This window comes from Centropristis striata, chromosome 18 (genome assembly GCF_030273125.1).
Source record: "Centropristis striata isolate RG_2023a ecotype Rhode Island chromosome 18, C.striata_1.0, whole genome shotgun sequence".
Classification (NCBI taxonomy): Eukaryota; Metazoa; Chordata; class Actinopteri; order Perciformes; family Serranidae; genus Centropristis; species Centropristis striata.
Window position 1 is genome coordinate 18922087 of NC_081534.1, and position 130670 is coordinate 19052756.

At 39.4% G+C, this 130670-nt stretch overlaps 3 protein-coding genes and 1 long non-coding RNA gene across 4 annotated transcripts; 3 read left to right on the forward strand and 1 right to left on the reverse strand.

The window, feature by feature from the left end:
• Nucleotides 1-2263: 2263 nt before the first annotated feature.
• ube2j1 (ubiquitin-conjugating enzyme E2, J1) lies at nucleotides 2264-45055 on the forward strand. The gene is made up of 8 exons (XM_059356736.1): nucleotides 2264-2603; nucleotides 21660-21733; nucleotides 23968-24099; nucleotides 24636-24720; nucleotides 26637-26742; nucleotides 33806-33935; nucleotides 35734-35862; nucleotides 42263-45055. The coding sequence occupies exons 1-8, from the start codon at nucleotides 2573-2575 to the stop codon at nucleotides 42554-42556; spliced, it is 981 nt and encodes a 326-aa protein (XP_059212719.1). The 5' UTR covers nucleotides 2264-2572; the 3' UTR covers nucleotides 42557-45055.
• Nucleotides 45056-48653: 3598 nt separating this feature from the next.
• Nucleotides 48654-72387, forward strand: LOC131991632 (gamma-aminobutyric acid receptor subunit rho-2-like). Its single transcript, XM_059357101.1, has 9 exons — nucleotides 48654-48873; nucleotides 50598-50704; nucleotides 57725-57792; nucleotides 64328-64551; nucleotides 64685-64767; nucleotides 65032-65172; nucleotides 66367-66519; nucleotides 68191-68399; nucleotides 68492-72387. Exons 1-9 carry the CDS (start codon nucleotides 48752-48754, stop codon nucleotides 68804-68806), a joined length of 1422 nt encoding a protein of 473 aa, XP_059213084.1. The 5' UTR covers nucleotides 48654-48751; the 3' UTR covers nucleotides 68807-72387.
• Nucleotides 72388-83735: 11348 nt separating this feature from the next.
• On the reverse strand, nucleotides 83736-109375 carry kcnk10a (potassium channel, subfamily K, member 10a). Its single transcript, XM_059356831.1, has 7 exons — nucleotides 108908-109375; nucleotides 100556-100941; nucleotides 96360-96477; nucleotides 95320-95480; nucleotides 93747-93939; nucleotides 89415-89557; nucleotides 83736-87653 (listed from the first exon to the last, which is right to left on the reverse strand). Exons 1-7 carry the CDS (start codon nucleotides 108960-108962, stop codon nucleotides 87078-87080), a joined length of 1632 nt encoding a protein of 543 aa, XP_059212814.1. The 5' UTR covers nucleotides 108963-109375; the 3' UTR covers nucleotides 83736-87077.
• Nucleotides 109376-113262: 3887 nt separating this feature from the next.
• LOC131991174 (uncharacterized) lies at nucleotides 113263-118329 on the forward strand. Its single transcript, XR_009396107.1, has 3 exons — nucleotides 113263-113602; nucleotides 113682-113807; nucleotides 117474-118329. It is a non-coding gene; the product is annotated as an uncharacterized LOC131991174 (long non-coding RNA).
• The last annotated feature ends 12341 nt before the right edge of the window (nucleotides 118330-130670 follow it).

A 130670-nucleotide genomic window follows, 5' to 3' on the forward strand; every position in this document is an offset into this window, starting at 1 on the left:
TTTCACTGGAATTACCTTATATGATTTAATGTGACAAATACATAGATTGATAAAAATGTCATATATATTGCACAAAAGATGGAACATGAAATATTTTATTGCACCTGTCTATGTACCAGCTTCCCTCAGCACTCGAAACTATGAAGGTTAAAGGGACTAAGAAAATAAATATTATTGCACAGGAGTGCAGAATATTTCAACAATTCTGTCTTTTCAGCAGCTTTTCATCTGTAGCCACGACCTGCAACATAGAAATGTAAACATAATCTATGCATCAAGCCAGTTTAAGGTACGACAGAGGTAACCAAAAGGATATATGTACAGATATGTTGATATACAGTGGCTTGCAAAAGTATTCATACCCCTTGGATGTTTCACTCTTTTGTTGCTTTTACATACGGTCACTCAGATTGTGAGGACGGCCAGCTCTAGGCAGATTTAAACAAGTGCCATACTGCTTCCATTTCTTAATGATGGTTTAACTGAACTCTGTGGGATGTACAGCGAGTTGGACATTTGTTTGTAGCCATCTCTTGACTTCTGTTTTTTAGTGATCTTTTTTCTGAGTTGCTAGGAGTGTTTTTTTGTCTTTATGTTGAAGTTGTAGCAGGAATAGTGATGGCATACACGAAACTGGACCTCCCGGATACAGATGTTTTAATACTATAATCACTTGACACACATCAACTGCTCTCCATTTCACTAACTGTGTCACTGCTGCATCAACTAGCTGGAACTTTGTTGCATTAGGTCAGTTACTTTAAAGGGGATGAATACTTATGCAATAATTTATTTTACCTTATATATTTTTAATTAATTGACATTATTTTGTAAAAATCTGTTTTCACTTTGATATTGAAGAAGGTTTTTTTCAAATTATTTTTCAAAAGGCAAAATTATATTGACCATGATTTCATGTGTAAAAGCAACAAAAGGATGAAACATCCCTGGGGTTTGGATACTGTACGGTCTGACACATTAAAAAATTGTCTAATTAACTTAACTTGATGAGTTAATGAAGGATCAGTTAAGAATTAAGATAACTCATCTTCAAGTTTTACAGTGTAGAGGAGTCTGGTATGAAGTAAACAAAATGGTTTTACTTTCATAACTTTACAAGGTTTGACATTCTGAAAATAAAGAACACAAGTTAAATGAACTTTGTCATCTTGTAATAAATCACTGTTATAAGGACACACTGGTGTAGAGGTAATTTTGGATATGCAAGACTAAGTTTTTTATATTGAGAAAAAAAAGAAACTAGTTTGGTTTGTTGGCATTGCAGAACTTCAACAACAATATTTGATTAGAACTAAGCACATGAGTACTTGACTTCAATTTGAATTTGTGAACCCTAAAAATGATTATACTGAAATTAACACATGTATTCAACAGTGAGTGCATTGATCCAAACTTAATGGTCTTTATAGAGAAAAATTTACCACTGACGTGCCAATTTATTCTGTTATATTATAAAATGTTTCTTGTAATAATCATAGACTGTATATCGTCACCCTGTTAAAACAATCGCCTAACTAATTTTTCAAGTTTTGCAGGAAACACAAAAAACTTCACCAAAAGTGTAACATATGACATTTATTTTTCATTTCACTCAAAAAGGATGTAACAAAGGATGGCTATTGGCATAGTAATAACACTGTGTGTAAATTATGTAACTTTAGAGAAATAAATGACTTAGGCAATTTTTTGAACATGCCTTTGTGACGTATGCAAGATTTGGTAACACTTTATTATGAAGGTGTCTACATAAGTCACACAAGCCTGTCAGAAACATGACATGACAAGTATCATGAGCATTAATGTTACTTCAAAGTGTCATTAATGTTCATGACACATCCCATGTCATGTTTATGACACGCTCATGTCACTCTTATGTAGACACCTTCAAAATAAAGTGTTACCATATCTTGCTTAAGTCACAAAGGCATGTTCAAAAAATTGCCTAAGTCAAATTTTATTTTGACTTAGGTATAATAAATCCGCTTAAGTCACACACTTGACATACAACATTCATTGACTTGAGGCCATTATCTTAAAGGGGTAAAATCACATGATCTGGTCAAATGAGGATGTAGGCGATTTTACCATAGGTGGCCAGAGTCACGAGGAGATGAATTAGGCAAAAAAACAAACAAACAATTTTGACAAAAAATGACTTAGGCGATTATTTTAAGTGTGACGATATAAATGATAAAACGCTTGCGTTGCCTTAGATCTCCCCAGAAGAAGAAAGCCAACCAGTAGTCAGTCACTTCCTGTTTACGTTTTCACAAGTGACGTCACGAGGATAACATTTACCGAACAGTTTCAAAACTGAAACAGAGGATAACTTGAGAAGCAACAATCCGATGTTCTTGTGACGTCTGAATGCAAATATATTTTATCTGAGCTACATACTGGGACAGCAGTGAGATTCAGCTGTCCTGCTCATACTTGACGACCGAAGGAAGCTAGCCCGGCTGCTAAGGGAAGCTAACGTTAAGTAGATAGCCGAGAGCTAGCTAGAAACTCAACGGCACTTTATCTTTTAACAGAGTGCTCATCATCTGTTATGGAGAATAAATATAACCTCAAGAGTCCAGGTAAGCTGACTTTTTAAAATGTCATTTTGCTGTTTTACAGCTGACAACGAGTTTGCTAACAAACCCGACACAGTTGAAACCCTCCAGTTCTCTGTTGACTGACATTTCTTCATCATCACAGATTTACAATAAGTAATTGTGAACAGTCTTCGTCAAAATAAAATCACTTCACTGACATGAGCTTATTAGTAAATATATTCATTCTATTTCAGTGTTTGTGTTCGCTGTATTTTTCAGTTGTGAACTCCATATGGACATAACGTTGTGTAGTTTTCTGTGCTATTGAAGTAGTATTCAGAACAAAAACATCTAACGCTATAATTACACTGTGTGTGTATCAGCAGCCATTGTCGTTTATGACCAGAGTTTTACTGTTTGTTTTTTTTTGTACAGAAAATGCAGGTTACTATGTTATAGACCTACATGCTTCAAATTACAAGCATAGACATAAAGAGTATGAATTGAAACTGAAAAATGAAACCGTAATTGAACTGCTTAAAGGGGTGATCACATTGCGAGTAGAATAGCATGTAAAAACAGGAGGAAATTGAATTGAAACAGAGGATGAGTTTGAGGTACATTATACTAGTGCATGGTAATGAGCCTGGTCATAGAGAGTGTTTTCATGAAAAAATACTATGTCAGCTATGATCAGATTTCTGGAGTATTCTGGTAATGTGTATGATCATATCTCCTCCAGAATTTTTTTTAAGGCTGCTGGGCTATCCTAAAAATCCTTATCATAATTATTTTGGTTAATTCTGAGATCACAATCATTCTAACCTAACTCAATTACTTATTGACTTTAGATACATTTATTGAACTTGAAAAATAAAAAAGTAAAATGTTATTTAAAATAATAATATAATACAATACAATACAATAGTAATACATAGCTCATATAGGTTGTAGTGCCTACTGAAAACTCCTAAACATATGTTGAGAGAAGAGTTACTATAAAACCAGTCAGCCAGTCTACATGACAAACTTACATGCCACAGTTAACTTGCAGACATTTATTTGGGGGTAATTTATTTGACACACTGTGGTAGCTAGGTGTATGGGTGTACCCCACATCTCACCAAGTGTCAGCTGGGACTGGCTTTAGACCCCCGCGACCAGAGTTAGGACAAGCAGTTAAAGATAATAAATAAAGTCTATTTCAGATTTGTGTTTGGGAAGCAGGCATCTGAGTCAAATGAGCCTTTGCACCTGTCCAAGAACAAATATGTAACAATAGCCACTTTATCCCTTATTTGTGTGTAACATTTATTGAACATTTACAATAGCACTTTTTCATATGCAAGTCAGCAGATATAATGTGTTGAAACTCAGAATTTTAATGGTCAGCAGACACAAAAATGTAGAAATAAAGTTACTGGTAACATAAGGAAAGCATTGAGCTCATGCCACGTATCACCAAGTACTCTCTAGGCCTAGAGTGTCATGTAAGCTGTATGTTTGCTCTACTGGTGTACAGATTCTACTCCAAGGACATACACACATACGCAAACACATGCAGGTGCTCATTACCCACAGATGCGATTTGTTTGGAGTCACTGGGTTGGAACTGGGTTGTCTAGTTTTCTGTTCTCAGTTTTCAGTTTCAGAATAAGTGTATCATATAGCTAATCTTACTGTTTTTTTGTTTAATGCACATGAACATGACATCACCATTGAATTGACCAATTCCTCACCGACCATATACCAAATCAAAATAAATCAGATTCAGTTAAACTTAAGTAATTGCAGGGTTTCTCATTCATGACTTAGACTCTGGCGGCCCAATAGACTCTAATCTGTCCCGCCAGAGTCTCATGTGCTGTGCTAACATCACATGTCAAGCTACTGAAAGTATTTTGTGTTGTGTTGCCGTTGCTCAGCAGTGTCTGTCAACCCTCAGTCAGTCAAAATCTGGTATCTCCCGACTGTGAAAAATGTTATGTGAGGTGCTCTCATTTAGCTCTCAAAGTGCACAGGATTGATGCATTTTAAACACATGTATGTACACGATTTTCTCCCCGGGGAGCATGCCCCTGGACCCCCCCTACATGTTTTTTTCTTAGCTCCGTCGAATATCTCAGCAACTTATGGCAAAGCATCATAAATGGAAACACAGGTTCCTCAGCGATGTGGCCATATGGTTTTACAGCAGTGGCAGTGTGAAAAGATTGCCCCTCTCCTGTTTGACTAAGCCCTGCTTCCTAACATTACCAGTGCTTTTTGTAGGGTTTGGTACCATTCACATTTGAACTGATATCAGTACCGAATTCCAGGTACCGCTACAAACGGTACCCTTTTGTTGGTACTTTACTCTCTCTGTAATAACAAAAATGCAATTTAAGTTGCCAAAACAAGTCCAAACTTAAACAATTTGATAATTTTGTTATTTATTTAAAACATTCTACACCCCACACAAAGTAAAACCCCTCCCTCTCCCCTCCATTACCCTTCCCTTTAACCTGCCCATCAGTCAATCACCGGGGCATAGTGAGCTGTGTGCAAGCACTTTCGTGTGTGTCTCTGCGGAGGTGCTTTTGGCTCACCATTATTTTGTATTGCATTATATTGCTGTGAGTGTTGTCTGTGTGGAGTTTTGAGAAGTGAAACCAGACTTTAGGCTGACCATTGTCGTGACTTACAGTGACTAAAATGAGTTTAAGGGGCGACATATTCTCTCTCTCTTGCTAACTGTCACCACTGTCTCTCTGTTGTCTGCTCTGCCAACACATATGCACGCCTCTGTGTGGCAGAGGTGGGAGAGAACTTTCAGCATAGTTTATTTAGCTAAATATTCAGCTAACACAGTGTGAAAAAACAATTACCCCCAAACAGATGCATTTTCAGTTAGTGTTAATGTCAGTTAGTGTTGCATGGTATACTGATACTAAAAAGGTTTTACAATACTGTGTTGTTAAAAATGGTACCTATGGGGCCTCCCGGTGGCTCACACCGGTAGAGTGCTAACCATGTATGCCGTGTGCTGCGGCGGAGCCGGGTTCGAATCCGGCCTGAGCTCCCTTTGACGCATGTCTTCCCCTCTATCACCCCCTTTCTATCTCTCACTATCAATAAAGCAACAAAATGCCAAAAAAATAATCTTTAAAAAAAAAAAAAAAAATGGTACCTATAAATTTGATTAGTAATGATACTCCTCTCTCCCCGTTGCAGGACGGAGAGATTCAAAAATCCTTCGCTCCTACAGCCATGAGGCTGTCTAATTCTTCAATAATCTACAGAAGAGCTAACGGACTGCATTTCCCCTTGGGGATAAATAAAGTAATTTTGATTTGATTAAGTTAAAAGCTGTTAAAATTAATTAAGAAAAAAAGCTTCAATTAGGTCTGCTGCTGCACAGTCCCACTATAACTATAGCTATAAACAGAACTTTGTTTGAAAAAAAAAACAACAACAACAAGGAAAAAAGTAATTCAGTATTATTAGTCTGTGTTTCTCATTCACATAACATGGACAAAGAGGAAAAGCAGTCTGGGGAGACTGGCATTCTCTTCACAAACGTCAATTCCACACAACACATAAGTTTTCTACAGTTAGTGTGGAGTCCCCCTGATATTAGCAGCCATTCCTGTCATTTATTCTGTCTACTGTGCTACAGATCTACTCTCTTTTACCCCACACAAGTGTTATTAAACACTGTTTCATAGACTTTAATGATATCTGGTTGCAAAGAAAAAGTTAGCTATCAGAGAAATCACATAAACTTAAGTTTAGAGCATTATTATATTGCTACATACTAGGGATGCAATGGTACGTTGTAAAATACCAAACCATTCGGTTCGCTCTGCACAGGACAATACGCCCTTATTGAGTGCAGATTTTCGGTTTTGCTATTCATTTTTCACTGAAGGCCACTGTGTGTGTGTGTGTGTGTGTGTGTGTGTGTGTGTGTGTGTGTGTGTGTGTGTGTGTGTGTGTGTGTGTGTGTGTGTGTGTGTGTGTGTGTGTGTGTGTGTGAGTGCATGCCTGTTCTCCTGGCTTTACCTTTTAGGTCAATGTGGTGAAAGCAGCATCAAAAAAGTACTAAGACTTATGGAGAGTTTCCCTCCTTTTTCTGTGCTCTGTGCCTCACACATCTTTGGAGTTGGCTTGTTATTATGTAATAGAGTCTCCTCTCTCCCCTCTGGACCGAATATAAATAATTCCTACTGGCAAACACTCAAAATATGTTACATAAGATGATTTGGCGTAGGATTATCACCATATCGCCTTGGGCCAGTGACCAGAGCTCTGCAAACCCAACAGAAGCCTGAGGCACTTGTGATTGAAAGGGCTTTTCCTTGTCATCTCTGCTTACTGTTACCGGAAGGAAGAGCCAAATATGGGCATGGGCTTTTTCAGCACACCGAATTTAAGAATTACAGAACGTTCATACTAGACAAATGTGTGATGCAAGATAAGGTTAATAGTTGACTTTTCACAGGGTACAGCCATATAAGGGTTACTCATATAGGATTTCTGCTCTGAACAGATACTGTACATTAGCATCAACGTAACCGATGATGTAAATGTGTTTATTTGTGTGGATTGCTTAGGTGCGTCACACTGTTTACAACATGGCAGTGCAGCTTTTGATTTGAAGGAAAAATAAAAAAATCCCAGATGATAGTACTCTATTTTTTACAGTTAAAAAAAGGTTGAAATGCATAAAAAGAAACTACAGATATGCAATACATATCCCACATATATACCTACCAACCTTTCAAAACCACAATTTTTTTCACTTTAAAGTGTCAAAATGTCGTGTGTGACTGTCTGGCCTTAATTGTTGTTTCGAAAAAGTCTTTAAAATTACCCTAAATCTGTTTAAATATATTTTCTTTTCTTTTATGCATGATTTCAATTCTGTATATATACAGTCTCAGATGAGTTAACAAGTTAACAAGGCAGTTCATCTAACATTAGTCGTAGTTCAGTAAAAGAGAAACTTAAATTCGGAATGTGTATGGTAATGGTTGTATTTTTCAGTTTTTTTTAGGAAAACAGTTGTAAAAATGTTTACATGCTTTTGTAATTTTATTTATTTTTGATTAGCCTAAGTGGAACATGGTAAATTGCCACCGGAACACATAACCCAGCTGATCCTATGGCATGTGTGGGGACATGAAGGCTTCAGTGAAGCACAGACAGACTCCTGAGAGACAGAGAGACTCTTGGGAATTGCCAGTTGCTGGGCTGATGATGGCTGGTTGGAAAATGTATTGCTCAAGCCTAGTTTGCATCTCTCAATACACATATTTGCTTGCAAAATATGCTGGAAAGCAGCATACTCAGTTTCAGCATGCCTGTTAGTGGAGGGCACATTGTTGCAGTGTTTACTATTTCATCAGTGGCCACCTAAACAGAAAGTCAAATCTGATTGGAAAACATGACAAACAGTTTGGATTTGGTAAAGCAGTCCTGATAAACACCTTGTCCACACCATGTTGATGCAAACTAGCATGTCATTGCGATATGCCCCCTTTTATCTGGATGATCAATGTGCAGGCCCTGTTAACGTGAAGGCGAGGCAGATAAGCTCAACAAGCTCAGCTGACATAGGAAGGTTCAACAACAGCTCTCACAGGCAGGCCGTGGTGGCTGTAGGGGATGAAGAAGCTGGGCTGATTGGACATGGAGCAGCGGGTTAGTGTGGCAGCGATATGAGACTGGGAGATCCGTGGTGTGGGCAGTGAAGTGTTGGAGACCGACATGTATGGAGAGGAGAATTGGGGTGACTGTGGCGAGCAGAGCTAGCTGCTTGCAGGAGATGATGCAGCATGTGGGGCAGTAGTGTTGGAGAATCAAAGGGAACTTGATGTGCACAGACCCGAACAAAGTAAGCAACTACACTGTAATTGTTGTAAGACTATAAATCAACCCAAAATTATTTGCATGTGACATTCATGATCAGTTTGTACATGTTAAATGCAGAAACATATCGATCATACAATCATTGTGTGTAATGGTTTTTGTGTGCAAGTAGTACCAAACATTGTATTAATTCATGAAAGCATCATGAAAGGATAACAGTAATAATGAGCAAATGGCAGTGCCAGTCCATAAAAGAACAATGTCTTCAAAGCTGGTCCATGCTTTAACAAGCTAGCATTGACAAGAAAGCATAGCATTATTCTCTTACTATTATGGATGATACCATCACCTCGTAAATTAAATTACCAAGTTATCTGCAGAAAAGGTAACCCTCCAGAGAGGCCTGACTTCTTGTGATGGTGGCTGGCAAGTACACATTAATATATTAATATAATAATAATAATAATAATAATAATAATAATAATAATATATTAATATTTAACATTTAAATTTAACCATCCCAAAAAGTGAGTGTTTTTGATTTAACTGGCATTTGATGATTAATGTATCAATTTGCCTTTTGTTTGAAAGGAGAGTTCCAGTTTTTTACAACTTCTGCCTTGTTTTTGTAGTTTTGGCTGTAATTTCAGTTTTGGTTAACATTGTGTGCAGATTGGCCTTAACCAGTTTACCTCTTCCATGGCCCTCCAAAAATATTCACACTTTTCCTTTGCTTGCTTTGTTGGTTTTGAGAGCAGCTGAACGCCTCAACCAAGTAACCAGATGCAATGTGTTGATAGCCACTGCATCATAATCACTTTGGAAAGCCCACCACTTTGTTATCTGGCAGCGTCTCCATTACATAGTAGCGTGTCCATCAGAGATCATTATCAAAAATGCTTATTCATGTTACGTGTTTATGTGAGAAAATACAATTTTAAACTTAAAAATACAGATTTTGGTATCTGCCTCTAGAATCCACATTCAGCTGAGCTTTGGCAGTACAGTATTATCATAACTAAATCAGTTATGATAATACTGAACTACAAGCCCTTTTCATCCTTTGGCACAAGTTGATTAATAGGAGAAATGACAATGGATGGCTTGGGAAACAGACTGGTGGAGGCTGAGTGTGAGCTGCCACTGGTTTTTCCATCAAGGCTGGAGCTGCCTGCCGCCATAGGAGAAGATACTGGTGGATGAGGCACTGAGCAGACTCTTTAAAGTGGTTCATCTTTTATTCTGAAGTGCCTGGCCAGCACTGATAGCACCAAGCATCACACCTCTAAGGGCTCCTGATTCCACTCATTAGGGCACTGATGGATTCCCCAAGTGGAAAATCATGACTAACTGGTGACCTGAAAGATAGAAAGAACCTTTAACCTGAAAAGCTTTCAGTTATAGCTCTCTCAGTCTCACCATTCCTCCTCACCTCCCCACGAATAAGGGTCTTTCTTCCTGACCTATACCACGTGTATTTTCTAAAATGTTGGGATTTTACTAAGAAAAATACCACTTTTTAAAATAGGAATTAAGAAAAGTGCAGATCTCTACCAGGGAATGAGAATCTCCTGCATAGTATAGCTCTGATCAATCTGAACTTTGATCAGAAAACAGGTATTTTAAAAGTTGTTCAACAGACGTAAGTATGAATGCAGACTTTTTACACATTGATATCATATTGTCTTTTTGATCTGTTTTAATTGTTTATTGCCATTTAATCACAAAAAAATATATATCAAAAGATCATATTATTTGGGGTACATACTTAACAAAATTCAACCCGCAACACACTACGGATACAACCAAGGCTTTAAATTGACAACCGCCAACCCGCCAAATGCGGGTAAAAACGAACTTTGACAGGTAACATTTGTAAAATTACTAGCCAATTTGGCTGGTTCGATCCCTGACCATGGCAGCCTACATGTCGAAGTATCCTTGGGCAAGATACTGAACCCCAAATTGCCCGACGCTGCGTTCATCGGTATGTATATTAACTCTCCCAATGGTGGCAGGTGGCACCAGTGTGCCCTGGTAGCCTCGGCCACCAGTATGAATGTGTGTGTGAATGAGTGAATGAGCGTCGTCTGTAGTGTAAAGCGATTTGGATAAAAGCGCTATTTCAGTGCACAGCATTTACCATTTGTTGGGCCTCAGTTAGCTATGTTATGCTTTCAGCATATTTTTTGAGCATGCAGTAACTTTGAGGTCATCCTGGACAGTATTTGTCCTTCTTTTGGATCGTTGCAATAATAACAGACATGTATTTTCATAAAGCTGCGATGTGTCCGCTTCCATGTTGATAAGAGTATTAAAAAAATATCCTGTTAAGGTACATTTAGAACAGATAAAAACTGTGCTATTAATTTGTGATTAATCGCGAGTTAACTATGGACAATCATGCGATTAATCATGTTAAAAAAATGTCATTGATTGACAGCCTTTTAGGAAATGAATAGCATGTACTGTAAGGATTGCTGGGTCAACACAAAAGACAATTTGGCTAGTGGAAAATCTGATTGGCTGGTAACTTTAAAAATCTACTAGCCACGTTGGCTGTTGATCAAAAAAGTTAATTTAAAGCCCTGCACACAACCAAATGCGTTATACCTTCCAGGCTTATGCTGTAAGTATTCAGGCATGGAATTAGATTAAAAGCTTATTTGTATAGTATGTGGAGATATCTCTGGGAAGGAGGATGTTCCAAATAGTTTTCACTGCTCACAGAGTGTTTTTCCTCCTCCACACATTCATAATGTGCTGCTGTTGCTGTGGGTATAAGGCCCAGTACTGTTGGCTTGTGCCAAGGCCTGCTGGGTAGTTGTTGAGGACACCACTTCCCTGTGCTGTCAAGACAACTTAGGCCACACATCAGACTGGTTGTCGCCTTGGGCAACAGGCATGTACCATACACTGAAGTTAAACTACACACTTGGACAGACATACAGTAACTCTGGGCCATTCACTCCACTGTACTGTATGCTCCAGGCTTGGAACTTAGAGAAGGAATAGGGCAGAATGATTCATCATTTTTATGTTAACATCATATTTTCAACAATTTCAAAGAGTTCGACGGGCATTGCAGTAATTATTGTTAGGCTGTGAATGATTGAGTTGTTGTTTGTACTTTCCAGAGACCTTTCCAGACATAAAACCTGCTGCTCTGATTAATTACCGCAAAATAAACTCACAGTGTGGTTCCAATGCGACTCGGCTTTAGTTTTGCTTTATTTATTTATAAAACAATATATGCAATATATATATGTCCAAAAGCAGCAGATGAGAGCAGAGATTAATCTAGGGCTGCAACTAATGACTACTTTCATAATTGAGTAATATATCAATTATTACTTTGATTAATCGATTAATAATTGGTTAAAAAGAAAAAAGATGACTTATTATTTCCTGCATTTTATTCTAAAAAAACCTATTCACTTTTAAACATTATTAGTTGTACATTGTTTTAGTTAATATTTTGTGGATGAAAAAGGGAAATAAAAACAACACAACTACAATAAATTAAAATAAAATAAATTGATGATGGGGATGTGGATATGCACCGAGAAGAGGGAAATATATCTAATATACATTCAAAGAGATATTGCTTCATTTTCCATCTTTCTTCATGCAATATTCCAAAAACCCGTAACATTACCTCTAACATTATCTCCTGTTGCAGTGCACATGACTGACATATGACAGAGGCTGAAGAAAACTGTTCAACTAGCTCAATAGCGTTTAATAATTGATCTCTATCTTTAAGGAAAAATGTTATGTCATCCGCTAGTTGCGAGATTTTCTATTCTTACTAAATATGGAGATGCCTTTAAAATCTGGATTGTGATTAAAATTTATGCACAACAATTCAGCAACTAAAATAAATAAAAAGGCTGGAAGAGGGCAACCTCTAACGCCCCTCTAAATCAAAAAATCAAATCTTTGAGAGGTGTTGAAGTTTATCATTACAAAACTATTAATTCCTTTATAGAACATATCAATTATCTCTACAAATGCTGTCCCAAAACCAAACCATGTTCAATGGTGTCGAAGGCTTTACAAAAGTCTAAAAAAAGAATGAAAGCTTTTGAGTGTACTGAGTCTGCATATTCCAATAAGTCTAATACAAGTCTAATACTATTGCTCATATGTCAACAATATGATCAAGTCCTGTCTTTAATTGGTTTGCAAAGCCAAGATTTTATAGTCAATAGTTAATAGAGTAATAGGCCGCCAATTGTCTATTAATAAAATGGCTTTATCCGGCTTTGATATTAAGGAAATAATACCCTGTTTCATATTTGTGCTCATTTCCCTCTGACAGATACATTCCTTATGCAGTAATAGGGATTTCAGTGTTTCCCACAGGATTTTATGAGAGTCTGGGGGTATTATAGAATCTTTGTTATCCTACTTTGTCATTTTTAATTGCCGTCAAGATGCTTTCCATTAGGACATGGAATTTCCATAAAAGCCCGAATTTGGTGGCCTCTCACACATTAGAGAATAAGGGTTCTTGTATATTTTATTTAAGGCATCTTATTTTGACAGTCTTCTTGTAAATTCTATGGTTGACACTGTGCTCTTATTTTGATAGCTGCATGGGTTTAGCGACAGGAAGTCATTCAAAACAGTTAGTCACAGTTTAGTGTAATTAAAACAACTTTAAAAGCTAATGTTAGCTCGCGGCTAACGAGCGGCATAATGCAGCAGTGTGTTATGACCTCTGACCGGCCTAGACAGGTTGATAGTATTTAGTTCGATCATGTGGGGGCGGGACTGATACAGTTTTGAAGCGGAGAAGTGGGATGGTCAGATTGGTAAATTCAGTTTGTGTGTCAGTGTGTGAATGTGCGCGCGGGTCTCGGTGGATGATGGAGAGGTGCGAGTTGGGGTTTTGACTGACTGACTGACTGGTGACAGACACTCTGCTGAGCAAAGGAAACAACGCAAAATAACTTTATATTATAAATTGTGTAAAAATATTTTCAGTAGCTTGAAATGTGACGTTAGCACAGCACATGAGGTAATTAGGTAATTAATAGGAAAACCTGGGATTTTGAATAAGGTCCCAAAAATGAATATAATAAATCTGGTGATTTTTCTTTTTTCATTGAGAAAAGTGCTGTTTTAATTTCATTTATTGTACCCTCTGAGTCTGAAAGTATCTAAAGGTTTCAATTCTGATGTGTAAAGGTCACCATAAAATAATATGAAATTTTAAAATCTCTTTTGTATCTGTACAGTGAGTTCCATTTTCAGAGTTGGTTTCTCCCTCCTCCAGCCATTTGGCTCAAGATCTTATAAATGCACTTTTAGCTAAATCCTTATACATTTGATCTATCTTGAGTTGTATCTCCTTTAATTCCACTTCTTCCTCACAAGATATGTTAGTTTTAGATAAAAGGGTGTTTATTCGAGATAATAATTCAGATTCTTTTTGATTTTGAAGGACCTTTAATGCTTTACTCCTCTTCATAGCAGCACATCTAGCAATATATATTTCAAGTATTCCCATTTTTGTGTATATTCACAGTTTGGATTGGCAGTATATTTTTCTTCAACTATTTTTAAAGTTGCCCTGCTTTTGGTATCCAATCACAGAACGGGGAGGGACGGCAAGACGGTGACGCATACTATCCGACAGACGGTAGCTTGTAGCTTGCTTACGGATCCAACATGGCTGCAGCAGACGTGAAGCTCTCTTTCGATCTAGCTGTAGACAGTATTCAAGAAAGTTTAGAGCGAAAGTTTATTTTAAAAGAAGAGCAACGTTCACACTCCTTTATCACCACCAAAAATGATGTTTTAGCCTTGCTTCCAATAAGATTTGGCAAAAGCCAAATCTACCAACTAGCCCCGCTACCGCTCACTGCTGTAACGCCGGTGATCTCTTATGCCCGCCGGGGAGAGCAGAACCGCTGAGAGACCCGCAGCAGCTCGTCTATTGCCCATAAAATCAGTGGATGTGTGTGGCTGAATGACATGAGGGGGGAATAAGGCATAAAAATGAATAATCTTGCAAAAAGCGAGAACTGGAGAAGCAAAGCAGCAAGCAACCCCCCTCCTTCCAACACTCTCTCACACACACACTGACACACACCAACACACCCGGTAGACTGTGAGCTGAAACTACAGAGCAGCCAGAGCCAGAACATGCAGCAAGAAAACATTGCAGAAGCAGAATTGAACATTTTTATTCCAAAGTAGAGATGGGCTAGTCTGGCTATGTAAACATCAGACGTCTTCTCCCTCGATTCTTCTTGCTGGAATTTCTGTCACTCTATACGTCATCTGGTATAATTGATACGATTGGCTAAGAGCTATTTATACATTCGTAGCGCCCAATAAACGGCTCTGGACGATGGTAAACCACGCCTCCTCTACGGAAAAATGAATAGGTGGTCTCCAGACTATATCTCATTTGTTCGTTAGCCAGGCTAGTTCTGAAGCACAATCTGTATAATGATCTATGATGATCTATGCTGATCGAACTTAGCATCTATGATTACACATACTGTTGTGATAGCAGGCAACATTTAGTTAGGTAATATGCAGGATATCCCTGGAAAATATGGATTTTTACAAAAATCTAGTCTCATTCATCACTTATGACCTGCTAGAAGCATGTGGCAGTGTTTGTAGCTGCAGAGATCCTGCCCTCTGCTGCATTTAGTGTATTTTTTCTCTTATTTTGTTTTGCTCAGGATGCAACTGGGAAGTAAGCAAAGACCCTTTGGTCCTCACCTGTTCACAGGTCATCAAATACACTTTTTTACGTGCTTCAGTGTTTCCCCTGCACCTCATCTCTCTCCCTTGCTGTGTGCAGCAGAGTGCTGCTTTGTGCTGTCGGTCAGGGTGTCCGTTTGACTGACACACACATAAACACACCACCACAAACACACGATGGCAAAAAGCTCTGTATTTACCCAAAATCTGGCAATGCGGCACCTTCCCACAGGGTTTTGCAGAGCTGTGTTGAGGTGTGGCTTAATATATTTGTGCCTTAGAAGGTGACTGTTGTGAAACAATCAAAAAATCAAATTGTATTCCGTTAATTCACCGCTGCACTCTCTTTCTCTGGCTCATTGAGTTGGAGAGATTGCGTCAACTTTATATGTTTGGCATACACATACACATTCTACATTATTCCTTTCAGATTATTTTTTTTCAGGTTTTAAGGCCATATATAAACTCTGGAATTATGAAAGGAATCATGTAGAGAAAATACACACAAACAGGGATAAGACCTCCACAGCTTTCAATTTCCTTCTCACACTCTCAGCATGACCTCCATACTTCTTTCTCTGCTTGCTTCGCATTGACAGCATAGTCACAACAGACATCAGACCAGCATATCAATCAGAATTTTCAAAGTTTTCCTCCTGGGTCCACAATGGTAGATTGACATGTTTCTCTCCAGTCACAACAGCAGCACAGCTCTGTAGCTCTTGTCATAGGTTAAAAACCCATTTCAAGAGATGCCTCACGTCACCTTCTGCAGCTGATTCCTCCTTTTCCCCTCTTTTCACTCTTATTGCTGTCAAAAAAATATTCTCTCTTACTGTTCCTCTCTCCTTGGTTATTTCTTTTCCGAGCCCCGCTCTCTTCTTCTCTCTTGCATAACGAATCTTTGGTCTCAAGAACATCTTGAGCACACTTTGTTCTGATCCCTGCACTCCCGGCTCTCTGGTACCAGCTGCTTGAATTTTTGGTGTTCCAGTTCCTTATGTTTTTTAGTTTAAAATCCTTTTACATTATACATTTTTGGAGTCTTTAGAACTTATGAAATATGAAAACTTATCTTTCCATTTTTAAAAAGTCTATAGAGGCCATGTTGGATTTCAACTTTGGTCCCTGTTGCAGTGTCTGTCATGAGGTCAGAGGTTAGCATGGTTCAGATCTCTGTTACAAATGGTATTGACCCATAAAATTGCTGTAACAATTTATTAGAAAAAAATGGGCATGGTAGTAGCCTTGTACTCATATCATAATGTTCTAAACCCCTATACACTTAAATCATTTTAATATTTTTTTTTTTTATTACAGATGTATGACTATAACACCCTGACACAGTGCTGAGCTGCCTCTCAATTCATCTTTAGGTTCCAGGTTGTCAGATGGTGTATGCCACTTCTATGTGACAACTACTGCTGACCTGCTTTCTCCCACCTCAAAATTCACTGCCCCCATCCCCAATTCTCTATAAAAAGAGGGCAGAACGCTACAGGACTAAAAATCCATACACTAATTACAGCAAGTGAATTGCACTAGTTTTGGTTGGTGCATGGAGCATATAAGCATTTGCCTGCAATTTCTGCCAGTGCTGGAAAAAGGAGGTGATCATTTCTCAAATACCACAGTGTGGTGGCATTCTGGAAATGGGTCTTGCAAACTATATGATCTTTTCCAAGAGTGTGTAATACTCGTACATGGCTGACATATTCAACTAAGGACAATCCAGACACTCCCTGAATAGACAAATGTGCAATAGATACAGAATCGACTAAAATGATAAAATTACAATGTATAGTATTCATAGGACAAAATTAAACGACACGCACCGGTTCTGTGGTTTTTGACTGCCAAAGAACCGGCTCTCGGCCAGGAAAACTGGTTCCAAAGCTGCACGACTTTTTGCTGATCTTGAACCATGAACCGCTTACGTCAGGGGCTGGGGGCGGGATTATCAGACCAACAAGACCAACTCAGTGCCATTGAGAGATTTCAACTAAGACGTTTATCATTCATTCATTTTATTTGTTTAACTGCAATGTGATTGATCCGGGCTAGCTAGCTTGCTAACAGTCTATGGTGTTATTAGCGGGCTATCGCTAGCGGGCTATCTATTTACAACAAAGTCCAAAATTAACATCTCACGTTCAGTGTTAATAAGAAAGTAATCGCCGTCCACAGTGATCAAGATGAGCAGAACAAATATCTTGTACATGTCATGTTTGGATGCCTATGTAGGCTCGCAAAGCCAGGAGAAACATTAGTGAAGAAACGATGTAGTCTAAACAGATGTAAACAGTGATGTAATAATGTGGCTCTAGAGCCTGTGGAAAAGCAAAGAAGTTCAGAGCTGATTCTCAAGGTGAATCAACTGCGAACCAACACTAGTACCGGCTCCAAACTAAGATCTTGTCATCTGTAGTAAGATGCTGCAGATGTTTTATCAGTCTGTGGTGGTAGTGTGTTGTTTTATGCTGCAGTCTGCTGGGGAGGCAGCATCAGACACAGAGATGCAAGGCTGTTGGACAGACTGGTCTAAAGAGCTGGTTCTGTGGTTGGAGCCAGGTTGGACACACTGGAGGAGGTGGTGGAGAGATGACCTGTCAAGATGTTCGAGGCCATCTTGAAATACCAGGATCATCCGCTACACAAAACCTTTATGGACCAAAAAAATAGCAGTGGACGGCTCCTCTCTCTCCGTTCCAGGACGGAGAGATTCAAAAGATCCTTTGCTCCTACAGCCTATCTAATTCTTCAATAACCTACAGAACAGCTAACAAACTAACTGAATTTCCCCTCAGGGATAAATAGACATTTTTATTTGATTTTGATTGATTTTGTGTTCGTCCATGTTTTACAGATGGTTTAATCTGAGGCCATACAACAAAGAATTTGTTCTGCAGAACCTATCTAGGTTTTAGATTTTACTATCTAGTTTGATAGTCATTCATAACTGAAAATGATTTAAGTAAATACATTTTGGAATGAAAACAAGTGCTTGTGCAACCCTCAACAGAGATGAGAAAGACACAAGATTGGCTCATTTGTTGCAGCAATTTTTGGGTTGCTACCATTTGTTCTACACAATTTGGTGCCAAATTTTGCCATTTTTCTTTGATTGAGAATGGATAAAAAATGTCAAAAAGTCTTCCAACATATCACAGGAAGACACCAAGACTTTATAGAACACCATAGAATAACCCAAGCTATCGTTCGGTTTCAAAATCATTGGACATTTTGAAGATTTCTGTTTTTTTTCCCCCGGCGAAATGGTATACACCTCTTTTGTGGAAAATGCAAAGAAATTCAATACCTGTCAGTATGCTATTATGGGGACTACCATAATCAAACCTGAATAAAATTGGGCTCATTGAATCAACAAGGCTCTGCTTTCCAGTGTGAGAAACCTGTGTTGTTGTTTTTTTGCCTTAAACTGCATAGTATTAGCATAAATTAGTTGTGTGTGTAAACAGGAGACTTGTGGGTACCCATATAACCCATTTTCATTCAGATATCTGATGGAGGAAGCTCACACTGTGTAGTGCTGCTTCTGCATGTTCAGCTGTTTACAGATCGCTGCACAGTTAAGCTTCCTGTCTGTTATTTAATTTGTTGGCTCGTATGTGTGGTGCTGCATGGACAAACAGCTTTGTCGTATTTTAGGTTTCTGGTGAGGCTTAACATTTTCAGAAAACTCAACAGATTGACACCATAAAATGCAATCAGACATACAAATTGTCATCTCTGTCAGCTGGCAAATGTGCGTAGAGTTTTGCATTTAAGATCAATGGCATCCTGGGTACTTTCCTGGTATAAAATGTTTTTGGAGTTTCATCACCTTGGGATACAGGTCTGGCAGGTTTCTGCAAACCAAAGCTACTGAAACAGAGGTGTATTTTGATAACTTTTAGGCTAAGATGCTCTTATAGGCAGCTGGAGGTTGAATTCTTCTTACACAGGATCAGTTTCTCATCTGACCTTGTGTCTTAATAGTTTTAAGCATGAGTAAGAATACAAGCACTCCATGACCCTCTGTAAACAGCAGAAAGCACTGGAAGCCTTGTAAATACACACACACACACACACACACACACACACACACACACACACACACACACACACACAGACAGACACACACGAAGACACAGACAGGCAGACTCTTCCCATTCTCCTTGTGTGTCCAATGTGAAATTACTGTGGTTGGTTCACATCTTCACTGTCCTCGGGCAGAAAAGAACACGTGCCCTGAAAGCCGCGTGGTGTCAGGCCATCTCTCTGCTCCACTGCTTCACTCACCCCTGCAGCCTGCACATCCTCTCAGCTCGCCTCGCCTTTATCCCTGTTATATGCCTTCCCACCCATCCCCACTGCTGCCCTCCGTCTTCTTCCCCTGTGTTCGTTTCACAGTCTCCATTTCAGGCTCAACACCCTAGCAATCCACACTCGATTGGATTCCAAACCAATTTTGCCTCGATGAATACTTCTTAGTTCCGCTTTCCTTTTCACAATTACTTTCTGATTTTCAGCCTCATCCTGTTTCCTCTTGCAGTGGGCTGGTAGCTGATAGCTTGAGCTCTAACTGCAGCCCACATGAGAGCAAAAGCAATAAAATTTACCTTGCTGTCCAGTAGCTCAACAACTCCTATGAACTTACGACAAGCACTTTGTTAACACGAGGCTTAGACATGTGGCCTGTGACATCAGCCCTGTTAGTGTGACTTATGACTTTGTGTTAAAGCATGATGAGATATTTAACCCAAGGCTTTGCCCTATATGGACTCTAATGCAGCTTCACCATGAGGCCTTGCCTCCTGTATTCTGACCGGTGTAGCTGCAGCCGAGTAGTCAGCATTACATCAAGGAGCATCTTTGTGTCCTTTACTGCCAGGGCAGTGATTAAACCCCTTCACATTCATCACCATCATCATCAGCTTGACTTGTGTAACCATCCTTCTTGGAGTGATGACGTTTATTTAGTTCAACACATCAGGCCTGAGTGTGTTGTAGGCTGGGTCCTGACACATGGGTTAATGCCAGCAGATGTTTCTCTGCTTGTCTCATTTTGAGAGTATTTTGCATCTGCACATAAACTCACAACATTCTGCCATGGGTAATGTTTGACCCCGTTAACACTTAAAAAAAACAAAATTGTTTACTCTCTTTTTGCCTTGAGTTACAAGTTCAGCTGTGTTTGTAGCATGCAGCAGGATCATGACTTCTGCTGTCATCTGTTCATCTTTAATAAGCAACTAATCAGCTGTCTTTCACCACAGTGGGTTCAGATTGGATATGTGCCCAAGTCAAATCTTCCTGGGAGGGAGACTTATCTGCACTGTTAGGATGGCAAGAAAGGTTTTCACTCGTGATTAAACTGACAATTACTTTCTCGGTCAATTCATTAAACAGTTGGTCAGTTTCTCATTGGCAAGAGACATATAAAGCTGGAAGATATTAATATTTCAGAAGATGGAAGCAGTAAGGTAATTTAGCTTTAAAAAAAATTACTTAAGCAATCGATAATTGTCAAAATTGCTACAGAGACGAATCAATCAATCAATCAATCAATCAATCAATCAATCAATCAATCAATCAATCAATCAATCAATCAATCGTTTTATAACTTTAACGCAATGTACTAAGATGTCTGACATGGTTAGTTCAGAATAATGTACATTTCCACAATGCTAATTTTATCAGTACAACAACAAAGTCATGTTCTGCCAGTCTACCTTATAAAGCTCAACACTTCCTTGAGATGCTTCACATTAAAAGCCTGAAGGAAGACTCTGTTTTACTGATGGAATTTATCGCTGTGAAAATGCACATTATGCCAAATTTAACAAGACAGGTAAAACATGGAGAAAATGTCGAGTTTGCGTTAACAGCTGATAAAAAAAACAAACAGAAAAAAGAACTGGAGAAGTCTCTTGCTAAAATATATTGAATTAAACAATGACTAATGTGAACTGTGTACCCTAAATTCTGCTTCTCAACTGTTAAAACCTGTTTCTTTATCAAAGGTGTGTAATTAAATCCTGCAGTATGCCAGTCCACACACAATGGGCTTAGTGGGACACTGTGTCCTGGTGGTTGTAAGAAAAAAAAAGTGCCAGAGGTGTTTAAAAGATTGTTAGATTGGACATTTGAAAGAGTTTTTTTTACTCCAGCTGTGAATGAGTGTAATAGTCAGTGTGATTTTAAGCAGAGAATTGCCAACACATGCAGCCCTGTCTGTCAGCATGCTCTTCTGATCTGTTCATCTTTGACATCCTGTGACCCAGAGGAGCAGCACATTTTGATTAAACCTTCTCTTCCAGGAGATCAGGAATGTTGGCCTGTAAAACTGCTTCAGTTGTTGACATTGCGGTGTAATTGTAGGGTTTCACACTGAAGGCATTGTGGTGGACACATATGAAGGGTATAATGGTCAAGAAGAAGATGTGAACACCGTTTTACCCTGAAGGCACTAATCTCGGTTTTCTTGTGTCTTTGTTTCCAATGATTAACCAGCGGTGAAGAGGCTGATGAAAGAGGCTGCTGAACTCAGGGATCCCACGGAGCACTACCACGCCCAGCCACTGGAAGTAAGTTCACACAGTATTTGTACTATATTGCTTAAGGTGAGGAAAGAGCCCATTTTTAGGTAATGGAAATGTTGTTTTCATACAACTTGGGTGTCATTTTTATAATGCAGTTTTGTGCTGAATATATTATTACTAATAACATTCCATTAATCTAAGAAATTAGATGTGGAAGCATAGTGACATCACAAAATTAGTTAGTCAAGAAACATGAGCAGATGGATTATTAGTCAAATGTGGGTGTGCTACATTCAGTTTTTCCTCAAATTCAGTTCAATTCAATTTATTACAATTATTAAATTATTTATTTGTGTAGCCCAGAATCACAAATCACAGATTTTCCTCAAAGGGCTTCACAGACTGTACAGGGTTCAACACCCTCTGACCTTTGACCTTCACAGCAGACAAGAAAAAAAAAACCCTCAAAAACCCTTTTTTACAGGGAAAAAAAAGAAGAAACATCAGGGAGAGCGACAGAGGAGGGATCCCCCTCCCAGGACGGACACACAAATAATAGATGTGGTTGTACAGAACAGATCATATAGAATAGAGTAAAAAGAGTGTGAGAGGGAAGAGGGAGGGAGGATGAAGGCGAGGGTTGAGAGGGGGAGAGGGACAAGATGATCAATTTACAACAGTAATGGCACTAACCCTCCAGTCAAGTCTGTGACTAATTAAGGTAGGTGTGGTGCTGGTAGATAAAGTCAAATAATAGCTGTAGTAATGTTAATAACACAGAGTCCAGCAGAACCACCACATCAATCCCCTGTAATTTCCCAGCTTGGGATAAATAAAGTATATCTATCTATAGTGACAGTCCTAGCTCAACCTGATCCATGTTATTTTAACAACTTTATTTTAACCATGTCTTGGGCTTGGCCAGAGTCAGAGCCCAAGACATGGTTAAAATAAAGTTGTTAAAATAGCCTGGCAGCACCAGTGAAGCTTTACTCTTTACAGTGATAGCAGTATCATACATCTGTTTACACAGTGTGGTAGATTTGCCAAAGAGGGTCACTGGTCCAACTCCGGCCAGTGGCTCTTCTGTGTGGAGTTTGCATGTTCTCCCTGTGTCAGCGCGGGTTCTCTCCGGGTACTCCGGCTTCCTCCCACGGTCCAAAAACATGCACTCAGGTTTAATTGGTGACTCTAAATTGCCCATAGGTGTGAATGAGAGCGTGATTGTCTGTCTCTATGTGTCTTCCCTGTGATAGTCTGGCGAACTGTCCAGAGTGTACCCCACCCAATGTCAGCTGGGATCGGCTCCAATAATCGGTTAAGCATAATGAATGAATGAAACAAAAATTTCCCCATTAAATCCACAAGACTCTTAACTTTCAGTCTTACCCAAGTTATGTAATGTCAAGACTGTTGAGTGATCCGAGTTTGCAGAGATATTTAAATACAGTCGGCAAAAATAACACACCTCCACCCTGGTAATGAGAGCTTAGAAATGGCTGCATTTCTTAAGGAAACAATGGGAGCGAAATTCCGTGCAAAGCTCCTGCTAACTTTCACAGAGGAGCAACAGAAAGCATCCTGATTGGAAACATTTCAAATTAACGTGGCTTGTGCATAGCCCATCACAAGAGGGCTCTGCAGACGGAGAACATAATTAGTTCCAATCTCAATCCAGTGTCAGTGATATCGCTGAGGTGCCTGTGCAGAGTCCAAAGAATACTGAAAGACAATACTCACCCCAACAACAGTCTGTGCAAACCTGCTGAAGTCTGACAAGGGATACAGAAGTATCCGCTGCTATATCACCAAGCTACAGAGCAGCATCTTTCGTCAGGCTGTAAGACTTGAAATCATGTCCAACACTCCATCATAGTCAGTTTTGTCTTGTTTTTTTTTTTTTCTTGTGTAGTATAAACAAACTCCAACTGGTATTGCAACAAACCTATGTTGTAAATGGCAATAAATGAAACTTGAACCATATCCTGAAAATTACAATATATACCTAAGACATACTGCAAGTGTCATGCACAAACCCTGTAAATAAAAGAAGAGAAGAACATATAAAACATATAGATGTTTTAGTTGAAATTGACTTTTGTGTTTTTTGTCAGTTGGATACTACTCAATAAGAATAACATTAAATTAGCGCAACAGCTTTGGGGATATACTCCACAGGACACATCACTGTCACTGTTGTCACTTCGTACAGACAGGAGTAGTCACAGGTCTGCTATCTCCTGATGTCAGTTAAATGTGACATTTCTCTCTTTTTGCAGGATAACTTATTTGAATGGCACTTCTCGGTACGTGGGCCCCCAGATTCTGATTTCGACGGCGGGGTTTATCATGGCAGGATCGTGCTTCCCCCAGAGTACCCCATGAAGCCCCCCAGCATCATCCTCCTCACGGTAAAACGCTGACGAAGGCCACCTCTTAGTCCCATCAGATTATTCTCCTGATGAAGCGGAACAGGAAGACGTCAAATCAGATGATCAAAGAGTGGGAAATGGACAGCATGTCATTTAACCCTCAGCTATTTCTGGTTACAACACACATAATGACAGTTGTCAGTTCAAAGCCTGGGCTGTCATCACAAAGTCAGAGGGAAGCTGGTTTTGTAAGAATATTTGTGACAGCCTCTTAATATAATCATAGAGATGTATGACACCTGCACTAATGACAGCCTCATAAAAGCAGGAGTACCCCAAATTGTTTTACAGATACTTCTCCTTTTTATGATGTTTTTTTAAGGTTTAAGTCAGTTGGAAAACACTTTTTGAATAGCAATCTGTATTTCCTTGTTCCACTCTCTCAGACGTGTCAATCTTTCATGTCTGTCTGCTTGTCATTTTATTTTTTCTCATGTTTTGAGATCATTTTTTTTATTTATTTTTCTCCACCCACATACTCACCTCCACTTACTTTTTATTGCCTTCCCTTCTAGCCGAACGGAAGATTCGAAGTTGGGAAGAAAATTTGTCTGAGCATCTCTGGCCACCATCCAGAGACCTGGCAGCCTTCTTGGAGTAGTAAGTTTCCTCAAAGACGTGTCACAAGTTCTTCTCATGTAACTCATGCCCTTTGGGAGTAGTTCTTTCACTGTTTGGTGTAGTCTGGAGAGTCTGGAAAAGTTTAAGAATAAGTCTTATTATTTGTAAGACTGGAAAATGTTATTAGTCAGCAAAGTTTAAGGAAAAGTTTGGAAAACTTTTTATGTTCTGTTCTCATGAGTCAGCACATGCACAAATTAACTCCATACTACGTTTTTGAGTGCTTCATGTTTCTTTAAAAAGGAACGGAAGAGGACTTCCGGTCTAGCAGCCAAGAGGCAGGCCGCACATTATTGGAGCTCCTCAAAGATCACGAAAAACTCCATATTTTTTTGAAAGATTGTTTCATATTAAAAGAAGAAGTTAAAGAGGCATTTACAATATGCCAAAATCAAAACAAAAGAACATTTCACAGACAAAAGAAAGGGCTCAAACAGCGAGGGAGCTACAGGTGGATGCGGATATGGTTAGCCTGCAGATGATATTGCTAGAGTTTCGGCATAAAAACATAGAAACTCTCCAAGAAATACAGAAGGATAACTAACAGCAGAATTGATGGAATCGAAATGTGAACTTCATAGACAGAGGAAAGAGTGCAGGGGCTGGGAACTGCTGAAGATGTGTATATATATATATATATGTATATATATATATATATATTTATTAAAAGTTGTGTTTCATCCTTTCTGGAATGAGTGCTGGAAGCTGGCTGGGTAATTGCACTGGGTTCTGCACTTCACATCCAGCCCACCTGCAGTGATACCAGGGTTACACTTACTACTACTGCTGGCTGCTGCTTTAGTTCATATGCTACGCCTACATATTTAATAAAATTAGCTAATTAGCAAATTCAAGCATTCCCTCTGATGAAACTTTACATTTTTATATTAAACACATTTCTATTAACTTGGATTCACTTATTTATATATCTTTCTGTATTTTTATGAAGATGTTTTTATGGTTTGTTTGAAGTTAATACTGTAACTTTTATACTGTTATTTGAAAATAAAGGCTACAATATTTCAATGCCCAGGCCACAGTTTTGCCATGCTATATTTAGTTACATTTACATAGATTGTCAAATAGGAATAGAAGCGAGTACTTGCATCTTTTTCAGAACCTTAGAAGGCTCAAAAGTTAGAAAGTTGGAACTGAAAAAAATTAAGGAATTACGGAAGAGCGCACACACAATTTTACTGGTCGGAACAACTTTCTGCCCTTAGATTTATGATTTTCTGGTTACTTAATTCAAGTGACATTTAGTGACACTGGGATGGATTTTGTACATTGTACAGAATGGACTTCTAAGGGTATAAGATTGTGATAGAATTGTTAAAGTAAGCCTTGAAATACATTAGGCTCAAATGCTGCCATGTTTTGGTTTGGTTTTGCCAATTTCCAATAAGGTAATTCCTGTATGTTTGTGAGTGACATGTATATTTGACTCTGCTCACTGAGTCAATGTCAATTCAATGTAGACAACTTTTAAAGTGGGTTTATCTTACAAGCACAGTCAGATATAATGGGCTTTCAGGAGCTTTATTCACTACATTAGATAGACTGGAGCACAAACGAAACCCAGCCAGTCAACAACATAGACACAAACAAACCCTTGACCCTGACCATATTGTAAAAAAGTCTCCTCTGCCAGATGGAGAATGTGTGAGTACAGACACATGGTGGATGTCCTCACATAGGCCAGGGTAAATCCAGGCTTACGCTCAGAAAACAAAGCATCATTCCTACTTATGTAACACGAGCACTGAACATGATGACGTTCACCCTGTCGTGTAATTGAACCTTCTTTGTTTCACCCAGGAATGTTGAACATGCTCTGATTTTGATGTTTCTCATCTCCTCCTTGTGTTTTCTTCTCTTGTCTGTTTCTCTTCCAGTTCGAACTGCCCTTATAGCGATAATTGGATTTATGCCAACGAAAGGAGAGGGGGCAATAGGATCTCTTGATTATACCCCAGAAGAGAGGAGGGCCCTTGCCAAAAAGTAAGATTTGTCAGATGAAAATCTTTCCAAAGGTTACTCTCTGCAGAGCAGAGTGTCTAGAAAAGCGCTATATAAATTGAAGGAATTATTATTATTACTATTATTATTATTACTAGTGCAGTGCCAGTAGAAAGTATGTATTCGTATAGTGGGAGATTAAGTAGATTTTTCATGATTTTATGGCCAAATGAGGTTGTGTGTGAAAGTGGGATGTACAATGAGGTGTAATACTCTTGTGTAGTGTTAATATACTATTAATATTGGGTAATACATTGATGTACATTGAGATATAAAGAGACACAGAAATAGTTATTTTTAGAAAAATAAACTTCATCATTCAACATGTTTAGACATAAAAACAGACACGGATATAGGAGGGAATAAGTTTACATGCAGCACAAACAGATGGATGTGAATAATGTGAGTAAGGGTTATTAGGTGTGTTGTGGAATGTGATTGATAACTATTGTGTTTCATATATTGTGGCTATGCAGACCACTACAACAATGCCTACAACTCCATAAAACACTTACTTTTCATAAGGTACGCACACCATCCAGCACATACACATTGAAATTTGCCGGAAACTATTTAAATATATGAGCGAATTGGGTTAGTGACCAGGTGTAGGCCTATCACACAATGGGGCGGAGCTCCCCTAAAAGTCGTTCCATCGGAAACAGTGCAATGCCGCATCACGTCCTATAATTATGTTTTCAAAAATGAATTAAAAAATCCTCAAAATCGAGGATGCACACCTTCGTGCCATGTGCAAGCCACATACGAAATCTTAGGTCAGTCTGACTAACGGTCAGCGAGATATGCCCTAGACACACGCTTATTATTATTATTATTATTATTATTATTGTTATTATGTGAGTGTGTGGAACAGTGCGTATTGTACAGGTCTCGGATATAATCAGTATAACATGCATGATGCTGGTTAGATGGCATTTACAAAGAAAACTCCAAACAAGCATATAATGTAATCAGCACCTGAACCCCGGTGGACATGCCGCCCACCAATAACTCTCTAGTTACAAATGGGAAGCAGTGCCTCCGCCGCCAAAATTCCCAGTCTCTTGGGGGAACATGAGTGGGCACGTTACTTCTCTTTTCATACTCATTTCCCTCAGAGGAAACAATACAAAGCCAGAGAAGGACAGGATCCATTAAAGTTGCTCCTCTATTAGCAGCTGAGATGAGGGTCTTGATTTTTCATTAGCACATCGAGATGAGATAGACAGGAAGATGGACTTTGCTATAAATACATGGCTGCTTATCTCCCTGATGGAAAACATTTTTCTTTTCTTTTTTTCACTCCATCTAAGGTTAAGGCGGCACTTTTTTGGGGGGGGTGTCTCATCTCCTGTTTCTGTGTCATGGTAACTGTGAGAACTAATTGTCAGAAAAGGGCCTCAGCACAATAGGATATATGTTTGTAAAATATTTCAGAGTTTGTGAGAAGTAAACTGCCCAAAGGTGTTGGACAGCTTGTGATGTGGCAGGACAAGCACAGGGGGGACTTGTGGAAGTTTGGGTAGTCTCAGAAATGAATATGAAAAATGTCAGTCATTTCTGACACCGGCGTGCACATTTCATATGTAGAAGAAAAGTGATTTACAGTGTAAGGGTATAGAGGACTGACTGATGGTCATATTGAGTGGAGGTCTTTGAGTTCTTTTTTCGAGCAAAGTTGTCAAATTATTAGCCAAAACTAATCTTTGGCTTCCACTTTTAAACTGTGCTGAATGTAGAGATTACCTGTGCTGCTAGGTGGAAGATGAGTGTGACGCATTCAGTTTTTAGAATTTGTTGCTTCTTTGCAGCAACATCCACATTTAAAGTCATGACTTCATATGAGTCTGGACAGACATGGATGTAAGATTACTTTATTACTCCCACAATGGGGAACAGGGCATTTAACCCGTCCTTTTTTTTAAAATTATTTTTAAAGATTCTTTTTTTGGCATTTTTATGCTTTTATATTGAAAGTGATAGAGTGAAAGGGGGTGATAGAGGGCATGCGGCAAAGGGAGCTCAGGCCGGATTCGAACCCGGCTCTGCCGCAGCAAGGACTTAGCCGTAGTGGTAAGCGCTCTACCAGTGTGAGCCACCGGGACGCCCCACTCGTCCTTTTTTACACACCAGTGAACACACCATGCTTAGGAGCCCTGGGCAGCACATGTCTGCCTTGTTCAAGTGTACTTCAGTCCTTGACCTGTCAGTCCTGGGATCTCGATAAGGTGACCCTCCGGTTTCAAGCCTGATTCCTATCCCCCGAGGTGAGGAACTGCAACCTGGCTGGCTTGCAGTGGCATACAACCGCCAAGGTGGTAATTCTAGTCTAGTGCTGATAACTGGTGACAGGCCTTCAGAATAATAATCTTCCTCTGTTTAGTGATGTTGTCCAGATTACTCCATATCCTACAGAGCAGTGCACGCACATTATACTTTACATATTAATGTAAACTCAATGATGACTCGAGTGTTTCTTAATGCAATCATAAACGGGGCTTCACTGAGTGTGTCGACCTGAAAATCGTATCCAGCTGAAGTTCTGAACTCCTCAGTCTCCTGTCCTGTGGACCCCTGAGGGGTATTATTATTCCTCTCTTACCCCTCTTAGTCCTGTGGACCCATCTGAGTTTGCTTCAGATTAACAGAGTTATTGTAATGAAAAGCGAAAATACAAAGGAATAAAACAGCTAAAATGGCCACAGCAGTGATTGAAATAAATGACCATTCCTGTGTATCTGCCTACTCTCTAGGTGGTTGGCATGTCAGCAGAAGTGTTGGTGTTAAAATGTTAAAATTCGAATGTAATAATTAATAATTAATTTATTTAATAATTAATCCTCCTACCCTTCATCAGCTGTGATACATTGAGTTTGTGAGATGCAAGTTTGCAGGCTGAGCTTGGTCTACAGTCATCAACCACCAGTCGCAGTCAACAACTGTCTGTGATGTGGAAGTGCTGCTCGGTCTGTACACAAGCTGCTTAAAATCAGCAGCAGCAGCAGACTAAATCCTCACTGTCACACAGGGTGCATTCAGTCCTGATGTGTAGGTCTTTCATGGTTTTGAGCCCAATGCTACTGTAATTACACCCATAAAGTGGAAAGAAATAGACTTGAAAAATTGAAAAATCAGTTACATTTATATGCTTAACGACTGTAAAGCACAAGCAGTTGCACAGCTTGTGTAGACCGCTCCATTGATTGAAATAGAGTCAGATAAGAAATGGATGACTGAAAGACACTGCTGAAATACCTTCTGTGTAGAAAAGTATTTTACAGTGTGTCGCACTGAGGCACAGGCTAGGCAATCTAAGGGCAAATCAGATGACATAAAACTTAGCCTTACTTTTGTTTAGTTTAGAAAAGCCATAGGTTGTTATCAGTTAATGAGGCCGATACTTGGAACCGATATTTTTTACAGTTAAAATGAAAACCTTTCTGTGAGTTTAGAATTTGGAGTGTAGTCTAGTGCAGTCCCCTGTAGGAAGTATGTACATGGACATTATGTGGTGCTACATAAAGCACTCTGAGTTGGAACCTTTGGTAAGCCAACAGAGTGGTCTCAATGAAATTAATTAATGAAGAGAGTTTATTTTCTTTTTTACAATAACGTTGGTCCTTCCATGGCCTTATTAACAATGTTGCATTTTTGTACGCACAAAACACAACAGAAGTAGTGAAAAATGAAAAAGGAGAGATAACACATGATTAGTTGTATTAATTTACATAAATTGTCAGAAAGGGGTGATTCCACCATTGGAAAGTGAGCTTAAGATGCTCTTAGACCTACTGAAAAGCACTTTTGTTTGAAGCATATGATGCCTTAAAACCATCCTGGCACTAAGTGTTACAAATTGTGAAATTAAATTGCAAGAACAACACTTCTGGACCAATGACTGACTTTCAAATGTGCTGCTGTTCTCATGCATCTCAGATTTTCCAAGCCAAGTCAATGTGTACTTGCTGATCAGCACTAATGTCTTAAAGAGTTCAATCATTCAGTACGTTTACATGACACTTGAAACAGACAAAGTACGCCTTAATCTGACTATGACTGGACAACTGAGGTGCATGTAAACGTGTTAGTCCGACTGATGTTGGAGTTCTCCAACTCCAATTGCGACGCCCAGATAATGCGATTGGAATAGGATTTTTCGCCAGCATGTATGACAAGAAAACGCATGTGCGCATGCTCCACATGCTCCACCCCCCACGCTGGCGTATGACCCTGGAACAAAAACATCCAAGAAAACCGGTCACATTAGTCGGTTGCACATTAGCCTGTCACCGGTCAGTAGCGACGGCACAAAGTGTCGAACTGAGGTCAACCGGAAAGGGCGCCGCATTAACCCGCTGAAACGATGCATATTGTCGCCCAGTGTTGAGGAGGAGGACACGTTCCTGTCAGTTATTTGATTTTCTCAATTGCATGTAAACTGGGAGAAGGACAGAAGTCCGATTAGACGCCAGTATCGATTTTTAAGCATAGCTCGATTAATTGTGCATGTAAACGAACTGATTCATGCGAACAACCATCAACCAACCAACAACTGAGGCTGTATGTACGGCGTCCGCTTTTGAAGAGATACACTGCCTGTTTAAGATATCATAATCCAGTGAAATAATGACTGGAGGGGTAAGAGAACATTTGCTGTGCCTTGCAAAATGTTTGATGCCTAATAAACCCAGCTTCTCCCCAGCTACATCCTAACTTCACTTGAATTGAACCCAATTTCAGTTTTGGCTACAGAGGAAGACACTGATTTGGATCATTTAATACCAAAATGTATCCAAATCAGTCCATGACACCTTTAGCCTGAGGAGCACAGTGATGATGATGGTGTTCCTCAGTGCATGCTTCACAGCTGTAACATCATCTCATTAGCTGATGCAAGGAACGATTAGCTTTTCTAAGTCAAATCAACAGAAACGTCTTTGATATGATAAATTGTTATGTTGTCAACAACCTTGCACTTAGTGGTTGTGTTCACCTCTTAGCAATATTGCACTGAACCCCACTGTCATGACTGACGAATAGCATAAAAGTGCATAGAGCCGTCTGAACCCTAAGCAGGAACTTGGCATGTGAATGTGCTACAGGTGCTGAAGGTAAAAACAAACCTGTCAGCTGAGAATACACTGTGAGGCAGCCAACAATACAGGCAGACAGCCAATGCCATAAAGACCTCCCTATTTTCACATGGACGCACACAGCTTTTGAAGCTGGGTCTTCTGCCAGTTTGACAGGATTCATACACAGCTCTGAAAAGTATGGAATAAAATACATTTAAAAAATAACTTCATAATCAAGGTGCCAAATTACCATTGGCAGAGCATCAGATGACTACTTTGGGATTTTTCCTTTCCCACCCACTGCACAGGCTGCTAAAATTGTGAAATGTAACTTTCAAATGACTGACAAAGTTCTTTCTTTGGCGTTTCTTTCTTGTTTGTGTTGATATTGTGTTTTCCACCAGAGAAAATAATAACCAATCAAAGCGTTGTACTGTGAATAAAGTTAAAAACACAATCTTCCTACATCGCTACCTTGCTACATTGGCTATACGGTACAGGTAGCTGTAAGTCAAGTGACAGAAATAAGAATTCTCATTGTTTCTTTGATCATGACATCAAGTGACCTGCAACTGCTACCACAGCTGACAACTGAAAATGATGTCGCCTGGACAAATACATTACTCACTACAGCTTGATTAGGGCAACAATAAGATATTGTCAAAAGAACATGATGTCAGGCTGATTAAATGAGGTTAAACAGAATATCAGTCTAGTGCAGGGGTCCCCAAACTACGGCCCGCGGGCCACTTCCAGCCCGCCAAAGCAATTGGAGTGGCCCACTTAACTATCCCAAACAATCCCTCTAAATATGGCCTGTTTTTTTAAAATTGCATTTATTATATATTTATTTATAAAATATCTACATGTAATGATTAAGGTAGGCGTTCTAATTAAAATTGACCTTAGTTGTGAATTATTTACAGTAGTAGCTAATTTTCACCCCCTCACACAATGGTATATTCCGATCTACGTGATGCCAAGTAAGCGTCAAGTTTTCGCGGGCAAGGCAAGCTAACGGAAGAGAGTCGGTTAACAAAATGTGGAAACGGAATGCAGAATCTATTTTCACCTGTACCTGTTACAAAATCACATCACCTCATTGTTAACTGGCATCAGCTTGTGTTTTTATTTTCTACAAAATAAAAGGAATATCTGTGGTACTTCAAATGAAGATTTTTTCTTACTTTTTTGCAAACCAACGGGTGGTGCCAAGGCCAACAAATGATCGTTATATTTACACAATAACACTGGTGGTCACTTTGGCCCATATCATTTCCTATTATAGACTGACCCTGGCCCCCCATCACAGAAAGAAAAGTTTGGGTACCCCTGGTCTAGTGTGATTATTAGTCCATTGAAATTTGAGAACACAGCAAGATCTCAATAAAAGCTAGATGGAGCTAGAAACATGAGAAGTCAGATGATCAGACTGTTTGTAAACTACTCCCCTGACTAGCCCAACTTATCTGGAAGAGAAAATAAAGGCAAATGGTACTGTGGGTCATGTTAACTTTACACTCACCAAAATGTGGCTAATGCAGACTCGCCTAATAGCTAATAGGTTGTTTGCCATTACGTCACTATTTTGATGGACCAAATTCAGAAGGAGGTCAGATTGTGATAAATTTCTTGTTCAAATTTGAAATATGTATTATGTAAATGACTACATAACATCATGAGGTACCATCAGAAAAATTTAACTCATATTAGATGTGATGCATTCAATATTAAGAAAAAAAAGTTATCCCACAACTTAACAGATTTGGCTGAATTGACTCTGCTCTTCCAGACTTAACACATACGTTTGTGATGCCCATCAGCCTCTGTTTCTCTGAGTTTTTTTCCATATAATGATATTATATAGAATTCAAAAGTAACCCTTTTTCCCTGATTTGACTGGCAGAAACAGCATGCAACATATTCTTTTAGCAGGACCACCTCACCTTGTATCATCTGTTCTCTGGCAGGTCCCAGGACTTCTGCTGTGAGGCTTGTGGCTGCTCCATGCGCTCTGCCCTCCTGGCTCTGACCCCCAACAGCAATCCCAGTGCAGAGGACCACAAGGCTAAAGAGCTGGCCCAGCAAATCAACTTCAAGGTACCAACACTCGCTGTTACACAAGTCACGTTTGATGATGGGGCTTGACAATTAACTGTTATGAATCTCTTACTCATATCACAACACAATCACACATTTTCAACTACAAAAGTGCACTCAGTATAGTGCAGATACACCCAGGGCGTTGAAAATCTCCTGCATAGCATGTGGTTACATATGTCTGCATCATTTTAAGCCGTCTTGTTCAAATAAATCACACCAAATCCGTTTATTTTGGCTACACTCTGCTGTAGTAGTGGCAATCAGCATAGCATAGCATTTCAAAAGTTGTTTGCTTGTCGTCTTCAAACAGACCCGATAATGCATGAATTCCGACTTTTTACACAAGGGGCATCATGATATATTTATTTTGGCAGAAGAAGGGCTGTACAGCCAGTCATCCTGACACATTTCCTGGAGAAGCCAATGAAGTTTGAAATTGTAACAACTTGCTTAATGCTTCATCCTCATATTCTTGTCACAGCTTAGGAAAACAAATTTTACATAGACCAATCTTTTCTAGCCATACCACTTTTTTGGCATATGGGCTAGATGAGTAATTTTCATTGGATTGAAAAGGCACCGTTTTTGGTTTTGGAATCCATTTCTTATAATACATCCACTGAATTATCATAATTGATTGACATAATACAATATGAATAGAATATGAGAGAGAGGGAGAAAAATAATGAGAGTAAGATTGCCATTATTATTCCCCAAGTCAGGATAGTTCTTTTAAGTCCTTTTCCAAAGGTAAGCTTGTATGCTTACCAAGCATTTAAGGTGGCAATATAACTTTGAGTTATATTATCTATATATTGCATAGCTTTTCATATAATGTTCATTATTAATGCAAAGCTGTTATCCATAATAAGAGCCTGTCGCTGCTAAATTATGCCCGCCGTTACTTCAGAATAGGGGATTGCTTTATTTTTTAAAATTCTGTAGCAGTGACTACAGCTCTCTCTCGCTGCGGGGACGAGTGAATGGAGACGTCCTAACAACCGCAACAGCACGAGCACTCTGTTAACATTACTCCAGTTTCTGAGAGAGGTTAGACTACCTGTTGGAGTGGATGGCTAGCTAATGTTACTGGAAGAGAAAGAAGCACACTGCGGTCAGTCAGCCTTCACTTGTTTTCCTGTTGCTTGTATTTACTAAGTGTTACGGTAAGAACGTGTTAGATCCACCTACAATACAAAAGCAAACACGTGTAGCTTTCAAAATAAGAGCACATGGATGTGTAAACAGAGTCCACCACATAATTTACAAGAAGACTTTCAAAATATGATGCCTTAAATAAAACGTAGAAGAACCCTTATTTCCTTTACAACAATTCATTAAAATATGCAATGATTAAGATGGAATAGTGAAATTAGAATGTGCGAGAGCCACCAAATTTAGGCTTTTAGGGCAAACATTTCGCCGGGGGAGCATGCCCCATGATTCCCATACTTTGTTCAGTTCCCCCAATCATAGTCTCAGAAAATCCTGTGGGAAACACTGGTTCTAAAGCTTGCTTTGCAGTGGAGTGTCAATTTTGATACTTTTTAAATTGTTGACTGATATTTACACATGCACACCATCCAGGGGACAAATAACCCTTTACCCCGCTGCTGAAAAAAATCCTAGAGGGAAAACTGACACTCCTTATTTAAAAACAAATATTTTTTATATTAAACATTGTTGAAGCAGATGAAAGTTTATCATGATATACATTTGAGGTTATGTTGTCCAGCTCTATGACAAGAGCCAAGACAAAGTGTAGATGACTGTAGTTCTCTGTGTTTTAATGCAGGCAGAGTCCAGTTTATCCAGACAGGCGAGTGAGAGCAGAGGTGCAGAAAGCGAACCTTCCACACTCGCCCAGGGAGACGCCTCCACGTCTGCAGGCCAAGAAGCTTCTGAAGGGCCCCTGGCCGAGCAGGTTGGTGTTATACTGCTACTTTGGGGTTACACAGGACAGCACATAACCTCCCAGCCAACTACCCTCAGGACACACATGGTTTTTCATTTTTTAGCATATAAACTACAAAAACCGAACCAGTATTTAATCAAATTGATGCAATTGTTGTGTTTTCTTTGGTTGGTTTTATGTTGCTCTTAAATTATATCATTGTTAATTTATTGTTCATTTCACAACATTTACATGAACACTTACACCACTGCAGGTTTTCATATTAACACATGCTTTGTGGCTCGAGAGTCTACACAGTCTCACAGGACTTGATCTGAGCTGACCAACTAAAACTAAAATAGACTTGGCCAATGGTCTAACAGTGGACGTCCATCTTTGCCTGATGATCATCTTGATCGGGAATAGAAATCGCAAAAACCTATAATGAAATTACCCATAGAGAAGAATGGGGAATGGACATAAAGAATCAATCAAAATGCTCAAAAACACTCAATTGTAGTAGGGCTGTACCAATAGTTATACTGTAATGTAGAAAAATTATTAAAAGATTTAAAATGGCTGGGCACTTCCAAGTGAAGAGCATCAGGTAAGATGGTTCTATAGTAGATGACATTTGTGTTATATTTGGGTTGCTTCTGGTTAGGTGTGCCCAGAACAAAATATACATAAAGTAATGTCAACAGGAACTGATCTCAGTCAATAACTTGTATTGTGTTAAATTCAGTATTAAATTGTGCTTGTCAGCTTAGCTCACCCTCTACTTACCTGACAAGGTGGTAGGTTCCATTGAGGTGAGGCTGAAAGGTATAAGTGGCTCCAGTTGCTAGGAAGTTGCAGCTTGTTCTGAAGTAGGGATGGGCGATATGGACTAAAACATTCATCCCGATATTTCTGGTATTTATCACGGTAACGATAAAAATGACGATGAATAAACACCAATTCAGCCGAATCTTTTTGACTATAAATCTATCACCAAAAGTGTAAAGTAAAAAGAAACCGTACAAACAGCAAAAATAACTTATCTTATACAAATCACAAAGTAGTGCAACTGCAAATACAATCTGATAAATTTAATCTGATAAACTAAGAAAAAATATGAAAAAAAATATGTATGTTGAAATCACCAGTGGTTGGAACATGCCACAAATACTAGTGCAAGTTTTCATATTCCTAACACTTCACTCAAACATATAATGGACAAATGTTATAACAAAATGCAGTCACCATTTCTTCTGTTGGGTTACAAAATAGTGCAAATGACAACATTACAAACAAAAAAACATATGATTTCAACACATTTCAATGAACATGTAAACACTGAAATACTCTGGTGTACAAGAATGTGGCTGACAGGAATATCTGTATGTATATACTTATGTACAAGCTGCCAATCTTTTTGCAGACTCCCACAGCTCTGTCAATCCTGCTCATCCCTCTGCAACACAAAACAAAAACAAAACAAACAATGAATGAAAATTCAGACACGTTTCAAGAATGTTTTATATCAATTACGTCTATTTCAGTTCACATTAGTCTATGTCAGTGAGTTTATAATAATAATAATAATAATACCTTTATTTATATAGCACATTTAAAAAAATCGGTTAAATGCACATGTATACAGTAAAGGGACAGTAAGATCAGTACTCAGCAACAGCAATATGCAGGTCATGTCCAAAGCAGGACAGCCTTGTTAACTGGTTCATGGCGACTGCTTTGACCACGTTAGCTCCTCTGTCCGTGCTCAGGTACACCTCTTTGGCCTCGTCCAGTTTCCATTGCTGCAGAAATTGCTTCAAACCACTTGCAATATTTTCACCCGTGTGGTCATCCGGGAGAAAACTCGTCTGAAGGCAACAGCTGTTCCATCTCCAATCACTCGTTATGTAGTGAACGGTTAGGCTAATGTACAGCTCAGTTGCTTGGCTACTATGTCTGTGGTTGAAGCATAGACTCCACTGTAGACAGCAAACTGTTTGCAAACTTTTCACGTGGTGAACTGCTGCTCAGACTTTTAAAAACCAAACCAGTTCCAGATAACGGAGCCGGAGCCCCGTTTAGAAACAAGCTCCTTCACATTCGCACATTCATACGTCATCAATGGGAATTTAATTTATCGTTTTTATTCTGGGGTGAAATATTCTTACCGTGGGGAATGTTTTTCAACAAAGTTGATGCAACAAAGTTGATACTAAGGATTATTTAGGCTTTGTCAATTCCTTCTCCTGATGTTTAGCATAAAAAACGTGACCTGTCTTCAGCACTCCGTTGTTTACTTTTCAATCCATTTAAGCTCCAAAGCTGAAATCGAGCAGTGGGTATTCTGAAGCTCTTCAGTGTACAATCAAAAGGATTATATGGTGCTGTCTATATGCAGTTAGTTACATGTCTTTTACATTGTTTCTTTTAATTGATGGCACGCTTCATCGCCTATTGACATCCCACTGTGTTCCACATTCATTTTGAATATGTATTAAAGGAAAAGATTCGGCATGCTGAGCAGCACCATGCCAGCTGTATTGGCTGTAGTGGTGTGAAATCAAACAGCTAGATATCAGCACTTTTCTTTGATATCATGTGCTATGGTAGCCTGGAGCCTGTGGTTCTGTGGCTTCTTTTCATCAGTTCTGATGATATGGACAAGCTTTGTTGCCTAAGAGGATTGATTTTGGCGCCAGCTGCTATCCTTCGAACCAGTCTGAAGGAGCAAAGAGGAGGGTCAACAGAGATTAGTGTTTCTGAGTTTGAATAAACTGAGGAGGGTCATGTCGAAAATAAAACTCACCATCTGCCGCTGAAGTTGGAGGGACAAGAGTTAAAACTTGTCTGGTCCACAGTGTTCCATACTGCCTTGCTGCTGTTCACTGAGTACAGGGGGATGCAGGACAAACTGTTTACTGCCCCTGCCCAGTTTCTGCAGGATCCCTCCAGCCAGTCTCTAATTAGGTGAAATATATGTTTGCTGTATAAAGGCTGAGCCTGTCCACACTGTTCATGGGTTAGTTGTCCCCCTCACAGCCTTCTGTCCCTAGATACCCCTTTTCGACCAGTAATAACAATAATAATAACTTTATTTGTATAGCACCTTTCAAAGCAAAGTTACAAGGTGCTTGACAATAAAACAAAATGCAATTAAGAACACATAATTGAAACAATTAAAAAATGTATAAAACAATGTAAAGGAAGGAAATGGTCAATAAAAGGCAATACGATAAAAGTGAGTTTTAAGAAGATATTTAAAAGATGACACTGAGTTTGAGGTTGTTCCAAACCTTTGGGGCCCGAACAGCAAAGGCTCGGTCACCTTTTGTGACCAGTCTGGATATAGGAACCACTAGTAGGGACCTGCTGGATGGCATAGGGAGTAAGTAAGTCACTAATGTAAGCAGGATCCTGACCATTGAGGGCTTTAAAAACAAGCAGTAAAATCTTAAAATCAATTCTGAAACTCAGGGAGGGCAGCAAGGACTGGTGTGACGTGCTCCCTTCTTGTAGTGCAGGTTAACAGCATGGCGGCAGCTTTCTGTTTTAGTTGAAGTCTGTGGATATTAAGTTTGCTGATGCCGGAATAAAGTGTGTTACAATTATCAAGTCTGGAAAAACAAAAAGCATTGATGACTTTTTCCAAGTCTGCACGTGAGAGAAATGACCGGATTTTGGTAAGTAGCCTTAGTTGTATAAAACACGACTGGACTACCTTAGTCACCTGGGCATCAACATACAACTGTCTGTCGAATTACTCCTAGGTTGCGGGCTTCTTTGCGAACATTATTTGATGGAGCAGCCAGAGTAGAGATGAGGTTATTTGCACATTTGGACATCAAGTTTTTGATGTTGGACACATGGTAAATGGTAAATGGACCTGCACTTATATAGCGCATTTCTAGTCACTTTGCGACCACTGAAAGCGCTTTACACTACAGACTGCGCTCATTCACCCATTCACACACACAAACATACTGGTGGCAGAGGCTACCCTAAATGGTGCCACCTGCCACCATTGGGAATTCATTCACACACCGATGAACGCAGCATCGGGAGCAATTTGGGGTTCAGTATCTTGCTCAAGGATACTTCGACAGGTAGGCTGCCATGGTCAGGGATCGAACCACCAGCCCTCCGATCGGGGGGCAACCCGCTCTACCAACTGAGCCACAGCCACCCCATCTGTTGATCCAGGCGCTGGGGGTGGGATTATCTGACCAACAAGACCAACTCAAACTTGTATCATTCATTTTCTTTGATTTGTTTAACTGCAATGTGATTTTTACGGGTTAGCCTTAGCGTACAACAAAGTCTAACATCTTACGTGTTAAGAAGAACATAATCTCCTTCTGTAGTGATCAAGATGAGGAGAACAAATGTGTTTTATCAGTCATGTTTGGATGCCAATTTAGGCTTGCAACATTTGTGAAGAGACGAAGCAGTCTGCTGTTATTATACTTGCTGAGAGAGCGGAGACGTAAACAGTGACGTAATGACATGGCTCTCGAGTCTGTGGAAAAGCTAACAGATTCTGAGACGTTTTGCAAGTTGAACCAACTGCAAACCTAGTTCATCTCCATCCCAGGAGATGAACTAGGTTTGCGTTGGTCAAAAAGTAAGAGAGCACTCATTCCATTAGTAGCACTGGTTTAAAGGTGGGATAGGCAGTTATTTGTTCTCAGCATCACTGGGCAAATATTCCATATTGTAATGTATGTGGTCTGGGAGAAAAGTAGATTTCAGCACCTTCTCTGGGCTCTTCTGAGGCTTCAGGAAATCTGGCCTGTGACGGAAGACTTTAGCCAATCACAGGTCACTTCAGAGAGAGAGAGTGTTCCTATTGGCTGTGCTACAAATACAGAGGCACATGCATGTCTCTTAAAGCCTTTCAGCAGTTTAAACCGAGCTGCACCTAATTCAAGGCTAAACTGCAAGTTACTATAGGAGAGTCTTTATTATCATCCATCTATGTACAGTGCAAAGAGGAACAAAGTCTTTAGCCAATGTTTAATGAAATCAACATAACACAGAGTGAACTGGACCTGGACTAAAGTTTGTGCAACACTTTCTCTCCATCTCCATCAGCTCCATATTCATGCTGGTCTGAAGGCTAACTGCAGCAGATCAGCAGCTCTTCTAATTGTTTCCCAGCAAATGTCCACACCCTTTACAATAAACTGAACTCATTTTGTACACAGTTTGGTTCTCTATGTACTGTACTGCACTGTAGATAGATGGATGACAATAAAGTCTCTATTATCTAATAGTTTAGCTTTGAATAAGCCGCAGCTGATTATCGCTTATGTAGCCAGCCAGAGCCTAAAATCACCCTTTCACCTCAAAGTGCTTAACAGGTCCAAAGGTTTGCAAAGAGGACGCTATGTTATTCGCATTGGGACGATTTAAATTAATGACTAGTACTGCTACAGGTTACTCTCTGAATCGTGGGCACATGCCCATGCATGCGCATCTGGTGGGAGAGGCTTAAGACAGAGAGCAAACAGGGGAGAGAGCAGGAGGAGAGCTGCTTTCATTTATTTTTTGGGGGCAGGCGTGTCAAATATGATGACATTTTTGCCAAATTATGTCATATATTTCTGCCTCTCCTAGCTTTAAACAACAAAATTAGCATTATAACTTAATCTTTAACATCCTTTAACACTAAGATTGGGAGTAGATTTTAAGGTGCTCATCCAAAAAGGTAATTAATTACTTATTACTTCAATGAAGTCGCAGAAAAGGAAACTGTGATTTAAATTCATGATTTCACTACTCTATGAGCATGAATTGATGAGTGATTTGATAAACCTTTCCAAGCTGTTGGTTGTGCTGCTGATTCAGCACGAGTACAGCTTAATGACAACAGCTGTAATGTGTCATCATAGGAGGCACAAAAAGGTTGTCTAAAATGTACTGCCACGCAGCCCCTGACCTTCACTGAGTGGGTATGTCAGTATTTGCAAAAGCTCTGTTTCTGGGTGATAACAATTCCAGCCTACTAATGACAGAGGGCTTGAACAGAGAGGAAAAAATATGTAGTTTTTAGATTGTATTGGCTTAATGCTGACCTGTACCACTGTCAGTAAATAGGCAACAAATAAAAGACGAGGTGGGATAATACGTGAAACAATTAAATTACAGCCTCATAGTATCTGTTACACACATATAAATAAGCTCCAAGGGTGTATTTGTGTATGTAGAACACACCTTTCAGTAAAACAACCTCTTAACTATAATAATATGTAATATAATATCAACTCTATTATATTAAGATTCTGTGTGTGCTGAAAAGTAGCTGCTCCAATTACCATGAAGGAGCTGTAGCACAAGCGGAATGCCATGCAGCTGGATCCAGTGTGCACAATTGATTGGTTGAGTTATTGTTTCACTTCTAATTCCGTCTCAATGCCATTCTCCTTAACAGGCAGAGGCATCCCAAGCCACAGAAACAGAGGGCCCCCCGTCCCCCGCGGCCCCCAGCACCAGTCGCCCTCTCAGCCCCCGGCAGCGCCGTGCCCAGCAGCACAGCCAGCAGGGCCAAAGAGATGGCAGAAACCCAGCCAGCAGGCCGGTCTTCGCCCCGGCTCCTCGCCAACCTCAGGATGAAAGCCATGCAGGCTCAGTATTCCTTATTGTGGTGCTCACCCTGGCCCTGGCTGCACTCATCTTTCGCAGGATCTACCTGGCTCAAGAGTACAAGTTTGACTACGAGCTGTGACGACACAGTTGGCTGCCCCCCTTCTCACAATCAACTCAACCCCTCCTGCTACCACCCTAACAGGACTATGGCCAGCTGAAGTGGAACCAGAGCCGAGGCGGTGGCTGGCTCTGACCTTCTGCCCTTCCTGCTTTTCAGCAGAAGGTTCAGTCTCCACTGAGGGGGAACTTTCATTCCTGCAGAGGAGGCACTCCACTCACCACAACACCTCCAGGGTGTCTTTTAATCAATGTGAATTTTACTCTCCAGTGTGTCATGCATATTTAAAAACGGGAAGCTTTGTTGTGTTTGTGATCAGTTCAGCAGCCACACACACCACATGTACCCTTCCATTTAATTGTTCTGTGCTAGGGCTGCCGCTTGTTCCCATTATTTAACTAAAACTGTTCTATAATATGTCAGAAAGGTTATGGGGATTTTTTTTCTTAAAGTAATGAATTAATCATGGGAGCATCTGCACAGAGTATAAATGCTATATGATTTCCTTTTTATGTATTTTTAAGCATACTGGGCTTTTAATGGTGCAAATGCAAAAACCACTGTTACTTGGTGGAATGGGTTCCTTTTCGGTTCAAATACTTAGCTTTGAACTGGTCGCAGCAGGTTTTTCTTTTGCCTGAAGTTTGAAACTTGACAACATCAGCGGGCGTTTAATATTCTGCAGTTCAGAAAGAGCAGATGGGGTCTAATCTTCTTATCATTAATAATTGAGCAGTGCCTTTTTTGGATAGAACAAATATCTTGTGGTAAATGGATCGTATTGAATACAATATAGCAACATTGTGCATTTCAAGAATAAAACATGAAATGCCACTGTTGTTCAAAATGGAAAGGAGGCAGTGATGAGTAGGAGGAGTGATGAGCCCTGGTAATCTGAAGTCTTCTACATAAACAAGCAGTGTCGGGTTATAACTGACCGGTCTGATCTGTGCAGAGGTGTGTGTGGCAGCACCTTTCAAATCACAGGCTGCAGCATATCAACACGTGTTTTGCTGCCTTCAGATGGCAGCAGGGATTTATTGAATTAAAGGAGAAGCTTTCATTCAGTATAAAGCAGAAATGCCGACTGTTTCACCAACATTTGTGTGTTCCGACATGTTCTGTGACCACTGTAAAGTGTGACTGCAGGGGTGCTGTTGAAGGAATGTTCTCACACACAAGGGACAACAGACATGAGGAATTTTGAACCTACTGTACCTGGAAATCAGACAGAAATATCTGAATATTGTTTGGTTTTTGCCCTTTCTTTCACCCCTTTAAGAGCTTGTATAACCTTAGTGTACAACCCCGATTACAAAAAGTTTGGGTGATGTAAAGAACGTATTAAAAACAGAATTGTAGAATTGTAGAATGCATCATTTGCTAATCCTTTGGGACCCACATCGAATACAATCCAAAGACAACGTATCTAATGCACAAACCGCTAAGCTTTTGTTTTTGTATATAAATACACTTGTGTCGATGCACTGTGTTTGCATTTGCATTTTACAAATCAACCCAACTTTCTTGGAATCAGGGTTGTAATCACACCTACTTATAGTGCGACAGTATCCTTACATCAGCTTGGTCACTCATTAAAGGGGGAACTCCACCTACACATCAAAGTGTATATCCAGGTGTTGTGGAGTACTACTACTACCACTACTACTGCCATGCGAAAGAAAAGTAGTACAGGTACATCTCAAAAAATTAGAATATTGTGAAAAAGTTAAATATTTTTTGTAAATGATTTCAGAAAGTGCAACTCATATATTATATAGATTCATTACACAAAGAGTGAAATATTTCAAGTCTGTATCTCCTGTAATTTTGATGATTATGGCTTACAGATAATGAAAACACAAAACTCAGTGTCTCAGAAAATTAGAATATTACATAATATCAATTAAAAAAAGGATATTTTAAACACAAATGTCAGGCTTCTGAAAAGTGTGTTCATTTATACATAAGAAAAACAGGCTTGAAATATTTCGCTCTATGCGTAATGAATCTATATAATATATGAGTTTCACTTTCTGAAATGATTGACAAAAAATATTGAACTTTTTCATGATATTCTAATTTTTTTTATATGTACCTGTATATAGCTTTTAGTGTCTCCAAAGGGAGCTGTGTAAAGTGATAAATATCCTCAAGTGATGTCACTTGTGTCTGCTTGACTCATTTCTCTGATTACTTCAACACCAAATGAATGCAGGGTTTTTCTACATATTATATGTCAGTTTTTTGGAAACAGAGGCTTGAGAGACGAGCAGAAACGATCCTCTGCTCTTTGCAGAAATACAAAGAGCAGAAGAGCATTATCGCTTGTTGACAATGGAGAAATGTGCTTCTGGTGGGTGTGAACAGCTCGGCTACTCCTCCTGCGAGAATTGCCATATTGTGGCAAAAGTACCTATTTAAGGTGATCACAGAATATGGTAAGACACCTCCTATAATCTGGTTAAACTTTGATTTTAAAAGTAATTGAAATGGATCTGTTGGTTGGAGAGTGTTTAATTGAAATTCTGTATTTACAGTTTTAACAATGGTTCAATAATTGCTGAAATTTACAGTATTAAATGTTGACAAAATCCCTAAATTGCTAGTATGGTGACATTGCTTCAGACACAGATGTGGTGCTGAGACATCTATTCTCAGTCCAACGTCTTAGACACAATTTCCACCGACTTGCTTTGTTCTTGCTTATTTAAATGAAACTCACAGCATGAGGGCAGAGTGCTCTGAGCTGTTCTCACTGCAACATTTACTGGTGAGATTATTCTTGCAGTAGTAAACATGACTGTGGTCTTCAAAATACATTCATTGTATTCTTAGTCCGGTTCTGCTTTCTCACTTTCTTCACAGATTTAACATATTCTATATGAATCAGGAAGTCATTTTTCTGTGGTCACTGCAATCCCATTCATTTGTATCTTTCCTCCCTCACTGCCTTTCTCCCTGCCTCCCCTGCTGTTTCATGGTATTCACACACAATATCCCTGTGCATTTATCTTTTGTTTGGCTTGCATTCTCTCTTGTATGCAAACACTCATATCCCACCCTGCTTGCATAAATAGACCCAAACACTGTCTGACATTTACTGTTTTGAATATATTTTGAGTAGGGGTTTATCACTCTGATGAGACTTAGAGAAACTGGGAAGCAATTTAAATAAATTCATTGCACTTCATAGCTGACAGCTGTTTGACATGTACAACAACTTTGCAGCGCACAAATAATTCAGAGGTAGTCATACCAGTCTACCTGTTGAGGGGAACAATTCTGTCTCTGTAGTTTTTATTTTATTTGACATCTTGTACCTGCATGTGTCCAGGTATTACTAAAAGGCAGCAGAGATTCTCTATGAATATCCATGTTCTCAGAATCGCTTTATATCTGCCTCTCTAGTTGTTGTGCCCAAGGCTGGTGGTATACTGGGTTATAAACAGAAAATAAATCGCTTAATTGAAAGAATGTGTTTGCCATGTCTCAGGTTTCATAATGTCTTTCTTATACCAACACATCCTACAGTGAATATGAAGCATGCATTGCTGTTACCTCTAAATATCCCTGATCTTGGTTCAGGTAATTTCCAGGTCCTAATTTGTGTAGAATACATTTTGCTACCCTTGTCATCTCACATTTTCTATTTTATGTGGCTTTGAATAATCGCAACCTATGCAGTGATTATGGCAGATTTCAGAAGCAAGATGTCAGACTATCTATAGTTACTGAGAACCACAAAAAATTAGCTGTATACTATTTCTAGAATACTCAGCTGTACAAGACTGTTTTTTTTTCTTCTTGTCTCAGTAGAACATGAGTGTTAGTGCTCCTTCTCATTTTGCTGTAAATGTAGATTTTAAAAGTTGATGTTAAAACAAGGCTAACGAGTCTACAGCCATGCTAGTGTCCATGAGGCTGCAATATGGCACATCAGTGCTAAAAGTGAACTTGTTGATGCTAAGCAGCTATTATGTTTACCATGTTCACCATCTTTGTTGAGTATGTTGGCGTGCTAACATTTGAGATTTAAGATTAAGATTAATTTAAGATTTGGGCATGCTGGTGGCACAACTGGTAGAGTGCATACCACAGAGCTTTGTCCTCGCAAGCAGACAGCTTGGAGCCCTTTCCTGCATGTCTTCCCCTCTGTCTCTCGACTATCAATAAAGCCCTATAATGATCAAAGATGATATATATATATATATATATATATATATATATATATATAAAGATCTATTTAAAATTTCGATTTTGACTTGAGGGTGGTGCCAGATTAAAGAATCTAGTGTTTATTCATTGTGACATTGGGACAGGTCGCCAGACTATCACAGGTCAGACATAAAGAGAAGACACCGCTGATGCTCTCATTCACACATACGGGCAATTTAGAGTCACCAATTAATCCTAAACTGCATATTTTTGGACTGTGGGAGGAAGCCGGAGTACCCGGGGAGAACCCACGCTGACACGGGGAGAACATGCAAACTCCACACAGAAGAAGCCGGAGTCGTAATGGCGACTCTCTTGCTGTGAGGCAAAATTGCTTACTGTACCCCATCTAATGTTATTATAATTGTTAGGGGGTCATTAATATGTCAAATTTTATGGCAACCCATTACTAGATTTAATTTACAAATGTGAACCTCATGGTGGTCATCATCGGCCGAGTATGGCAGCTAAATGGGTTTGGCTGCAGGCTTCCTCCGTTCGTGACACACAGCTTCCTCAGTGACTTGAGTGTTCTCAAAGTTTTTTATGAAGACTAAACTGGAACTTGACTGACTTGTTTCAGTCGAAGTTGCCTTTATTTCATATATTTAAATGTATTAATCTATAAATCAACTAGTGTTTCAGTCACTAACAAGCTGAAGAAAGACATTTTCATTGTAGATACATTTTTTAAAAATTGTCTCAAGGAAGGAAACTTGCAGTTCTTGCATTTTTAGGTTGTGTGTATTATGTTTGAGGCAGCACATTTGGGTAAAATAAGGTATCACAAATATGTTTCCACATTTTTAAAGAGAAGCTAATATTTTCTCATTGCTGAAACTTTTCAATAATTGAGCACTCAGCATTCACCCAACTGAAAAAAGTATTCTAGAAAATGTGCTTTTGACTGGATAATACTTTTGAATCTTTTAAGGTCAAAAACACTTCAAGTAAGGGAACAGAATGTTTTTCAGCGGACACCATAAGCACTGTCATTTTGGACAGTATGATAGAAGGCAAAGGTCAAAAAAGAAAGCAATCAGAAATCAACATGTCTTTAAACACACACACACACACACACATACACACACACACAAACAAACACAAACCAATGTTTCCTTCTAACTGAATTGTCCAGTCAGCTGCAGCTGGCATACTTTGTCCTGCCTAAATTCCACAAAAAAAGTTGGATTTGTCAGTTTTTTCAGAAACCCATATAGAAATATTAATCCTAAGTAAACTGAGTCAGAGTGGGATGTTATAAACTGTGTCCAACCGGATGAGATATTGTAATTCCACTGGTCTCTCATGCTGTTTCACATTTTGTGAAAGACACCAGGCAGCTGGCATGAAGAGAAGCCCAGAGAGCGAGACAGATGTGGACATCCAACTCTTACGTCAGTTTAAGAGGATGCCCTTACCCTGCCCTACACTGCAAAAAATATAATCACCATGCAGTCACTGTTGAGTGTTCAAACCTTTGGGAAACGACGAAATTTTGTAATGTTTAATCAAGTGAATTGTTTTAAATAGGAATGTTTTGTCTGGATAGTCTTCTATTTGTAAAAAATAAATAAATAATAATAATACAAAAAAATATTAAAAACAAGGAAAGCTGCAGCAGGAATGTGTGACTTCATGGCCCCACTTCTTCTTGTTTTCCCCCCGAGGACAGCAGTGTCTGTGACTCACAGTGACTGGTCGGGTGGGGAGGGGGGCGTGTTGTTAACCCCCCTTTTTGCAGCGCTGCATGTGGTGCTGATGCTGCGCGCTCCTGAGCCAGAAAAAGCCCCTATGGAGGCTCAAGACCAATCAGAGCGCTTATCAGACTTCGCCATCCCGTCTCTCTGCAAAGCAGCCGGCGCACTTGTTCGCCACAGTCCCTGGACTCTCACATCCCTCCTGCTCCTCACAGGAAGATGATACCGTGCACAGAGCGTCCTGCACGCGAACCAAAGGCGTCACTCATCGACTCGCTGAGGGACATTTAAACTCATCATGCCGTATTACGCCAGGTTTCTGTTTTTACTTATGTGTTTGATTCTACTGGGAGAGTGCAGGAAACACAAAAGTAGGAAAAAGCGATGGTCTGCCCCAGCGGAGACTCACAAGCCAGGCACGTAAGTACTGAAAACCTTTATTTCATTCCCGTTAAACTGACATGTGAACTCTGACCTCCAGAGATCATCATATGTTACAAATTCTGCAGGACTGCAAAGAATATCACTTGTGCTCGCTCCATGGTGATTCCCATTTACGCACAACTCTGCAGTCAACCCACTGACACTGAGGTCGTGTCCGTTTGACAACAAACAGTAGAGGACAGTTAGGATTTCGGCGAGACAGCAGCTTTGCGTTTTTTTCCCTCCACTTTATTTCGAAGAACATCCAGAATGGCAACATGTGCACGCAGTGTGCGCATTTCCAAAACCCGCTTCTGTTCATTTACAGCCTAAACCATTGTTACAAGCCGTCACAGCGCTTTTGCATTTAGACTACAGATGCAGCAGAAGGCAGCTTCTTTAGGAGGAGAAAAAACTTATGCGTAATCACAACAGCAAAGGAAATAATTCCCTCGAGACTCAGTCATTTGTATATTGCACGCAGGTTCTTTATGAGGTTTCATTGAGGGTAACAGGAGGGATATTCTCTCTAAGTCTGTATTTTGGCTGCTGTTTTTCCCCAGACTGTCACACTTCTGTCATTTTCAAACAGGATCAAACATCCCTCAGCAGCAGCTGCACTTTGTTCTCATGTTACGTGCACGATTGGGTAGCACTATCAAAACATGGATTTTATGTCAGTGGTTTATTCCACTCCACTTCATTTTTCATCTTGGCTAATCCTCCAATTATTTTCTCCTGTCATGTTTTGTCTGAAATTTGGATAATTGGTCTGTTACGTTCCCAGAATCCAAATGTACCACTTCAAATTGCATGTTGTCTCCAACCAACAATCCAAAAACCAAAGATTATTTGTTTATTATCAAAGAGTTAGAAAACCATCAAACAAGAATTTGGCCTTTTTGCTTATAATGACAAATGATTAATCAAAGAAGTCACAGTTGTTGCAGATAAATGTTTTTTGTTAATTGATTAATCACTGCTGTCATAGACAATCCAGTGCACCACATCTTCAGCGCTAGTCCAAGCATTTTCATAAATGCAAGTCAAATCTTATTTGTACTGCAAAACCAATGGGATTTAAAATTAACTTTGTTACATGCCAATTTACTGTCACATTTTAAATCACAGAACATTTCATTCAACCTGACAACCTGTTCAGTGCAACATATTCAGTGCTCCTTTATGCCACAAATGAACACAAAGCACTGTATTTTAAATAAAATGTTTAACTAAATAATATCAGAGGGCTTCACTTTTGTCACTTAGGGCCCTCTGTGTAACCCCGCACAGCTGCTCTGCTTGCTCTTGCCTCCACCTCCAGTCCGCTGTTATTCTATGTGTTTTTTTTAGTATCATCAAATCTCATGTGTAGACAACAATGAATGCAGCCTACTATTAACGTCTGCTATATCTTCTTCCTCTGTGCCAGAGCTCCTTTGTTCTCCAAAACTATTAAAAACACATCAATGAGTCATGCTGCTGCACCTGGTGACATGATTCTTCATTAGTATGATCACACACTGAAGTTTATTCAAGTCAGTCCCAAAAACACTGTGCGGCTGCCACAAATGTTCTCTAGAGCACCAAATTTATATTGATCTGCTGCTGAAAATAGTCCCCAACAAATGCACTATTTCCTCCTGTTTGAGTAACATTTGATGAAGCAGTGACCAAACTCTAATGACATCTCTCCTCTTTGTCTGCTTGCCTATTTCCAGTCCTTTGTCAAAGAAGGTTGCAGATGGAACTAAAACCCGAAAGGTGAAGACCAGCCACCTTCTACGCATAGACGAACATGACTTCACCATGAGGCCCGCCTTCGCAGGTAAGCTCTGTCTGCTCTAGGAGACATGACATGCTTGTAGTCAGTGACTGTGTCAATGAGAATGGAAGGATTTGTTCTTGTATCTTTAAAAGAAGTGCTCTTTTCTGAGTGATGTCCCACACCAACACGATTAGATTAAGTTCACCCTTGGTTGAACTTGAGTGTGAAGTGAATATTGATTCCGTCTGACTGGGAAAGCCGACATGGGTTTATTTTTCACACTTCCATTTCATTCAAGTGCCAGACCCAAAGAGTACAGAAACAGGTGAGTTGTTGTGAGGAGCTCACAGCTCCAAGCTAAAGAAAAAGAAACCCTGGAAAGATTCCCCCTGAGGCCATTATTTGTCACCTCTGATTGTTTGTATCTTTTAGCTCTGACGCTGATCAGTCTGATTGGCCTGAAACAAAAGTCAGCAGGCAGCTTTGCGTGTGTCCTTGCATTACACCTTGAATGCCATGACAATGGCACTGCTGCTGGATTTGGGGAAGCAATTAAAAATAAGAAGCTTATTTGTTGAACTAAAGAGCCCATTCTTTGGTAGTTAGCTTAAACGGGTCCTGTTTAAACGCAGGAGGAGGTGGGAAGCTAAATGAAACATCCCACAGTGAATTTCATGCTCCTCTGGGACTACAATTGCAGCCACAGATGGGAGTGTGGATCCCACTGAGGACCACTTTTTGTCTTGCGTCTGTCAGCTTTTGTTTGTCGGCTCAGGCAGCTTCTGCAGCAACAGAAGAAGAAAAATGTGATCATCTTATTCAAACATCATCAAAAGCTGACTTGTGTAAGCACCCCGCTGCTGCCACTGAGACTGCTATGCGTTCATTTGGCTGAGAATGAGAAAAAAGTGTGTGTGCAGCAGCTGGTTCCTCCTGGCTTCAAAAGGAGCGACTGCAGTGTTACTAATGAAAGCCTCTTACACGGACGCTTCCGGGAACGCTATCGAGAACGACGCTGTTACGTGCCAATGGGGATGTCAGTGTAGGGATGGAAGAAAAATCCTAAGTCACAATCAGACAAATCCTGGCTGTGGAGTATATTATTGTCCAAATGTACACAATAAACTTATTTGTTGTGGTCCCATATCCCATAGAACAAAGATAGTGAATAGAGAAATGTTTATTTTATGGCTAAGATTCTCCAGCTTCTAGTACTAGTGCAGTGCCCGTAGGAAGTATGTATTTGTATAGTGGGAGATTAAGTAGATTTTTCAATTATGGCCAAATTAGGTTGTGTGTGAAAGTGGGATGTACAATGAGTCGTAATACTAATTTGCACATTACATGCAGACCACTACAATGTCTGCAACTCCATAAAACACTTACTTTTCATACGGTACCACACCATCCAGTACATACACATTGAATATTGATATTCGCTGGAAACTATTTGAATATTATTGGAAAATGGAACCTTGTAGCGCACTTTAAAACTCTTGAAAAATGAATTCAAAAATCTTCAAAATCGAGGATGCACACCTTCATGCCATGCGCAAGGCACAAACGAAATCTTAGGTCAGTCTGACTAACGGTCAGTGAGATATGCCCTAGACACACACACACACACACAAACACACACACACACACACACACACACGCTTCTTGCTTTTATAGATATGTAGATGCCTCATAGAGCAACAGTGGATGAATGTTGATAAGGTTTCTGTTATCCTAATTAGACCTTCTACTGGGCGGCCCCCTACAGGGGCCTGACAAATCAAATACATACAGGAAGCTGAAGGGAAGAAAGCATTTGTTTGGGTGGAATATTTGTCATCACATCAAGTTGTGATTTCCTGGGTACATCTATTTATGGAGCTCCTCCTTCATGTCTGCCTCGGGTTTAAAGAACATCTGATGGGGTGGATAGACCTGTCATGCATTAGTCACATTTGCATTAAAAAGACAGCATGTTTTACCCTCATTTCACCCACAGTATTCTGAAGAACCCTCCACCAAATGCATCCTTTGTCTTGGATATCTCTCCAGCCGTTGCAACATAGTGTTTAATTGCATTGCAAAGTGCAATTGTAATCCTAGGCATTTGACTTTCTATAGTCTTTTGATGATGAGTTATTGATTTAACTATTTAATTAAATAATTTAAGATGAACATATGTTGTGAGGAGGAAAATAGACAGGTTTTTGTATCTGGCAAAACTTAAAGCTAGCCTATGTAATTTTACAATGAAGGAAAAAGGAAGTAATAACACATTTTCCCCTCACAAATAAAAAGATAAATAAGCAATAAAAAACAGCCCTGTTCAGTAACAGTTGCTCAAGAAATGGTGATGTAGCTCAGTGTTAAACATGCCCCTGTCAAACATGTTGCAGGCACCAAGTTACGAATTAATGTATTTACAATAAACTATAAAGTTTATTGGGACACTAAATAAATGTTTTTTGAACCGTTTTCAATTCAAAATGTGTAACCCCCCCCCCCCCCCCCCCCTCCCCCCCAACCCCCCCAACTATTTAGCAAGTAGTCACACTGTTAAAAAAAAAAAACCTTTATACTTTACTATTGACTGATCAGTAACTTGAGAACTTATGAACCATCATCATAATGGTTCATTACCATCAGGTGGCATCTTAAAATCTGCTGCACGTGTCATGTATATTAAAGTTCATTTTGGCATTTCCATCCAAGACATTTACACACAGTGGAACTCACATTTAGACATATGACACTCATGGCGCTTGACCAAATAACGTGATATCCTCTGGATTCAGATCGTAGTTAGCAGCTCGCTCATTTTTGTTTAGCAACAGGATAGACTGAGAATTAAAATTATTTTTCAGCCTGTTGATCAATCACCTATTGCATGGCAAAAGTTGGCATTCTCATGTGAGGAGGCAGTAGATACCTACAGATTTCTGAGCTCTGTATTTAACATACAGACATGAGACTGATACTGATCTCCTCTACTCAAGTAAATTATGAGCAAGTTTCCCAAAATACACTATTTATTTAAAGCCAGCAGTATTTTTTCAGATGATATTTTTGGGATATTTGATGCCCTTATTAGACAGTGGACAGTCTAGAGACGACAGGGAAGTAAACAACAAGGGTTCCCAGCCGAGACACGGATATCGTCTTACATCCAGATCAGCAGGGCACGCCAAGGCTGATTTATTCCACCATATTCCAACAGCATATTATAATACTTTTACTTCACCATACCCCCAGATTTTGCATTAGTCATCTGCACAGTTATATAAAACAATATTTATAAAATATCACAGATTTCGACACATAAAACCAACACTACAGTATTTTATGGCTGGGCAATATGTGCCAACCTGTCTAAAACATGGGCAATACATGAAATGTTCTATACAAATTGTTGATCAAAATACTACAAATGAATTTTATGTGTTGCAAACTTAGAGCATAGTTGTACTTTTTAGGGCAATTTATTATTTATCATGGGTAAATTATCTTGAAGTTGCCAAGTGAAGTCTGCTGTGAGCATTGTTCATAATGAGCACTGGAAGGACTGGGTGCAAAGGCAGTAGGGACAGGGGGGACCCACAGCTCATTTTGTCCTCAGATATCTAATGAATAAAAGTCTGCTTGGGGAACTTGCTTGTTCAGAAACACAATGTTTCATTAGATTAGCACAGAGCAGTAAAAACAGGATAAAAACCCAGGAACCTGCCTCCACCAGTGAAATATTCCCCTATTGCCTATCCCATTTTAGGAGTCAGACTTTAATATGCCCAAACATCTTCTGCTTCACATCAAAATAAAAGTCCCTCCTCAACACAGCCTGTATTTATTAGACCAATGATCATTATGTAGCCTACAAGTACATCTTTCTTAATTAGAGGCATTATGAAATTCCATCCACAGGGAGCGATGAAAGTCTATACACACAGTGACTCAAATAATTAGCCTGATAAATAATTCAGTTGCTCAATAAATTCCCACAAATAGCTAATAAAATGTTTGCTTTAATGACACGTTGTGAATGCATATGGATTATGTGCTTTTGTTTTGGCTTCTATGCTTTGAAGATAATTCTATTTTAAAGAGTAAGACAAGGTATTAAATGAAGCTGCTGGAGTTTAGTAAGGCTCTCAGGAAAGCAGAACAGTGAAACGACCAATGTGGCAGTTCTGCAAGCTGCCTGTGCCCATAAACAGACTGTTTTGTATTTTAACTTTGACTTACAGCATGCTTGTGTGTGGTGTTGATATTCAGTGCTGTGGTGTTCATGTTTTTTGGATCCTAAGGTCTGGGGGAAAAAAAACACTGGCTGCTGCACTCTTGCTTCATGTCCCATTTGAAAACAGGCCACAAGGAAGTGCTACTGAGGGCCAACAGGAATTATGATGTGGAGCATCGCTGTGACGCATTCATGGGTCTCATCTGATAATCATTGACGTGGAATAATTCGCTGATGCTGTCAGCTCAAAATAGCAAATGGAAATCTTCTGGTAAAACCACACGCATGACTTTCCATGTGTGTCTGATTGCCCCGTCCAACCACATACAAACCTCACCTTTTCATTCTCAATCTGTAGCCGACTTTTTGAACACTGACGCACAGAAAACGTCTGCTTTACCCTGTAATTTACCGTAGGGAAAATACGCCTCCTGTCCTGTGGACAGACCTATTTTAACCACTCCTCACAGTGCATTTCAGCTCAGAATGGATTCTGTCTGTGCCCCCCTATGACCCAGCTGCAGAGAGAGCTGAGATGGAGCAAAATCAGACCTATTCCCACCCCACAAGCACCGCTGGTCCAGCCTTTTTCCTCAGCAGGTGTCTGATGTTACGTCCACTGAGGCAACATGTCAACAGGAGCTCAGGCTTTGCTGAATCTGGCACGTGATACGTGGCATATGGTGTGAGTAAGAGTAGGGAGGAGACTGCTGACAGCTGGAACTGGGCACGAGTTGATATCCCCCCTTCCAGGTAGCAGCTTTGCTGTGCCACCAGTTACGTAAGGCTGGCACCCATACTGCTGCTCAGATTAACAATACTACAGCAGTCAATGTGCCTTTAATACACAAGTGACTGAAGGGTGTGCGGATTTGTTTGCTGGGCTACTGGGATATTCTTCCATCACTGTCAATCCCAAACTGGAAACTGAAGAAATAACCCCCCCCAATCAGTATGTATGTTTTCTGTTTTTAGCTGTTTTTCCCCCCTTTTTAAAAAAATCCTTTTTATAATTAGACTGTTATGTTTTTAACCTGTAGCACTTTGAGATTTCCTGTAATGTAAAGTGCATTACAAATAAAATGTATTATTATTTATTATTATTATTATTATTATTATTATTATTATTATTATTATTATTATTATTATTATTAAACACATATCAATAAATATGAGAATATTAAATTAAGTTTGATGCAAGTTTTCATGTGAAATGACTGGAGTGCGTGTGACAGGATGAGATGATGACAGTGACTGCATCGGACATTGCATCATATTATAATTAAAATGAATAAAAATATTTTCGTAAAAAAAAATTCTGTTGGTCAACATTCTTCACAACAAATGCAGGAGGCAAATGCTGATATGGAAACATGCAAACAATATAAATTATGACGATATGAATGGCCTTTTGTCTCTCGATTGTCTTGCAATCATAGCATTGTTTAAGCAGCAGCAGACAGCTGTGTTCAGAAACCCACTACACACTACCTGCTCAGCACCAAACTGTCTGGCTAATGGGCATGAGGGAGCTTTTAGCAGCTAAAGAGAGACATATTTATCTCAGGAGAATATTGGATTTACATGCATCAGGTGAACACAAACACAACTCCAAATGAGTGACAATGTTGCTGTGTAATGGCTAGATGTTTAAATAAGCTGCTGTTTGCTGCTAACATGTTCACCATATTAACTAAAAAGGTGATGACGTTTCAATGTGGTCTTTGTTTCTACTTCCCAATCCCAAAGTGGATTTTGAGACTTTCAAAAATGTTAAATGTTAAAACAGAATGCAAAGCATGTTTTCGCCTTACTTAAGTTGCACAAATTTCACAGAGTGCTTTTGCAGTCCATGTTCATTTGCCTCAAACAGTCAATGTACCACGTCAGCTGCAGCAACGTATACATCGTTGTGTGTGTGTGTGTGTGTGTGTGTGTGTGTGTGTGTGTGTGTGTGTGCATTTGTGCAAGACTCTGACTGATCTAAGAACTGACCAAGAACTCTAATTCTTTCTGTAATTTTCTCTTGACTTCGTGAAGTGGAGTCATAAAATGTCAGGATAAGTGATAATTGCTCAAGCGGAAATATTTTCAGCCCTTGCAGGCATGTATTTGCATCACTTTCCACTATCCTGGGCTAACTTGTGGCTGTTCATTTACTCTCACTCATGTTACACTTATTAAAAAACATTTTCAAAAGGGTTCAACCTCTGCTGTCCATGAATGTGCTCAGTTAATTTCATTGCAGTCTGATCCATAGATGTCTCAAGTCAACAAGTCCTTTCATGTAAATGACAAAATACTGTAAGTTGCAGTTGCCAGTGCCTTCCAGATCCCCCACCTCTGTGGTTAATGTTTAAATGTCGGCACTTGACAGTCACCATGATCAGGATAAAAGAAATGTTATTTAGTTCAGTCCCAAGATTCAGTGCCAATGCAGGAAATGGTGTGCCCTTTATGTAACAAAGCTAAATGTAAGTGGTGTGTAAAGTGTGTGTATGGAGATCAGGTTGGTGTTTTGATGTTCAGCACTTAGGACTTAATGAGGGACAGGAGTTTGCACCCAGTAAAAAATTCAACATTTAATGTTCCCTTTTGTTTTTCTTTTTTTGTGTGTGAAACGTAACCTTTTTCCCTTCCTTAATCATAGTTTTTTTCTCTTTTTTTTGTTGCCATAACCACAATATGTTCAATTCCAAAACAGTTTTTTGTACTATGTAGTTTTACAGAATTGCAAGCATTCTGTCAGAAGACAGGGTTAGCGAACCCACTTATATCTCTTCAGATCTTCACGCTTTTTATATGAAATACCATTGAAATTCAACTGTTTGTCTGATATTTATCTTCAGGTCCAGCTGTCCCTGTTGGAGTGGACGTCCAGGTGGAGAGCTTGGATAGCATATCAGAGGTAGACATGGTAAGTGGCTTGATTGTGTGAAATGAAATACAGTGCACACAGTAAATGTGTGGGTAAAATGGATTACAAATCATGTAGCGGCTATAATCTGGCCGCAGAAAGAAGTGAAGTCTGCTGCAGATAGTGAAAATAACTCATTCAGTTTGGGCGTGAAAATCATTTTCGGATTATTCTGTCTCTCTAAATTAATATTCAATCAGGTTTAAAGGAAAGACTAAAACGAACTCAAAGTAATGAGGTTATGTAAGAAGTACAAATTTAATGTAATTATTAATCAATCAATCAAATCAAATCAAAATTACTTTATTTTTCCCCGAGGGGGAAATTCAGCTAGTCTGGTAACTCTGTAAGAATGAGACAGCCTGATGGCTGTAGGAGCGAAGGATCTTTTGTATCTCTCCGTCCTGCAACTGAGAGATACAAACTCTGCTGTTTTTTTGGTCCATTAAGGTTTTGTGTAGCGGTATTTTCAAGATGGCCTCGAACATCTTGACAGGTCATCTCTCCATCACCTCCTCCAGTGTGTCCAACCTGGCTCCAACCACAGAACCAGCTCTTTAGACCAGTCTGTCAAACCGCCTTCATCTCTGTGTCTGATGCTGCCTCCCCAGCAGACTGCAGCATAAAACAACACACTACCACCACAGACTGATAAAACATCTGCAGCATCTTATTCAAAAAATGTGCTCCTCAAAACAATGAAGCACAGTCGGTCCATATGGCTTATTCACATCACAACATTAGTTAACATGAAATTCCTTCACAAGAAAATATGAAGCAGTAAAAAATGAGTAAAGCAACAGGCCTACCTTTTGCTGCTTTCATGACCTACAAAACAAGGCGCAAACGCCTGGGTTTTGCATTGAATACAGAGATGATCTCATCATAGTCCAAAGACTCATAGAGTTCCTTTTCAAGGGACAAGCTCCGCTGGGGAAATGTCTGCACATTTTACAGAAAAGTGCTTCCTTATTTACACTGAACTCCAACCAAGAAAACTGTCCGTACCACTTTGATGATAAGCATTCTTGACAGTGCTGGGAAATACCTTCAAATTTGGCTGTGAAGGTGCTTCATCAATTGCAGACAAATCCGCGGGTAAACCTGCGTTAAGCTGACTGGGAGAGAGCACTGGCGCCGGGGAGCTAACAACCAGGTCCGGGCTAACCTTCTTGTGGGCTAATGACTCCGAAGAACTGGGCTGGCTGGACTCGGTTGATGGAGGCAGTGGCCCGTCTTCTTTCTCAACTCTTGCTTTCTTAAAATGACACGTTAACAAACTTTGCTTAGCCATTGCTGGCCTGTTAATATTAGCTATATCGGGTGAAAAGCCAGCTAACTAGCTAGAAAGCAGCCCAGTCTACCTGTCGGAACCATGGGAACTAATTAATTATGTTCCGGAGGCCTCCGACAACTTCATTCATTAGTTCTGTTTGAATCAGAAGACAAATTAGGCACACACAACAAGGCAACCATAAGTACAATTATACATTAATTTCCTTTCTTACATACATGTTTATATTTTTTGTAACAAAATATGTTTTTATAAAACTTGGCTGGGTGGGCCAGTGAGTTAAATGGGCGGGCCAGTGCTAGGCCCATTACTGGCTACGCGTCTGCATCAGTCTTGTTGGGCAGAGAGTTGACATTCCCTATGATGACTGACAGCAGAAAAGGCTTATACCTCCATTTCTGAGCCTTAACTTTTCACCAGCACGAGCCACGAAAACACCTCTTCATCTCAGCTGGAATAGGGTGATGGTGTCCTCCAGACTTGCTCCGTTTCAGTGAAAAAAGCTCCTCTCTTGAATAAACTCTTCTCTCCACAGAAGTATCCATCAAAAATATTATAAAAATACATAAAAAACGTAGCAAATTTTAGCAAAATCAGAGAGCTACTAAACTATTCTGCTCCTCCATGAAGCACATTCCGGCTCCAGTGGGAATGTAACCAGTAAATCTGTGACTGATTCAGTTTGCAGCCGAGGAAGTTGCTGACTTTAACAAATGAGCTCAGACTGCTGTAACACATGGGAAGAAGCTCTCCTCAGACAAAGCAGCTAATGAGGCAGGAACATTCTTCATTAACAGCATTACAATGGACACATGGGTGCAACAGTGACTAATATTGTGGTAACACTTGTCTTTTCGATGGGACACATCAGATTAGATCCTGAATATAGTTTAAAGTCATCAGTTGTCCTTTATCAGATATTTCAGTTGGATAATCACAATCAGATTATGAAAGCTCAATGGTAGGAATTGTTTATCTTGCTCAAAGTCAGACTGAATGCATGTTGAGTAATGTAATTAAATCGACCTTCTGTTCTGGAACCATAAATTGGATCCAAAACTGTCGTCCTGATGTTGTATAAGCTCCTGTTTGCAAGGACGACCAAGGATTACATTTAATTTGGATCCCGGTGTTGTGTATTTAATTGTTTTGGAACAGAGGAGGAAAAATTAATGATTCAAGATGACGACTGTTCTTAATGACATTATGTCATATCACAAAGCTGCAGGAACTAAACAGTTATACAGCAAACGACAGTTGCTGTTTCATTAAGGGGTAAACAGGTTCAGCCAAAATGAGTTTTAAAGGATATATAGAAAATTGTTCTGTACTTCTCTAAATTTTTAGCATTTATTATGAAAAGACCCAAACCAACAATGTGTCAGCTGCCAGCCCTTTGGTTCATATTTAAAACATTTTAAAAACATCTCACAAAATTAGTTTCATGGCTTTCCTAAAACAGCTGGCCATAATAGTTTTTAGCAAATGTTACTCAAACAGAAGGAAAGAGCAGGGGCATTGCAAGAGGGGTAAGTTAATCTAGGACTATAACATGAAGAGGACCCTCCGGAAACCTGGATCAGCGTTTTTTACTGCATATTTAAGTCATTTCCATTTCCATATTAACAAGAAAATAACCACAGTTTGACAGACTATCTTTTTCCAAATTATATTGGAAATGCTTCTTAATTGAGGATTGGCAACAAGCTGATCTTACATAACTCAACTTAAAAAAAGGAATCATAAGTAGAAGTTTACACTGAAAGGAGTGTTTATTTTATGATTTTAGAAGGCTACAACAAAAGTATGATTTATATCTTTGTCTTATGCCAGATGCACAATAAAGATCTAAAAACCACTGAAGAGAATAAGGTTCCTTACAATTATTTGTCCTAGCAAATTTAATCATAAAAATGTCACACACTATTTTTACAGTGCAATGAAAAATGAGGGCTGTATTGTGCAAGAGGTTTCAGAATATAAAGCATATCCACAGATATTGCAGGTTTGTTTGGGTAATAGATGTTTAATTAGGAAGGCCTGGCAGCTGGAAGTGGACTTGGGCAAGCAGCTCAAATTTCCACAGCATATCACCAAAATTTACCCTCAGACCAAGGTTATAATAGTTTTGGATTTTTCATTAGTTTTAGTTTTAATTTCGTTGTCAATTTTTGTTTTCAATTTCAGTTACTTTTAATGAGTTTTTAGAGTGAGTTTGCTAGTTTTAATTCGTTTTTATTTTTTGGAAAATTCTTAGTTTTAGTTTAGTTTTTATTAGTTTTAGTTTTTTTGTAATTATTTGTTGGGTGCCAGATTCAATAAGGTCACAATAAATGTTCCTTTATTACCTTTTTCTTGTCCATCTCAGCCCCAAGTTTATTAAGTCATAAAACCAGATCGATGAAATAGATTTCATATCAACCAAAAGGTTTATGTATGAAAAAAGCTGATAAAGACAAAAACGAAGGACATTTTCACTCTAATTTTAGTTAGTTTTGTAACCACACAATACAGTTTCAGTTAGTTATCGTTTTCTAAAAAACTCTTGTTTTTATTTTTATTTCAGTTAACGAAAATGTTTTTTCAATTCTATTTTTTGTTATTTCGTTAGTTTTCCTTAACTATAATAACCTTGCCTCAGACCAAACATCATCCTGGCGTCAGCTAGCACAAAGAACATCATCATGCTGGATCTTACAGTGCCATGGGAAGACTGTATGGAGGAGGACTTTGAAAGGAGGAAGAGGGAGAAATATGAGGGCCTGGTCAGTGACTGCCACAGGCCAGGCTGGAAGGCAAGGTGCTTACCCACCTAGAGTTTGGTTGCAGAGGTTTTGCAGGACAGTCCCTCTGCAGAGATTACACTGCACTCGGCTTCACAGGTAAAAGAAGGAAGAGGGCCATCTATAACAGCACAGATGCTGCAGTAAAAGGCCTCTAGATGGCTCTGGATCAAAAGAGCTGATCTGTGGGAGAATGCTGCTAGCGCACAAGTTGAGATCAACCTCCGCTGGGTCGCCTGTGTGAGGGTGTCTGATGTTCAGAGACACGCAACACCCAATGACCTCAGGAAGATGATTGACGATGTACCTTTACTTAGCATCAGAAGATGTTTCACTATGTATAATTACAGAGAGCACTTGTATCATTACAGATATATAATTTAGGTTTTTGTTTCAGTTATTTGTACATGCATGCGAATAGATGTAATAATAGAGAAAGATGGAGCACTCACTTGCGTACACACACAGGGCCAAGACTTTTCTGCTGCAACTGTTTGTGGAGACTGTTTCCAGCTTCACCGGCAGTGTATGTGCATTGGAGTCTAAGTAAACTACAGCGTGTGTAGTAACTGACCATGTCCGTCAGTGCAACAGTGTAGCTCATTAATGTGTTTTATTTATGTTTCTATGGTGGAGGCTTTTATACCTGCACGGTGCAGAAAAAGAAAAGTTGGGTGGACTCAAAATTTCAAGGCAACAAACTTTGATAGAATTTTAAGTTGGAAAATTAAACTAAATATTTTAAGTTTTGTTTTTGAGTTTGCTCGACTCTAAATTCAGATTTTTGTCACCTCAACTGTAAGTTGTACTAACTTATAATTTTACATTGTAATAACTTTTAATCCTTACTTCTGCTAACTTCTGCAATGTGCTGAATTGGAACGATTGTAACGCCGCTATGAAATGTCAGCTAATGTTGTGACCACAATTTTGAGTTAGCATTGATACGCTAATGGCTACTCTTGCAGCTGTAACAAGCAGCGACGCTAGCATCAGTTAGCCGCTAGCATCAGTTAGCCGCTAGCTTTCGCTAATGACCGAATTTCAACGCTTTCCCGCATTTCACAACAAAGAAATAAGAGTTAGCAGAACTGTTGACCCCAACTTAAAGATATAAGTAACAACAACTTACAAACTTGTTTTTGAGCAGACAACTAGCTTCCTTTGTTGTGCTAACTTACATAATTGCCCTAAATGTCAATAATTTATATTTCCAAGTTTTACCAACTTAAATCACTGTTTTAGGCCAAAAAATACAAGTTGGCTTTTTTGCAGTGCACAATGCTTGTTAGTGAATAACGTATATTAAATGGACTGCACTTGTATAGCGCATTTCTAGTCTTTGCGACCGATCAAATCGCTTTACACTACAGACTTTACACTACTATATATTTACTATTGATGGAGTTTGCACATTGGATATGATGACAGGAAGGAAAATATATGGAATACCACCAGCCTTGTGATTTAAAGCAAGCCTATATTACTAAAATGTAATGTGGCCCAGGTAGACAAGAGTCACAAAGTCAAATCTGTTTAAAGTTCGCTGATATTAACCACCATACTGTTTGCAGACCAGAACCTCTGAGTGTACTTATGTTTTTGCCAATGATTTCAACTGTGTGTTTTGTGGCAATGGTGAGGTAATTATAAATGCTAAAATGTAATGTTGCAAAAGTAAAGGAGTGTCATAAAGGCAGTGAACTGACCGTTACATGATGACATCTGTCCTTGTCCATACACAAAATGAGACTCAAAAATGCTTTGACGTCAACAAGGTTTTGTTTGGAATAAGTGTAGTTTCCTGCTGATATGCATAGCAACTGACTGTTGACTGATTGTCCATGTGAAATCTCAAAATTTATACTTTTTTATTTCAATTTATTTCAATTTATAAGTGCTTTATTGACAGCTAAATCAGACATTAAAAGAATATGCATGTTTTTTTCCATCTCAATTAGGTTAGATTTTTAGATAAGCCTGTAGTGGGCTAGAGTATTTTAACAGTTAGTCTGTTATTAGTTAATATTAGACATTAGTGTGTTTATTTCTAATTATTAAGCTTAATATTTTGTAGCAATTATGAGATCAAGGTAAATGTTAAAATGTAGTGCTGCATTAAGACAGTCATATAGACAGCTACACAGTAATTTCTATCTAAATTTTCAAACACAGGACCGCCCTGCCTGCTTACCAACAGGGGAAGGAGACGAGAAGACAAGGGTAATCTAGGACCAATGGAAGCTGTGGACAGCACTTACTAAACATATGTTCAGCACTTCTCGTGACCATGTATGTTTAGTCATAAGCAATCCATATAATCCTGGAGCAACGGGTCGCAGCACTGTAATCCCAGAGGAATTCAATAAAGCAGCGGCAGAAATCAAGTGGAGTCCTGGTAGTGAGACTTAATCCAGAGGTTGTCTCTGTTTCTGTCGCCCCTCCCCCGCTCCCTTAGGACTTCACCATGACCCTGTATCTGAGGCACTACTGGAAGGATGAGAGGCTGGCCTTCCCCAGCGTCACTAACAAGAGCATGACCTTTGACGGCCGCCTGGTGAAGAAAATCTGGGTCCCTGATGTGTTCTTTGTCCACTCTAAGAGGTCTTTCATCCATGACACCACCACTGACAACATCATGCTGCGGGTCTTTCCAGATGGTCACGTCCTGTACAGCTTGAGGTGAGGACAGGAAGCTCCCCAGACACACAGATATGTGCAATCCCAGGGTTTTTCACACCAATCAAATGAGATTTGGCAGGCCTTGTTGCAGCATGTATAGAGCTGGTTACGTTTACACTCTTTTTTTCCCTAGGGTTACAGTTACTGCTGCATGCAACATGGATTTCAGTCGTTTCCCTTTGGACTCGCAGACATGCACGCTGGAGCTGGAGAGCTGTAAGTACTCATATGCTCTGGCACTCCACACAACTGCTAAAGATCAGGGAAATAAAGTAAGAATATTTAAGAAAAGCCTAGAGCATTTTCTACAGCATATTCCCTCAATCAGCACCGCGCTGACAAAAAACACTGAATTATTACTGGTTTATTACTATATACTGTTATTCATTGATGAGTTTGGAGAGGCAATCCTCAAATACTGACCTTCATCCATACAGCTACTGCTGCTCAGTTCAACCATTCGTGATTTCTTTCCTCCAGATGCTTACACAGACGAAGACCTGATGCTGTATTGGAAAAGCGGTGATGAGTCCCTGAGCACTGATGACAGGATCTCTCTGTCTCAGTTCCTCATACAGAAGTTTCACACAACCTCTAGACTGGCTTTCTACAGCAGCACAGGTAGACTAGTGAAGCAAACGCTAAGTGGAATTTAAAGTAGATATTTTGCATAAGACTGTTTTACCCTCAGGAAAAAAGTGCTGACTCCTCCAGGTTCACTGTGTGGCATCTAAATGGAGTATTTGATAAATTGAAAATAAACTGAAATAAAAAAGGCCTTAGTGTGAGGCCTTGTGCTGTCATGGGGCACCCTGTCAGAAACTTACACCATTACTATTCCAATTAAAATTGTGCTTATATTTGCATATTCTTAAATAAATTCATGTTTAATCAGAATATAAACAAGTTGCAGAACACATGGGGAATCAGAAGGGGCCTGGAGTCCATTGCTGACATGTTAATCAGGCCCTGGTATTGCAGACTTGAAAGTAATTGTACTGACTGAGTTGATCCACAGAGAGGCAAGCCAGAGAACCACAAGGTGATGGACTAAAAAACATTAAATTCAGTGTTTATTTATTGTCATTAAATTATTCAGATAAGAGAGAATTTTATATTTGATCACTGGTTGAATATCTTTTTTTTTTTTCTAACGTTGCTTAAATTTTCACAGAAGTGACAACCCGAGCCCACACCACAATATAATGGAGTTAGTTTTAATTAATTATTATATTTTTAAGTCAGTAGTAACTTAACAATGTCCTAGTTACTCACCACAATCGACAGACCACACTGACACCAGTTATCATGGTAGAAAATGGTTCTTAAGGTAGGAAAATAGTAACAAGTAATAAATATATGAAGATATAGAAGCTAAAAGCTGTCCTGGACGAAGCTTTCAGTAATAGCTCTGAAAATAATTGTTTGGCTTTGCCCGATGAGGTTTTTCTCAACCAAGGAGATTAGCACTGTATCCAGAGAAAAGCTGTTCCTCTGAGAAATGTTTTTGTAACTCAAAACTAGAACACTGATGTGAAAAAACACACCATTGGCCTATTTTGCCATGTTTTCCTCTAACTATATTTCCCTCATATTGTTGTTCCGCCATTTGCTAGTTCTGCTGTAATAAATGTTGTTATCTCTTCTCTGTTGTTTTGTTTGTTACTTAGTTCATTTAGTTTTATATGCCTATCCAGATTTCTATTATTCCAGTGCAGATTAGTTAATTTCACCTGTTCATTGTGGTATTTAAGCACACAATTTCTGTTTCAATTGTCAAACATTCACTATATTTTACTTATTTCTTGTCTCCAGGCTGGTACAACCGTCTGTACATCAACTTCACTCTGCGGCGTCACATCTTCTTTTTCCTGCTGCAGACCTACTTCCCTGCTACTCTGATGGTCATGCTGTCCTGGGTGTCCTTCTGGATCGACCGCAGGGCCGTCCCAGCTAGAGTCTCATTAGGTAAGATTGCAACACAAGATGATCCTGCCTGTTCAAATCCAGTGCGAGGATTAGCACAGGAAAACCCCAGTCATTCAAACTTGCTTATTTGCTTCCTTTCTAAGATGGGAAGATAAATATCAGTCTCATGTCCGTGTTAAGTATGGAGCTGGAGTCTGGATGAGGTTCGGCCAGCTGTGCATAAAGACTGAAAGCAGGGGTAAATAGTCTCTGTCTAAAAGAAGAAAAAAAACATCTACCCACTACTCTAAAGTGTATTAACACATCCACTCACATTTGTTTAATCTGTGCACAAACAGAAAGGCAAAACAACATTTTTGATTTTAAGGGGAGGTACAGTCTTGATGTTGCCAACTTAATTCATTTCTCACTACACTCTGTCTTTTGTACGGAAGAGGATTGGGGCAAGGTAGGAGAAAAAAAGTAATGAGAGGATTTCAAAAAAATTATTATTGTGCAGTTTGAGATTCTGTTCTATCTGATCAGTTAGGTAGACTGCAGCTACAACCTGATTTCCATCAAAGTCATAAAATGAGCAATAACCACAATATTTAAGGGTGTAGTAAAACTAAAAACCCAGGACACAATCTGATTTTATGTCATTTTTGTTAATTTTTAAGACGTATTAAGGAAAATCAGTCTATTTTACAGAACTCAAAAAGTTGACTCTATTCTTGACATTCCAACTTTTGGCTTTTCAACAAGTGCATAATTTACTTTTTTTTCCTCCTCTCATTATTTTTTCCTTCAACCTGGCCCTGATCCTCTTCCGTATTTTTGGCTATGTGACTCAAAACGGAAAACCAAAACAAGCACAGTGCGACAAATCTAGCAATTGATAATAATTCTCAGTGAATGTGCTCTCATGTCTCTGGCTCTCTGGAATCACAGAACTCGCAGCAGCATATTCAGTCACCAATCAGCAGCCGGACAGAAACATGAATGAGTTGTGAATGTGTGTACCTATCAGCCGTTTGGTGACCTCCTTCTCCTATCATTACATTTTAACGGTTACAACTGACAGTTTCCCCAGCTTCTAACCTCTGCCCCACAAGATCCAAAGCTACACTGTAACAAATTGCTGTAAGAAAACAGCCAAATTGTGACAGTAACATACTGTTTTCCATTAAAAATGTATTATACTGTAGAAAACAATGCATTCTGGGCAATATTTGTAGGTAGTTTGCCATTTCCCATAAAATACTGTAATATACCGTAAATAGCATTGCATTCTGGGAGTTATGGTAGAATCAACAGCAGAGAGGCTGAGAAAATACGGAAAGCTACTGTATTTCTAGAGGAGAAATTCAGCCAACTCTGGTCTTTCCTTTCTTGGAACATCCATTTTAATCCTGCATTTCTTGAGCAAATCACAGGATAAATTGAACTACTACTTTTTTTTGTTACATGATGTTTGCAGTATCAATATTTTACTGTCAAATCTGTCAGAGATACAGGATTGTACTGTAATTCAGTATGTGGTTTTATCACAGTAACATACTGTAAAGTAGATAACAGTAAGTGAACTGTAAAATTAACAGTAGAATACTGGCAACCCTGCTGCCAGTATTCTACTGTTAATTTACAAGACAATTGTTTACAGTGTATCTCTGTACTGAACGGAATGAGAAAACATATTTCACACAAAGTTGTATGTCCCCTGTGCTTCAGGTATAACTACGGTGCTCACCATGTCCACCATCATCACTGGAGTCAACGCCTCCATGCCCAGAGTGTCGTACATCAAAGCTGTGGATATTTACCTCTGGGTCAGTTTTGTCTTTGTGTTCCTGTCTGTGCTTGAATACGCTGCTGTCAACTACCTGACGACAGTGAGGGACGGTAAAGATCGCAAGCTCAGAGAAAAAGTCAGAGAACAGGTACAGAGAACTTTTCAGAAATAGTGTACATCTCCACAGAGTGCTTTCAACTTGTTATTCAGTTTTGATTCCTTTCCTCTCTTTTTGCCCAGTCCCAGACACTCCCCTGCAGCTGTGGCATGTCCCACACCAGGACAATGATGCTTGATGGAACATACAGCGAAGCGGACGCCAACAGCCTGGCAGGGTACACCAGGGCCTCCATGGCAGCTGAGGATGCGTCGGAAAAACAGGAGCGAATGGTGGTGCATCTCTCCCTGGACACTGAGCCCACAGGGACAAAGAAGAAGGGCATCCGCGGCTTCAGGATTATCCAGAACACCCACGCCATCGACACCTACTCTCGCATGATTTTCCCTGGCGCCTACATCCTGTTTAACCTCATCTACTGGTGTGTTTACTGCTGAGTGTGTGCATTTTAGCCAAAACTGTAGCAGTGAAATAGAAAACTGTGAAATACTTTCGTCGACCTTAGGAGAGGGATACAGTTGTTCTCATTCTGCATGTTCTGACGAAGCAATGACTTAAAGAATATCAGAGGATTGAGAATATGTGAATATCTCCAACTCTGGCTCACACATCACCGCTGGACTGGACCACCACATCTTTTCTTCCTTTCCACAATTATACCACAAGCTCAATTTTACCCCAAATGATACTCCAACAAACTCATGGGACTAGTTGCACAGGTCTTTGACTAGGCAAAGACTCATTTTAAGCCTAAATGTTAAGCCAACACACCCAATGCTATGGTCACAGTATCACCATTCTCTTCTGCTCTGCATTATTAATATGCCCATGTCACAGAGGGGAGTGCCTACCAGCTATCATGATGTTTTAAAGGGGAACCATGCCATTTGTTATAAATGACACAGAGAGCACACATACCGCTTTTCGATGCAAACCTAGTTCTTTTCCTGGGTTGGTGCTGGTCCTGGTGCTGGTTCGCAGTTGGTTCATTCTCAGAACCGGTTTGCTTTTCCACAGGCTCGAGAGCCACGTCATTACGTCACTGTTTGTATACGTCTCCGCTCTCTCAGCAAGTATAATAACAACAACAGCACACTACATCGTCTCTTTACAAATGTTGCTTCCGATTTGCGAGCCTACATTGGCATCCAAACATGACATAAAACATATTTGTTTGGCTCATCTTGGTCACTATGGACGGAGATTACGTTCTTATTAACATTGAGCGTAAGATGTTAGACTTTGTTGTAAGCTAATGCTAGCCTGCTGGCACTAGCCCACTAATGGTAGCCTGCTAACGCTAACCCGTATCAATCACATTGCAGTTAAACAAATAAAATAAAATGCATGCTACATGTTTTAATTGGTCTTGTTGGTCAGAATCCCCGCCCCCAGCCCCTGATAAAAGTGGTTCGTTATTCAAGACCAGCAAAGAGTTGGTGCCACTCTGGAACCAGTTTTCCTGGCCGAGAGCTGTTTCAACCATGTGAAGAAATCTGCTGATTTAAGAGTTGTCTCATCCACACTGGCTGACATGTTGTCTGGCTGTCACTGTTTTCATGATTGTATCAAGGTAGCTATGTACTCAGATTGGACAAATGTTTCTTCACAGCTCTCTATAAGCACAACACTAGATCTATTTAATTCACTAAAAAAACAAGACCAAAGCGGATCTTTACAGGAAGCGAAAAAGAATAAAAAATACCAACAATGGACATTGCATCTCCTTATAAAGTTGGTCTGTGTTAGCTAATGGTTATTGTTTTTGGCAACAACAAAAAAACTTTTTTAACTTATCTCTGTTTTGGTCTCCATCAATTCCTGAGGAAAATATATATTTCATGAAGTGTCAGTGTCATGATTATACAATTTGGCAGAGCTTTCAGATTGTCAAGAAGAACCTGCACAACTGAGAAACGTATATATGTGTAACTGTCAAAGCAACCAGCTTCCGCCTGGACTTCCCTAAATAACACTCTCCTCTCTGAAGCTCTTTATCCTCATGATCAAACTGTCAAAATAATAAGAGCAGTTAATTTGGCTGCTATTGCCTCTGTAACCTTTGGATCTGACTGAGTCACATAACTAAATGTGTCCAGAGCAGATGGCTAATGAGGCAGTACGAGAGCTAAATACCAGGCTTTCTTCCCTTAATGGCGCTCCCGCTACAGTGACAACATTTCAGTTAAAGTGACAGTAAATGCTGCTGCCCTATATTCCTCATGGACTTTTGTTGGCATTAACCACACTGAAGAAACTCATAAAGCCAGGACTAAGCAGGATGGTACTACTGTATAGATTTTAAAGCACAACATGCCACTGTAGCTGAGAAAAATCTTTATTTATTTATGTATTTACAGCTGGTTCATTCACTGAGTTTATTTTATTTTAAATTTATTTATTTATTTTTAGTGCAGCAATAGATTCATGTGCCATTATACCTTAAGTTGGCAAAGATGCACGAAACAGGGCTTGTACAGAAACTGCTTGATGCATGCTGCAGATGTGCTGTATCTTTCTAGATGTATATTTCTTAGAAAGGACTTAAAAACATGGAGAGCTTTACCGGTGATGTAACCAACTTGAACCGCCTTAAGTGAACCGCCTTTTATACAACATGATTTAATGGCTGTATTTTTGTTTTTTCATTTGTTTGTTTGAGTACTATAAGTGGCTGCATAGTTATATTGGTGTTTTCTAAGCAAAGTCCAATCACATTCAGAATTGAATCATCTGGGTAAATAATAAGATAGAGGTAACTCCTAGGCTGACTATGCTGTGATGTGGGATTTCACTCATCAAGTCTCATTCCACAATACTGCTTTATAGTCAGCATTTCAAAAGCATTCTACCCTCAATATAGCCAGTTTTTAAAGGAAAAGTTTGACATTTTGGGAAATGACCTTTTTCGTTTTGCAAAGAGTTAGATTTATATTTTATATATTTGTATTTTATTTTATCAATTTCACAGCTGTGCATGTAGTATTGAGGAGGCGATCAGCTTAGCTTAGCATAAAGACTAAAGCAATAGTATAAAAAGCACCTCTTCATTAATTACCATGTTTACTTTGGTAATTTGTTTACTCAGAAATGTAAGAAAGACAGGGAACTATCTGGTGGAAAGAGGCCATCAGTAAGCAAGACACCATACCTATGATACAAATCTGAGGTGACCACAGGTCTGACATCAGGCTCGACTAGCTGTATCCCTGTATGCCATAGGAAAACCACCTCTTGGCTCTTGCAACATACTTATTGCACAGATATGAGAGTGGTTTTCATCTAACTCTCAGCAAGAAAGTGAAAATGAATTTCCCAAAATATCAAACTACTCTTTTAAAGCCAAGGCCATAACCTTATTCATGATGTTTTCAGTAATGAATAATGTCCAATATCTTTATGTCAGCAATTATTTGGCAAAAGTGATTTTTATTCATTTTAACAGTGCAAATCATTTAGGAATGAAACTCTCATAAAACCAAGTCCACTGGTTTCTCAGTGCAAACACAAAAAAAAAAAAAAAAAAAAAAAAAAAAGACAAGGACAGGTGCAGAACCATCAGCTTTCAGACCAACATCACTTCTACCTTCATCTTCAGAAAATGTTCAGAATGTAATGCTTTCAGAGCACATTTCATAAATAAAGATGTTCTTTCACACATTTAATCGAGTCCTGATTTGAAGATCAACATATTGGACCACAAGGCTGCGATGCTGTCAAGTTCCTCCACTCCACGGCTGAGAAACAGCTTTCATGAAAAAGTCATAATTTCCCAGAATAATGTATCAGACACAATCTTCCTGTGTGACGCACATTTTTCTTTAATCCAGATTTTAGAGAGCACTCTGGGCACATCTAATCCCCAAATAAACAAATCATGTCAGATTTGCCTCTGCTACCACTACTTAAAAACACACTACTGCAGTAAGGCAACTGATCCCACACTCTGGTCTGTGTTTTTTTATGAATGCAGCTGCTGCTTTAAGGTAATACACTGACTCATGCTCTAATATGTCTGGCTGTGGTTTATAGCCCACTGGCAGATCCGTAAGGACTTATTGTCCTGAAAGGACGTCTGTGTTCTGGTTTGTAATATGTTGTGTCTGGGATAAATTAATAAACATTTACACAAATGTCCTTGAAAAGCCAAAAAAAGAAACATGATATAAATAGTTTAACAAATCCCTGTGTGTGCAAAGCCGATGGCTCTGGGTAGTTGGTTTGGATTTGAACAGGAAGCAAGGGATCAGATTTGAACTGAGCATGACCCAGAATTAGGGGTTTTGGTCTTTTTTTTCCCTTTCCGTTTTTTTTTCATTTTATTTTATTTTTTCATTAAAAATGCATGGCTTACAGATATAACAACCCTTATTTGATGTCCTGACCTCTACCCTCATCAACAGTCTCTTTTTCCATCTATGCATACAAAACTAATCAGAGGGCTAACGAGTAGCATTAAATATGTATGGCCGTTGATGGGCAGTACACCAGATCAGCAATGTGTCAATTTAGCAGTTTAGCAGGACTGTGGAAAACCACTTCTCTCATATTCTCTTCACTTCTCTCCACTGCTGATATAATTGAGTACTGCCGCACAAAAACACACTGGAAATTCTGCAGTAACATCTTGTTTTACTTTTTTTCATCCAATCTATTCAATTAATTGTTCACTATAAAACAAAGCCAGGTTTCCTAGTGATTATGGCATGGATGTTGATGTGCACAGTACCTAAAAATCAGACACAGATTATCATCCTCTCAATAAACAAATTCTCCGTCACTAAAACTTAAATATTTAATGTTCGAAAAGGAGCAGGAAGAAGTAAAAACGTATGTATTCCTACCCTTTTGGTCATTTTTGTACAGTATATATAAATGTGAAATTGTCTATACAATATAGCAACTTTCCCAATTTTATATAAATATTATATCCCAGATTGATGAGAGGAAACTAAACCATACACTAAAGCAAAAGCTAAACAATGAGCTGAAAGAAGCTATAACGCTTAAAGTATAGACTGGAAGCAGCCTATAGGTAAAGATCCAACAAATAAGATATGAGATATAATCAATTAGCTTTGATGCACTGCAAATTATTTTTTTCTTACCTAGATAAAAAGACAAACTTAGATTTAGAAGTGTTAGATAATTGATCTTGTTTTAAGAGTAAATTTCTTATTTTAAGTGTTCAACATGCTTATTTCTAGATTTAAAAATCTTAATTCAAGACATCTTGTCAAGTTAAAAATTATCTGTCCATGCAGCAAGATAATTTCCCTCAGACTTAGTGTCTTTATCTTGTTTTTAGACACCCCTTTTTGCAGTGTGGTATCCTTATGCTAAGCACAGCTAACACATCCTGGCTTGGGTACTCAACACACGAGATTGATATTGATCTTCTCTCCTCGCTCTCAGAAAACTCCCTAAACACTGAACCTAGCTGTATTCTATGGGGGACATGAGAGGATACTTAATAACAACTTTGGTTAGTTGCTTCAAAAGGGCACTGGCATATCCAGATCTGTCAAATCCTTTTTTTCACAGTCTGTTAGACAAAAGAAAAAGCTAAAGGAGCACACTGAGAAGTAGCCGTGCGTTACTTAACAGAATGACACTTTAATTATGGGTAGAGTCCAAGGGTTTACTCTGCTCTCAGCTGGAGGTCGTATGTGAGGGAGACAAACAGCCAGGGCTGAGAATATACTGAGCAAACCAAGTCCCACTGCTGAGAGAAATTCTCCGTTTGCCTCAGAACTTTGATTATGTAAATGATTCTGTCTTCACTGAAAACTTGTTCTGTGCCTACAAATGTGGACATGCAGACTGATCACAGTTTGATGTAGTTTTGTGCTTGCTCAGTAGTTTTGTGTTAATTAACTTCCCTCCCGTGCCTTCATCATGCTGGTCAAAGAGGCTGGAGTCTGTAATTTGGTCATTAGTCATGTCAGTTCCCTCTGTTTCAATAAGAGCAGAGCAGCTGGAAGTTTATAGCAATACTGACTGAGTTAAGTTCTTATTTTCACTTTTCACTTTATCACTCCTAAATATGTAAAACGATATTATGATTATCTCTTTCTTTACTGAAGAACACCATAGGATGTGATTGAAAGGTTTGAAAAGTCAAGCTTTGACTTTAAACGATATTGTCACAGTATAATAAAGCAATTGTAACTAAGGTGTCTTTACTCACATTTTACAGGCCTTTCAGTCATATCTTACTGTCTTAATCAGGAGATGGAGTAGACCCCCTTGATTTTCTCAGTCTTGCAAGTCCATGAAATTTTACAACAGAATATGTTATATTCAATATGACACATATAGACAGGGGCGCAGATGGGATTTTTGAACTGGGGGGGACAAAGCTGTCATCAAAATGATTTCAACTCAATTAGTTATTTTTCCGCTCCATGCCTTAACCAAAATATGTTTTATTTAAACATTTTTGACATGAACTGTAGTGTAAACAACAACCAACATATTTACATAAATAAAAATAAGCTTGTACATGAAATGCAGCCAAACAAATTTACTGACTTGAAGCTGACTCAATGAAGGACCCAAAAACATCTCTTTTCATCACCCTGAACATACTGCTGGTCAATTTCTTGTCCGTTCAGTCTGTCAAGCCTGTAGAACCAGTGTTTCCCACAGGATTTTCTGAGACTACGATGGGGGGACCCAAACAAAGTAGGGGGTCCATGGGCATGCTCCCCCGGAGAAATTTTGCCCTAAAAGCCTAAATTTGGTGCCTCTTGCACATTCTAATGCCCTATTCCATCTTAATCATTGCATACTTTAATCAATTATTGTAAAAGAGAATAAGGGTTCTGTTTTATTTAAGGCATCTGTTACGGTTGGAGGTCTTGTGTTTGTTTTTTCTTTTGTTTTCTTGCTTCCTTAAGGATCCGCCTCCTGCTCCTCCCAGTTGCTGTGTTTCCAGCCGCACCTGTGATTGATTGCTGATTAGGTGTTAAATAGACTGAATCCTCAAGCAAACGCGGCTGGTGGGCCATTGTCGCACTGTGATTGTGCCGGTTGTGGAAGTGTTGGCTGTTTTTGGTGAAACCCCTGAATGCTGCCTGGAAGCTGGGGAAGGAGAACCCAGTTGGTCCTTGTATTTTTGGTTTGTGTCCTCAGAGTGTTTTAGCTTGAAGATATTTAGGTTATTGTCGCTGTCTGTTGGATAGTAGTTTTGTGTTCGCCGTATATATAAATAAATTATATTTTTCTATAACTCAGCTTGTCTGGTTTTCCCTTGTTTTTTTAATATACAACATCAATGGTTACTCCCGAACCTCAATTTGGGACGTAGCAGCATCATATTTTGACAGTCTTCTTGTAAATTCTGTGATGGACTCTGCTAACACATCCATGTGATCTTATTTTGAAAGTTACATGTGTTTGCTTTTATTTTGAAGGCGGGTGTAACACGTTCTTACTAACACCTTATGGTGTGTTTAATTTACACTGAAAGTCGAAACTTGAAAGTCGGAACTTGGAGCTCGGAACAATGTCGAAAACTCTGACCTTGAATGCACCAGTACCAGTACCAAACAAACGCCGGACTCTCTATGTGCTGCAATGTAAATTAGTCTAACTAAGGAACATTAATCCTCTGTTTTAACGGCGTTGTTTGTCGCAAGATGTAGGGAAAGTGGGGGGGACGGATCGGGATCACTATGAATCTGGGGGGGACATAGCCCCCCGTCTCTAGTGCCATCTGAGCGCATGCATATAGAGTAAGTGTTTTCTGCTACCATTGGCAGGACGATATTGCCATTTAGAGAATAATAACATTTTATGTTTAAACATCACTGTGGTTTAGGTTAGGTTAGGTTAGGCACAAAAAACACATCTCGTTCTTGGTTGAATGACCAGGGGACTTTTGTCATCATGGTAACACTAATAACCAGAGGCTTAGGGTCAGTGAACAGCAGCGGTCATTGTTAAAAGAAACCAACGTTGGCTGTCAGTGGGTTACAAGATGCCACAGCAGGCTACCGTATTTATGTCTCATGTTTTGTTGACCCATCCCTCCGTTCCATTCTTCTCCTTCTTCTCCTTGTAGACATTGTCACTGTGAAGTCATTACATTAGATTACATGTCATTTAGCTGACGCTTTTGTACAAATCGACTTACAATAAGTGCATTCAACCTGAAGGTACTAGCCTCAGACCACAGGAAACCAAGTCAGTACATAACTTTTAAGAGCCAACTGTAATCGCTATAGGAGTGCTATGTTAAAGAAGCATTTTTTAAATTTTTTTATTTATAGGTTTTTTAGGTGACCGTAACTTAATCGAGGTATTGTTGGAAGAGATGGGTCTTTAGCCTGCAGCGGAAGATGTCTAGGCTGTCTGAGGTCCTGATGTTGGTGGGGAGCTCGTTCCACCATTTGGGTGCCAAGACAGAGAAAAGTCTGGAAGTGGTTTTGAGGCGAGTTGACCCACGCAGGGTTGGAGTCTCCAGCTGTTTGGCTGATGCAGAGCGGAGAGGACGAGCGGGGGTGTAGAGTTTGACAAGGTCCTGGATGTAAGCTGGACATGAAACAATTGGCAGCGGAGTACGCCAGAGCTAGAGTTTTGAAGCGAATCCGTGCAGCCACTGGTAACCACTGGAGGGAGCAGAGGAGTGGAGTTGTGTGTGAAGATGTGGGAAGATTAAAGACCAATCGAGCAGCTGCATTCTGGATGACTCTCAGATGTCGGATGGCTTTGGCAGGCAGACCTGCCATGAGGGAGTTGCAGTAGTCCAGGTGTGAGATGACCAGTGCCTGGACAAGGACCTGAGCTGCCTTCTGAGTGAGAAACGGGCAGATTCTCCTGATGTTATGCAGCAAGAATCTGCAGGATCTGGTGGTAGCGTAATGTTTGCATTGAGAGACAGTTGGTTGTCGAGAGTCACACCAAGGTTTTTAGCCGTTTCTGTGGAGGCAACCACAGGAGGTTAGGGGGAGGTCAGGGGGGACTTCTCTGAAAGTCAGTCTCCTCTGGGAGTTCATCCCTCTGCATGACACTTTAAGGTGATAATGGTTAAATGATTGCGAAGAGGAAAGGTTAAAGGTCATTGACCAGGAGTCAGTAAACAACCAGAGAGAGACTATGAAAGACATTCACATCCGTCACAGAGACCAACTTTTAAAAAAGCCAGTTGTCTGCCTGACAGAGTGTTACATGCTAAGTGGCATTCTGCTGACATCTGCTGGTTCTGTTGAGGTACTGAGGAACATTCTACCATGAAAGCTGTGGAAATAATCCACCATGTGTAATAAATGGCCACCCTGAAATTTGCATGTGATTGAATATTTTACATTTTTATGAAACATGTTGTAATAATTGGGATGGAAAATGACCAACTCATAAATTCAGTCAAAACACAACACACAAAAATGTAACATATTTTCAGTTTAATCAATCAGATCAAATTAAATATCATTAATATCCTCAGCAAACCTGTCTGATCATATACATAATTAACATAACCAGATGAAACACATGTTTCCCAACCAGAGCACTGAGGCTATTCCTCGTCATTTTGACATAAACAGCATTTACTTGAAATTCCAAAAGAACTTTCGTTTCAGTGGGAAAAGAAAATATGTAAGTACAATGCCATGGCTGACTGCAGAATACATTTCTGTAACATTATACAGACAGCCTCTGTCTGAGCGTGTGTCGATGTGTGATGCACAAAGCATAATGGGAAAAAACCTGTCACTCTGCATCAAGCAACCAATCATTTACTGCTGCATGTGCTGAAAACACTGGTGACGCCAAGATGCAGTGAAGTGATGCAATAAAAACAAGCAACAGCATATCTATCAGTGGAAAGGCTTCCACAGCCACATTAAAATGATTCAGTGTCGGATTATGAGTCATTTTTTCAGGCTTTTGGCTCCTAGTGATTCTGTTCTAAAAAAGTAAGTCAGTGACTCGATCACTGCTCCCTTCAAATTTGCTACCATAGTGTCTTTTGCAGATGTCTTGAGCCAACATTTCCTGAACAAATAAAGCAAACTTTTATACAAAACAAAGATAAATAAAAACAACAAACTGGTAGAGGAGCCATAACTTGGCAGGTTGACTGTGGAGACACTTTTAACCCTTAATAGGGCACTCATTGAAATACTTGCAAATTCCAAATTTCAACCTGAGAGAATATTGGAGGATATTACATACAGCCAGAATGGGTAAAAAAAACATACGGACCCGGGGGAGGGTGGTAATATTTTGAGAAAAAAGTTTACGAGATGTAAGATGTAGAGAAGGAAAAAAGTTGTAGATTTAAGATATTTAAAGTGGCAAATCTACGAGAATAAAATGTGCAGATTTATGAGATTTAAAGTGGTGAATCTGGGAGAATTTTTTTTTTTTTCCCACTTTTTTCTCGTAAATCTGTGACTTTTTTTGCGCAGATTTGCCACTTTAAATATCTTTTTCTTGTAGATTTGTCACTTTAATCTAGTAAATTTGCAACTTTTTTCTCGAAATATTACCTGAAGTTACCAAATATAGTTCTTCGCCTGATAAAGGGTTAAGCTGGGATGGAATAGAATAGAATAGAATAGAATAGAATAGAATAGAATAGAATAGAATAGAATAGTCTTTATTGTTATTGTACAGTGTACAACAAAATTATGGGTGCTCAACCCAATCAGTGCAAAAGACATTAAAAGTGTATAAGACATTAAACAGTGCCTAAGACAAGATAAAGGACACGTTGTGTTCAACATAAACATGAGAGTACTGTAATACATAAGTGATAAATATTGCACAGCAATGAATGACAGTGACGATAAATATAAATATGAGACACTGAACAGTGGGTGGGAGGGAAGGAAGTCTGTGGGGTTGGACTGTGCGATCAGTGCATGTGGGTGTTTTGGGTTGTGATGGCTTTGGGAAATAAACTGTTTATTAGTTTGTTAGTCCTTGCTGTGATGCACCTGTAGCATCTGCCAGAGGGCAGCAGGTCAAACAGGCCAAAGCCGGGGTGTGAGCTGTCCTTGGTTATGTTTTTTGCTCTGGTTAGGCAGCGGGAGGCGCACACTGTAATAAATTATTCTGTAGTCATTTCATTTTACTTAATATATTTGATCAAATGTATTAAATATAAATACATCCTTGATTTTGAGGCAGTTGTTTAAGTAACTTTAATATAAAAATGTTTGAGATATAATTACTTATTTTGATCACATTAAATATAATCTTTATGTGTATGTAATTCTAAATCAAGAGAATTTTGAATGAATCCAAAACAATAGAATTAGTCCATTTTTAATTGACACTTCCTGTTAAGTTATTAACTCAACTTGTAACGTAGTTAGATTTAATTAATAATATTGCGTGCAATCTTTGCCTCAATTTTATTGAGTAGCTGTTGTTTATCTTTTTTTTTACAGTGTAGATGTCCATCAGGGAGAGGAGAGGGCAGCCGACAAATTTCTGTGCCATCCTGATTACCCTCTGAAGCCTCCTCCTGTTAGCCTCAGTGCAGCTGCCACACCAAACTGTGATGCAATATGTTAGCAAGCTCTCAATGGATGAGCGGTAGAAGGTCAGCAGCAGGTTGGAGTCTAGGTTGTTCTTCCTGAGGATCCTCAGGAAGTGAAGTCGCTGATGTTCATTATTACAATCTTTCCCCATGTTTCATCACCGCTGCATGGACAATTTGAGAAGTGCAATGTATTCATCTTCAGCTTATCAACCATCCATGGCAATGGTAAACATGCTAAGTAAAATACAGTAAGTAAACATTTAGAGTCTGAATTTGGCTACAAGGTAAATAATATCAGGATTCTGTTTTGTACAGCTGGAGTTGAAATAACCACATGCTGTGCAGGACAATACTTATAACCTTTACTCAGTCCTGCATTAAAAATGTTGTGGTTATGGACATGAGCTTTGGCTAAAAATAATGCGCAATACCCTGAATACTTCTTCCACCACTGTCCTTTTTACTTCTTTACTTTTTAATTTTTTTAATTTAATTTAATTTTTTATTGATTTATTTTTTAAATTTGATACATTTTTATAAAAAAAATATTTTTAATTTTTTAATTTTTTAATTTTTTAAATTTTTTAATTTTTTAATTTTTTAATTTAAAATTTTTCTGCGCTTCTGCGCGGCCCCGTTGCGTTTCTGCGCATGCACGGTTTTTGCGCTACTGCGCATGTGCGGCCCCGTTGTGCTACTGCGCATGTGCGGAAAAGCCGCGCATGCGGAGAAGCGTAACAAAACCGCGCATGCGCAGTAGCGCAACAAGGCCGCGCAGGCGTAGTAGCGCAACAAGGCCGCACATGCGCAGTAGCGCAAAAAAGGCCGCGCATGCGCAGAAACGCAACGGGGCCGCGCATGTGCATTGCACAGAAAAAAAATAATAATAATAATTAAAAAAAGAATAAATAAAATAAAATTTAAAATTAAACCTCTTGAATATACATGACATATATATGACATATATGATATATATGATGGTTATATATGATATATATATATATATATGGATGGAGGGAAAATGGCGGGAGAAGTGAAGGTTCTGAAATATATAGAACAGTACAACAGTTCTTTGGAATAACATTTAAATAATAATAACAACAGATTTTCTTATTGAGTCCACATAGGGGTCATAGTTCTCTCCTCTTGAATTATTCGTATTATAATTCGAATTCGAATTATAATTCGTCTCCCCTGCCTGCTTGCTTTTGTCTTTTGCCTGTCTTTGACTTTGAATAAATATGAACTTTTTATTTAACTGGCCTGGTCGAGTCATGCTTTTGGGTTAAAACCTGTTTTTATTTAGCCTCTACATCACATACATATTTCTTAAATTTAGAATCATTTTGTTGTTTTTTCCCTTTCCTGTCATTATTTGTATTCATTTATTTATGATCCTCCATATTTTTTTAAGTTGACTGGCATTACTAACAATAACCTTAATTTACTGTGGTTTATTTATTATTTCTTTATTTATTTATGATGATACATATATATATTGGAGCACCTGTCTGCTGTTCTGTTAGAATTGTTTGTATGTACAACCTTTTTCAATAAAGTTCATTAAATGGAAAAAAAAATAAGTTATGGCTTCAGTGCCTATGTTTAGCCACAGGGTGGCACAGTTATTACATGAAGAGTCAACCTGAGGGCTGTAACTCCTGGTCGTTTCCCACCTACTTTCTCCACTTTCTCCAGCATAATTAACCACTTACCATTGCTTAAGCCAGGTACCATGTAAATTGCGGAACTTACTTCCGAATCAGTTTAAGTACATTGAATGAATTAGGGTTTGTACACTACAAACAAATGCTTTTGCTCTTTGCTCATGGCAGTTGTAACAAGTCATGATCGTGTAAGTGTCAGCAGGCAAGCTTCACCCATATTCCAGGGATATATTATGTTTTGTCTTACCGCCTGCTTACTTGTATGACTTGGAATAAGAATATGTTGAGAAATGTATCTATAGTATGGAAATTGTTTCATAACAGGCTGTTTGGAATACAAAGCAGACTTACTCTCTTACTCTACATGCACATTAATGTAAGTTTTGTATTGACATCCCAAGACAAAACACAAACAATACAGTAATGTAATTATACACATCTTTAAATGCACAATAACAAGTCATTCAGAGAGTTATTAAATGGTTTTATTACAGACACAGAAACCACATTCTCTCATCCATACTGTACTGTAAGTACTGCAATGTGAGGGTGTGGTTGGATCACTTCTGATGTGAGATGTCCTTAGTGTGAAAGTAGAACATACTTTCCCTGAAATTAGTGAGTAAGTAGAGCATACTTTTCCTGGAAGTACAGACTAATAGTGAGGACCGGGCTGGATTTTGAAATTAGCACTGTTCTCCCATCCGTAGTGTGTATCTTGACACTCAGATGTTAACCTTTGGAACACAGTAACTTCAATGCTTCACAGGATAACAATTCAACCAGGACAGACTAATAAGGATGAAGAGAGACAGACTGAAAAATGAAATTACATTTATTATAATAAAAGATAAAGAAAGAAAGAAAGAAAGAAAAAGTCTCTTCCCGTCAGCCTCAGTGCAGGTCCCATACCATACCGTGAAACAGAATGCCAGCAGGCTCCCGATACAAGAGTGGTAGAAGGTCTTCATCAGTTTGGAGTCTTAATTGTTCTTCCTGAGGACCCTGGACGGACAATGTGGTGGTCCTCCTCACTGTTGTACACATGTCAGGATCACTGGTGATTACAGTAAAACACACCCTGCCACACAGTGAAGGGTGAACATGTCAGACCCAGTAATGTACCCTTGCATTTTGTTCATTTGAAAACAGCAAAAAGGCTGCAGGTGTACTGAGTATAATTTTCATGGTTTGAATGTGTTAAAACAGAACAACTGTATTCATGTCTGTGTGGTATGTGCTTAACTAATAGAACTAGCACTTTAACCCAAACGCACAACTCAGGAAACAAAGGAGTACAAACAAATTGTCATTTATTTAAAACACAAACAACTAACTTCTAAAAAAAACGCATTAAAAGAAACAAGGAACAATTATGAACAAATCAAAATAAAATTTTCAGTTAACTGATCACTAACTAACAAAACATATCACCCTCTAGACTTGCTGTCTGCAAACCAGAGATCAGCTCCATCACAGCTTCCTGTTGGTTCACAGCAACTTCAAACAGACTCACAAAGTCTGGGCATGCTGTGTTGAACTGTTGTTCAGCATGTTGCTGCTCCTCCAGAGACTGAAAGGGATTGGTGCCAAACACTGACTCCCTGGTCAGGTTATTTAAATTAAGTCTATAACACAACGAAATGTGGAATAAATGAAGGGCTCTGAATACTTTTTAGATGCGCTGTACTTACACATGATTTACTTTACATATTTTGAATTTGAAAATGCACAGTGGGACCCTAGAAAGCAGCAGGGCAAGCTGCCAGGTGTTGCCAAGGGGAAAGTAATCCTCATAGCAAGCTACCTGCTAAGTGAAATTTATTTTTGTGTTGGGGATACAACTGCTACAATGGATCAAATACTGAAGATATACTGTTCCCCCTCCCACCGAAGAAATACATCGGTGCTCTCTCCCGGCTCCTTTGCAATCAACTTCCTGTCCTGTAACCGGTGTATTTTAGCGAGTTCATACCTGGAAGAAAGGAAAGTGTTAAGTGGGCTCCATCATTGATATTTAATATTTTTGGTAAATGTGATCCATCATCTTGACATCATGATTAAAGCTACTAATAGAGGATGGAAAAGATCAATACAAGCATACACAAAAAGAGCACTTAATTATGTGATCTTTATTTCCAAAAGGCAAAGATTAGTTTCAATGTAATGGTTGCACAAGATAGACTGTGTGTCATGTCCAAATACAGAGCATATACTGGTTGTGCATCAAACACAGTCAGTTAAAAAAAAGTGCCATGGTAAACATCATTGTCTGAAGCACGTGGTGGTAAACAATCAACACCATTTACATCATAATATAGTTTTGCAATATAGCATGCTTTGTTTGTTCCAAGTCTTGTTTTTTTTCTTTTTAAGCTTTTCCATTTTAAGGTCCTTGTCTATGTAATCCTTAATTTTAATGCACTCACAGTAGCTAGGGTTTCACTTAGTAATGTGACATCAGGATCAGACATGTATGCATACACAGGTGAGATGAGACAAACTGGGAAGTGAAGGACATTGTTAGCATCATCATATCACTGTAATACAATCAGTGGCACAGTTCACATTTCTTGTGTATGTGGGTGTCATTTCCCTTAGTTGTACATTTTTAATATGACAATGGTATGCATAGTGTTGTACACTCAATCAGCCACCACCATGGCTGAAAGCTACCGCTAGACCAAAGTGCCTTGAGGTGCAGTACCACTAATGGCTGCTAGATGCTGACTGTGGCATAGCAGCCCGTTGAAAAAGTTTTCCATAGGACTACAATTTTTTGTTTAATACGAGTAAATTTTCCTTCTTCCTTGAACCATTAGGGTGAGTTTGAGAATTCCTCAAAGAGGTATTGATGCTTCTAGAGAATATGTTTTTTTTTTAATGTCTGATCTTATCAATCGTAATCAATCTTAGCAGTGTGCTTTAATCTCAATCTCATAGTCTCAAACTCATCCATCACTTCCATGTACAGTATGAAACAGTCCACTTGGATTATGCTCATGAATGGAGCATTTGTTACACAATGTCAACATCGAACATTAGGGCAACAAGCCCAGAGATAGTGTTGAAAGAGGTCATGGTTTAGGTAGCATTTTTTACATTGTACTGGGACAACAGCTTAGCTTGGGGATCATGCACAAGATGTGGCATGTTTTAAATCTTTTTCATTCACATTTATATGCACATTTTAGGAGTTTCATTTCATTTTTCATCAAGTTAGTCGAAGTAGTGGTAGTAATAGCATTAGCAGTTTTTTTTCATAATCCTGCTGACAACCAGACAAACAAATCATAAACATAACCTTTTGACAAAAGTAATAATGTAACCCCTTAAAGTAAAAAAACAAAACAGTATCTGTATTCAGATCACCTCCAACTGAAATATTATATTTCTGATATTTTGTTTTTTTTTAATAAGTAGTCCCATTAAATATGTAATCCCATAAACTTGTCTTCCATTACTTTCTTCTAACCCAATAATTCAAACTTGATGTAATTGTAGTAGATCAGGAAATAACACAGTTTTGGCCATCACTTTTATCAATGATGATAACATAGTACTCAATACCTTTATTGCTTAAACCTGAGACAACGCCAGTATAACAACAAAGTCTGACGCCAGTGTTGTCCTTGCGTATTGGAAATTAAGTTAAAATTGATTTATATAGCCCAGAATCACAAATCACAATTTGCCTCAAAGGACTTTACAGTTTTTTCCGGGTTTGACACCCTCTGTCCTTTGAACCTCAGAATGGCCAAGGAACAACTCCTAAAAAAAAAAACTTTGATGTGCATGCAATGTGCAGAGGATGCAGAATGAACTTTGGTCAGTGCTTATGAGCCACGTGCAAATGTGGGTTTTTTTTTTGGTTGACATGTACACAAACATGAAGCAGAAGGCATTCAGTGAACACTATACATCCAGTAGCCTAGGCTACAGTTTAGAGTTGGCAAGACAGAATTAGGATGCATCAACGTAGTAGAATACATTGATATGTTGTTTGCATGGAGTGAATCAATGCATTGCACTGTTACAACATGGTTAGGGCTTTCCACAATGATATGTATTATTCACCAGCTAGAGGTAAAAAGCCAGCGGGGAAAGATTTTGTCCATTGAATCCCAAATGTGGTGGCTTCTGGCCACTATTCCAGCCCGACAATATTAAACAAACAACATATTTGCTTTCCCACATGGGGATTATGCATCTGGACCTCACCAAGTACCATAGTTGAGTACGTCATCACAACTGAGAGAAATAATGGCCAAATTTGTGAAACTAAGACTCATGTTGTTATCCTTTAAACACCTATTAACTAATACCTTCATTTATATGACCATCATTTGACATAGCATACATTTAGAAGCGCTACAAGGTATTGCATTGTATTACATCCATATGGCACACTGAATATGTGGCATACAGTAAAAAGCATAAAGGGACATGTGTTGTCCATGCTTAAGCACACGAGGAAACCTAAGGCACTCATGGTGATATTTAAAATCTCCTTTTGTAGGAGTGCACGTCCGTGAGCTCATTTTACAGTTTTTTACAACCGCTATGACCCGTTGTTCAATACTTTTGTTTTGCTTTTTCAAAACTCTTCACACAGTTACCACAACATCAGCCTGTGTGGACGATACAATCAACACAATTCTTCTTCTTTTGACACAAAATACACACATTTTACATGTTTAAAATTAGTTTTAACTTCTTTTACACACAAGCTCAATCAAGACCAAAACAGTAGATGTTAACTGGTGAATTTTCAATTGCTTTCACACGGTTTGTCAAAACAGAAAACCTCATGTTCAAAACTAATGGATTGAAGATTACATTGATAACAGCTTCTGCTCCTTTTTCTTTTTGTCTATTTGACAATACAGCTAAATGCAGATTTTTTTCCTCTCTTTACTCTACTGTAAGGCATTTTCATTTGCAATACAGTAAAGTGTTTACTGCAAATCCTGTCATTTACTGTCTTCTTCTTTCATAAACATTCTGTAAAGCTGCTCTGACATGGCTCGTTCACTTTTTGTACTGAGTGTTGTACAAAAAAAGGAACAAATTTCATGCCCAACAAATGAAAAATGAAGAACATCATCACAAACATTAATTTACATTTATGATCAATACAATAATCTGTTGATTGTAAAAGAAAAAGGACAAAAAAAGTAGATTGGAAACATGCAAAGTGATTCAGTTTGTGTTATTCCATCAGTTGTCAGTGTTTTTCATGACTCTGTGATGTGACTGACTAAATTTTTCTGTTGGAAGACAACATGTGTCCGTGCTTTGGTAGATTTGGTGAACTGTGTTAGTTTATCATTGTATTTTGGAACTGTATGTCTGTATTTAGTTACACTGCATGATTTTGAGCATTAAAATTAACTGTTTGGGGAATTGTGTGTTTCAGGTGTGATGTGCGTAAACAGTTTTGAAAAAGTTTTTAAGGTTCTGACAAACGGGTCATAGCGGTTGTAAAAAAAAACTATAATATGAGACTCTTTTGTTTTAAGTGTTCTCTCATTCTCATTCTCTTCAAACATTATGTGCAGCATCTGTAAACAGTGGAAAATCAGACAAGCTAGTGTTGCACTCCTTGTCTTCACTCTCATTCTCTCCTTTGATGTTCCTTTTACCTTCATTTGCAGTGGGTGTGCTGCAGTCAAAAGGTGGAGTGCTACAGCCGTAGGCCTCGCTGTGAGGCCGGCGAGCCTGGTGCGGGATGTTCCTGTGGCGCTTGGCCAGTTTGGTGACGGAGCTCAGGCGGTTGAAAATGTTGTCCTCAGACATGGTCTGGTGGCTGGAGCTCTGGTCACACTGCTCGGGCCCTCGCAGACGAAGATTGTTCATCTTCATCTCGATGCTCTCCTGGGAGGAGGTCTTAGAGTTGTTGGCGTCAAGGCTGTTGAAGATGGCACGGCGCTCTGGGGAAAGCATGTCCATGGACACAGCACGCTGATCCAAGCCCAGCTGGCGTCTCTCCATGCTCCGAATGGTGGCAGCTCGCTGTAGCTTGTCGTGGACCTCAACACTCATGCGCCGACGCGTCTCCCGGAATTCTGCTCGCACATTAGCTTTCCATTCAGCTGCATGAGCCTTAATCTCTCCAACCTTGGTCAAAGAAAGTTTTGACAAGTCAGTACTTATGACTTATCAGTGTATTATACTAAATATACAACATAATGAAAAGTTGCACAAATTATACATGACATTTTGTCAATCTTGGCAGCCTGTATAGATGTCATCAACTTTATCATCACAAACCCGATTGCTCACTTTTTACCACTTTCTTTTAAATCATGGCATGGTTTTCATGGTTCATGTTTTGAAGGTTAATGACAGAACTGGAACCATAATATCAAAATCAATGCAGCACCAGAACATGCATACGCTATGTGTTTTGTGTTGAAATGTGTTAACCCTCCTGTCGTCCTTCCGGGTCAAATTGACCCAATCTGTTTTGACTATTCCTTCTTTCCTCCCTCCTCCTGCCTTCCTCTCTTCTTTCCTCCTTCCTTCTTTCCTCCCTCCTCTATCCTCCTTCCTTATTTCCTTCCCTCGCCCCTCCTTTCTTTCTTTCCTTCCTTTCCTCCCTCCTTCCCTTCTTTTCTTTCCTCCTTCCGCTATCTCCTTTCCTTTCTCTCTTCTTTCCTTCCTCCTGATTTCCTCTCCTTTCCTCCTTCCTTCCTTCTTTCATCCCTCCCGCCTCCATCCCTTCCTCTATCCTCCTTCCTTCTTCCCTTCCCTCGCCCCCCTTTCCTTCCCTCCTTTCTTTCCTTCCTCCTTCCTTTCTGCCCTCTTTCCTTCCTTCCTCCTTCCTTTCTGCCCTCTTTCCTTCCTGCCTCCCTCCTTTTCTCCCTCCTTCCTTCTTTATTTTTTCCTTCCTTTCTTCTCCTCCTCCCCTTCCTTTCCTCCATCCTCCTTCCTTTCTCTCTCCTTTCCATTCTTTCTCCCTTTCCTCCTCTCTTCTTTCCTTATTCCATCCTTCTTTCTTTCCTTCCTTCTTTCCTCTATCCTTTTTTACTTCCCTTTGCGTCCTTCCCTCTTCTTCCTTCCTCGACCCGAGGACAACAGGAGGGTTAAAATTTGACTTTTTGAATAAGCAACAGCCAACTAGGCCAACTGTAATTTCAAATAATCAATTTCAGCTTTTTCTGATTAGATCTATTATTTTATTTTGTCTTGGGCTACGTGGGTGGTTTACGCTGCATATGGTCACAGGTTAGAATCTAAAGACATTCAGTTTAGGTTTAATTGGTGAATATAAATTGCTCGTAGGTGTGAATGAGATTGTGAATGGTTTTCTGTCTCTATGTGTCAGTCCTGTGATAGTCTGGAGACTTATCCAGGGACCCCGCCTGTCGCCCATTGTCAGCTGGGCCGATTTATTGTCCACAAGGATAATAAATCAATGAATAACTTGCCATTGTCATTATTTGATTACGTTAAGTATTTGGCTGTTGGTTCGGATGAATAAAGCACTTTTTAGCTCATAACCCAGCAAACACAAACATTTTCTGTAGGTGTTTCACTTAATAATAACAACACAGTGATGTTGTTGCTTTTAACTTCCATCAATTTGGCCGTTTGAGGTAGCAGGAAGAGCCAAAGGTAGGTGACCTTTCAACATTTTAGTGACTGATCATGTTCAGATTCCCATGAATTCCTACACAGACAGGTGCTTTTTTAGTCACCCGGACAAACAAAAATAATTCATAATTTAAGTATAATTAACATGATTATGATTGTGGCTCTATTTAGTGTTATTTAAGTGATCAAGCAGAAGATGCCAAAGCGCTTCGTACCCTGATCAAGAATTAAACATTAGTATCAACACCTTCATCATTAAGTGTTAATCATTGTTAATCATACCTCCTCTTTGGTCTTTTTGGACAGCACCCTCAGCCAGTCACCAATCATGTTTAGCACTGCAGCAAAGTAGGCCAGACCACCCAGGATCCAGAACCACACTAGTGGTCTGTACCACTTCCGGTACGGAATCCTTCTGTCTCCCCCTGATTAGAAAACAGTACTTGAATGACTCAGGAGATGAACATCAGTCTTCCACCTCAACAGGGAATGGTATTCAGACAATGAGAAATGCACAGATAAGTTAATTATGTTTTGTTCTGAAGTCAAATTCAACAATCATCAGTAACGCTTTATAATAAGGTCCTTAATAACCATGAATTAACAAGTAATAAGGCATTGTTCTCGCTTTAGATCCGGTAGTTGCAAAAAGCATAGTTAACTTATAGTTAACTTATAATAGATGAGCAATAAAGTATATTTTAATATCAATAAGCAAACAAAATAAGATAAATAAAGGCATGGCAAAGACATAATGGGTGGGTCATGGGTGTTTGTAATGCCATTATTAACACTTAGAAAGCTTAAAGCTTAGAAACACACAATAATGTTAATAAGCATCTAGTAAGGACTTACAAGGGCCTTATTACTTGTTAATTAATGGTTATTACAAGGACCTTAATATAAAGCGTTACCCAATCATCTTATCATCATGCATCACTATCATCAAGACACTGTCAACTATGACAGATTCTATAAGTCCATAAACAGATTCTGTTATGATAAGGCAATAATTGAGTGTCTTGGTAGCTTTATAAGTGAAGCAGCACTTAGCGCTACATAGCAGCAAAAATCTATGGTTTGATTAAAGACGTGGGACCCTCTCTTCCCCCCCCCCCCCCCCCCCCCATTCAAGTTTGCTTCTAGGATGTCACCCGTCGAATGACACTGTCGCTCAGGGAAAAAAGCAATATTCAGCAACTACTTTTCACAGTAACTGAATGTCACAAAAACCCAGAGGCCTTCATCCATCACACATAAATCAAGAAAGCTCTGAAGCTATTAGTGACTGTGTGTAGAAGCGTGTGTGATATTTTGTTTCACTTGTAACAGAATAAGCAATATTGGCACCTCCGTCACTTATTTCATTCAATCCAATTTTATTTGTATAGCCCAGTATTACATATCACACATTTGCTTCAAAGGGCTTTACACTCTATACAGCATACGACACCCTCTGCCATTAGACCAGGGATCGGCAACCTTTACTAACAAAAGAGCCATTGTTGGCCAGAAAAACAGAAAAAATGTCAGAATCAAGCCTTATTTTGGGCCTTACAATAAAGAGACAATAGTCTAAAGTCTAGAGTCTAAATTAGCCTACCAATATTACTAATAGGTCATAATGAGCATTTATTAGCATGATTTTGTCAGAAAACAGCGAGGTCCCAAGTACAAATGAGAGGCTGGACACCAAAGAAATCTCAGGAGATTTATAATTGAAAGGGAAACACAAAATAAGACATGAAGTTGGCATAATGTAGAGGTAAAGGCACTGGGCTATAGACTTCCGTAAGATATGATGCTCATTTTAGTTGATGAAACATTTTTTGGTGCTGTATATAAGCTACACATTTTTACAATTGTAGAATGTGCTGTTTTACAACTCTATGTGCTCTTGATGCCTACTGTTTATTTCTCACTTAACAGCTGCATATTTTACAATGCTTAGACTTTAAACTTGATGCAGCAGATTTATACTCAAGAACTACTGCTTCCCACCTACATTGACTCCTCAGATGCGGACGTGGTCGCAGGAGATACTGAAAGCAGTTGGAGAAGAGCTGGGTGCAGACAGCCTCCTGTTTACTGGAGGGGCAGGACAGCTCTGAATGTTCTTCTCTCTTTCCAACAATCTTTTATCTTAATTGTCAGGGAGAACTGAGAATCAAGGTCAGCAGGCAACTTGAGCGGGGCAGATTGGTCTCTTGATGGTTCTGATAACGAATGGAGAAACGTATTAAATAGAGCTGACTGATTCCAACTACATGCCTGCTTCCAGGGTGCAAAACTCACACTGTGTGTTGGAAGATTTTCATTATAATCTCAGAAAAAAGGTGTCACAAACAGGAGATGTTGGCTCGGCTCAGCTGTGGCTCAGGCTTCATCTTGACCCATGAGATGAGAGATGAAATAAGCCACTTAACAATGATCAGAGGGGTCGTTGGCGGCTTGAAACTCTTCAACCAGTGGCCAGACTCGACTCTAAAATCTCATCGGTCTGGATAGGTGAGGACACAGAAACAAAGCAGATGGTGGAATAGCTTAGCCGCTGGCGTTTGAGGCAAAGGTGGCTTTGGAGGAGCTTGCAGTAGCTGAACATGGTCCATAAAAAAGTATCTTTTTGAATCTGGTTAGCAGTCCTCACAGCTTCAGAGACAACTGGGTTCATGTTTGTGGCCTGTAATGCTGACTGGTACTGAATGAATGAACAAGAGTGTGAAGACTATTAATGTCGTTACTGGGAGTTTGGCAGAAGTTCAGGCACGAGTACAAAATCATAAAGCAAAACTCAAAAACTAAATAAACAATCCACTTCCAATAACACACACACACAAAGGAGAAAAGGCTGGGAGACTTAATGGCAAATCAAACTTACACAGAACAAAGGGAGAGACAGAGACCGACTGCACAGGGAAAGTAATTGGAAACAAGTAAACACAATCAGAGGCAAGGCTTCCTATACAGGAGGGCAGGAAGGAACACCTGAAATGAGTGGGTAAAACATAAAACAGTAAACAAAACTGAAGATAATGACAAAATAAAAGATAGGACCTTACACATACATAACAACCAGTTGTTGTCCCTTTCCTCAATTGCATGGAAGGCAATTCTTCTGTAATTTTAAAGTCTTGTCTTTGGTATTTATTATTTTCATGAAGATCAGTACACTTGGGCTGTGTCACACATCACAGCTCTCATCCAACACCAAGGAAAAGAAGTTGAAAATGTCTGTCTTGCTTTTCAGCTTTAGCTCCAGATGAAATGGGTGTATTGTGCACCCAAATCACCACAAACAGGCAGGTAAGTTGGTCAGGAAACTTTAATGAAGACTCCGGCAGGAGACAAATAACACACGGTAAAGTTCAGTATAGTTTTTGAACCTTGCAAGAGTTTCTTGGCGTTTACAATCCAGGCGGTACTGGTTGCATACTGTTAGAAGCTGGCAAGGATCTAACTCACACTGAGATGCTGAGGAGCAGACACCAAACCACCCAGGGGAGGCAGATGGGAATCAGAAGCGCTGGGGCAGAACTCAAAGTCTGGAGATAGAAGGCAGAGGGGCTGTCCAGGAGTCAGGCACAGCAGGTCAGCCCAAGGCAGGCAAAACTGGTAACAGGCTGGCAGTCTGAGTGCTGGATATTGGACATTGGTGGTGAAGAACAATCTTGCAATGGGAGTGTATGCAAGAGCAGTTTAAGTACAGCCCTGATTGCTGATGGGCTGCAGCTGTGAGGATATGGAGTTAGTGTTCATGTGCGTTTTATTTTTTTAGTTGAACATTTTTCAGTGCCAAAACTTGTTGTTTTACTGCCCATATTTATTTTCAATACCTCAGTTAAGTGTCACTGTTCTAGCTCCATATGTGGACAGGTAGGAGTGTCTAGCAGGTAGAGAGAAGTGGAGACAGGGTGGATGGAAAAGTACTGAGTGTGACTGAATATGGTGAAATGTGGCACCAGATGTCCCCCAATGTCCTCAAACAGGGACCGATTTAGAAAAGATGCTCTCTTCTCCAGGCAGAATGTTGCCACTACTTCTCCATCAGAAAGGGGCTCGCTTCTTTTCGCAATTTTTTTTCCTTCCTTCATTGCATGAAGCCAAGTAAAAATTCCTTGTTGCTTTTGTGGCCTTACTAGCACTCTCTCTGCTGTATATCTCCTCTGTCAACAGATTTCTGTATTTCTGTAGCGATCATTTTAACAGGTGACTCCAAATTGTATCTAACTCCATCGACTACACCAACAAAAAGACATTCCCGACTCGTCTGCCTTGCCTCAGCAGATCTCAGTTCAAACACTCATGTCAGTGTCAATTGTGAAAGGAGCACACACAATGCACAAGCATTTCAAAACAGAAGTCGACTTATGTCATAGCCTTCTTCTCATTCTCTTCAATAGTGCAGTTGCTGCCCGTGTGGTCTAAGACACTAGAGGTTTCATCTCATGTTTTGAGTTGTTTTTTATAATGAATGGTTATTTTGTTGGAGAATAAAAGGTATATTAATATACCCTGCACAAATTATGAAAAAAATCATCTAGGTCTGACATGTTTTAATTGTGTTCTGATGTATTAATGTTCATTCATGACTATTTCACAATGACAAGGTCTCACCTGCAACATAATCACCTATTCCAACTGTTGTCAGCGTAATGACAACAAAGTATGTTGACTCCAGAGCCGTCCAGCCCTCGATGTATTTGAAGATCACAGCTGGGATTGTGACAAACAAGATGCAGCCAGCCAGGATGAAGAGGAAGGTGGAGGCCACACGGATTTTAGTCTGACTGATCTGGTTGTGTTTATTCTGTGAGAGAAAGTCACACACACACAACGATAAGTGTAAAGCATTACACCTGTCTTGTTTTCAGCATGGTCCTGATTGTGTTTGGACACCCCACAGGGTCTGAAAGAAGATTTTGATGAATAAATCAGAGTGGCATAATTATCACATCAGCATGACAAGAGATTACAGGACGGTAAAGTTGACAACGGTTGATTGGGCAGCCATCCCTATTGCTTGTTTCCTTTTATTTGTTTACCATAAAGGAAGATTAATATATCTAAATAAATAGTGTTTTTCAATTTTATTAACTGTCTGGCAGAACAGAATGCTTTAATTTAAACAAATAAACTGGATGTTAATGGGATATGCTTCATTTGCAGTTTAAGTGTGTAAATGTGACCTAAACTTTTTAGGAAATGCAGTTTACTGGAAAGTCAAATAAATATGGTAATAAAAAAGACACTGATCATGCTGGTGCAGATAATGGAGCTTCTGGTTCGAATAGTCTAGCCTCGGAAGTGGGGAGTCTTCATCAGCTGCAAAAGCACATGGTGATTGATCAGAAAACAGCTTCAGCTGAAATCAAATAGTCAACATGAGCACTTTTAGAGAAATGTACTTGTATTTCAGCTCACTTGACAATGCAGAGAGCCCCCTCTCCTTTCTTAAGGACTTGGAGGTGAAAAAAAAGGCTTTAGCTAGTGAAGGGACAATGAAGCTTCCTGAACCATTTGCCCTATTCACAGAGCCCACTAGATGGCGCTCTTTGTTCAAAAAAGTGCTGAAAACACACTCACCGTTACCATTGCTAAGCCTTTTTTTAAGCAAAGACCGCCATCTAGTGGGGTCAAAAAACAAAGCAAATGATTCATGAGGCTTCATTGTCCCTTCACTAGCTTTAAAAAAAAATCCCAAAAAAAAAAATCCAGTCCCCCACACCCCCAATTCAGTGTACAGTGGGGCAGAATGACAAGGAGTTCTGTATTTTGTGTGATTACTGTGCTAAAGACTGCAGATGGTTGAGCATATGTTGCTACAGTTCATTTACCGTGTGCTACGTAGGGAATTGTTTTGTGACACTGTGTAAATTACTGATTTGTCATTTGCCTTAGTTTGATCATTTGTACAATTGCTGGGAAGATGTTTTCCATGAAGGGCTGTGATTTTTTATTTTTATGGTGCCACTGCTGTAGTTTTGTTTTTTCAACAAACATTTCTGAAATAAAAATAAGAGATTAAAAAAAAATCAATTGATATAATACATTTTAATTATACAGTCTTTAATGTCTGTTTATGTTATGCTTGTGTCTCACTTCTTTACTGGGTGTCTTGGGCTCTTGTCTATTACTGTCTAACTTATTTAAAACCAAAGGATGATAGGACATTTAAGTTATCACTCACCCGAAACACCTTCTCCACCTTGGCAATGCTTTTGACAAATATGGTCCCAAGCTGGTCCCCAACACCTGCCAGGAGGAATCCAAACAGCGGGATACCAAATACTGCATACAGAATGCAGAAAATTTTCCCTCCTTCAGTGCTCGGGGCAATGTTGCCATACCCTTGAGAGAAAAAGGAGGCAAAATGGGTTTTACATGACTACATGAAGCAAATAAGTGCAATAGAAACATTTTAATGGGTATACAGTAGGCCTATCTATGAAAGGCAAGCGAGAAAGCAAATTTGTGACCCAGTTTTGCTGTAACTTCTAGCATTGGAGTTTTCAGGTAAGTGAGTATTTCAAAATGTATTTCCTGGTAGGCATGACTTGGAAGCTTATCCATTTAGTGTCTCTGTTCTTTGCAGGTAAATTGCTGTCATGTGCTGTTACATTATTAGCTTGTGTCTTGTATACTTAATCAACCAGTCTTGAGGTGTGTTTGCCTGGTTAAAACAACTGTGTTTGACGTTTGGGAAGTAATGCAGAGTGATTTTTTTGCTAATTAACAGAAATAACATGTAATCAATACCTAGCAGTATGACCCGTATGAGGTGTTGGTGAGTCTAGTGGAGTTTGGAACCAACTGCCACATCACTAGCCTTGGTGTTTTAAGGTGATGATTTAATTTGATTTGTGGCTGAGTGTTCTCGCCACATTACTAGTCTTCTGGTGACCATCTTTGTGATTCCTGCATGGTCCCTTCATAACAGATCGAAGGATCTTTGCATTAACAGCATGTGCATGCCGTTAGCAAAGAGACCTATTTACACAAATTACGAGGGGCTTACTGTGTGCTTGTTTGCTGGGTGTATGTATGTGATATCTCTGCATGTGTTATGAAGTATATGAAGGGTGCATGAAAAGCAGAATTATCACTTTTAATTGAACCAGAAAAAAATCAACGAAGCTAAAATAAAGCCAGTAAATGTCAAATTGCATAAATTAATACATATAAGGTTTAAAAAGTGTGTGCCATTTAGTCATGCCATAATCAATGTACCTATGGTTGTGATGACAGTCCCAGCAAAGAAGAAGGCACTACCCAGATCCCAGTGGCTGGAGTTGTAGGAGGTATCGCCGATGGGATTCACTCCAGCATTCACAGCCTCCACAGAGTGCTGGGAAGGAAGTAGAGAGAGACACGCATAAAAAAAATCTAGTTGTTTAGAATTCTGTCTACTGGGCTTTGGACATGTGCACATTATATACTGACACTTTTTACTGTCACTATCACCAGAACTATCTACTTGGTTAGTTGTTTTGCCTGGCCTGGCTCCAGGTCCATGTACTCTACTCTTGATTGCAACGAACCATCTCCTAGATACCCTCAAACTTTCTTGCCTTTTTGATCCTCTGTCATGCTCTCCCACTGACCCACATGTTCCCACACTGGATCTTGTTTATGCAATTTTTCCTCCTCTCATTCTGTACTTTCTTTGTGTCCTTTTTTGTAACGCAATCCTGGTCTACAGCTAAAAGGGTTTAATCGACTTTCAACGGATACAAAACATACCGGAGGACATAGCAAGAACATCAGGGTCCCCATAGATTGTGATCAGGAACAGCAAGCACAGGAGACGGCCAAGGGACAGAAAGCAGAAGTGAGGATGCTGGTCAGGCCTACCAGCAACACTAAGGGGACAAACACAGAAACCTCCGCTACCAAGCATCTTTCTCACCAACATAAGATCCATCATCCACAAAATGGACTGACTGGAGCTGATGAATGCTTCGAACTACCTCATCCAAAATTGCTGTGTGATGATAAACAGAAACCAGGCTTCACCCCCTAATCTCTAGCGCCACTGTACAGCTAGTGGACCATACAATCCACCGGCAGGACAGAAACAAAGACTACAGTAAGAGCAGAGAAGGTGGACTTTGCATGTATGTGCACAATGGCTGGTGTACCAACAGCAGAATTACAGAGAGTCATTGTTCTCCTGATTTGGAAACCCTCTACATTATATGCAGACCCTTTTACATGTGAACAAGAGCTAGCAGCAGTTATTGTGATAGCTGTGTACTTACCATCAGGTGCTAATGCTTACTTAGCTCTCAGTCACCTACTCACAACCAACAGTGCGGCCACCATTCACATTGTTGCTGGCGACATTAATCAGGCATGTTTAAGATCTGTGCTTCCTAAATTGTTACAGCCTGTGTGCACACTAGTGTGGGGAAAATACACTGGATCATGTTTACTCCAACTTAAAACATGCTTACAGAGCTGCACCCCTTCCCCACATAGGATAGTCTGATCATCTCTCAGTGTTCCTCTTCCAAGCTTACACCCCACTCAGGAGGAAAACAAAGCCAGTCACAAAGAACATCAAATCCTGGCCTGACGGTGCTCGCTCCCAGCTGCAGGTCTGCTTTGACCAAACAGCATGGGATTTATTTGAACAGCAGGGCTTGGAGGGATATGCAATAACTGTAACAGTCCTGCATCAAGTACTGTGCTGACAGCATCACAAAAGACAAACGGATCAGGGTGTTTCCAAACAGAATTCCTGGATAACAAGCGAGTTCCAATCACTCTTCAACAACCGCAATACTGTCTTTGCGTCTGTCTGGGGACAAGGCCATGTACAGCACCAACAGAGCCAATCTGAAGAGAGGCATAAGAGATGCCAAGAGGGTCTACAAGAAGACAATTGTGGAAGTCTCTCAGAGGCCCAACATAAACACTCTGCCTCCACCAGCCTCCAGCACCCACACACTCTCTGTACAAGACCATGAAGTGAGGCGTGTGCTTAGGTCAGTGAACCAAAGGAAGGCTCCCTGACACTAGCAACCATCCCACCCAGCCCAAAAACAGACCTGTGGCTCTAACACCTGTAATCATTAGGTGTTTTGAGATACTGGTCTTACAGCACATCAAAAACAGTCTCCCTCCAACCTTCGACCCGCATCAGTTTGCCTACAGGGCTAACAGATCCACAGAAGATGCCATCTCCATAGCCCGACACACTGCGTGTGACCAGTCAACTGTAATGATACAGCTAACTTAGCACTGGTAAAATAAGCACTTGGATGTGCAAAAAGCATCAATGATGTACAGGCAAAATGTCAAAAAATTCTAGTTTCTTTCTTTCTTTTGGGCACTATTCCTCTGATAGTTTGAAGTTGCTTTCTATGTCATGCCTGATAATAAGCTGATCACAAGAGAATAATTTGGTTTATGGTTGTTCATATCAGAATACAATATACAGCTAAACCTCAGCTTACGGCTAATTTTGTTAGCTATTAGAGCAGCTGAGCAGACCTGGCTTGCTCTGCTCTCGAGAGTAATGACAGTAATGAGTGCTGCTTTAGTGTTTCTGTGGGGGCGCTGGAAGCAATCATTTTGAAAGAGTGGCATTGAGGTGTTCTTGGGAAGCAGTTGTGTGTGTCTGTTTTTCTTAATGCCAGGTAGTTTTACACTTGAATGCAGATTTCCACAATATAATTAGACTTTCTTTTCTCATCTTTTGCCCCATCACTCACATTTTTCTCTCATTTTTTATAAGTGGTCTCTTCACCTCTGGTTAACAAACTGCTCACCAGGGCCAGCCATTGGTCACAAGAAAAACAACCAATTTGTTTACTTTTTCTATACACTCGCCAGCCACTACATTAGGTACACCTGTTCAACTGCTTGTTATCGCAAACATCTAATCAGCCAGTCACATGGCAGCAACTCAATGCATTTAGACATGGTGAAAGTGAGCTGCTGAAGCTCAAAGCAGCATCAGAATGGACAAGAAAGGTGATTTAAGTGACTTTGAAGGTGGCATGGTTGTTGGTGACAGACAGAAACTGTTGATCTACTGGGATTTTTACACACAACCATCTCTAGGGTTTACAGAGAATGGTCCCAAAAAGAGAAAATATCCAATGAGCCTTGATGCTTGTTGATGCCAGAGGTCAGATGAGAATGGTCAGACTAGTTGGAGATGATAGAAAGGCAACAGTAACTCTAATAACCACTGGTTACAACCAAGGTCTGCAGAACACACAACACGTCCAACATGGAAGCAGATGAAAACCACACCACCACTTTATTAGGTACACCTTGCTAATAAAGTTGTTGTAAGTGTATGTCTGAAATTCTAGATTTGTTGATGTTTTTTAACCTTTTGATATAATGCTTTTTTGATGTGGCCGGAGAGGAAGGAGAGGAAGCAAATAATTAACATTTACACATTTAATGCATACATGCTCAGATTCAATTCTCTCATGCCGCAGAATGAATGAAGTACACTTGCAGGTCCAGTTTATATTGGCAAGCTCAAAGCTGCACGTCTATTGTTTTTCATCACAGTTTGACATGTTTTGCAAAAAGTTCACATATATGGTCAGTTCTATTACAGCCTTGGTCCAAAATGCATATTTTCCTTTTCTTTTAGTCCTTCAAAGGTAGTACTCTTCAGTTTACAGGAAACATACATACAGCTATGCAGAATTTATATATTTAAAAAACAACAACATTTGAATCAAACCATTGTATGTCAAATGTATATTTCTATATATGGCAGGAAACATAATGTGCTGCAATATTTTTTTACTGTAGCAAAAGCAATTCACTGAAGGCCTACTGATTGTTGCAGATTGTTTTCTTCTCACCCTTGTGGAACATGTTTATGTAATCACCATCAGATGTGTGATGAGGGTGTGGACTATATAATGCTTTATTTGAGTTGATCTTAAAGGCCTGTGGGCAAAAACATTATTAAATAAAAAATAGGAATGCATATGGGTCCAATGTTTTCTACTTTTAAATCTACTTACAGGGGTTAGCATCTCATCATATTGCTTTGTTTGTGTTACTCTTTAGAGAAATTAAAAATGAACATCCCGAGTTTAAACCCTAATTGTGGCATCCATCCTCCAACTAAGTATTGAGTTTAATGTTTTACACATACAAAGTTTTTATTTGATGGTTAAGCAATGGTGTATGCTCAAACTTTTTACGTAACACCTATAAAAGGGGAGAGAAAAGAGGACAGAAAGCAGTTTGACAACAACTTTCTTTTTCATGACAGCACGCAATTTAATTTACTCTTTACTGTCTTGGCATGCATACTATTATTTATAAATCAGCTTCCCTGCGCAGGCAGCCACATACTCTGGAATATGTGGACGTGAGTCCCTGCTGGGGATCACATCCATGGTTGAGGAAAGACTGCAGTATTGACCAACAGCTGCTCTTACCTTGATGAGAGCCTCAAGTTCATGTGGGGACACACATGGGTGTTTGTGCAGGAAGGCTGCCTTTTCTGCTGTGATGGTAATCTTCTGGTTGTTTTCAAAAGGTTGCTCCAGTGCCTGAAACACCAAGCCACCTGCCACCAGGTAGGCCACAACCACCACAAACACTGCCAGCACCGTCTTCAGTTTCATCATGGTGAAGGAGACTGAGCCATCGGCCACTGCCTCCATGCTAGCCACCATGCTCTGGGGGCGGGCGGAGACAGAGAGCCGTGGGAGAGAGCAGCCCATAGGGTTCTGCATGGTGGCCAGGCTGGCGTGCACCAGGCTGGCCTGCAGCATGCCTGGCTGCACCTTCTTGGGGGGGACCAGGTTGGTCTGGACTTCCACTGAAACAAAGAACAAATAAACAACTATGTGATGTGAGCTGCAAAATTTGAATGATGCAGCAATGTATCCTAACAATATTTACAATTATCATAGTAATAACGTATTTTATAACATAAAACATTCATACAGTGTGTGTTGTGTCAAAGTGCTTTTAAATAAAGTGAGAAACAGCTGAAAAAATAAACAGGCACACAACAGAGGCAGCAATGGCAAGTAAAGGTATGCTGAGAACAATATCATATTGTAAAGATAGAAATAAAACAAAGGAAAGCATAGGAACAATAAATCATGTAAAGGAAATGGAGAGTGACAGTTCTATTGTAGAAGTATTGCTTAATAACATAAACTTTTCAATTATCATTAAAAAGCCTTCCTTTAGCCATCCTAAAGCCTTGGGTAGGGACAAGCACAGATTATCCAACAGGCCAAAAAAAGTGCTGGGAGGCTCTCCAGGGGTCTTCAAAATCCCTGCAGCTGGGGCATCATCCTGTCTTCATTTTTTAAAATCGAATCAAATAAATTAATTGGATGTGCATGTGTTGTAATAGAAAGCAATGAATGCTAAATTACTTTTTTTTTTTTTTTTTTTTTTTAAAGAGAAATATTATGATAGTTCTGCTGACTGTGTCCATCATGATGAAGCAGCAGAGTGTCATTTGGCATTTTGGAACTATTGCAGGTGACTGCTAAGAGGAACACTCATCCAAGATTTAACATGAACTGAGAATAATTCAATTCTATTCAATTCTATTATTTACATATTCTATTTATAGAGCCCAGAATCACAAATCACAGATTTGCTTCAAAGGGCTTTACCTACTGAACAGGGTAAGACCCTCGCTGTCATTTGACCCTCACAGCAGACAAGGAAAAACTAGGAGCAACAGAGGAGGGATCCCTCCTCCCAGGACAAACAGACGGGCAATAGTGGTTTGTACAGAAAAGACCAACATAGTAAATAACAATAAAAATAATTTGAGAAAAGAAAGGAAGGGAGGATAGATGGTGGGATGGGAGGGTAAAGAGAGACAGATGAAAATGAAACCAATAATAGTTTAGTCAGACAATTCACGTTAAAATGTGTATTGCAACAGAAGAGCATGGTTGTATTTTGATGTCCAGACTCCTCCTCACAGGTAATTTACATGAGGTGTTGAGGAGTGATATAAATATATATTCCCCTGCAGGTGGATGCTGAGAGAGCAGGTGGCAATACAGATGCAGGCAGAGGGAGAGCTATGGGGGATAGGCACACCTTAAATAGAACGCCAGATTTGGAGGGTGTGTTATGGTGGAGGATCTATGAGGAGTGAGGCATGTCATGTGTATTTGACAGAGCAGCCTGAGTTGCCTCCCTGATCTACCTCACAGGCGTCGCTCCATTACTAACCCTGTAGTGATCCCTTTGACTAATAATAGTAGCCTAGTTGTGGTGCTGGTAATTTGAATCAAATAACAGTCATATAGAACTAATAATAGAAGGATTAGGACTAATGGAAATAGTCATAGTTGCAATGAACATAATGACAGCAGAAGTGCGTGTAGCAGGACCAACACAGGCGCAGCAACAGTCTGGACCCAACCACGATCCCTGTTGATGATTATAGTAGTAGTAGTGATAAGATAGAGTGCAGCATAACCACCGCTGCAGTCATGGCAACAGTCCTAGCCCAACCTTGTACCATGGTGATGATGTTAGTAGTAGTGGGTGACTAGCAAGACCACAGCAGCAGGAGCGGCCACAGTCTGGGCCAAAACCATGCTCTACAGTGACAGTGGAAGTGGATGTCTAGCAGGAGCACAGCAGCTTGTGAGTCCATAGCCCAGGAAAGCACCAGGACTCCAGGAAGAGGCACAGCCAGTAACGTGTTTAATGGTACGTGAATGTGTAAAGATGATGAGAGAGGGAGGAAATGAGGGGCCTGATGTATCATACCCCCTGTCTAATATCTAATGCTACCTATACATCAGAAGACTTTGAAAAGATTTGGAAAAGACTCCCGGAAAACTATCAGCTCACACCTGCTCACATCTAAAGACTAGTGTTTAGAGTTTTTAGTCCCAGACTGAGATTTTAGACAGGCTGTGAATCTTGCAGGGTCACTATTTACAAGACTACAACTAGATTCTTTTAGCATTTTCTTCTCACCATGCATTTTTCCCCCATCATGCTCTTAGTAAAACCTTAGAAGAGGAGAAGACGCCACAAAATGCCCCCTCATAAAGCTGAAAAAGGGTATCTGTTTTTCTGACATGAAAAGTTGACAATTTTACAGTAAAAATAGATAATAGAAAAAGGAAAATTTAGAAATGAATTCATGATATACATTTATGTCCAATTTAATTATGTGTTTAATTGAATATGTATATTTATCAGCTCTATCTACTTTCATTTAGTTAATCATACATTAATAGTTGATTATTTATTACTTATTTATGTATACATTTATCTATACATTTTAACTGAGTCTCCTTACTGTCCTCTTTACTAAGAAACAGAGCTCCCAAAAATCCCGCTTGTGGCTGTAAATATATAACATCACTAGGACTGAGCTTACTAGCATTATTGTGATGTTACAACAAAATACCTTCCACATTACTGGCTGGATTTTAATGAAAGCATTGTTTTATCAGTCTATGCTGATGATATCATTGGGTTTTTTTTTAAATTAAAAACCAACATGTGTGATGGACATCTTAGAAAAAACTGTTAATAATGTTACTGTTCTATCAGCTGCGCGAATCAACTGGAGGAAAAGTGAAGCCCTCTATGTCAGAGAATGGCAGGGCATTCTGCCAGCTGTGGATGGCACTCGAGGAGATTTTGTTATTTAAGTGGGTTTCCTCCATTCCATCCAGGAAGCCTTTTTTAACCACAAAACAGGTGAAAAACGTCTAACTCTCTGCACCAGTTGTTGAGGAAGCCTCTGATGGAAAACAGCAGGTTCAATATTTGCAGCTACTGACAACAGTGAAGCGATCACAGCCTGACAGTCTGCAGCAGCTAGTGGAGCAGCTGGGCCTCAGCTCTCTCCTTGGGCGCTCAGCCTGCTCAAAGCATTTATTTTTTATCATTCAGTTGATTTTTTTTCTTTGAAATGTTTAAAAATACATTTCACATTTCAGTTCATTACACACAAAAAGCTGAACTACCCCTTAAAACAACAACAAATGGAGACATTACAATGGACCCTCTTCTGATTAATGACGCATTTAAATCATATTGGACTGAACTCTAAAAATCTGCCTCACAATATGAGCCGGAGGGGTCTGAATCTTTTCAAACAGTACTTTAACACAAGTGGATAGAACAGATTTAGATATTTCTTCAGAGGAACTTCACTCTGCTATGGCAATACACTCCAAAAATAGTAAAGCTCCTGGTTTAAATGACCTTCCAATCAAGTTTTATAGACACTTCTCAAAGTCTATAATGCCTCTTGGTATTTCTATGATTAAAGCTTGTTTTACGGTTATTTCTGCCATAACCCTAACCCTTCTATTGAAAAAGAACCTCTACAGTGTGCTTCTTACAGTCCAATTTCAATTCCCAACAATATTTTAAAAGCCCTTGCCATATGGCTCAAGAGTTTTACCCAATCTTATTCAGACCAAACTGGGTTTGTTCAGGGTTGCACTCGTCAATGGTGAAAAAGCATTCAACAGGGTTAACTGGAATTAGTATGTCTGTCCTGAGGTTTTAAACTCTTAGTGGGTACACATTCTTTACAGTTGCCCTATTGTTGTTGTTAATTCAATACAAATGATTCTAAACACCTCTCCCTTTCAACAGTCACAAGACAAGGCTGTCCAATATCTCCAGCACGGTTTGCTGCTGTTTTCTAACCATTAGCAACAATGATAAGATTCCATCAATATACTGAAGGAGGAAAATCCTATATCTTTGTATGTTTATATTTTATTGAATCTTCGCGACCCTGTAACTTCAATATCATTTATTCTATCTTTATTTGAAAGTTTTGGGATGGTATCAGGTTATAAAGTTAACTGAGATAATACTTATTTAACTCTCACTACTCTGAATAAGCAACATAATTGGAACAGGTCCACTAAATTAATTAATTCAGTTAATAAAATTGTTATGCTCATTCCTAAACTGGAAGACACTTTCGGCTGAAATTACCTTTCCATAGATGAAAATATCTGAGGAATAAAAAAAAGGTCAGCTCTGCATCTCTGAGCGGATGCTGAAAGGGGACCTGAGCAACATGTTTTGTAATCCAGTGGGGGATAAAATAAATATTCAGTCAGACTCTGTGAATATTTCTCTACTCCCATCATGCTGCATGTTTGGATTGTCCTGAAAATTCTTGTTGTGGGCATAATAGCTCACACACATTCACTTTCCTCCCACTGAACTATTGCTCAGGCATCAACACAGCAAGACATGCCCCCTCATGTTTGAGTTCTGGAAACGTCACAGTCAAGATGAGGCTGCAGCTGCCTACTCTTCCACAATATAGTTCACCATGCAGCACCATCCTCTGCTGCAGGGCCAGCAGGTTTTAAAAGTATATTTTCTTTCAAAAGTCACCAAAATACACCGTCTATCAAAGGCAGAAATAAACATTTGTATTTTATTAGAAACATTAGAAATTCAACTTGAGCTATTTCTGTTTTCATGATTAATGATATAACTGTAAAACACAAAAAAATATGTTTGAGTTCCCCCTAGATCTAGCCATTTTTGAGCAGTGCAGTGTTTGTGTAGGTTACAGTGTGAACACCATGAAACTGCTTAGGTTTCAGAGGGTTATTTTTTATACCTTCAACTTTGTGTCATTTCCAAAATCAGTGGAGCAGAGGCTCCACCCTGACACTGTCACATTCGTCTGTGCTGCTGCTGCTACTACCCCTGCTACTGCTGTGGGAGATTTTTGGTTTCAGTTCCTGTGATGTCCCCTTCAGGTGTAAACAGGAATTTACACCTCGGCTACACAACAGCTTTTGGGGTTTTTGGCCAAATAGGGTATCCCATCATATAGTCCTGTAGGTGTTGTTTCCTCTTACTTTATTGTTGTATAGTTTGTTGTCATCCTATTAGTGTTTTTACTGTTGTTGGCCATGTGACCATGTTTCAAGTGAAAACCTTTTTGTGCTTGAGAGAGGACACTTTTGGTTTTCTCCCATGGTGCATGAAGAAAAGGCTTTGAGTCATCACATTTTCTTCAGAGACTTATATACCTCAACATGTTAGAAGGAGGAATTCCTCCTACGCTACTGCGACTACTATACTATTCCTTAAACAAATCTAATATTAACTAGGACTGCAAGCAGTACTGACCGGGCCCTCGCAGTACACGCATGCCGGGGCATGCTGCCATCGGGGTGTGTGCGTTACAGGGGCCAGTCTATACCACCCCTATGAATTTCATTGCCTTAAGTGTTATAGTGTGGCCACGGTACCAAATATGAAATTAAACTGCCACCACAGTGCCACCTTTGGGCCGATCAATAAAACCTTAAAGGGTTATCCTCAGGAGGACATTGACAATAATTGTACCAAGTTTTGAATAATAATGCACAAACTATCCCTTTCATCCTCATACAGTGTCTGAAGGAGGACTATTAACTGATATGTATAAGTTAGAAGAGGCAGGTAGCAATGGTGGAAAGTAACTATGTACATTTACTTAAGTACTGGACTTAAAGTAAAATTTTGAGGTACTTTTATGTACATTTTATGTAACTTTATACTTCTACTCCACTACATTTTGAGGCATATATTGTACTTTTTATTCCTCTACATTTAGTTGACAGCTTAAGTTACTTTTCAGGTCAAGATATAAAATGAATCGGCCCCTAGGTGGCACTGTGGTGGCAGTTTAATTTCATATTTGGTACCGTGGCCACACTATAACACTTGAAATGAAAGTGAAATTCATAGGTGTGGTATAGACTGGCCCCTGTAACACACACACCCCGACCTCTCATTGAAAAATAAAAATTCAGTCAACCAAATAGTAAAGCGGTCTAGCAGACTGATTGGTGAGCCACAGCTCAACGTGGAGACCTTGTACACAAAACAATTACAGCGCATTACTGGTTCAATTTTAAATGACAGTTCCCATCCATTGCACACAGAGTGTCAGCTCCTCCCCTCTGGGTGTAGGTTTACAATCCCTAGGTGTAGAACAAAAAGACACAAAAACAGTTTTGTTCCTGCTATGCTTTGCACAGGTGTTTATTTATTGTTGCCTTTATGTATGTATTTTACTATTTCTATATATACATTTGAACCTTTATCTACGTTTTTACAGCCTAAACAAGTTTTATTTTATTTTGCTGTTTTATTTTGTTTATTTTTCTGTCTTTTTTTTTGCTATTCGTATTTTAGTTCACATCAATATCTAACCAAGGAGCAACTGGACTATCAAACACACACATACAGATACCTGGACTTATAGATAGATGTTTCAATTGACAGTATTGGCCACAATTAGGCCTAGTTGACATTGTCGGAGATCCGTGATTGGCCATGAGAGCAGCTTAGACTACTATGGGATGGATTCAGTCGTAGCAGATTTGTCAGCTAAACATTCATTCTGCGAACTCCATATAACAAAAATAGGTTTCAAGCATAGACTACATAAATAATGGACTTAGTCACCGTGACGTCACCTGTTGGTTTGTGGACTGCCCCTCTGAGGCATCAAGTTCAGTGTTACACTCGTCACCATCTTGTGTCGCCATCTTGTTTTCAGGAACGGGGAGCAGACCATATTTGGACTGTGGAGGAGCGAGAGGGATCTGACGACACTGACTACACGCCTCTCTACACCGGCTACCTGACTGAGAGAAGCCGCTGCTAATTGCTACAGTAAATGTTAACATTAACTGTAGCATTAACTGGGATGTTCGTCATGAACAAAAATGTAAAAAACAAACCTGTCATTAAGTGAAAATACAGTGTGAAAGGGTCAAAGGTATGAGACCAAACCGCTAAACGTCCTTTATTAACACAGTGCCGTGGATACGCATTGCTTTTCTTCTCTTCTGATGACAGCTCGCCTTGTCAGTGACCTGTCAATCAAAGGTAGCCACGCCCCAAATCATACGATTCTTTATTTTCTATTTTCTTCTAAATGGGGCCATTATTTACACTATTAACATCATGTTGTCTTGAAGATTTTTTTTTACTAGCGACTGAGACCATAGTGTTGTCCTAAAAAAAATCCTGAGATAATAAATCAAGTGAGAAGTTTTCTCACTTTGTATTGAAATGAATGGACCCAAATGCTTCTACAGCCACCGTCAGCACCCCCTGTTGGAATCTTCGGTAGAATGCAGCTTAAGCCACTTCCTGGTTTACCTCACTGCTTAGACCAGGAGGTTGCCTCTTCGTTTCAAGTTTAAGAACATTTTTTACCTACCTTCATTGTGTGAGAATGATGGATGATGAATTTCAGAATGATGGAGAAAGTTGGTTAACAACCATAAACAAAAATACGATTTAGTTTAGGATGTTTTCCTTGGCAACTGGCATAATCTCCCAAATGATGTAGATGATTTTGGGCATTTGATAATCTCAAGCTGCTTGAAAAATACTGCATATAGCTGTCATAAAAAGAAAACAATGTGCATGCCTCCAGACCCCCTAGGTTTGGGCTAAGCTCCTAATGTTTATAACGTCTGGCGCGCCCCTGCTCTACTGTGCCATATTTATTTTTAAAGTCAATTTCTGTTCAGCATTAATCTTTCATTGGCATTCTGCTCGAGGTACCTGTTAGTGTCTGCAGACCAGATAAAGGCTGTAAAGACAGGAACAATCTAATGGACTGTATCATTTCATTTCAATACAGGCAGCAGACATTATTGTTGTTGTTGTTGTTGTTGTTACCAAATTCAGTATACAATCCTATGCTTCATTGGATATCAATATTTTGCCTCAGGACTCAAGACAGTCTTCATGAAAATATTGTTTTTTAAGATTGTTAGTCTAACCTGGTGGAGGGGTCATGTTCCCTGGCTTTGTTGGATTCTCAGTCGGAAATTTCATCTTGATTCTCCTGGCTCTTGGGGTAGATAACCTTAGTGAATCTGGGTCCAATCGGTCGATTCCGTCGATTTTAATGCAGAGAAGATTGGGATGGGAAAGGAGGGATATGACTTAATCCACTGAGTGTGCTTCTGCCATAGTGTCTGAGCGGATGGTGGAATGCAGCTCTTCTCTCATCAGCCACAGTCTTCAGGAGCACATACTCTCTGCTCGCCGCATCACACTCCGCATCGTGTAGTTGTTTACACCACGGCCGCCCGGATCGATGATGATAATCCATTGAAGAATTAACATTGAGATGTGTTTCTTCTATCTTAACGTCAGCTCTGCTTAACGCAAAACCATTTAAAGGACGCTATGCATGTCCATGCCGCGGCGCATTGCTGTGCCAGGCGGCTGTGCAGCCCACTACAACACACAACGTCACCTTACCGAAATACATTAGTTTGCCTGGAAGACTAGAGGGAGGGGAAAGTAATTGACGGTCCACTGACAATTTTTTTTAACAGGCTTGAAAAATAAATATGCGGCTTAAGCTGATTATTATTAATTTTTCAATTACTTAAATGTAAATTTCTGGTTTTCTTCACCGTCATACCAGATTGTCACGTCATTCACAATAGACTGTGACATGACTTAAGCCTCCATAAAATTGGTGAGATGGCCATATCACTACCAAACATTTGAAAAGTCAGTTGGTAGCAAAGATTACTTTTTATGAATAGATAGATAGATTTTACATGTAAAAAAAACATTTAACAAGTACAAAATAGTATATAAAATTAACTAATAAAATAAATTTAAAAAATGTTCAAAAAGTCATGTCAAGTCAATACTCATGTTTTGTTGGGCCTGCGTATTAACAAATATTACTTTAATGTACTACACTTATTCTACACTTAACCGTAGCCTAGAAAGTATTTGGTAATTTACTTTCAATGTACTCTTGACTTAGTATAGACTAACAAATAAATAATTTAGAGTAAAATATACTTTATGTGTATCCCACGCAACACATTTATTTAAGTTGTGCTAACTTATGCAATATTTCCTGTAACTAAGATTTTCTCACTTGTACTTCCTTGAATTGTAATCTTATTTACTTGTTAAAACCATGCAAACGGGTGAAAGCGGTTACTCGTGTTATTGTCTAAAATATCCATTATGCAGTATTAAATTACTTTTTCCTGAATCAAGTCAAGTCAATTGAGTTGTTGTTATAATAATAATAATAATAAGAAGAAGAAGAAGAAGAAGAAGAAGAACACACTTACATACACTTTTGCTGCTGTAACACTGAAAATGTTGTGAGACAAATAAAGGAATATTTTATTCTAATACAAGCAGACAAAGATGGGCCCACATTGTCTTCATCTGGTGGTGGACCAGAGGAATTACAACAGCAACCAAAAATTGCAAATAAACCTACTGGTGTGTTACCATGGCATATGAAATATGTGCAACCCACTGCAAATGTGCCAATTTCTTTTCACTATACTACAACATCACCAATGCAGGAGGTGCAACAGTGTGAGGAAGCACACACTCCTCCATCCTTTTTCCAACCTTGTAATAACTCAACCACAAGGTGCACAACAGTAGAAACCAAACAAAGCAAACAGTTAATCCAGGAAATCTAATCCTGCTACCAAAACAGAAACTCCTGACGACAAAAAGGAGAAAGGAAGTGGAAGTTCAACCTCTTCCTCCCACAGGATGGATGAGACTCATTTCAAACTTGTTATTCTCTGATGAGTGAAGACTGTTACACATTGACTCCACTGGAAAGTGAAAAGTCAGACAAGACGGGTAATGCCAGCGGAACTTCTAAACTATCACAAGGTTCACACTTTAAACAAACAATGTCATTGGATAATAAGAGTCAAGAGTCCCTGAGAGAAGAGGGCTCCCCGGAAATTTTGGAATCGGGGGATGTTCGACGCAGAAGAACTACAAGTTACATAGCATCACTAGAATTCCAGCCGGGATGAAGAACTGGAAAGAGTGCCTATACTTATGAGGACACTCACCGGATCTCTCTTCCCTCTCTGAACTCTGTCGCCCTGGAGATGCTAAGGTTAACACTGTGTCACACTTATGGTCTCTCTTTGGGCATATGGTGTCAGGTGACCTACATGCACAATGGATGTCCACAGATAATCCATGCATCCGTAGAAAACCAGATGGAACAAATCTCAGTTATGTTCTAAGTTTCAACATTGCTATAACAAGTATTCCTTGACAGAAGGTCAATGAACCAGCTAATGGAAACAACTGCTCCTGACTGTGAGCAGCCTGACCCTGAGACCAGTCCACCTGGCCATCCACTACTGAATTAGCTGCCTAATATCTGCAATGAAGAGGCAAAATCCTTTGATAGACAAGCAAACATCAGCTATCAGAGACACCATACAAGGTCGACATGAAGTAGTAGTGTTAGAATGGACTACATTCCCTTTAATGCTCCGATTTCCCAGTTTCTATAGCACCATTCATACACAAGGTAATTCAAAGTGTCTAACAGAGGCATAAAATACATGAAAAATACAACAGACATTAAAATAGATTTTAAAAGCAAGTAAACAGCTGTAGTCATGTGCTTACATAAATGTAAGCTTTTTCTTTCTTTTTTGTAATTAAACATTTTATTTAATAACTTAGGCCTAGAAGTAAAATTAAAAGGCAATAAAAAAAAGCAATTATCAAAGAAATATTTTCACAAAAAATTATTCAAACTGTGCAGTAAAGTGATAAGAGGTTTTGTAACTGAGCTATGGGGAACATGAAGCTATTTAATAGAACTTAATCAGGGCTGGGCTGTCCAGGTCAACCTTATTCCAGGTGGTAAGCCTAGCTGTTGGCTTCCTCTTCCTCTTCTTCTTCTTCTTCCTCTTCCTCAGGAGGCATTCTCTGAGCTACTGAAGTTTCAAACCTACATGGACCAAGAGGGTCGGCCCAGAAAAGAAACATTAGATTTAATGGTATTGTGAAGAAGCCAAAGACAGCTCGCCTTCAGTGAGTGATTTTGTTGAGATGCTACCTAAAGAAAAGCTGGATATCCTCTGACAATGATGACAATGATAATTGAGAGATCCCAGACCCCTGGTGATGCCACACCACTATTGGTAGTGATCAAGTTTTCAAGTCACCAGATCAATAAGGACATAGTGAAGGCAGCCTGGCAGAAATGGGGCTTTATTTTCTGCAAGAGAAGAGTAAATATAACCATGATGATGCTGCAGAGGTTTTGAAAAAAGTGTGCTTGGGGAGAAAAAGATTTCGCAAAGAAGTTGGCAGACTTTTTTTCCAAGATGAGACCTGAGACAACAACGGACATGGCAGCAAGGGGTCCAGTGAAGGTGTTTAAGCCCCCCGGCGACTATGGCAGAGAGAATCAAGCTGGGTGCTTTTAAAAGAAACTAAATGACTTTGACAGATTAACAGGAGCAGGGCTATTTATTTGTTTCTTTCTTCAATAATCAGTTCCAAGTTTCAAAGTCTTATTTCAGTTTAAGAAATATGTGTGTGTTCGTGTAGCAAAAGGGGTCAAGTAACTTCAAAGACATGACAGAAATCAACATGGTGGCTGAAGCTGGAGCTGGAGGGTAGTGAAGAGACAACGAAGCTTCGTGAACCATCTGCTTTATTTACGCAGCCCACAAGATGGCGCTCTTTGTTCAACAAAGGGCTGAAAACGCACTCAATTACCATTGCTAGAGTCTTTTTTTTCTATCCAAGCCAAAACCGCCATCTAATGGGGTCCAAAAATAAAGCATATGGTCACGAAGCTTCATTGCCCCTTCACTACTGAAGGGGACTGAAGTCACCTTTCTAAATATATATGCACCACCTGGAGCAAATTGGTCCTTTTTCGTTTTTTTAAACTTGTTTTTATTTCCTTTTATCAGGTGTGGTCATATACATTCACACATTTAAAGATACAGTACAGGTGTAAATGTGGTAGAGGTAGTCCATGGGTTTTGGCATCCCAACTATGTCCAGACTGAGTTTGTATTTGTAAGTGTGCAGTGGTATTCATTCACTAAATGAGAAAATTAATATGCAATAAAAAAACATTCATTATTCATATTTGAATGGCAGGAGGTGGGGCGTGGGGGATATATTAATTAATAAATAAGCAAAATAAAAAATAATAAAAAATATACAAACACACTGCTTCTTTGTGTAACATTATGGGAAAGTCAAAAGAAATCAGCCAAGATATCAGAAAGAGGATTGTGGACTTGCAAAAGTCTGGTTCATCCTTGGGTGCAATTTCCAGACGCCTGAAGGTGCCACATTCATCTGTTCAAACAATTACACATATACATGTAGTGGTATGAGGCACCACTGTCATACTGAACACCAAGCTTCTGCTTCACCTTGCCCTCTTTGGCTTATTAGCCAATCATCGTTCATGCCGAGGGGATAAAAGTAGGCGTGTCCCTCTTCCTGCCCCTTCAGCCCGCCCATTTCCGGGTTGTTGCCTTCGCTGCACAGGTAGGCGCACCTTAGTGTGCTCTTGGTGTATATTTGTTAGATTGTTTGTTAACTTAAACATAACTCTTTAATAGATCCGGCATCTCCAAAGCGGTCGGGGCGTTATATTGTAGTCGTTATCACCGCTGACCGCAGCATAGGTGAGTTATGGTGAGCTGCTGTTGTTAATTGCTGTTAGCCAGATGCTAAGCTCCCTTTCCGATCCTCTCCCTTTAATAGTCTGCTGGTCGCATGGTTCGTGGTGGCTTTCCCCCCTGCCACGCCGACCCTCTTCACCCCTCTCCCTCTTTGCTACGGACGCAAGCCAACCGGACTGGAAACCGGGTGATTGGACGCTAAAGTGAAGTAAAAGAAACACTGACTAAACCCTGCTATTTAGCCACGGCTACTTTGCTAATTAGCTGCTACTGCTACTTCACTGCTGCTATTTTGCTGCTGTTGCTTCACTGCTTCTGCTTTGCCGGTGTCGTGCCAAAAAGTGATTGCCTGCCAGAATCTGATTTCTGGCCGCGGGAGCGCGCACGGCAGCCCGTTGAGCGGTCAGATCTTTACATTATGAAGTTCATGAATGAGATCAAGTTATATTTAGGCAGAAATAACCTTTGAGTAACTGTATCTGGCCTTCAATCATTTTTTGGCAGGTGAAAATGCCTATTTTGTGTTGTAATGGTGCTTTAAAGGGATTCCAAGCTGTCCTGTGAGCTCTAGTGTTTACATTATGAAGATCATGAATGAGATCAAGTCATATTTAGGCAGAAATAACCTCTCAGTAACTATACTATGCCTTCAGTCAGTTTTTGCGAGGTGAAAACTGAAATAGACGTGTCTATCACGTAGTTGCCATGTCTGTTTTCGCTACAAACTATACACTTCTTTTGGCCACAGTTGTAATAATTACGCAACAACAAACGTTAAACTTTCGAAGCCACATGCCTTTGCTATAATTACATTATAATACAGTTGTGTGTATCTGCATATTAAGACCGTTTAATCCAGAGAAAAGCAGACGTGTTTACGCTACCGCTCAACGGGCTGCAGTGTGCGCTCCCGCGGCCAGAAATCAGATTCTGGCAGGCAATCACTTTTTGGCACGACACCGGCTTTGTCAGCTGCTTCGGCCGGCGTGTTTCTCGCTGCCGGTGTTCTATCCCTACTGGTTTCCACACCAACTGGTTTCCGTACGCGTGCGTTCGTCAACATCTGCAGCTGTGGCCCCCCTCTGTCAGCAGATTCGTCACATATTTATTAACATAATACCTGGCCTTTTACGAGTCCCATCTCCTATCTACTGTGGGGAACATCATTGAATAAGTTAACACTACATCACAGCTGCCTATAAAAAAAAATGTATGGAATTGAAATGTTTGCGAGAGCGGTAAGAGCTGGATTCGAACTCGCATTAGCAAAATTAAGTAGCATATTATCCATCAACTATACACGTGAAGCCATTCGTCTTCTCTTATTCTCCGTGCCTTCAATTATTTATCCTTCAAGTTTTTTACGTCAGTGTCCAGGTAACATTTTGTTTTGGCTCGATCTAAAACAACTGGTTACCTTGCGCTGAACATAAACAAATACCGAACGTTACGGAGCCCCTAAAGGGACATGGTGAAAATAAAAAAAACTTTGGTATCTCTCCCAACAGAGCTCTATAAAGGCTGTACACAATACAACAGTAAAGACAAAACATGCGTATCGGCTCTATCGCACGGCACAATAAATCATTTTATTGCACAAAGTGCCGACTACAGATGAACCTAATCAGTAGGCTCCATAAAGTGTTAACGTACAGCATAACATAGACCTGCATCAGACAGAAAATTATCACATTAACGGCGAGTGTTGTTTCAGTACCACGGACAGCTCACGCGTAACAGAAACTGCGCAGATCATAGCCCACGGCAACCAGTCAGTGTGGAAATCAGTAAGGACACAACACAAGCCTTTAATCTTTCTGTTGTCTCACGCCAGTGTTTACTGGTACTGTTTACCTAAGGTTGAGCTGCCAGCCGTTGTGAGAAATAAAGCACGACGCGGTCCGAGCCGCAATATAACGACCACCCGTGTCCGACTGGTCCCTCCTCCGCCCTCCATCATAAACAACACAACGCAGAGTCCTAGGGTGTGGAGAGGCTCATCCCACACGGACCGGGTTACAAATACATCACATTACTGGCTACGCGTCTGGACTACACTATTATTTTGTTTTCTCAAGATCTCGAATTAATTATATCGTTATCTCGGCAAAACAACTGTCGTTTTTTTTTTTCAAGTAAAGCAGCAATGTCCTTATAATGAAGCCCCAGGTCAAAATATAGCCAAACTAACTCCTGTAATGTAATTTTCATACAGAAACAAGCTGAAATGCAGAGGGTGTTCTTACAGACACCATGCGCGCATGCAATATGCATCTCGTGCTCACGAGAAAAGTATCTCGTGCTCAAGAGAAATGTTTCTCGTGCTCACGAGATACCAAAGTTTTTATTTTTATTTTCACCATGTCCCTTTAGGGGCTCCGTAGAACGTAGCCTAGTTAGATCGTCACTTTTAAAAAGTATTTATGTTACAATATATTTCCCTGGGTGGTGGTGGTCCCTTGTGTGCGTGAGATCCCTGTTCAAGATTGTTTTGTGTGCACATCACCTTTTTGCTGTGAGTGGGGTGTTCTCCTTTCTCTTTGGACGTCACTTCCCCCTACTCCAGTTGGGCTCATTTTTCCTTTTTGTTGTTTTATGTATATAATATTTTACTCCCAGACCTTGTGCCTATTTTAAAGAAAATAAAAATTTTGTATATGATCATTGAACTCCGTCTCCTGCCCTCCCTGATTGAACGAACCTGTGTGCTTTTGTAAAAGTTGCTAATTGACCTTTCGTACGGGTCCTTGGGCCCTAACCCAAGGTGGCGTTGTCTGTAGTATAAAAGAAAATAAGCTTTTGATAATTTTGTAAATAACCCCTAGTGCCGCCACATACACCATGGGAATGTCCAGCCATAATAGGAAGAAGATGGGTTCTGTGTCTCTGAGATGAACGCGCTTTGGTCTGAAATGTTCATATCAACCCAAGAACAAAAGCAAAAGATCTTGTGAAGATGTTGGGTGAAGCTAGTAAGAGTGTGTCGAACGAGTTCTGAACCAACATGGGCGGAAAGGCCACTCTGCCAGGAAGAAGCCATTACTCCAAAAGAAACATAAAAAAAGCCAGATTAGTTTGCAAATGCACACAGGGACAAAGACCTTCATTTTTGGAGACATGTCCTCTAGTCTGATGAAACTTAAATCAAACTTTTTGGCCATAATGACTGTAAATAACCTTTAATATGAATACAACATCATTTCATTTGTTTTTATTTAGTTTCTGGACATTAGTTAAGGTCAGGTTATTATTTCATATATATTAAGCAGATGTTATATTCTGTGCTTTTATTTTGAAAGCGTCTCGTCGAGACCTAATAAACATCTGGTGCTTCAGATTTTACCGTCAGATGGAAAAGTGTTTGCAAGACTAAGATGCATGTCTTCAATGCTAAATGTGCCAAAGTTAAATGAAACGTACTAGCACCTGGCTAATAAGGGGCACGAGGTTTGTTTTAGTTACTTTCATGATATATTATGTCCGGCTCAAGTTTGGTTGCCGTTTATAGTTGTGTATGAAACGTGTTGTGGTTAGCGGCAGTTACTATTAGCATCGGCCGAGCTGCCATGTCTGTATTGAAGTGAGACAGAGCTAAGCTAACTTGTTGATTGTTTTATTAATGTAAGCACATATTTTGTCTGTTTTATGTACAGTCTGCTGAGGTTAAAACGTGTTTATTGCATTAGAAGGAAATGGTTACAAATATTTATTTAATTCTAATACAGCACTCCATTGGAGATTGTCTTTTGATTCAGATAGATAAAAAGGGGAGTTAATTTACATGATTGTTTATGTGATTAAAGCAGTCATAAATATTTTCATTTAAGTAAAAGGAAACAATAAGGTAACTGTATTTTATTTTCTTTCTTTATAGCTCTTACGGTGTGTTCATACTGTGTTTGTAATTGAATACGGTCCACGGAATAAAACCCATGTGAACCATCAGTTTGAGAGTTCGACCATCATTTAGCCGGGGACGCTACAATGACCATTATTACGTTTGGAGGAAAAAGGGAGAACTTGCAAGCCTGAGAATACCATCCCAACTGTGAAATACGGGGGTGGCAGCATCATGTTGTGGAGTTGTTTTGCTTCTGGAGGGACTGGTGCACTTCACACAATAGATGGCATCATGAAGAAAGAACATTATGTGGAAATAATGAAGCAACATCTCAAAATATCAGCCAGGAAGTTAAAGCGTGGGTCTTCCAAATGTACAATGACCTGAAGCATACTGCCAAATAAGTTACAAAGTGGCTTATGGACAACAAAGTCAATGTTTTGCAGTGACCGTCACAAAGCCCTGATCTCAATCCTATTGAAAATGTATGGGCAGAGCTGAAAAGGCATGTGCGAGCAAGACGACAAAATTGGCTCAGTTACACCAGTCCTGTCAGGAGGAATGGGCCAAAATTCCTGCCAATTATTGTGAGAAGCTTGTGGAAGGATATCCAAAAGGTTTGATAGAAGTCATACAGTTTAAAGGCAATGGTACCAAATACTAATGAAATGTATGTAAACTTCTGACTGTCAAGAAACTAATAAAAACATTGTCTAAAAAAAAATTTCATTATTCTGGCATTTAGCAAATACAATTTTTTGTAATCCTAATTCACCTGATGACCAATGAAGAAATGTTGGTTTTGAATCTCCAGCTTTATTTACAGCACTGTAGGCTACATCCTTGTTTTTTGTTTGTGTTTACGGCACTATGGAAGTTATTTTATGTGAATAAAAATGGCTACTATTTCCTTGGCAGTATCAGTGCAATGTGTGATGTCAAACCTTGGAGGAAACTCTTACCGTAAAATCCTATTTTTTCAGTCAAACACAATTCTGTTAGCTAGACAAAAAACTATGACAGTAACCATTGACAATGAAGGACTGGGAGGTGGACATGAGGAATATTTCAATGGTCCTCTGCCATAGTGACAAAACATCTAAACATTTTGACTTGCAGTGCTTACACAATGCCAAAAGGACAATGCATTTTGGGGGCACAGACTTATATTTATATGGGAAGGATTTTAGTTTTGAAGCATGAGTAAGCAGTTTTGGGAGAGATATGAGCTTCTGCAAGTGAACCATGGAGTTGTGCTGAACCAGCCAGGTTATTTTGAGTGTTGAGAACGTCCGGTTGTTTCGTGAAATGAGCCAAAGCAATTGAGAAGGATGTTTTGCCCTTTGGTGGCACTGACTATTTATATGGGAAATTATTTTATTTTTGAAGCATGAGTAAACCGTTTTGGGAGAAATATGAGCTTTTACAAGTGAGCTATGGTGTAGTGTTGAACTGTAAGACTGTTTTGCCTAATGATCTTAGAGTTTTGACAATGTAATTTCTCTTTCAAGAAATTGCATTTCCAATGGAGACCAATGGAGGAAAAACTGTAATACAAGCACTTGGTTCAGTATCAGGATACAAATTGATCACTCATAAATTTAAGCTAAGATTTGCATTTACATTTAGAAAACCGTTCTATTAGGGAAGTAGACAGCATGAAGTACTAGGTGTGCAGATACTGAAGGGCATAATATTTTAGGCTAGACTAATTACAACACACTACTCTCCAACATTAAAAAAGACTTGCCCAGGTGGACTTTGCGGCCATTCCTGGGTTTGATTCAACGCATTGAAATAGTTAAAATGTAGATCCTCCCAAGGCTGCTGTATACGTTTCAAACACTACCTGTTGACATTCCTTATAAAAACTTTTTAGAATGGGACAAGCTCATTTTGAGATTTCACTGGCAGGGTTTACAAACTGAGAGTCAGATATAAAGCTTCAAAGCTATGAATTCTTTTGGCCCCACAGAGCCTTATATGCTGACCCACTGGATGGCCCATCATCCTGGGTTCATTCCAAACATGCTAGATTAATTATCTATTTGGATTTATTTGGAAAAGCTACCCTTAAAAGCTTCCAAGACTCAAAGGTGCAATATGGCTTGGCCAACAAAGATTTCTTTAGATATATACAGCTGAAAAAAATTATACTGGTAAAAGTGTTAGAAAATAATGTCTGGAGAAATACAGATCTGGGTCTAGTATATTGACCCTTGCGGCCTCTTTGGGCATTTTTGTGTATGTTTATCTTTTTTTTTTCATTTGTTGATCATTTTGGCTGTGTTACAGATTGAGGCATAAACCGGCAAAAATACAAGAATTTCATGCACCGGCCTACAAAAGGAAAATGGTGGAAAATGTAAAATATCACAAATTTTCTTCAAAATGAAATGCTGACATTACAGAATGCATGGTTTTATATCATAATGGCGGTGACAATAAAAAAAGTGCTTTGAATTGAAATCATTGAGGCATTTTTGGCCACAAGGGTGTCCAGAGGGAGTATGGCACTACATAAAAAAATACTTATGCCATCAAATCCATTTTGTTGCTAATCTCTGACATATACAAGACTCTAATCACATCCAAAGCCCCAGCCCCCTACTAGTTATTATTTGGAAAATAATTTATTTTTTGTGTTTATTTTTTTTGCGTTAAAATTCTAAAAATGATTGTATGATGGTAGTTTTGAACAAGTCCAATTTTTAAAAAGAGATTCATGAAAAAAGCAGAAAAAAATATGAATGTATGGTGATTTAATAGCAGTTTTTGTGTGTGTGGATAGTGTTGGTCACAAAGGTCACAAGAGTAAATTTGAGGAGGGCAAAAGGGTTAAGAGTCTTTATCTCAGTGTACAGATCTGAGCCAGGTCTCAAAGTTATCTCCAAATTACATAAAGGCCATCAAGAATTAAGTGGAGTGAGCACTTCCTACATAAAAGAAAAGAGAAAGTGAGGGTAACTTTGTAACGTCAATGGAGGAGTGGGAGAACAAAATGCTAAACAATTAAAGTCATTAACTCACTGTCTCGGACAGAGTTTAATCAGAAAAACATGGTCAGATTTTTTTTTATAACACCAGCACTAAAGTATACAGAGAGGCAGACAGACTGCTGGAGAAGGTGTGCGACTGTCAGAGCAAATCACTATCATGTATTTTGGTTTTGGTTAGTTTTAGAAACTATAGGTACATCTAAAAAAAAATAGAATATCATGAAATATTCAATATTTTCTGTCAATCATTTCAGAATGTGAAACTCATACATTATATAGATTCAGTACACGTAGAGTGAAATATTTCAAGCCTGTTTTTCTTGTAATTTTGATGATTCTGGCTTAGAGATAATGAAAATACAAAACTCAGTGTCTCAGAATATTAGAATATTGTGAAAGAGTTCAATATGTGAGTCCACAGTCAGTGGTGATTTGGGGCCATGTCCTCTGCTGGTGTTGGTCCACTGTGTTTTCTGAAGTCCACAGTCAACATAGCAGCCATCTACCAGGACATTTTAGAGCTCTTCATGCTTCCACAAGCTCTTTGGAGATGCTGATTTCATTTTCCAGCAGGACTTGGCACCTGCCCACACTGGCAAAGGTACCAAAAGCTGCTTCAATGACCATGGTGTTACTGGGCTGGACTGAACCCCATAGAGATCTATGGGCTGTTGTCAAGAGGAAGGTGAGAGACACCAGACGCAGATGACCTGAAGGCTGCTATAAAAGCAACATGGTGCTGTAGGCTGATCACCTCCCTGCCACACCGCATTAATGCAGTAATTCATGCAAAAGGAGCCCAATCAAATATTGAGCTTATAGAAATTAACATTGTGTTTAAAATATCTTTTTTTAATTTATCTTTGTCTACCTATGTAATATTCTAATTTTCTGAGACACTAAATTATGAGTTTTAATTATCTGTAAGTATCTGTAATTATCTGTGCTACATGGTGGTCTAGTCGTTAGCACTCTTGCCTTACAGACAGGCTCTTCTGTGTGGAGTTTGCATGTTCTCCCCGTGTCTGGTGGGTTCTCAACGGGTCCTCCGGCTTCCTCCCACAGTCCAAAAACATGCACTTAGGTTTAATTGGTGACTCTTTATTGCCCGTAGGTGTGAATGAGAGCGTGACTGTCTGTCTCTATGTGTCAGCCCTGCGATAGACTGGCGACCTGTGGTGGGTGTACCCTGCCCCTTGCCCAATGTCAGCTGGGATCTGCTCCAGACCCCTGCGACCCAAGTGTATCTGTAAGCCATAATCATCTAAATTACTAGAAATACAGGCTTGAAATATTTAACTCTGTGTGTAATGAATTTATATAATATACAAGCTTCACTTTCTGAAATAATTGACAAAAATATTTAACTTTTTCACGATATTCAAATTTTTTGAGATGTACCTGTAATATTGCCCTCTAACTTTATGGGCTTTTTAAAAGCAGAGATACACAAAAAGTGTCCAGATCTACCTACACTAGTAGATTGGTTCAATTAAATCTTTGTAGTGGAGAAACAAACATTAAGATTCAGACTCAAGAGTGATGTAGCCTATTTAATAAATGTTGGAAAGGATGGATTGAGTTTATTAACCCACAAAGATCAGACTTCAGGTAAAGATCCCCAGCTGTATTTAACTCTCCTGGTTCTGCTACACATGCTACACACAACTGTTGTGCTTTCATGTTAGTAGTATAACTGTTTGTCTATTTGATTTTTTCTTCTTTTTTCTAGTTTTATCTAAAAAGAATTTGCTGTAAAATATATTTTTTTTGTTGATCTTCAATTCTAATAAAATGAAAACATTTTTCTACACCACTCTTACATTCCTACAGTCGGAGTGGTCAGAAGTTTGATGATTGATCAGAAATAACCCCATTGGCTGTAGCAGACCTTACCATCTGACTACTGGTAGTACTATCATACATCCAGTAGATGGTAATGTTTAGCTGTATATCATCCTATAAAGATGCAGGGCAGAAGTCAGATTGTGGTAGCATTAAATGTTTGCCCAGCTTTGTGCCAGAGGCTGCAAAAAGATTATGAGCCTTTCTTTGAGCCATTGACATTTACTGCTATTTTCTTCAACAGTATGGTTAATCAAAAGTCAATAGTATTTCCAATACTTATACTTAATACTTAAATAATTATTTATATAGTGGTGTCAAGTTATCAAATTGTTAAAAGATAATTGTTGTGTCTGAAAACAATAAATTGCAAACTGGATATTATTTAAGTGGACAAGAGTAAGATAGTAAAATTAGGAAAGGCCAGTGGAGAATACCAACAATTAGACATTATTGCCGTCTAAAGTTAAATATTTTTTAACTTTACTTGGACTGTTTGTTGTCTTCCACGGTGGAATTTACAACTGGATGTTACATAGCTCCCTCACACAAGGAACAAAACATGGGTGGTCTGGATTAATAATTTAATAATCTCTTACTTCATGAGTACTTACATAAAATAATCAACACAAAATAATTTTATTTAAAGCAATTTTCTCTGTTACTTTCGTAGATTTCTCAAATGATCCTTAACAGAAAACAGTCAGCACATTTCCTAAAACAATTTGTACAAAAAGCACCACACAATGGATAACCTGCATAAGCCTGTAACTTGCTCAAAATCCTTATTTCATTTTTTATAAAGTAAAAATGTCAGTGACCATGTCAATGCTTAGTCATGTTGGGGATCTAACAATGCGCTCTGTAAGTGTTTTCTGATAAACTTGTAAAGTTGCAAGCAGCGATGAACTGGCCCGAGCAGTGTGCACTGCAAATTATTTGTTTCTTACCAAGATAAAAAAAAACAACAACTTTAGATTTAGAAGTTTTACACAATTCATCTTCTTTTAAGAGTTTATTTCTTATTTTAAGCGTACAACATGCTGATTTCTAGATTAAGCAATCTTAATTTAAGAAATCTCGTCAAGTGAAATTATCTGTCCATGCAGCAAGAGCATCTTTTATGAAGATGGAGGAGAGGAGAACTCCTAAGCCTGGGAGCCACTTCGCAAGGCCCTGGCTCACCTGCAACTGGATGAACCGCAGCTTCAAACTGCCCAGCCAAGCTCCTGCCGGACCAAAATGACCATCATCAGTGATCTGGCAAAAGCCCAAGTTCTGAGTCAGGAGTCGTCCACCCTCCTGGCCAAGGGTGCAATGGAGCCTATAAACCCCCTGTTGCACCCAAGGGGGTTCTGTTGCACATATACTTTCTTGTACGGTGCAGACCCTTAAAGCCTACATTGTAGCTCCCACAGGCATACGGTGTTCAGAGCGGCTCTTTGTCTGCTATGGTAGCCCCAAGAAGCATTGCACTCTCCGCCGCTCCCATCGGATGGACGACGTTGGTCACACACATGGGGCAAGTAAACTACGCTTGTCGCCTAGTGAGAAGTGTCACTCTAAAGAGTCTCTCCACATCATGGGCAGCCCTTAGAGGACTGCCCCTGGAAGACATATGTGTCACCGCTTCCTGGGCATCCAGGGTTAATGTTGCAGCTCCCTGCAGGTGAGGACTCCTCTGCTTCTACTCCCGATTCCTTGTGCTTAAAGCACCTCCTCAGGCAGTCAGGAGGAATGAAATAGAACAAAAGTTCAGAATATATCCTCTGATAACCCTGATGGATATAGCTTCTCTTGGGTCATCTGGGGTTCACAGGTGACTTTGTACATTTAATATATGTTGGGACCACATGTATGCCAAATTTTGTTCATTTGTGTATGTTGAACTGACTTGAATGGAGAATGCAACATTTATCCTCTCAGCCTCTAAATAATGGTGTCTGGGTCCTCCTTGTTCTCCAACAGAGGACACAAACAAACAGCCAGCAAGCCCCATGGTGCCATGATGCTCTTATGACCCCTACAGATGTGAGACAACATCATTGGTCAGAAAGAACCTCCGACATCATAGTAAGTCCCAAGAGAGATAAAAGTCTGCAACCACACCTAGCAAAGGACTACTGGATTCTTTGTCTGTGCCTTTCCTTATAATCCTCCCCATATATGGAGTGGTAACTTACTGGATGTTAATTCAGATAGTAACAAGCAAAACGCTAAACACAAGATTTAACTTTAATTAATGGTTTGGTTTAATGTGTGTTTTTAAGCATTATTGTTGAGATATCTGTGCAATTTATTGTACCAGGCCTACACAACTTACCAAATTTGAAGTTGATCAGGTTAAATCTCTTGGTAGTTCTTGCACAATTTTCAGTGCTCGGACTCAACCATTCCTACAATTCCAAGATAGTCCTTGACGACCCTTGTGGTTGGTGCTTGGGCCCAACCCAATAATAATAATAATAATGGGCCCAATAATAATAATTCATTCAATTCCAAGCTACTGCAAAATAGTTTAATTACATGTAATTCACTACTCCCCAACACCGACAATCCAGTAACTGTATTTTGAGTCATAATTGATCTACACTGCTTGGGTTGACAGTTTGATCTGAGTTTGTGAGAATGAAGCACACCGTGTATGAGATATAGAGTTCTGATTGGCCTGCTCAGGGCCTGGCGGGCTGGAAATCAGTCTGACTGGGTGAATGAGCTTGGCAGATTCCTCTGGTTTCCAGGCTAGGCAAGTTATATTGGATATATTGAAAAGTTTCCTTCAATTGTTGGAATTAATTAAAAGAAAAATCTTTACATGTATAATATCCTATAATTTTCCATTTTCTTTCCAGTTGTAGAGTCCTGCGTCTTCTCTAGCTGTCTCTGTTTCTTCCTTATTCACACTGATGAACCATTTGCTTAAAAAGTAAAATACTTCCAACACACTGTTGTTTCATCAGAAATATCTTACACACTTCCCTTTGATATGCAGTGCCTGTGAATTATTAAAGGCATATATTTGAATTATAAATACACTAACTATAAGGAAACAGGCAAAACATGCACAATGCCTCAGGCTACATCTCTTCTCATTGCATATCATTTTCATGCAGTCTCTCTCTGTTTCCTCCTCTCCCTGCTTTCTCCTCCTTTGTGTTTATCTCCCCCTCCCGCTCCTCTTCTGCACATATCCTCCCACCACCCAGCCCAGCCAATGTGATCTGAAAGGAGTCTGATTCAGGGTGTCAGGCCCTGTCCTAAATGTAATAAATTACCATTGAGCTGGGGAATAGTGCATCTCTCCTGACACATCACCAGAGTAGGGGCCTATGCACCACCATCCCTTTCCTATCCCCTACCCCTCACACACACACACACACACACACACACACACACACACACACACACATTTCCATCTACACCCCTTTCCCCTCCATCATCAGCCAGCCCTGGTCTGGCTGACTCTGTCGCCCGTCATCCTGTGCCCTGGTAAGAATCATTAGCATTGTCAGACCTGGCTGGGAATGGAAGCCAGCAGAGACCTGGGTGGCAGCATGCAAGTGTGCATAGTGTATTTGCATGAAGGTTCCCCTACCAGTTCTATGCACAAATGTTTTTTTGTTTGTTTGCATGCCACTTGTACAGCTACTGGTAGAAGTTTAAGTCAAGGTTAAATGAATCCATATCACTTTTCCTAAAAAATCAGGCTGTTTTTGGTCGGTTCATTGCAAGTCATTTTCTTGTTTTTCTTGTTTTCTTGTACATTTGACTCGCCATAATATAGTACTAACCTTTATCCTGGCTTCCTGAGCCCAGTATGCCTAGGGAATTCTTCAGTATATAATTTTCTTACAGTCTTTGTATAGTAAAGCTAAAATGCATGGTGTGGTTGGCAGATGGGTATGTAGAATATAGGGCTGTATGTGGGACACAGTTTGTGCTTTGTCACAATGCAACAGTTAATGTTTTGTTTTGTTTTTAAATAGAAATGGTTCCCTAACTTTGATTTGATCTAACCAGAAGTTGGTCTGTAAACTGTAAAAGATGATGGCAACAACTTGGGTTATAGTTGCACTGATCATCTCTGTTTTCTCTCCAATAGTGACGTTACAACGTTCCAAAAATCCCCAACAAAAAAACAGGTTACTCCTCCTTGTAAAGTTAGTTAGTAATTGCCTGTTTCATTGTCTGTTCTCGAAAAGTTCTGCAAGTCTACTCCGTTAGTAGGCCATACCTGAGCTTGCTGCTTTCAGGCAGCAGAGCTGCTGCGGTCCTTACTGACTATGAACGCATCTTTACAAAAATAGAATTTTAATGTGAATTCTTTCACCAGTACAGCTAAACCTGCCATGCACATTTGCTCTCTGCATTGTTATCTGAAAATGTTTACCAAAATAATATCAAGCCAATGTTTGAACTTTTACTAACCTGAATCCAAATCCCTGGCTGCTTTTTTATTATTATCTTGAGCTTGTAGTACTTTATATATTGTCCTTTTCATTTCATGTTCCCTCCTTGAAATTAATTTCTTGAGTCATTATTAGGCTTAGTCTTTAAAACTGTGTAGGATAAAGCATGGTATGTTAGTGTGCAAATGTTAATAGTCAAACAGAGAACAGAACTCCCATTTACATCAATAGGAATCCATGATAAAGCTTGTGAAGGGAGTCAGAGGAGGTGAGCAGTCAAACAGTGTACGGCAGTTATTATTTATAGCTCAAGTCAGAGCCTATGATTGCTTTGTCTTGCATCTATGGGTCACTGCTCACTGTGTGGAAGCTGAGACATGGGAGAAGACTCACAATGAGCCTGTGTGCATGATCTCTTTTAATGATTAGCCTGTCATTGTTGAGTGGTGCACCAAAATGGTAGACCAGACCAGAGTCCCCTCAAGTCAACTGTATGTCTGTGTATCCATGCGGGTGTTTGACAGCATGAGACTGAGATGCTCAGACTCATGTGTGTGTGTGTGTGTGTGTGTGTGTGTACTCTTCCCCCAGTCTGGGCCTCAGTATTAATGAGCCCAGATTTCATTTCCGATGAAGGATTATTTGAGTGTTCATTTGGCTAAGATTTATGAGGAGGCCCTATATCTGTAGCCTGCAGCACTGTTCTTGTCTTAAATAATGGGAAATGAACACATTAATCACCCTGTAGCAGTAGGCAACAGAAAGCATGTGAGCACCACCCAATTTGCATCATTGGACAAGAGAGAATATCACCTCATATTCATTCAAAAGCCTTATATAGTACACAGTGACAGGAAAAATTGTCTGGGGTCTTAATTCACTGGCAAAAATAATTAAAATATTATGCCATTTTATTTAAAACTCTAGACATCTGTCTGTTACAGAAACACATTTTATAAATTCAATCTTTCATCAATTAAAACAAAATTGGGCCCACTAGGTTTTTGGCCAACAACAACTCAATCATAGCAGATCCTTAAGGACAATACATAATAATCAATGGTGACTTTGAGAAAAATAAGTTAAAAATAGATAATGCAGTCAACATATGAACAACAGGCATTTTCTCTTACACAATTATTGTTGGAGGTGACTTTCATACAACCGTAATATGAGATTTATTTTTCATAGGTTTTAGAAATGAGGACATTTCTACCGAAGAGACATGTTTAGGGAAGTAATTCATATTTTTCTGCTTAGAAGGTGGCAACCCTAGTAGTCACCCCAGGGAGCAAGCAAGTACTTCCACAAAACCTCCTATTCAGCTTGATGAATTCCTGGTTCCTTCACAACGTGTAACTTCAACTGGCAACACAGAACCAAGCTGCTGTACCCTTGACTTGGCTTGTTGCCTCTCATGTAGTCATGTCATCTGTTTATCAGACTCATACAAACTTCACAATAGACAACTTCTCTTAATTAATTTGATTCATTTAATAGCATTAACCCTTTCCCCATTGTTTCTTGTTTGTTAAATATTGTAACTGGAGTGTTTGGTACTACAATTAACATCTCCACCTTAAAATCATAAACCTATTAAAGTGCCCAAATCCCTACACTGTACATATATATATATATATATGGAGAGAGAGAGAGAGAGAGAGAGAGAGAGAATTTATTCACTGTATGTTTTTGCTTTTTATTCAAGGCATGAAAGTAATCCAATGAAGAATAATAGTTGTTACTGCTGCATGCCTGGGAGAAGTCAACATAGAGAATGATTCATCATCTCTGTGTCCTTATACCATGCCTTTATATTACTCACATTTTGCCTGCAGTCCAGTTCTAATAATATAAATTACAAGCAAATAAAAAACACAAAAATACTTCCTCGTCCTCTTCCTTTATTAATCCTTTGGTCTGCTCCATACTGTCACCAAAGACCTTATTGGTCCATAATAATTGCCTTGAGCTCCTCATTCAAACTGTTCCAAACATAAACCAGTCGGGAAAAAAGGGTTAAAAGACATGATTTTCACAAGGTACAAGGATGAAGGTGTTTAACTACTTAGTGTATCGCCATTTTTGTTTTTTTCCTGGAGGTCGTAGCAGGCTCAATTGTATCATTTGAATCATATGGAACTACAAGATGTAAGGAATCTATAGGCACCATGTGTGTCAGGATATCATGTTGGGAAGTTGTAGAAATAACGCTGCATAGTTAGGGTATTTTCTGATATTTCATGGTGGTTTTCAAAGCGGTCATGTGACCTGTGATGGCATACTATCTCAATGAAAATATGCTCTCTGGGTTCCCCCAAGTCTCCTCTTTACATACACGCCTTATGCTGATAACATGCAGTTTAAGGCAGAAACAAAAAAGGTTTTATCATGTAGTACAAATGTGCTATTTCCCCCCTACTGTATCTGAATATCTGTGCATACTGAGGTCCCTAAACAGACTTGAGCCCCTCAATGAGCCCAGTTTTCTTCATGTGGGATGATGTTAGTCATAAGTAGCCAGTGAGGGCATTTCATGAGTCTCAGCCTCACTGTATAAAATGAGCTGCTGTGACCTCTAGGATAAGCACAGTCTTATGAAACAAGATGCAAATGTGTAGTAGCACCAAATGTGTGTAACAAATGGTATCAACCCAAAAATTGCTTCAACAACTTATGGGACATAGTTAAACATGGAAATGTGCATAAGAAAACCCTAACTTAACAAGCTCCTTCAGTGTTAGAAAAACTCCAAGAACTTGAAAATATACTTTGAAGTAAGAGGATTTCTAATGTTTATTTTAATTTTTATGTCAATCAGCCCCAAAGTTAATGTGGCAACCACTAGTGGAGGGACAACGAAGCTTCATGAACCATTTGCTTAATTTTTTGACCGTACTAGATGGCAGTCTTGGCTTAACTGATAAACTGGGAAAAGTTTGGTAGTCGCGTTTATTGAATTGTAGGGTTTCTAGAAGCATAAGGTGCAAGCTGTCCAGCACACACAGCAGAGTGTCAAACATCATACATGGAGAGGCACAGCCAAGTAGCTGTGATAATGTGCATGAACATCTGTAGCCAGAATGGATAAGAAGCTCCCAAATCCTAAGAAGTGGTTGGTGTTAGGGTAAGACAGACAGTACCTGGCTAATCAGTCATCGTGGTAGTGGACAAACAGCAGAAGAGGGCAGTTATAGTAGATGTTGCTATACCAGCGGACAGCAACATCAGAAGGTGGGAACACGAAAAAATTGAGAAGTATCAAGGGTTAAAGGAAGAGCTGGGAGAGATGTGGAAGGTCAAAACTGACATGATCCCCATGGTAGGAGCACTGTGACCCCCGAACCAGGAGGGTAGCTCCAACAGAAGAGCGCAGTCCTAGAAACAGCTAATGTACTGGGCAGACGCCTCAAACTCCCAGAGGACACGAGCTTGAGGAAAATATAATAATAATAATTATAATTATTATTATTATAATATAATTAAATAACTATATATATATATATATATATATATATATATATATATATATATATATATATATATATATATATATATATATCAACAAACCTAATATATAATATAAGTCATAAATATCACCTTGCAATAAAAATAACAACAATAATAATGTTGTTGTTGTTGTTGATGATGATGATGATGATGATGATGATACATTTTATTTGTATAGCACCTTTCAAAACAAGTTGCATGTTCTTTACAGCAGCAAAATAAAAGCAATATCATAAAAGTAAAATATAATTGAACACAAAATTAAGAATAAACTAAAATAAAGTAATCAATAAAGATCCACTTTTCCTCTGGCATCAATCCAGTTTATTTTGAAAATAATGACCGGAAGACAATGTCTCAACAGTCAGGGGGTTGGTCGCATCCACACCGCTTCTCCTCGTTCCGTCGGCAGCGTGTCAGGCAGATGTGCTGCTTTAAACGGCTCCTGGCCGATCTACAGCGAGTGA

Coding starts and splice junctions, on each gene's coding strand:
- kcnk10a (XM_059356831.1), bottom strand. CDS start 108,962: ATGAAATTTCCGACTGAGAATCCAACAAAGCCAGGGAACATGACCCCT. Junction 96,478..100,555: donor AACTTGAGGCTCTCATCAAG/GTAAGAGCAGCT, acceptor CTTCCTTCCCAG/CACTCTGTGGAGGCTGTGAA. Junction 89,558..93,746: donor AATAGGTGATTATGTTGCAG/GTGAGACCTTGT, acceptor TTTTCTAATCAG/GGGGAGACAGAAGGATTCCG.
- ube2j1 (XM_059356736.1), top strand. CDS start 2,573: ATGGAGAATAAATATAACCTCAAGAGTCCAG. Junction 21,734..23,967: donor ACCACGCCCAGCCACTGGAA/GTAAGTTCACAC, acceptor CTCTTTTTGCAG/GATAACTTATTTGAATGGCA. Junction 24,721..26,636: donor CTGGCAGCCTTCTTGGAGTA/GTAAGTTTCCTC, acceptor TTTCTCTTCCAG/TTCGAACTGCCCTTATAGCG.
- LOC131991632 (XM_059357101.1), top strand. CDS start 48,752: ATGCCGTATTACGCCAGGTTTCTGTTTTTACTTATGTGTTTGATTCTA. Junction 48,874..50,597: donor GAGACTCACAAGCCAGGCAC/GTAAGTACTGAA, acceptor GCCTATTTCCAG/TCCTTTGTCAAAGAAGGTTG. Junction 66,520..68,190: donor CCCAGCTAGAGTCTCATTAG/GTAAGATTGCAA, acceptor CCTGTGCTTCAG/GTATAACTACGGTGCTCACC.